Source organism: Crocuta crocuta, unplaced genomic scaffold (assembly GCF_008692635.1).
Source record: "Crocuta crocuta isolate KB4526 unplaced genomic scaffold, BGI_CrCroc_1.0 scaffold177, whole genome shotgun sequence".
In the NCBI taxonomy this organism is placed as follows: domain Eukaryota; kingdom Metazoa; phylum Chordata; class Mammalia; order Carnivora; family Hyaenidae; genus Crocuta; species Crocuta crocuta.
The window spans coordinates 1,966,979-2,111,157 of NW_027531880.1; the positions used below are offsets into that span (position 1 = coordinate 1,966,979).

Here is a 144,179-nt window from a genome sequence, read left to right on the forward strand (position 1 = left end):
AGGTAAGCCTGGTCACCTCCCAGAGTTGCCCAGGTAGCTCCATAAGGAATGAAAATATAACTCTAAAATGCTGGGCGCTGAGCAGCAGGTTGGAGTCACTGTGTGACTGTGCGTGAATGAAACAGACAGTATAAAGGTTAGACCTTACCAATGCACTGAAGCGAGTGGTGAGTCTCTATCCATGGTTCCATGGCAAACTCATATGGCTTAGGGCAACATCAGACTTCCTCAGGAGTCTGATCCAGGTCAGGGCTTGATACTGAACTTGCCAAGGCTAAAAGCACCTGGAATATCGTCAAGAGGAGAGTGATTGGAAACTGATAAAAGGAGTGTGCATCCTCTCCAAATCAGTCCTTCCCTTCTCCCTTTTTCCTCTCTTGTGCATGAAAGTTGTCCATTAAAGGAGGAAATGGTTGGAAAGCAGAGTAAACCAACCCCCTAGAGTATATGTTGAGGAATTTCAAAAAGAGATATTCAGGAGATTATGGTGTGAAATTAACTCCCAGCTCTTGACATTCTGTGAAATTGATTGGCCATCATTCAGGGTGGGCTGGCCCTGCAAGGGCTCACTTGATAAGGAACTAGCTGGCCAAGTGTTCAGGGTCATGGTGGGGGATTCAGGCCACCCCGACCAATTTCCTTACATTGACTGTTGGCAAGATCTGGTCCTACCTTGGCTAAAAATCTGTATTGAAGAGAACCATAAGGTTATGATGGCTCATTGTTGGGAGCCATTCTAAACTCACTAGTTGAGAAAACTACTTGTGAGGTTAAGGCAGGTTTGCAAGGCCTCCTGCTGTCAGATGATGACCAATATCCACCCCCACTCAATTGTTTCTGCTTGAGCACCGACCCCCAAGGTACCTTGTAGATTGATATTGGAGGTGACTTGTCCCCTTATCCTGGCCCTAATATGCTGATTGTACCTTGTGAAAGAACTTATTGTAGGAATTTCTTCTTTTGTGATTATGGGAGCAAACATTGTTTCCTGAGAATCCTGTTTTCTCCCCTTAAGCAAACAGGCTATTGACCCCTGCTCTTACAAAGAAGTAACTTTGCCTTTGCCATGCTAAAAACATTGTCTTATATGTGAATGTTAAAGATACCTTCCTTCCAAGGGGCGCCTGGGTGGCTTAGTCGGTTAAGTGTCCGACTTTCGCTTAGGTCATGATCTCGCGGTTCGTGGGTTCGAGCCCCGCGTCGGGCTCTGTGCTGACTGCCAGCTCAGAGCCTGGAGCCTGTTTCAGTCTGTGACTCCCTCTCTCTCTGACCCTCCCCTGCTCACGCTGTCTCTCTCTCTCTCTCTCCTAGAAATAAATAAAACATTAAAAAAAAATTTTTATTTTAAAAAAAGATACCTTCCTTCCCAATATGATAAGTATCTAAATCACCTACATCAATCACTATTGATAAAGGTTATGCTTGAGTTTTCTACAAATCTATGTTCTGGGAAATTTTTACATATCAAAGAAATTTGTCATCAAAAATCATTGACTAAGGCAAATGTCACTTCTGTGTTGTTCCCCATACACTTAACCATAAATAAAGCTAAGTCTCAGTCAGTGCAGAGATTCCTGCCTGGTGACCAGAAAGAATCTCATGGCTGTCTCATCCCTCTCTCACCGACACTGTCCATCCTTCAGGGACCCCTGGACCGGCTGGAGCTGGACTCCGGCAGCTCATGTTGTGGCTTCCTCTAAATTCTCCAAAAACTGAAAAACCCATACTGTAGGTAAGGCCTGAGGGGACCCCACCGTCATATGTCCTCTATACCCCTCATTGCCACCTGTGCTGCCAGCTGCCCTGGCTGCAGAAACCCTACTGGAATCTGCCCCTAGTCCGGAGGCCTGGCCACCTGTAGCACCACAGGCCTCTCTGGATGTGATTGGCTCACCTGGACCACTGGTCCTAAGCCTATACACCCCTCGCAGAAGGCGACTAGAAGATCAGGCCAACAGAGACAGACCCTCTCTGCAGCAACACCAGGGAGCCCTACAAAAGCCACTGAGGGAAACTAGAGGACCTGTCTGTTATGATCAGGAAGGCCAGATCTGAGAAGGTCAGCATGTTTTTGTGTACCAACCCTTTACCACTATGGACCTCCTAAATTGGAAGCACCATACTCCCTCCTATAAGGAGAAGTCCCAGGCTATGATTGAACTAATGCAGTACATAATTCAAACCCACAAACCTACCTGGATGGACTTCCACCAACTCCTCCTTACCCTCTTCGACATGGAGGAGCATCACCGAATAACTCAGGAAGAGCTAAAATGGTTAGAGGAGATTGCCCCTGCTGGGACTCCAGACACCCAGGCTTATACTCAGGCTCACTTCCCTGGGGAGGACCCCAAATGGGACCTAAATGACCCCAGTGTAGATGGAGGGCTTGCAAGGACTGAATAGTATCAAGAAGTCCTTCTAAATGACATGAAGAAAGGGGAGAAAAAAGGCCATAAATATGAGTAAAACGTCAGAAGTCTCTCCAGGAGAGCCTGAGCCAGTTCTATGAGAGATTACGTGAGGCATTTCATTGCTACAAAACTTTTGATCCAGAGGCTCCCATTAACAAGCCGATGGCCAATGGGGCTTTTGTAGGTCAGGCCCAAGGGGACATCTGGCACAAACTGTAAAAGCTAGAGGGCTTCACTGGCATGAATGCCAGTCAGTTGCTGGAAGTAGCAATGAAGGTGTCTGTCAACCATGACCAGGTGGCACAGAGGGAAGAACACCGGAAGGTGCAGAAAAAGGCAAGCTTGTTAGCTGCCGCCTTGGTGCAGCAGTTGGAACACTCTGGGAAAGGTGCCCCACAGGGATGAGGCCGACGGCAGAAAGGAAAACAGCAGGGAGGTTCACCCTGCCGAGAATCAAAGTTAGGATGGAACCAGTGTGCTCACTGTCATCAGGAGGGCCACTGGAAAAATGAGTGCCCCCTGCAGCTGGGTAATTCTCAGTAGCGCCCCAAGCAGAAAGAGGCCATGTGGTTCAGGGCTGGAATCAAGCAACATCACAGCCTTATGGGGCCCCTGAGGATGATTTTGTGGGGCTAACCACCATGGAGGACGATGAAGAGGACTAGGACAGACTGGGCTCTATTTTGATAGGCCCCCAAGATCCTATGTCCAAATGAATGTGGGAGGTCTACCCATTGACTTCATGGTAACTACTGGGGCAGAACATTCAGTGGGGATCCAACCCATGGGCCCGCTGTTACAGAGACAAGCCACTTTTGTGGGGGCCATGGGCAATCGGACACATGGTCCCTTCCTGCTGCGCTGAAGATGCAATTTAGGAAGGCATGAAGTCATCCCTGAATTCCTATACTTCCCAGACTGCCCATTAATGGGCCAACATCTGTTGGGAAAGCTGCAGGCCCAAATAGCCTTCAACTCCCACAGACAAGCTGCTCTGACCCTATGAAAGCCAGAGGCAAAGATTATGACTCTCACCATTCTCTAAGGGGAAGAATGGTGCCTCTACAGTCTTACAGAGGAGCCACAACAGGGACCTGAGCTGCCCTGCAGAGTACCAGGGGTGTGGGCTGAAGACAACCCACCAGGACTGGCCTGGAACATACCTCCAGTGATTATAAAACTAAAGCCAGGGGCAGGGTCCATGTGCCAAAAACAATATTTCATCCCTCAGAAGGCACAGATGGGGACACAGAAGCACCTGGAGAGACTTCTAAAATACAGAATCCTCCAGAGCACCTGCGTGGCTCAGTCAGCTGGGCATCCAACTTAAGTTCAGGTCATGATCTCAGGTTTAATGAGTTTGAGCCCTGCATCAGGCTCTGTGCTGACAGCTCAGAGCCTGGAGCCTGCTTCTGATTCTGTGTCTCCCTCTCTCTCTGCCCCTCCCCAGCTTCCACTCTGTCTCTCTCTCTCACACACACAAGTAAATAAACATTAAAATACAGAATCCTCCAACCCTATTGGTCATCTTGGAACATGCCTCGCCTACTTGTCCAGAAGCTGGGCACTGATGACTATTGGCCAGTTCAAGACCTGCATGAATAAACCAAGCCGCTGTCACCCTGCACCCGGTTATAAATCCAAACACTCTCATGGGTCTTATCCTAGCTGAAGCTGCCTTCTTCACATGCCTAGACCTCAAGAATACCTTCTCCTGCATCTTCCTGCCCCCCACCCCCGAGTCAACTGATCTTCACCTTTCAGTGGGAGAATCCTGAAAATGGTGATAAGGGCCAGCTGACTTGGACAAGATTGCCTCAGGGGTTTAAAAACTCCCCAACTATTTTCAGCACTGCATTAGCTTCAGACCTAATAGCCTTCCCAGTGGATCAACATGGTTGTGTCTTCCTTCAGTATGTAGATGATTTACTGCTGGTTGGAAGGTCTTAGGAGGATTGCATGGAACTCAGCAGCTCTTTACCCTCCTGTGGGAAACTGGTTATAAGTTCTCATGGAAAAAGGCCCAAATCTGTCAAGAGAAAGCCAAGTACCTTGGTTTTCACCTCTCCCAGGGGCAGTGCCAACTAAGTCTGGAGAGAAAACAGGCCGTTTGTTCAATCCCAGTCCTGTCAACCCAATGTCAGGTTGGGGAGTTTCCTGGGACTGCAGGTTTCTGTAGAATCTGGATACCTAACTTCTTCTCAGTCTTGGCAAAATCCCTTTATGAGGCCACAAAGTGGAGAGAGTGGGAACTTCTGTTATGGGAGCAAGTACAGAAAAGACCCTTGGAAGAGATCAAACAGGCCTTCATCAGCTCGCCTGCTCTGGGGCTCCCAGACATGTCCAAGCCCTTCTTGTACATTTGTGAACATATTGGCATCATGATGGAAGCTCTAACTCAGATGTTGGGGTCATGGCATCACCCAGTGGCATGTCTCTCTAAGCAGCTTGACTCTGTTGCCCAAGGTTGGCCACCCTGCCTATGGCCACTTGCAGTCACTGCCCTCTTAGTGTCTGAGGATAACAAATTAACTGTGGGACAAGAATTGACAGTCCAAGGGCCACATTCAGTATTGACATTAATGAAGTACAAGGGACAATTCTGGCTAACCAACACTCAGATGATCAGATAGAAGATGCTATGTGAGAACCCACGTATTTACCTAGAAGTAGTGAGGACCCTAATCCCTGCAACCCTACTGCCTGCTGGGCCACTTCAACCAGATAATGACTGCACTGAAGTCATGGATTAGGTGTTTTCCAGCCAACAGACTTGAGGGACCAGCCCCTCAAGGACCCCAACACTGAGTATTTCACCAACAGTAGCAGTTTTGTGAAAGAGGGAGAATGTCTTGCAGGGTACTCCGTGGTGACCCTGAATTCTATCATTGAAGCCAACCCTCTGCCAAAGAGGACTTCAGCACAAAAGGCAGAGCTCATCGCACTAACCCGAGCCCTCCAACTGGTGGCAGGGATACGTATTACAATATACACAGACTCTAAGTGTGCCTTCCCCACCGTCCACGTACATGGGGATTTATATAAAGAGAAGACTCTAATAAACTCAGAAGGAAAAGACATAAAGTATGGTAAGGAAATCCTTGAACTCTTAGACACTGTGTGGGCCCCTAAGAGACTGGCAGTCATGCATTGTTGGGGACATCAAAGAGGAGACACTATGGCTGCATGGGGAAATTGTAAGGCAAACAAAGAGGTAAAGTTTTCAGCCTCCAAAGGAACAGCAGAATCAGCAGCATTAACTGCTGCACCGTTCTCTAGTCCACTGGCAGAATGGAACCCTAATTACCACAAAACAAAAGTAGCTGGTTTAAGACTGAACATGGAAGCTATCTCCCAGGTGGGTGGTGGACATTTGAAGGGACATTCCAGGGAAGCCTTGGTTCCAGCTTGTGTCAAGCTGTTCCATCAGGAAACTAATATTGGCCGGACAGCTCTCAAGACTACGTTGAGCTGACATTTCTACATCCTCCACTCTCCAGCATAACCCGAGCAGTATGTGAGCAATGTGAAATGTGTGCCCAGAATAAACCACATCAGTGACCCAAGGCCACTGGAGTGCAGAGTGTCGGGGGAGCCCCGTTTGAAAATATGATGGTGGACTTCACTGAGCTTCCCCGGGTCCAAGCGTGTAAATATCTGTTGGTCTTCATGTGCACTTTCTCAGGCTGGGTGGAAGTCTTCCCTACCCACACAGAAAAGGCAAATGAAGTGGACTGACTTCTATAAGAAATCATTCCTCGATTTGTGAAACCTATCTCTATGGGATCAGATAATAGGCCAGCGTTCATGACTGAGGTGGTACAGCTGGTGGCAAAGGAACTAAAGATCACATGGAAGTTACACATGGCATACTGACTCCAGACCTCTGGGAAGGTGGAATCCCTGAAGCTTCAATTGCGTAAATTATGTCAGGAAACCCACCTACACTAGAACCAGGTGTTGCTGATTACCTTGTTAAGAATGAGGTGTAGCCCCAAGAAGCAGGCAAGGTTCTCCCTTATGAAATTCTTCATGTTTGCCCTCCCCCCATTATCAAGGTCATAGGGTGTACCTAAAGGAGATAGGCAATCTAACCCTAAAGCAACATATGTGGGCTCTTGGTTCTACACTAATCACCTTACACCACTGGGTTAGGGAGAAATTACCTGTGAGTCTGACCACAGGTACTGACCCCTTTAAACTAGGAGATGCTGTATGGATTAAGGAATGGAAGGTTCAATCCTTAAAACCCCTCTGGAGGGGCCCGTTCACTGTCATTTTGTCCACTCCTACTGCAGTAAAGGTAGCTGAGGTGGGACCCTGGATTCACCACAGCAGAGTGAAGCTGGCATCTCGAAACTGGGAGTGTATTCCTGATCCATCCACGTCGTGCAAGCTGACCATATAGAAGAAGCAGTCTGCAACTCCAGAGGCTCTGGGAGACTGCAGCCCTGTTTTAGTCACTCCAGAAGCTGACTAATCTATGCATGGCAGAAGCTTGAGGAATCGACAGTCTGGTGGAACAAATACACTGTCTTTATTTTCTGTATCTATTTCCTTACTGTGATGCACTGTCTCCCCTTGTGTCTCACTGTCATTGTGATTCTTGCTCTACTTTTCACCATAGGTTTGGCAGAGGCTGCCCCAGCCAGCTAGGAGTGTGGTGAGAGGTTTCTGTTAGCACTTACCTTCCTTTTATGGATAAGATGCTTCATTGGTATTGGTTGCTTCTAATCTGGACCCCTTCGGTAGACCTAGAGTCCTCATCATGTGACCCATGTATTCACATAACCAGGTCAGGCCAGGTTTGTTGATGGGCCACTTGGACCTTACTATACCATACTCACTTCTCATGCCAAGGAAAAGTCCTGGGGACCTGCAGACACAATAAGACCACCTATTCTGTCAATGGGAGAGTCAATACACTTGCTTTGACCCACAATACTTCCCCAGTGAAGATTGGTTAGAAGTCCAATCCTACCAAGAGGGCAGGGCCTTGGTCAGCTGGACACAAATTACTAACCCAAAATGATCAGTGTCAATTCTGTTTGACATATATACAGTTATAGGTATTGGCCCAGAGGCATCTGTCTTAGGAAAACGGGTACTTGTCATAGAGGGCCCAAGGGCTCTTGATATACCATGTGGAAGCTTAGATTGGGAGTGGGAATATCGACTCAATGACAAATACATGTGTAAGGAAAATGGTTTATGGGCCTAAACACCTGAGTTTTTATGCCCCAACTGGAGCTGTGTTTCATGGGCTACTTGGGAAAAAAAAAAAAAAAAGCCATAATAGCACTCCTTCAGAAGGGGACTGCTATATCAGGTTTTCTATCAAAGGTCTGTGACCCTATAAATTTTACCATCACTAACCCATCAGATTCCAAATGGCAGTGGAGTGCCTGAATTGACATCTGNAGCTGGACACAAATTACTAACCCAAAATGATCAGTGTCAATTCTGTTTGACATATATACAGTTATAGGTATTGGCCCAGAGGCATCTGTCTTAGGAAAACGGGTACTTGTCATAGAGGGCCCAAGGGCTCTTGATATACCATGTGGAAGCTTAGATTGGGAGTGGGAATATCGACTCAATGACAAATACATGTGTAAGGAAAATGGTTTATGGGCCTAAACACCTGAATTTTTATGCCCCAACTGGAGCTGTGTTTCATGGGCTACTTGGGGAAAAAAAAAAAAAAGCCATAATAGCACTCCTTCAGAAGGGGACTGCTATATCAGGTTTTCTATCAAAGGTCTGTGACCCTATAAATTTTACCATCACTAACCCATCAGATTCCAAATGGCAGTGGAGTGCCTGAATTGACATCTGGATCCATGGGTGAGGCAGAGACCAGGGACTGTGCTACACTTCAAGAGGGTCACTACTGCCCATCCAACCATGTCCCATCAAGTCTCCCACTCCTTCAGTGAAGAAATAAGAAGTAGCCCCCCTCCAATTTCAGTCACAGCAAGGAATTTGTTTCTAGCCCTAGCAGAGACTATAGCCCAGACTCTCAAGATCTCTTCCTGCTTTGTATGTGGGGGAACCAATATGGGGGATCAATGGCCATGGAAAGTAGAGAATTAGATCTCTGAGAACCTTATAATGGAACAGAATACCCTAGTCCTACTACTGGGGTTTGGCTTCTTAAAATCTCAATTATTGGGAAAAAACTACCTTGCCTGATGGGGGAAAAAAGTTCACCATCTCTGTTGGAAGCTTAACAGGCCTAGGCCAAAGATATTACAATTCAACTGCCTGGGAAACCCAGTGGTGGGGGACCCTAGATCTCCTTGAACCAGATCCCCACCCTTGTCTAACTTCTCTTACCTCCAAGAGGCTTGGGACAATGTCAACACAGCCATCAAGTGGCAGGCCTTGGGTGAACTATACTGGAAATGCGGAAGTACAGCCTAAACAGTACTTCCCTCAGGCTAGTCAGGGTCAAGTGTGTTGGGAACTATTGTCCATCTTTCTTCCTGCTACAACTTCCCCAAGGGGAACAATTGGGAGTCCAAGTGCATGGGGACAGGGAGACTCAAAGGAAACAATGGGCCCTAGAAATTGGCAATTGGAAATATGATGAATGGCCTCTCTGGCATATTATCCAATATTATGACATGGCCATATTATGCACTGGGCAGAGGATAGGTCCTGGAGCTACCGTGCTCCCATTTACATGCTAAAGCACATAATCAGACTCCAAGCAGTTGTAGAAATTATAACCAATGAAACTGCCAGAGCTCTTAACTTACTAGCTGAGCAGCAAACCAAAATACACAATGCTATCTATCAAAATCACTTGACCTTAGATTACTTGCTTGCTTCTGAGGGAGGAGTTTGTGGAAAGTTTAACCTGAGCAACTGCTGCCTACAGATAGATGATGAAGGAAAAGTCATAGAGGAGGTCACAGATCAAATGAGAAAGGTTGCTCATGTCCCAGTCCAGACCTGGAAAGGCTGGGACCCCAGGGAGTTATTTGGAGGATGGTTTTCAACCCTCAGGGGATTCAAAACCCTCATAAGTATTATCTTTGTGATTTGGGGAGCTTGCTTAATCCTACCTTGCATAGCTCCCCTGGTTACACAGTCTGTTTCCAACCTCATTAAGGTAATGATTGAAAGGAGAACAGCCATGCATATGATGATGTTATGGAAATCTAAACCCCCAAACCAAGATGATGCTCTTTGACTCAAAACAGGGGTTCCAAGTCTCAAAGCAGGGAATGTGGTAGAGCCCCTCCCTAAGGAATGTAGTGGAAACTTCAAGACAAGGGGAGGCAACCTGGCTATGTGCACGTGTGTGACATTCCTCAGGACTCTGTAACATAGGCTGCCCATTCAGATTGTATGTTACCATATATGGGAGACAAAGGAGCAAAGTTGTACAAAAGACAACATCCTTCTGTGCTCAGGGCTCAGCATTTTTGGTCTTGGCACACTGAGCCCGTGCTAGCACAAATAAAGCTGTTTCCTGGAGGGGCGCCTGGGTGGCTCAGTTGGTTAAGCGTCCCACTTCAGCTCAGGTCGTGATCTCACAGTTCGTGGATTCAAGCCCTGCGTCGGACTCTGTGCTGACAGCTAGCTCAGAGCCTGGAGCCTGTTTCAGATTCTGTGTCTTCCTCCCTCTCTGACCCTCCCCTGTTCATGCTACCTCTCTCTCTTAGAAATAAATAAAAAACATTAAAAAAAAAAAAAAGCTGTTTCCTGTAAAGAAAAGCCTTGGTGTCCCGACTCTATGTGTGACTCACTGCTACATCCCTTCACCTTAAAATTGCTTCACTGAGCCAAAAGAAAGACTATGACATTTTCTATGATGCCCCTTGTTTTTCTTCATTTCTTTCAAATGTACATGTGCCTGAACAAAATTTGCTCCTTGAGGACCAGTAAGGAGAACAATAATTTGAATAAAAATGCTAGTAACGATGATGAAGTGCAAGGCAATTCATGGGTCATAGAAATCTCACAAAACTTGCATTTGCACTCATGGGGTAGGTAATGAGGTTTGGTTTTGTTTCTTTGTTTAACCTCAACCTTGTGTATAAGTCAAAGAATATGACTTGCTCGAGGACCTGTTATTCAAATGTCCAAGTTACTTCCGGGTTTAAATCAGGTCATGCAAGCTGAGAGTGTTAATGTGGCTTCTAGAAGGGCCTAACTTATCCCCCACATAATGGCCTTACACACTGGGATATTCTGACTCATACAAAAGGTACAACAGAAAGGACTTAATATCCTGCTCTATTCGGCACTCTGTTGTTTGTTAAATTATACCTTTAAGCTTAATGAAAACTAAAATCTATTTAAAATTTAGTTTGAACCCACTTATGGTTACAAATGGAGGTTTGTTTGATGTGGAATGATCATTTGTTTTCTGAAAAACAACCCAAGTGATCATATATTAGACCATTTGTTCATATAGCCTCTCAGCCCTGAATTCTCTGTCTCTTCACCTCCCGGTACAGGGTACCTGGTAAAGGTACCTCCTGGTACCTTTTACATGGAAGATTTATTTTCTGCTGTCAGGAGTACAAAGGAGGATAAGTATCCTTTTTGCAGTGGCTGTTGCTTAAGCAACTTTAATTAAAAAAAATTCAATATGCCAGGGGCACCTGGGTGGCTCAGTCAGTTAAGCGTCTGACTTTGGCTCAGGTCATGATCTCGTGGTTTGTGAGTTTGAGCCCCATGTCAGGTTCTTTGCTAACAGCTCAGAGTCTGGAGCCTGCTTCAGATTCTGTGTGTGTCTCTCTCTCTGCCCCTCCCCTGCCCATGCTTGGTCTCTCTCTCTCTCAAAATAAATAAATATTTAAAAATAAATAAAAATATTACAATAGTTTTTATTCATAGCATTTCTCCTTTTTAGGTATTATGCTTATTGCCACCAGGGACTGTTTCTTGTTGTTACCTGTCTTCCCAGCAATAATCACTACATGTTTGACAAACAAGCAAAAGCAATCATTCATTTCCCTCTCACTTTAGCAATGGACACTATACACCTGGAGATTTTAAACATGTTAGGTAAGGAAGAAAAGAAGGAAAAGCAGGGAGAGAAGGAAGAGGAAAGCCATATGGGACTTCTTTTCTTAACTCAAATATCCTAGAATTAGCTTTCTCAATTCTGTTAGTATATTTTCCTACTAACAGAAAGTTTCATTACAAAAAGTATATACTCCTAGGAAATATTGTGAGGAGTTTAATAAAACAGAATTCCATTCTAACTACAATATCTATTAAGTTGGATAAAGATGAAAATTAAAAAAACAAATATTTTCTCACAAGCATTTTCAGACCTCACAAGAGCTCTCTCAAGGGCACACTACATTCTTTGCCTCTATTTGTGTACTCAGAAATCCATCTTTGTGTATTTGGTTCTTTATTAGGCATGAGGGAGATGAAAATGAACAAAATGCATAAGGTCGATCCAAAGGAATTTATAATCTAGTTGGGCAACCAAGGACAATAAAACTATGGAATAACAATTTGAGATGGTACATTACTAAAATTGTAAGACCAATCGTAATAATAATGCTCCTGGGTCAGAATTCATGTATTTAAAAACAATAGTTAAGGGGCGCCTGGGTGGCTTAGTCGGTTAAGCGTCCGACTTTCGCTTAGGTCATGATCCCACGGTTCGTGGGTTCGGGCCCCGCGTCGGGCTCTGTGCTAACTGCCAGCTCAGAGCCTGGAGCCTGTTTCAGTCTGTGACTCCCTCTCTCTCTGACCCTCCCCTGCTCACGCTGTCTCTCTCTCTCTCTCTCTCCTAGAAATAAAAAAAAAATAAAAAAATAAAAAAAAATAAAAACAATAGTTACTTGTATGTGTATCATTCACATCCCAGGGGTAAAAGACGTATATTATTGCATGTAATGAATGATAATTTGAAAAATAATAAAAATTCAAGGGAAAATAAATATAGAGGTATATGAATCTGTGGCAGGATAATAATATAATCCCCCTAAGATTATCCCTTTCTTTCATACAGAATAGTATCTCATCTCAGAACATTCAAGTTACAGGAGCCATTCGTGGGAATAAGATAATTTCACAGAACATGTTGACAATTTCTTAGGCTACAAGGCTAAAATGAGCTTACCCAGACTATTCAGAGAGGTATTCATTTTTTCTGGGCAAGCCAAAATTTAGATTCATTCATGTATTCAAGAAAGACGTCTTAAGTACCTACTCTATATCATGCACTGGGCTAGACTCCAGGGATACAAATATAAGAAGACCATGTTCCAGGTTTACTACGCATGCAGGGGAAATGACAGAGTGCCAGAGACAGTAGGGCATGGGGGAAAAGTCTTAGAATGGATGTTAAAGGTCCTCAATCTCAGCCCTGGTCCCCCCACTACCAGTTTACTATATAACAGTACAGTTTACTGTACTCAGTACATAAATTAGACAAATCTTTGAAATGGCCTGTAACTAAGTGTCTTCAGATGTCAATTAAGATCAGAGGTCTATTTTGCCAAACATGCTATAAGAACTGAATGAAATAATAGTTTGAAAGTGCTCTGACATATTAACCTGTACAAAGTTATGGTGCCGTTATCATTTACAGCACCCGCAGAAGACTAAAAACTATTTCTAACTGTTAAATGTCATCTCTTTAGTTGTATATATTACTTCCTTGAAGTCTAACTAGAAAATATTATTTAAAAACACAGATGATTTGAGTCTTTTTTCCTGAGCATTTAACTAGACTTTTTATTCAACCAATTTAGGAGGGCTGTTCACCAGGTAGCAAAACTAGCAATAATACTTATACTTTTAGAGGAGGCAGTTCAAAATGGCAGCTAAGGAAAAGCCTAAACTTACCTCCTCCCATAGATAAAACAAATGTATCGCTACACATACAACAATTCCCTCTTTAAAAACCCTGGAAACTATCTGAACAGCTCTTCCACAATCAAGGATTAAAAGGCCATATCCAGATAGGTAAGAAAAGTCTTTCTAAAAAAACCTCACTCCTCACATGTGACCCATAACAGGAGGACTTGGGAGGGATCTCCCACCCACAGAGCTTCTCTCTGAAAACCAAAGGGTTTGTGCCTCATATCCAGCACCCCAACCCTTGGGACATAACCTGAGAGATAAGCTCCCAAAGCATCTGGCTTCAAAACCCAACAAATCACACATCCAAGAAAAACATACGGCTATAAGGAATGTGGATTCTGCTCTTAGAGGGCTTGTGTACAGACTCCTTTGATCCAGGACCCAGCACAAAAGTAGCAGATTGAAAAGCACCTAGATCATATGTCAGAGAGATTCATTTGCTCACATCGAGGCATCTGCCAAAGGGCCAAAAGGCTGTTGGGACTCTCTCTAGGGACAAAGGCAGTATCAGATGCTATTTTTGCCTACTCTCCTTCTACCTTCTAATGCCAACAAAGGCAGGCAACATCTTTATTCTTTCCCTCTATCTTGCTGGCACCAACCCACTGTGTGACCTGGTGGGCAAGTGTCTTGCCCCTTGTGGGTTGGTGCTCTGCCACTCCCTGATGCTCCTGTGACTGCTGCCAGACTCAGCAGATCTGAAACAGAGAGACAGTTTGAGAGACAAGAGCTAAGGCAAGGTTAAAGATAAGGTTCATCTCTTACATAGGGCTACTCCTTTAAAACCGAAAGAGATAGCTGTTTTACTTAATACATGGAAACAAACACAGAGAGTCATAAAAATGAGGAGACAGAGGACTATTTCCAAATGAAAGAACAAGACAAAACCCTAGGGGGGAAAAAAGACAGAACTTTAGTATGCATTCAGATTTAACTTGCTATCAACTTAAAATAGACCATTATATATCAATCAACATGATACACCACATTCATGAAATGAAGATTAAGAATCATATAATCATCTCATAAATGAAGAGATAGCATTTGGCAAAATTCAACATATAGTTATAACAACTCTCAACAAAGTGAGTATGGACAGAATACCCCTCAACATAATAAAGGTTATATATGGGAAGCCTTCAGTTAATGTCATACTCAACACTGAAAAGCTGAAATATTTTCTGTAGAATCAGAAATAAGACAAGAATACCTATACTAATCACTTTTATTCAATATAGAATTGGGAGTCCTAGCCAGAGCAATTAGGCAAGAAAAAGAAATAAAAGGTATCCAGATTGGGAAGGAAGAAGTAAAGCTGTCACTATTTATGTATATGATTTTATTAAAAAATATATATATAGAAAACTCTAAAGACTCCACCAAAAAACTGCTAGAACTAGTAAACAGTTCAGTAAATTTTCAGGGTATAAAATCAATATAAAGGCATACCTTGTTTTATTGCACATCACAGATATTTTGTTTTTTACAAATTTAAGTTTTGTGGCAAGCCTACATTAAGCAAGTCAATGAGCATCATTTTTGAAACAGCATTCGCTCACTTCCTGTCTCTGTCACATTTTGGTAATTCTTACACTATTTCAAACTTTATCATTTTTATTATGGTGATCTGTGATCAGTGATATTTAATTATCACTGATTAGTGATAATTACTACTGTAATTATTTGGGGGCACCATGACCCACACTCATCTAAAACAGCAAACTTAATCAACAAACATTGTGTGTGTGTTGACTCCTTCATCAACTGACTGTTCTGCCTGTCTCTCCTTGGGCATTGCTTTTCCCAGAGATAAAACAATACTGAAATTAGGCCAATTAATAACCTTATAATGGCCTCTAAATATTCAAGTAAAACAATCACTTGGCAATGTGGCAAACTGCATTTTTGTCTTACTTTAAATTATCACAGCCACTCCAACCTCCAGCAACTACCACCATGATCATCCAGCAACTATCAACATCAAGGCAAGACCCTTTATCATCAAAAAGATTTCAACTCACTGAAAGTTCAAATGGTAGCATACTTTAGCAATATGGTGTTTTAAGGTATGTACATTGTTTTTTTAGACATAATGTTATTACAAACTTAATAGACTATAGTATAGTATAAATAAAACTTTATATATGCACTGGAAAACAAAAAATCATTTGGATTGCATTACTGTGATATTTACTTTATTGTGGTGGTTTGGAAATGAGCACACAATATCTGTGAGGTATGCTTGTATAAACACCTGTTGTGTTTGTATATACTAACAATGAATCATCAGAGAAATTAAGAAAACAATCCTGTTTACAATTGTATCAAACAAATCCACCTAGAAATAAATTTTACCAAGGAATTAAAGACCTGTACACTGAAAACTGTAAGACACTGAAGAAACTGAAGAAGGCACAAATAGATAGAAAGGTATTCCATGCCCATGAATTGGAAGAACCAATATTGTTTAAAAAAACAATATTATTAAAATATACATATTGCCCAAAATAATTTTAGATCTACTAAAATTTCTAACAAAATCCCAATGTCATTTTTGACAAAAATAGAAAAAACAATCTTAAAATTTGCATGGAGCCACAAAAGATCCAGAACAGTCAAGGCATCTTGAGAAAGAAGAACGAAGCAAGAGGCATCATACTCCTGGATTTCAAACTGTATTACAAAGCTATAGTCATCAAAACAACATGGTATTAGAATAAAAATTGACACATGGATCATTGAAATAGAATAGACACCTCATAAATAAACCCATATGTATATGGTAGATTTATTTATGACAAATAAGGCAAGAATATACAATGGGGAAATGAGAGTCTCTTCAATAAATGGTGTTGGGAAAACTGGACAACCACATGCAAAAGAATGAAATTTGGCCACTATCTTATACCATACACAAACATTAACTCAAAATAGATTAACAACCTGAATACAAGACCAGAAACCATAAAACTCTTAGAAGAAAATAGGTAGTAAGCTCCTTGACACCACTCTTGGCAATATTTTTTTTGGATCTGACTTCAAAGGCAATAGCAACAAAAACAAAAATAAACAAATAGGAGTACGTCAAATTAAAAGGCTTCTGCACAGTGAAAGAAACCATCAACAAAATTAAAGAGCAACCTACTGAAGTGAAGAAGACATTTGCAAATCATATATCTGATAAAGGGTTAATATCAAAAAATATAAAGAACTCTTACAACTCAATAACAACGGCAACAAAAACAATTCAATTAAAAAATGTTGAATAAGACAGTATGGTATTGGCACAAAAACAGACACATAGACCAATGGAACAGAATTGNAATGTTGAATAGACATTTTCCCAAAGAAGACATACAAATGGCCAACAGGCACATGGAAGAGATGCTCAACGTCACTAATCATCGGATAAATGCAAATCAAAACCACAATTACTTCACACGCATCAGAATGGCTATTATCAAAAAGACAAGAAATAACAAGTATTGAGGACATGGAGAAAGGGAAACCTTTGTATACTGTCAATGGGAATGTGAATTGGTACAATCATGATGGAAAACAGTACACAGCTTTCTCAAAAAAGTAAAAATCAAGCTACCATATGATCCAGCAATTCCACTTCTGGATATTTATTCAAGGAAAATGAAAAAATGAAAACATGAACTCAAAAAGATATCTGCATTCCCATGTTCACTGCAGCATTATTTACAATAGCAATGGTATGGAAAGAATCTTAAGTGTCCATTGATAGATGAATGGATAATGAAACTGTGGCTAGTCTATCTATCCATCTGTGTATCTCTCTCTCTATCTATCTCTATCCATCCATCTATCCATCCATCCATCCATCCACAGTGGAATGCTACTCAGACACAAAAAAGAATGAAATCTTGCCATTTGCGGCATGAATGGACCTTGAAGGTATTATGCTAAGCAAAATAAAGTCAGACAGAGATAGACAAATACTATATTATTTCACTTATATATATGGAATCTATTAAAACAAAACTCATAGATATAGAGAACAGATTGGTGGTTGCCAGAGGGTGAGGGAGTTGTGTGGTGGGTAAAATGGGTGTAGGAGATCAAGGGGTACAAATTTCCAATTATAAAATAAAGTCATGGAAATGGAATGTACAGTGTGACAACTAGTCAATAGTATTATATCACAATTTGAACGTTGCTGAGAGTAATCTTGAAAATTTTAATCACAAGGAAAGTAATTTTGTAACTTTATATAAGGATGTATGGCAACTAGACCTATTGTGATGATCACTTCACAACGTATGCTTTTCTCCATTGAAGACTCTCAAAATCATGTCTGGATGCCAGATGCATTCTTCGTTTCTCTGTTGTTTGAACCACTCCCCTACAAGGAAGGAGAGTGGATTTGAGCCTCCGTAGGAAAGCACCAAAGGAAAGCTTATTTAAGAAATCAACTAAGTTATATATTCATTTTTTAAATTCACCTTCACTCTCTTTATTCTTTTGGTGTTGATTCCTCTATTTCCTATTCCTTCTCATTTTTCCCTTCTTTCTCCTTATGCTTCCTCCTTTGGTCAGAACCTAACATTCAGAATTGATTTGTTGTTTCATCAATACCAACTTATTATATGTAAGAGGGCCCTAGCCTCAGCTTTGTTTTCTCCAGAGAGGGCTTGGAAGTTTAATGTCATAACTGCAGGTCTTGTACTGTGAGCCCAGTGCTGTGAGCAGAGATTGGAGTGAATCCTGTACCTGAACAGCTGGCCCTAAAGTAGTGCAGCCTCGAAGGCAGTTCCTGTCTACCTCTTCATCGAGGCACAAAGGTGCTTTATGTTAGGAGAGAAACACACGCAGTGGTTCCCTTCACTCTTTCCTGAATTCAGTTAGGTAAGAGCTAGTTAATTTAACATAGTATAATAATTTTGTAAAGATTATGTGTCAGCAATTTTTAAAAATTCTAGATATGCCAACAACTATCCCTGTAATGGCTAACTTTGTTTTTGCCTCATTTTCTTTCAGCTGCAGAATGGAGTCCAGATAATGGCCAGATTCCTTCTAGTCCTAAACGTTATATGATTTATTGTCTTTTAATGAGAACATATAAAAATGTAGTGTTTAATCCTAACAGAGGTTGGCAAGTGTGGTTATATACACTCTATGTGGATACAAATTCCATAAGGGAAAGTCTGCCACCTTTCATATTTCTTTATTTGTATAGCATAATCTGTCATTTACTGGCCATAACTTTCCACTCTACTGGGTGCTGTACAAACTTCCTTGTCATTAAAATACTAACATGCCAATAAAAACCAACTTTCTGTCTCAAACTAAACAATGGCACTTACAACTGAGGCCATAAGCTGGCTCTTATTTAAACATACCCTTAGAGGAAGAGGCAAAGTGTGTTACCTTACACAACGGCAGAATGAACCCCAATTTCCAGTTAAAGAAAAGTCTTCAGGCAAACAGTGTAACAGAGGGAAATGGTTTGGTGGAGAGGGCAGGACTCGCTAGGGGGCAGAACTTCAGCTGCTTCCAGGAAAGACCATGATATGACTGAGAACATGTGGAGCCCTAGGTGTGAGGGGGGGCATCTTCGGCCTACAGAGGGAAGTGCTTTTCTCGGCAAGATCGCCTAGAGGGAACATCCAGGTTTCATAACCAGAAAGCAGTGAAAAGAAAGAAAGGAGTGAAAGTTAGATATATTGGGTCACCACAACCAGCCACACACTGTCACCTCTTGTATTGCATTTAAGTAGCAGGCTGGGTTTGGTGGAACATCCATTTCCAAACAAGGTTGTGGGACTTACGCTAAGACCAGAACCTAACAGATGAATATCTAGCTTCGTGTTTGTTTTAGTAAAGTCTAGGGGTTGCCATTACCACTCCTTCAAAATCCATAACCCATGAACTTTGTTTCTATATATTTTAGTGGTTCTCAACCTTGGCCACATATTAGGATCTCCTGGGATGCTTTAAAAAAAAAAAGTTAATATCTGTGTGTCATCCCATTTCATTCAAATAAGAACCCTTTGGGAGAGGGACAAAGGGACAAATATTAAATCTCTCTGAGTTATTTTGCTATGCGCTTGAGACTACTTCTGTGCTCACTGGTGCACTCTTATAAAATTAAAACGTATATATAAATATATATATATATATAAAATTAGAACTCTTATAAAATTTAAACAAAATTTGTGTACTTTTTGCAAAGACTGCAAGAAGAGGGAAGTTGGGAAAACAAAACTTGATTCTGAATCTGGTCCAAGGAAGAGATGAGACTTTGGCTTTGTTAGCATTAAGAGACCTACTCAGAAGTGCCTGGGAAGCTCCAGGGAGTGCTACAATACTAGGGAAATCTTTCTGTCCCTTTCTCAGAGCTTTGACCTGTACAAAAGCACTGGTTAACACAGGCTATTTGCGAGATGTCCCATATTACTTGGGGTAGAAGTTGTCTAATTCTACTCACAAGCCAGGTCAGTGGTTCCTCTGGGCCACAGGCTGCTTACCACTGCATTACAGAAATACAAGAAATGAAGAATGTCTCATCAGCAACCCAGAGCATGGATTTTGAGGAAACAAGCTCATAAAGGTAATTTAGGGAAAAATACTAAAATTAGAGTATTTCAAAGACGAATGCAAAGACCAATCATTTATCTTGATATTTGCAAAGATGAAAGAATAAAAGCTCACATAGAATCATAAAGGAATGAAACAGTTCAAAATCAAACCTAACCACTGGCCAAAAATTGAAATCATAGTACACCTTCAATCTCTTTTTGTTTTCGGGGGGTTATTGGGAGATGAATGATGACTTAACAGAGATTTATTTTGAGATTTGATCAGCTTTGAGTGAAATTGAAATGTTTTAGTCTTCTTTTACATCTACTTCATAGTCACTATGGGACAAATGCATAACTTCTTTAAGAATTAAAAATGTGCTTGGGGTTTCTCATGTTGATGATAAAATATTGACAGGAAAAAAATTATTGGTATTTATCATTTTTTTTTTTACAAAGAAAATACCTGAAAGGAACTTTCATTTCTATAGAACCTAAACACAAATTGACCTTTATTTAGGAAAAGCGAAAAGTCTCCGAGGGGCTCCTTATGCTTTGTAGTCTGCTTGGTGTCCCTCCAGTTGTATAGAGCCATGCACGTGGCTAAACACGACAGCTCCGGGTAGCAGGGCTCTTAAACAACATTCTAAATGGAATGCCATTTAATGTGCACTAAAATGTAGGCTATTTGTTTCATGGCATCTATTACTACAAATGGCACATTAAAAATGAGCATTTAGTAAACAGATATTTAGCTTTTCTCTTGCAATACTGCCCCTGGATGGGCATTGGGGCCCTCTTGAACACACGTGGTATTGATGTACATGGTACCTGTCTCCGACTGGCCAGTGGCCAGCCAGCAGTGGATATTCCATACCAGTCCGTCACCTAGGCCCAGTTGTCCAGACCTCCCATTTTATCAGAAGTGTTGCATCCGGGATCATGGAATGGGGAAACGCTTTCTATTAAGAGCACTGGCCCAAAGGGAGGGTAAAAGTAATTGAGTAATAGCATGAGTAAATAGCAGAACCACTTGATGTTTTTGAGAGCATCTGAAACATTTTAACTATCTGCTTTTGAAATTAAGGGAAAAATGTATTTTCTGTTTCAGATTATGCTAACTGAAAGAGAAAATACTGGGAGATGGAGAGAGGAAACAAAAAGGAAGGTGGTAGAGGATAAGGGAGACCAAGTGAAGAGGATGGAAAAAGAACTACAGATATAAGAGAAGGAAGATATTTACAAATACATAAAAGAGACACGTGACAAGACAGATGGAAGGGAAACAAGGAGAGAAAAAAGAAGAGATACCAGTCTCCACATTAAGTGAATGACTATAGTATTTGTGTACAGTCCACATTCATTTGGGGGTATCAGCATCCATTCAACTAGCGTGCACTGAATGTCTATTGTGTGCCTGGGTGTTAATGGACTCAAACTAGCATAGAATTAGCTCTTACTATCAAGACACTTATGATTTCAAAGAGACATAAAACATACACACAGCTACTGTACATGTCATTGCTACATCAAGGATGGCAGCAGGGGCCCTGGCTGTCTGCTCTCTGCAGTCCCCCATGGGGCCTGGAACTTAGGGAGTGTTCATTAACTGGTTCTTGGACGTGTTAAATGCTAACTTATGATACAAATGCTATAAACACAGAAGAAGCAGGGATTGCTTGGGAATAGGCTGAGGGGAGGCTCAATAGGAAAGGATTCCTAAGGATTGATGCTTGAAGAATAGGTAGGATTTTTAGAAGCCAAGTTATAGGGCAACACACTTTTATCAAAGGCTATACTGTGAAGCTGCAGAGCCTGAGTAGGTTTCAGAGCATGGAAAATGCCAGATTATCTGGATGCAGGGTTTGTATTAGGAAGATGATAAAGCTGAGGAAGATTAATTCTAGATTGTCCAGGTCTTTGAAAGTTGAAGAGGTTTAAGCTTAGTTATAGAAAAGAAGGAGGAGAGGGCAAAGAAGAATTTTTAGCAACCAAAATTGAAGAATTAGAGTTAATGTTTTAAAAAGATGAATTTGACAACTGCACTCAAATGTATGACCTGGAGCATCTGGAGCAGGGTTTATGATAGCATGATCTAGAACCTCATCTTTAATCCAATCACTTGGAGTGCTTACTCAAAAGGCATTTGCCTGGGCCTCACAGATGTTATATTCCCTAGCTCTGGGGTGAGGTCCTGGATCTGTATTTAAATAAGTTATCCAGTACATGAAACTTTCTGTATACAAAAGCTACCTAAAACTGGCTTAGAAACAAGACCAATGAGGAAGTATATTTGTTATCCATTGCTGTGTAACAAATTTTCTCAAACTTAGTAGCTTAATACAACACAAACTCTACCTCAGGGTCGTAGATCAGGAACTTGGGTGTGGCTTAATTAGGCGGTTTTGTGAATTTGCACTGAGGCTACAGGCTAATGCTGCAGTCACTGGAAGGCTTCACTAGGGCTGGAGGATCCACTTCCAAACTCATTGTGTGGCTGTTGCAGGAGTCCGCAGTTCCTCTCCTGTGGGCCTCTCCCAGGTTTGCTTATGATGTAGCAGTTGGCTTCCTTCAGAGTGAATGATCTGAGAGACACATACAAACCAAGACAAGCTACAAGGTCTTTTATTTTTAAACTCTTTTCTTTTTATTTATTTTAATTTCAACTTTTAGTTTTAAATGTTAAACCTACTACAGGCTGATCAAGAAAGATCAAATATGACTAAACATGAAATATTTGAAATTGGAAAATCTGGGCTTATAACTAACTACTAATCTTTAAGGTGCAAGAGTATTTCATGAAGATGTTATCCATTTCAAACATCGAATAAGATCTTCTCTCTCATTCATTTTAAGACCTGCAAAGACCATTTTGGTTCCAGGGATATATTCCTTTGGATTTTTCAAATAGTCCATCAGTTTCCTCTCCCCCAGATAACTCCTTTGTTTTTGTTAGCATTGGAATAATAAAATCCTGGTGCTTGTCCTGTTTTTCATTCAAAAGGGCCTTGGAGATTTGGATCAGTCTTGTGTTTCCCACTTTTCCCCACCATCTAGCACTGAGCACATTGATTTTTTTTTTTTTCATTTAAATTCAAGTTAGTTAACATGAAATGTAGTCTTGGTTTCAGGAGTAGAACCCAGCACATTTTTGAATAAAGATCTTCTTGCCTGCTTCAGCGTCTCCCATTTTGTTCACAGGGTCAGCAACTCTGCCCACTGCTTCCTCCCTGGAGAACATTGAGCAGTCAGTCACCCAGTTTGCTGCTGGGCCAGAACACGCACTGCAATTTTGAAGCTGGTGGTCCCACAGTAGTGCCTCAAAGACCTGCACTGGAGGCCCAGCCTGGCCACCACTTTCAAGGTCTTTTATAACCTAATCTCAGAAGTGACACTCTAGAAGGTGGGGATGGATCAATGAGGCTAACTTGGAGTCTAGGTACCGCAGAAGACAAAATCCACAGTCTAAATGTGAAGTTGTAACTTGAAATTATAGTACGTGATGTGAAATAAGTTAATGTGTTTGAACACCCACCAAACCTAGGAAATATTCTAATCGCTTTACATGTATTATTATCTCATTTAACCCTCTCAAGAATTTCATGAGGTAGTAGGCATTGCTATTATCCAGAAGGGAAAACTGAAGTCCAGAGGGGTTAATAACGAAGTGGGAGAGCTGTTACAAAGAAAGACTTGTTAGGACATGAAAAGAATTTGAGTGTGGGGGAAGATAATTGGCTGCTACCAGTGTTCTGTGGAAATCTTGCTGGCTGATGAACCACTCTTTATAGTTCTTCAACTGCTCAATCCATGAAGCGTTAGGATTCATTTTCAGCTGGACACAGCAGCTACCCAGGGGCAAATGACAATCCAGCCAAATGCACCCACGGGCCATTCATTTAATAAACAGTGGGAACCAAACCTAAACCAGAAATTCTCCTCTGATAGGATCCCTAGAATGGTTCCTAAATAGCTAGGTCTCAAGCACTGCCTCTGCCCCAAGGCTCTTTCTAACTTTGAGTATCTTCTGGAGGCTGGAGAGGTTCAGAATAAGAAAGGTTCATTTTTGAAGGAAGCAAATCAGATCTCTGAATTTATCAGGTAGTCTGTGGGCTACTGAATGCTCACTGTTTATTACATTTCTCCCCAACATGCGGAATCCGGAGTACCCCAAAGCAGGCTGTTTTTCTGCCCACATTCTGAATGTTCCCCCACAATGAAAAATGCCCTCCAACGTTTGTTCTCTGCTTCTGCTGAGCTTTCCTGCACTCAGTCAGCTCCTCCCTTCATGCACCACCCCAACCTGTTCTTGCTGCAATTCAGAAGATTCCTTTACCTTCTCTCCCTTTCTACAGATTTCTTTCATTTTTTACTCCGTCTCTGTTTGCAGTCTCTAACTTTCTAACCTTTCGCCTCCTCCATCCTGTCCTACAAAGCCACACCTGTACTGACAAAGTCCTGAAGTCTGATAAATTACTTAATATCAACAAAAGGTGGGGGGGGGAAAGGAAGCTCAGGAGCAAAGCCCGAGAGGTGAGCCGACTTGGCCTGCCAGGACTCTGTAACTGAGAAGGGGCTGCCCGCCTCCTCAGGCTCCACCTTGAAGGAAACCTTGAGCTCTGGAGTGAAGAAGGGGCCGGGCCCTTTGATATTAAGTTGTGCCGGTCCTGAGATGCCTCGAAAGGCCTTCACAGACTGCGGGTGGAGGGCGGTGGTCTTGCCGCCCCGGACCCCCTGCAGCTGGGGGCAGTGTGCGGCCAGGAGAGCGGGGCGGGGGGTGCAGCAGGCCGCAGGGCCTCGCCGAAGTCTGGCCCTGGAACGTCTCCAGGTGCCCGGGTGGGGCCGCGAGCGCCCAGTCAGTCACTCCGGCATGTGGGTCGCGGGTGGGGCGGCGCAGGCGGGCCGGGGCTGAGGGACACTGTTTGCCAACATCTCGGCCGGAGTGTTTGTCCAGCCGGCCTGTGCCGCTCTCAAGCGCCCCTGCTTTGCCCTCCCTTCTCCGACAGCTTCTGGCGGCCCAGCTGGACGTGGCGTCGCGCGGGTCGGTCCGCTAGAGGAGCGCAGAGCCCTGAGCCGGTAGGTGCCTGGGGTGGGGGGAGGGGGACCAGAAAGCGGAGGCCGGGAAGGCTGTGTGTGCGCGGTGGGGCGAAGGGCTCCGGAGGGAGCGTGGAAGGCGCGGCGCCGAGGCGGGCTGGNACGAGCGCTCGCGCACACGTGGGGTAGGGCCATGCGGACCTCCCTCGCCCCAGAGCTTCTGGGAGAGTCCCGGGAACCGGTTTCCCAGCGCGCCGGCACCCAGGGCTGCCCTCCCCGTGGGGTTCGCGCGCCGCGGGCGGGGCCGGCTTCAGGGCCCAGTGTCGCCGGTCGCCCGCTGGAAGGTAGACCCCGACCGTGGCCCCAGCCAACGACCTTCTTCGTCGTTACCTGCCCTGCCCACTCCTGTTCTTGGGGTTCGCGCGGGCACCTGGAGGGGGTGGGCGTGGAGTCGCCAGGAGAAGTCAAGTTTGTAGGTTTTCTCAGAGCTGTGTTTCCCTTCCCAAGGGTCACAGGGAAGAAGGAAGCATGGCACCCCTCTCTAAGCTTAGTCTTCCTCACCTCCTAAAAGGTTTTTGTTTTTCACGTAAACTCTACCCGCCCACCCAGCCCTCACCGAGTTGGGGCTCGAACTCACGCTGGGGAGATGAAAGGTCGCATGTTCTACTCACTAGGCCAGCCAGGCTCCCCTCGAAAGAGCTTTTGATCGCCTGCTTCATAGAGACAACTTGGAGCTTTTAAAAGTGAATAAATAAACCGAAGGCATTTGTGGGCATAGATTTGACACACGAGAGGAATTTTCTAGATAAATCTGTACGGTGATTTCAAATTTCTGAAGCGTATGTACAAAACTTACCAAATTGCTGTCACCTTTGGTAATTCATTTTATCCTAAAAAGTGCCTTTTTGTAGATAAACTTTATTAGGTAAAGTTGAATAAGATAACTGAAAGTCTGAAAACAGCTGGCTGTTTTAAAATAATTAGAATTCAAACTATGTTCTTAACATTAAAATTTTATGGTCCATATTACATTATTGTTATGATTTAGGCTTTACCTCGGGCTTCGCCCCACCCAAGGTCTCAGAGTCATTAAAAACGCAATTTTTATTTTGATGAACAGGGCTGTGGAAGATGTGAGAGTCAGGTCAAATCTATGGTATCCCGGAAAACTGATCCTATCACCCTTTAGAAATTTATTTTTGGAATAAATAGCAGATGTGGGGTTGTCATTTCTCTTTTTAAAGAAAACTGCTATACAGGAAGAAAACCAAGTTAGCTTAGCTTTTCTTTTTATTGGAGCTTGACTAGCTGGAAGTTTGCTGCATTCATTTGTTAGATGGGGAAAGTCATTTGAAGTTTGAATCAATGTCAGGGGTTGTCCTGTCAGGGAGTGAAAGTGGGAAAAACCCTGGTTAGTTAGTTTCCTCATTTCTATTTCCTCTACCCTGCTTCAGCTTGTCTCTGTGACTTCGCATGGACAATATGACATAGTCCTCAAATTACAAAGATGTGTAATACAGGCCCTCGTTTCATGGATGAGAAAACTCAGTAGCTGACATCTGAAAGTCATGCAGCTCTTGAAAAGCCCACGCTGGGGTTCTTGCTGGGTGTTCTGTGAGCACCCTGTGCAATGTGAGTTTTCCATCTGAAAGCACTGGGGAGGAAGGAGTTAATTCACACTGGTGGGAATCAACAGCCTTAAACTGCACGGCACGGGATTACTTCAGCTGTCTGGCCTCAAGACAGTTGTTAGCTGGGTCCCCAAGTATTCTCTGAGTACACAGGGAAGCCAGTGTCTTTGGTCAAGATCCAGTAGTCAAGTTTAATGCTAAAAATCCACATTTGCTAGAAAAGGCAAAACCATCCAAAACTAAAACTGAAAGAGCTTGACTATCTCATCACAGAGGTACAATGGAACTTTTCACACCTGTGAGAGGCTGTACCATTTGTGCTGCTCCTAGTGGTTGTGAGAGGGGAAACTGAGAACACTAAGCACCTGGTGAATAAAGCAGGTAAACAACATCCACACCTGGGCCGTCATGACAGCTCCTGGCTGCCCTTCCTGGTTGGAGGTCTTTTCAAAACCTGGCCTCCCCTCAGCTTAGCTACAGTTACCTGGATGAGGCTTCTGTCCCTGAGAAGTATTATGTGTCATACACCTTCAAGTCAACATTTATGTTGCTGGAAGAATTTGCTGGTCTTCATTCTGAAATTTCAAATGTGGTACCATACCCTGATGATGTGCTGATTCTGGGCTTACAAAGAAACTCTACTGTACTAGTGGAGCACAGTAGAGCTGACTCTGAGACGGACTGCTCAGCTCTGCCACTTTCTGTTTTCTTCATCTGTGAAATCGGAAGCGGGAGGGGCTGAACTCCAAAGGTAATTGTGAAAATCACGTAATAAGTTAATATATGTAAGGTGGTTAAGGTAGTGTCTGGCATAGTGTGGGTAAGCTCTTATTGTCAGGGGTACTCGGGGATGGGGAAAGAGGAACACTCTGAATTTGGCACTGTCAGGGTTTCGGTTTTTTGGCTTTACGCAGACCATCGCTGTTGCTAAGATTCACCCCATTCCAAATAGGAAACAGAACCCAAAACGTCAGGCTTCACTGGGTTCTTCCTTTTCTACATGTTTTATTTCTGTGAAAGTCAGTCACTGGAGTCGTGGAATGTGCCAACATCAGGATATTACTGGAATATCAAGGAGTCATTCACTTTTTTTTTTTACCACTTCATCTCAGAACACTGGAGTCAAGTGTGCTGGGGAACCAGATTCTTCCTGTGGTTCCTAGGAAGACAGAGCTCAGCCGCTGGCACCCTCTCTTTTAGTGTGGATTTAGTTGGTCCTGCCCCTCAAGAAGCTGTTAGGACCCAAAAGTCAGAAAAGCATCACAGGACGTCAGTTCTGTGGCTGTTCTAGCCATTGAGGATCATCTCAAAGCCAAATACAAAGGTAGGAAGGGAGCCTGGGAGGGACATGACTGCCTGAGTTAGAGTCAAACATTGCTTTTAATTCTTTTCAAAAATTTTCTCTTAATATTGTGTTCCGTTTGAGTTCCAGTAGTTGAATGCTGCAGGAGGTTATAGGATGCATTTAGTGAGAATAGTTATAGCCTCAGTAAAGGTCCCTGCAGCACGATGAATAGGGAGTGAATTTAACTGTGTGCTGTATATGCAGACATTCTGGGGTACCCCAACTGTTGAGCACTCTTGTGTCAAAAGACTGGTATAAATGAAAGAGCAGCTTTGAGGAAAGAGGAAGATGAGGGGGAGCAGAAGGGGACTCCCAAGGAGCTTTACTGGCTATGTGAGTGACAAGATGAAGGAATTCGGTAGGAGGAGGCATGGTATGCGTAATGAGTAATAATGGTCTGAAGTTTAAGAGTGTTCGAACTTAGTTTGAAGAAACAAGGTATTTGAGGGGCATGGCTACATGGTGAGATTATTGAGGCATTGTGAGCACCAAATTACTAGTCAACTTCTTAAACATAGGTGATCCTGAGAAGTCTCAGTAAGTAAGCTTTTTTGTGTATCCTATTCTATTGAAGAAAATGTCATAAAAACATCATCTGAGGTGCCTGGTTGTTTCAGTCTGTAGAGCGTGCCACTCACTCTTCATCTCAGGGTCGTGAGTTCGAGCCCCACATTGGGTGTGGAGCTACTTAAAATGAAAAAAAAAATCACCCAAATAGAAATGTGTAAATTGGATAAAACCTCAGTGGAATTGCCCCCCTTCCCCAATACAACCACTGCAAAACCACTTGTGAGTATGCCAGTCCCTGGCTTCTTGTTAAAGGAGCCCTCTAATAAAGTCTTTTGTAAAGCAGGGATCCTTTGTAAGGAACCCAGTTACGTCTTTATTCCCCCAGATTTTCCTGGTCTATAAATTTAAATTTTATTAAATTAGATGTGTGGAACAGGTACACCTAAAGCCTGGTGACCTTCCAGAATATACATAAATGTTTTCTCCTGTACATACAGTGTTTTTTATGGTTCCAGTAGGTTGTCTGGAAATCGCCTTGTCCTTTGAAATGAAAGTACATAATTTTGTTTATTTAGTGCTACTTTTAAGGGGAAATGGGAAAACTCATCGTGGTCTATTCTTTTTCCTTCCTTGAGCATGGCCCTGTTTTGGTTTGGTTTGGGGTGGGTAATTCTGTGAAATCTCAAAAACAGTGTTTTCTTTTGAAATAAGTTGTTTGGAGAGAACCTTTTAATTTCTTCCTGTGCCTTTTTTTCTTTTATTCTTTACTCAGCCATACAGTTGGTGGTTAGGCTCTGAGGTAATAATATGTTTGCTTAGTTGGGAGAAGGCCAAATCTCTGTTAATTTTTTTGTTTCCCTGAGATTGACCTGTAAAAAGTTAAGGTTTATTTTGGTTTTTTTGATAAAGTATCTTTGGAAATTATAGGATAAAGGTTACACAAACTCTTAACAACGTGTGCCTCAGCTTTTCTTTTCCTTTCACCTGAAATGAAAGGCGATACTGTATTTCCTCCAAGCTTAATTCATAAGCCTGCCCCTGCCTGGTGTCTGCAATTTTAATACTGCCTGCTTTTTGCTTGTTGCTCTTTGCAGGTTCACGAACAGAATTTTGGACAGAATATTTGGTGCCAGAAACCAAGAACCGGTCTGCTGAATTATTGTCCCCGTCGTTAGGATTGCTGTGAGTCTCTCAGGAGGTCTGTGGGTTCGCCCAGGTGCCAGCCCAGGGGAGGCACACCTGGAAGCCATTTTCAAGAACTTTTGCCACAGGTGTAAAAGACTCCAGACCTGCAAAGATGCTGAAACAGATACTATCGGAGATGTACATAGATCCTGATCTGCTGGCAGAGCTCAGCGAAGAACAGAAACAGATCCTGTTCTTCAAGATGAGGGAGGAACAGATCCGCCGATGGAAAGAAAGAGAAGCAGCAATGGAAAAAAAGGAGTCCTTGCCAGTGAAATCCAGACCAAAGAAAGGTAAACTTACTATGTCTCTTCCGTGAATGTGTTAGTATAGTGGCTCTCGGCTTGTTTTAACATTTCACACTAGTTAGAAGGAAGCCAGGTGCAAGTTCCAATTTGGTAGATAGACCCTAATTGTTATTGAAAATGTTATGGAGATAGTATACTTTATCAATCCGAAGTGTATACTTAACATGCATATACCCACATATGCACAGCAATTACCATGAACTTGTGTAGCTATAAGCAGATCTCTTATTTGAAACCAGTCTGACCTTAAGCTGAAGGAGAAAGTCACCTGTGCAGTTTGGTTTGGGAGTATTAAGGAAGACTTCTCTCCCACTTAGTCACTAGTGCCTAAGATTCTGCTACCAACATAGAGTCATAGTATCAGCAATTTTATAGCAATTACGTTTATATTTCTTAGACTAAGAGATTTTTCTCTGAGTTATCTTTAAAAAACAAAATGTAAATACTGCTGTAGGAAAAAAGTTATACTACACATTTTTAAAAGTAATCTCTATGCCCAACATGGGGCTCAAACTCATGACCCTGACATCAAGAGTCATAGGCTCTACCAACTGAGCCAACCAACCACCCCCCTACTGCATATTTTTTAATGAGAGTTAATTTTTCAGATGTACTTCTTCCTGATGCAAGGAGTCCCTGGTAGCTTGAGACAGCCTTTTGAGACCACAGGGCAAGAATTTTTTCCATCTCAAGACGTAAAGCACATATACACACAGACCTAGGAAAGCACACACTAACCACCTCTATTCTTCCTCCTCCCCTGACACAAATTCTGTCATGGATGAATACCTAAGCTGTTTTAAAAACATCAAGGTCATTCACAGAGGCATTCAAGACCAATTTCTCCTCATTTTTCATTAAGCCAGGAAAAATAAAATTTGATAAATTTTCAGAGTTTCAAAGATTGTGAAAATGAATCTCACTTGCATGCTGGTATATGCAGACTCAAAAAGAAAGTTTACTGACCTTACCTTACACTGCCTTTAATGAAAACTTTTCCAATTAAGCCTTTATTTCCTAAAAAAAATTTAATGTTTGTTTTTTTGAGAGAGAGAGAGAGACAGAGAGAGAGAGAGAAAACATGAGTGGGGGAGGGGCAAAGAGTGACAGAGACATAATCTGAAGCAGGCTCCTGGCTCTGAGCTGTCAGCACAGGGCCTGACACGGGGCTGGAACTCAGGGACCACAAGATCGTGACCTAAGCCAAAGTCAGACACTTAACCAACTGAGCCAACCAGGTGCCTCCCAATTAAGCCTTTCTACTAATATGAAAATAAATGAGTATCTTATTTATTATTGTTGTTATCAGTAACAGCTGTTTACTGAATACCTGTTTTGTCAGACACTATGCAAAGCACTTTTACGTGCATTATGTCTCATTTTCACTAAACTTTTGCAAAGTTAATATTAATTGTCTGTTTTATGGGTGGAGAAACTTAGAATCAGAGAGGTTAAGTAATGTATGCAAAGTCACACCACCACTGGGCTCCCAGATTCATTAGATGTCACAGTGCTCTATACTACGAAAAACAGAATTTTTCCTTCAGTAAGTAACATGTCCTAATTGAAACATGACTCTCTGGTCTATCTTACCTGGCTTTTACATCTCTCTGCATTCTTTAGCCAGATATCAAAGATAGCTGGACCCCTTTGGGCACCATGTATGCTATGAACATAGCCTGTTGCTGTGGTGGGTGACTTTGGGACTAGTGAGTTCTTGCCCCTCATGTCAGTGGCTCGGACTCTTTGTAAAACGTTGGGCCTCTCATGTTTGCTGAAATAGTCTCCTTGTGACGACCTAAGACAATAATTTCAGTTTCTTTGCTTGAATTCTTCTTTTGCAGAGTTTGAATCTACCTCTTAGACAATTTGTATTATTTTTTAAATGGTCATTTAAAAAGTACATTAATATACACCGTGAATGTTCTATCAGTATTTATGTCAAAGTTTATTACTTCCTTAAGTTTAACACATGGAAAAACATATTTTGCACTAAGTTAGTTTTCTCTTCTAACTGCAGAAGAAGAAAAGTTTTCCCGACTTCAGCCTAAACGACGGCACTTCTCTGTCTTTCATCTAGTTCTGTCTTTGAAGATACAGCCACAGACAGTACAAAGCAGTGTGGTGGCAGGTGCTCTGCTGGCCCACTAAGCCCCTGGCCATTGTTTGCTGAGACCTTACCATGCACTTCGACTCCTATCAGCCTGTGCTCCTGGCCTCCCCAGTCCTGCCCCCGCACAGTTTGTACTGCTTTGACTTTCGTGCCATTTTTCCTTAGCAGTGCTTAGCCTGGCTGCAGCTTTGGAAAGCGGTCCTTTCGTCGGCTCTTTAAATATGTCTTATGCCCCTCCACCCCCTCATTTCTTTGCACCATTATAGCTCATCACTTGACAGCTCTTTTGCTGTCCTCTGGCCATTATTTTCTCTATACAGTCCACTGTGATGATTTTTCAGGAGCACCACTAAAAGTTTGCATATTGTGTATACCAGGAACCTTTTAGAAGTCTTATGGCTTGCGGCACCTGCGTGGCTCAGTTGATTAAGCTTCCAGCTCTTGGTTTCCCCTCAGGTCATGATCTCATGGTTTCGTGGGTTCGAGTCCTGCTCTGTCAGGGCAGAGCCTGCTTGGGATTCTCTCTCTCTCCGCCCCCTCTCTGTTCCTCCCCACTCACACTGTCTCTCTCTCAAAATACATAAACTTAAAAAAAAAAAAAAAGAAATTTTATGGCTAATGTAGATAGGGCTGAAAAACAATTAGAAATATGGATTTAACTTAGTAATAGATTGGAAAATCATTATATATTGACATGATAATATCTTGGATGATATGTGTAAAATAACATACATTAAGATTAATTTCATCTGTTTCTTTTGTTTTTTTTTTTATGTCTTTATTTTATTTTGAGAGACAGACAGAGAGTGAGCGGGGTAGGGGCAGANTTGTCAAAAAGAAGCCTAAACAGTAGTCTGGGATCTGGTTGCTATGTGTGGTGCAGGATGGGCTATGTATGCCCTTGAAATGGCCGTGGATTCATGAGACTTTATTTGCAGCATTCTCATTGCTACCAGGGGACAAGTTCCCTCATGCAAAGGCTTCCCTTTTCCATGAATGACCATAAACCACTGGTTTGTGCCACCTTCAGGGGCACTTCCTCCCCTTCCCATTCGGTGACCTCCACTGATGGATTCAGTTCTGATCTCAGTTGATTACCTCAGCCTGACCTGACTCTTGAGTTGCTGCTCTGAGTCTCTCCCGTTATGTCTTGGGTCTCTTGCCTTCTCCACATGGTCTCTTTTTTGTCTCTGCCTGACCCCTGAATATCTGTACTCCCCCAGGGTGCCTCACTCTGTACTGGTGGTTTGTAACCTTGAGGTGGGGTTGGGAGGATCACAGACTCCTTTGAAAATTTAGTGAGAGCTTGGACCAGGAGGACCAGGAAAATGTGTACAGACAGCCTTTTGTGTATGGTTTCACAGTACTCACTGACTCCCTAAATCTCACTCATAGACTCAGGGTTCACAGATCCTAGGTTAAGGTCTCTGTATCATCTCCCTGGGGCACCACCTCTACCCTTCAGGGTTAAACATGACCTATATGCCAGGGACACTCAGACCCATACTGCCAAGCCTGGCCACTCACCTGCTTCGGCATCAGTCCCCATTCCCTAATGAGTGTTCCCACTAGGAAGACCTCAAGCCCTGAAAGCCTGATGCAAAACCAAGCACATCAGTATCACCCCCAATCCTCCTCACCACCCCCAGGCCTGACCCTGCCTCTCATTCTCTGTTATAATCAGTGGCACCACCACTAGGGAAAGTCCTAGTCACTAAAGCCAGAAACCTGAGAGCCACCGCATTTACTCCCAGACCTCACTACACAGCTAGTCACTGAACACTATAGATTTCATCTTTCCGTTTCCTAGGGCTTTTTCCCTACCAAGGTGCTACTCTGTTAGGATGTGCCAGACATAAGCATTATATTTATGCCATTTCAACTTCACAAGAATCTGGTGAGGTAAACTTTGTCACGTTTGTTCTTACAAATAAGGAAACAAACAGAGAAAGTAATCTGTATGGGTCACTGGGGAGAGTCAGCGTTTGACCTCAGCTCCAGACCTTCTCCAAGTCTGATCTGGACCACTGGTTCTGGCCCTGTCTCCTGTCTGCCTAGCTCTGAGCTTGATAGTTTAACTGGGCTTATTGTCTGCTCTGGTGAGTACCTTATGTGGATAATAACTGATCTCCTCTTCCCTTTCACCTTCCTGAGCCCCTGGATTGAGCTGGTCTCTCCTGACTCAAGTTCTCACTAACCTGTTTTGCCACCTACTTTCCTGAGCATAGTTCAAGTACCATGTAGATTCTCCGGCTTCCTTTCTTGTCCTTTTGTCTCTAAAATAAGCATACAAATTTATTAAAAATTTAAAGATGGACGTTAGTGTTAGTAACTATAGGATTATACCCAGTTTAGCAAATCTAGTAAACAATGGGGAAAGCAATGGTCTTGAGTGATTTCAGGAAGTCCCTATAGGACTGTGCGTGCACATGGGGCTAGATCTTGCTTTCTCCTGCCCTGTCCTGCTCTTCAGGGCCCGGATGGAACATGATGGTGACCCCTCACCCCAGCCTGCCCATCAGAGCCCTGTCTACTACATGTCATTGTCCTAGCATCCTTTTTGGTGGTTTTCTCTTTGACTCTTAGAAGTGTTTCAGTTTGGGGGCACCTGGGTGGCTCAGTCGGTTGAGTGTCTGACTCTTGATTTTGGCTCAGGTCATGGTCCCAGGGTCATGGGATCGAGCCCCATGTTGGGATCCATGCTGAACATCATGGAACCTGCTCAAGATTCTCTGTATCTCTCTTTCCACCCCATCTCCTTCTCCCTCTCCCTCCCCACCTCGCTCCCCATCCCTCTCCCCACTCATGTGTTCTCTTTCTTTCTCCCTCTCTCTCTCTAAAAAATAAAAAAGAAAGAAAAATATTTCAGTTTAGACGGTGCATTATGAGGCTGTCCTAAATGCGGGTTTTGCAACTTCACAGACTGGTTTTGAATTCTGGCTCCAATTTTACTAGGTCTGGGACCTTGGGCAAGTTAAATACCCTCCCTGACTCTTAATTTCCTCATTGTAAAATGGGGTCATTAATAGCCTTGGGTGATACTCTAAATATTTAATGGCAGACATGGCATGGGCATCAATTAGAAGGGACATGGCTATAGTACTCGAGTGCCCATCGGCCTGGCACTAGTCTTTTGGTTTCTGGATGTGGGGGAGGGCTGTCCGGAAGGAGAGGCCAGAGCAGAGGGAGATACTTGAGAGGTTGGGAGTTTATGGAAGTATATCAGTATTTTAATAACCTGGGTACTGGTAGGTGCTGCTGTCAGCCCTGATGGTACTCCCATTGTGTTTAAGACATAAATTTGTTAGGAGGCCCCTGGTGTTGACGCTCTGGCTTCTGTTCACTCAGTTTTTGGTCTTTTTATAGGGACAGGATATATAATTCTTCTCTCTCCATCTCTCATTCTCTCCTGTTACTATGGTGGACCTTCAGAGTTGGATCTAGTTGGAGTAGAGACCAGCTGCTGACCCTCTGAAGCATAGTCTTAGTTCAGGGAGAGCCCTGAGAGTTGTATTGACCTGCACCTGAGATGATCCACACTGACACCTCCAATCTCTCCTCCTGCACCCCTGCTGGGCTTGCCACGTAGGGAGAAGTCAGTCATGCACTAACGTAAGACTGGAATAAGCCTGGCCATTTCCTTGCCAAGGGCACGTGTCACTCCATTTTTATGTGATATTTCACAACCTTGCCTAGTTAGAGACTTTATGCAGTGAATGAGGTGTAGATGAGAGTCTCTGCACAACAGTTCTTTGTGGTACAGTACTAAGCAGGACTGATCCACTGTTCTAGAAAAGTTGGTTTTAGAAATTCTCGAGAACCCTAAGATAGCAGGCATAAAGAGCACTTCAGGGTACAAACATGATTCAAGGACCGGGAATAAACCTTATAATTAAATGGAAGTACTATGAAAAGGTCCCTCTCTCACTGTCCTCTGACAAAAGAGTACATATAATTTCAAGGTGAAATAGACAGAAAATCCAGAATGCATGGGTAGCATTAAATTATAACAAGATGCACTGCCTGCCCCATTGGGATCTCTTAAGTTTATACCTCTATCTTAAGGAAGTCCACTGGGGACAGAAATGCGTGTCTGTGTGGATCAGTTTCCAGCTCTGAGCAGACAGGTGCTTTTCTCTTCTTGTCAACATTTTTTCTTCTTTACCTGTGCTCTGCATGCCCTTCTAGCCTTCCTTCCCCTGGCCTGCCCCCTGGCATCCTTACTTTCTCCATTCCCCAAACCCCATTTCTTCTATTGAAAGTAATCTTTCCACCATCCATGCTCCTAAGCTGCCCTTTCTGTCACAGTGCCTGGAACATAGCAGATGCTCAGGAAGTATTTGTTGAATGAATAACTGAATCCTCAGAGCACGTACTTACTGCCAGCCTCCACCTCTTATCATCCTTTCTGTCCTGTTTTTTGTAGCCTGTCCCCAGCCTGTCTCCCTAAAAATACCCTCTGAGGTCAGGCACTGCTTAAGACCACACCCCAAGGGTCTCCATCCCCTTTCTGTGTCTCCACAGCACAGAGCACTGGCTCCCTTTTCCTCCCTTGGCTGCTTGGCTGTGCATTTCTCCCTAGGCTCCTTCTATATTATGTCATTATTTAGGAATCAGAAATCCTTTTTTTTTCTGTTTTAATCAGAATACTCTTTTTCTTCCCTTTTGCCTCCCAAATGGAGCACATACTTTTCCAAGGTTCTCATTAGGCTTCATGCCTTTTGCAAATTCTACTATGCCAGTAGCTTCAATGGTGTCAGCTATAAAGTAATTCTCAAATTCACACTGTCAGCCTTGACAGCATTTCTGAACCCCAGGGCCATGGTTCAGGTATCTACTGACAGTCTCCGTGTAGATTGTTAGTAAAGATAAAAATAATTTATTCTACATTTCCAAAACAACCCATTACCTGACTCCTCAAATAAATTTATTTATTTTTAAACAAACTTATTTTCTTGCTGTCACTGTTTCCTCTTATTACCCCTCTATCCTTCCAGATAGTAAGTCTCAAAATGTTGGCATCATCTTTGAGTCCTTCCTTTTCAGCCACCTGTACCTTACAGACCTTTCCCTCCTTCAGGTTCCGAGTACCTGCCTCCTGGTCTTTCACTTCATCGCTCCCCCATTCTGTCCCCACTCACCCACTGAACCACCCACCTCCTACTACCCTGACCCACCCTATGTGCTGATGTGGCATTGCACTTCCTAACTCATTTCTCTGACCCTAGCACCACCTGCACAGAGACAGTGATGGACTCTTCATTGGTCACTTAATCAAGAACATGGAGCTAATATTTTTGAGCCTTTATCACGTGACAGGCCTGTGAGGTCTGACTTACTACCTCTGTTTTATCCGGAGGGAATTCGGGTTCAGAGACGTGGCATAACATACACATGGTCACATAAAGAGCTGGTAGAAGCACTGGGACTTTGCTTTCTGGCAAAGTCTACCACTTTCTGGCTTTATGCATTACAGGGCCTGCCTAAGTTTAACTCATTTTGCCAGGTGTCTGGGAGTCGTGCCATGTGGCCCTCTGGCCGCCTGAATGATCTGTAGCCCATGGCCAGCTGACACCTAAAGCTCTTTTGAGCTCTTCCTGAGACCCTGATTCCTGACAGCTCTTCACTGACTTCCTTCTCTGATCCTCCATCAAACTATCTTTTTTCAGGTCACCAAACGTACACCCTACTCTCTGTCTAAATTCCATGTGCATCCACCAAACTCAATACAAAGAACTTTTTTTTTCTTCTGTGTGCTTCCAAAGCAATTTCTCCATCCTGTGAATCCTCACTGGACTTAAAATCTCATGTGATTATAATGTATGTTCCCCTTGTCCTTCAAACAGATCTGTTCCTCTTCAGAAGCATTTCCATAGCATCCTTTCACAACCCCTTCCCCAGGTTGTATTAGTTTTATAATTAAATGTTCAATTTCTGTCTCCAACTAGAATACAAGTTCCCTGAGGGCAGGAGTTGGCCTGTCTTGTTCTAAGAGTTTATACACATTTACCTAAGTGCCTGGCACATAGATATGCAATAAAATGCATTCAGTGGATAACCTAATGCCTTGCTGTTTCTCTCACAGACTTTAGGTGACTCGTAGGACAAATGGCCACATGTGTGTTTTCCCTGTGTCCCCTGTAGCATTTAGCTCATCTGCATTGTGCTCAGACTTAGAAACTCAATAAGTTTTTGTAGAATACACTACACAGAAGCCTTAATAATCTTCCCCCATCTTGGTATAAGACCGAGGGTATCAGGGGTGCCTGGGTGGCTTAGTCGGTTGAGTGTCCAACTTCAGCTCAGGTCATGATCTCACGTTTGTGAGTTCTCACAGTTCTGAAGTTTGAGCCCTGCATTGGGCTCCCTGCTGTCATCACAGAGCCCACTTAGGATCCTCTGTCCCCTCTCTCTCTGCCCCTCTCCCGCTCACACACATACACACACACTCTCTCTGTGTCTCTCTCAAAAATGAATAAACATTTATTTAAAGAAACAACAACTGAGGGTATCAGAGCTAACATTGGTTTTACTAGAATCTCTTCCACTCTCCCCTAAAGTTTTAGGGAATTGTGGGGAAGCCTTTGAAGCCCCTCCAGTCTCTGCTCGCAGGCAACATTTAAGAGCTCCTGAAAGTGAGGAGGACTCAGAACAGAGATTGTTGTCAGTGCCATTCTGTCAAGAGCCCTTTTTTTTTTTTTGGCATCTGACCAAATCTGACAGTTCTTTTTCCTTGCCTCCATGCCAAAATCTCTTTACCTTCACCACGCTCTCGCCACTCCCCTGCTTCTAAAATTTCAAGGCTCTCGCCCTCTCCTCTGGCCGTCTTCTCTGCTTTTAGTTCTAAGCATCTTCCTGTGCTCACAGGCAGTTCTGGGGTCTCTTACCCACCAGCCCTGAAGGGCAACACCTTCTTCCCCTAAGAGATCCGCCTACAGCCCATGGTGCTCTCCAGGAATGTGTCCTGCCGTCCTGAGCAGAGCTGCTGGAATTTCTGGGTCCTTCCTCTCTGCCTCCCCTGGCCCGCTGCCACTTCTTCTCAGGGCATCTGTCTCCTGCTGTCAAAAATATTGGTAGTTACTTAGGTGAAGGTTGAGAGATGGACATAGTAAAAAATGTTATTAGTTGCCCTGAGAGAGTGTAATAAAGTGAATTTCATGAGGTATGACAGCTTTCTAAAGTTAATGAACCATTCGGCATTTCCTCACACAGAGCCACAGCTGGCCAGGGCCCGTCCCCACGAGGGTCCACTTGGGATTGATCTACTTTCAGACCTGCTGCCACTTTCGCTGTTTCTCCACTTGTGAAAACAGTGCAAAGTCAGCTTCCTTCTGAATGATACATTTGACTCCTTTTATAATGAAGATGCTGTCTCCCCTCCCCCACCTCACCCCAGTATCCTATTTAGAATGTTATTATACTATAGGACATCTCCATTGCACCGAGAAGGGTAGCAAGTGCCAAAATAAAAACACATCTCTGTTTGAGCAGCCTGCTTTTTCTATGTATCCCGAGGCAACAGTAGGAAGTAGGTCAACAATTCATTGGACAGCAGATGCTCTAGCTGGAAACCTTCACTTAATGTACAAAGACGAGACACAATCCCAGTGTGGATTTCTAACCTCTAAGTATGGCCTGGCCTGTATTCCATCAGGTGCCGTATCACCCATGCTCAACACCACTGGCCAGCTTGGGGTCCTTGGGGCCCAGGGACCTTGACCTCATATGGACCATGACCCATAATGGCCCTGGGTGGTATGCCCTGGAGCTTTTAGACTTAGGGACTGCACCTCTTGGACCCCCTGGGTGTGCTTCACCTTCCCCAGGTTTCAGGGAGCATGACCTGTGTGGCTGCATCTCAGGAGTACGGGAACCAGAATGTAATACAACTCCTGGGACCCATTGTAAACAAGTGTTATTTAAGTAGCTTCACCAAGTATCACACTACCAGTAGCGTTATCTTCTCACAAGCTGGTGTGAATCTCTGAGCAGCTGTAAGTAAACAAAGGGAGGGCGACCAGAGCACTTGACCTCTCGTGAACTCCTGCTACATGGTAGGCACTAGGGGGAATATGTGGCATATCTAGCCTGCCCTGTTCCCCATAGCAATCCCGTGTCCTAGATGCTCATACCCCCATTTTGCAGAGGAGGAAATTGAGGCTAAGAGAGACTAAATAATTTGTCCAAGGCACACAGCTAGGAAGTAGCAGGGCTAGGAGTTAAACTAAAGCCAGACTGATTCTAAAATGGAAATACCAAACCCTGGAGCAGCTGTGTAATTCTGGGGTTCCAGGAGACTCTCAGACTTGAGAGGTTCTGATATCTGATCTTAGCACTGTTCCCCTGAGGTAATGTAAATAATGCATGCTTTCTTCCCATCTTGCCTTCTTCACTTATTAAATGGGCACATTCAAACACCATATTTGTGTTTTAAAACAAACACTGTTGCAGCCGCCGCCCACTGCTACCACCTCCATTGCTCCCCAGGAATGCTGCTGGTTCCTGAACAGATTGGAAGCACTTTGTCTCATCTAATATCTTTTTCCTGAAGACTCAATACTTTAATGATGGCAAACATAACAACCCATGACTAAAGATATTTGTCCAATCTAAATTTTGTTTTGCTTGCAGAGAACGGCAAATCTGTTCATTGGAAACTGGGAGCTGATAAGGAAGTCTGGGTCTGGGTGATGGGCGAACACCATCTAGATAAACCCTACGATGTTCTCTGTAATGAAATTATTGCTGAGAGGGCCCAGCTGAAAGCAGAGCAGGAAGCAGAAGAGCTCAGGTAGGAGACCTACAAACCAGTGAGGGGCTGGCCAGACTCTAAGTCATGCAAAGATGGCTCTTCTTTACAGTATCTGGAGGGAGAGTGTGGTGGGATCAGAGTCACAAGAGTAACTTTAGATCTGTCTGGCAAGTTTCTTTAGACTGTTGGTGGTTCCCTTCATTCCCACAATGCTATCAAGTCAGCTGCTTCATTTCCTTACTTGTCACCCCAGTTTTGATCTGGATGTGGGTTCCCCAGTGGTCACTGGCTTCACCAGAACTGTGCTAGAGCACCACAGGCTGACAGAGCTGAGCATCAGGAATAGAAGAAATGCAGCGACTGTCCAAGCTTCAGGCCCTCAGACAAGATTGCTTAGTCTAGGCAGCTGAGTAAGCAGCCCTTCAGGTGCTGATACTGTGCCAGGTGGTGGGGATTCAAAGATGAACAAGGAACTTCCAGTCTAGGAAGAGAAACAGGCAGGTGCACCACTCACTTCAGCTGATACAGGCTGTGGTATGTGCTATAACTAAGTTACAAAGAAAGCATTAACTGGACCTATCACTCCTATCCTCAAAAGAGGTGAAATCTGAATTGAACCTTGAAAGATAAGTAGAGTTTTTCAGTGCAGAATATCAGGAAGGAGACTACAGGCAGAGGGCATTGTTAAGACCCCTGCTCTTGAATACATAAGGTTCTTTGGGTGACAGTGAGTTCTTCTGAGTGTTTGCAGTATATGTGGGCAAATAGCAGGAGACAGGGGGCCATGGGCTAAAGTGCCTTGAAAGCCAGATTTAGGACTTTGGACCTTATTCTGTGGATGGTGGCAGTTTTTGAATCAGGAAGAGACGTGATCAGCTGGAGTTCTAGGAAGGTAACTTGAGTGGTAGCAGTGAGGCAGATGATGGATTCCCTCTTCTGGGTGCCCAGGGTGACTTCTATGGAGCCTGTTATCCTTTGGTGAGGTAGAAGCAGACATATGGGCCTCACTTCAGTCCCTAAGGGCTGGTGATGCTACCCACAGCTCCTGTAACTAACATTGGAAATGAACATACAGAGATAAAGTAATTATTCACTGCTCATCAGAGGACTGCAGTTTGCTCTAGCAGTTTAGCTTCTCAACAGGAATTGGGCAGACCTGGGTTCAAATCCTGCCTGTGCCACTATGTAGTCTTGGATAAATAATATAATTATTTTGAGCCTCTTGCAATTAAGCAAGGATAACAACCCATTTCTTGAGGATTGTTATGAGGATTAAGTTAATGTTTTTAAAATACTAGCAAAGGGCTTGGTAAATGGTGTCTATTACTGTTTTTCACATAATTTGAATGTAGGCGTCTGCTTTGGAAAAGCTATCCATGTTAGAGAATGTTTTGATAATTCCACATTTGTTTCTCTTCAGAAAAACTGAGCCCAAAGAATTTGCCAATAACTTGAAAACGAAATCACAGTACTATGATCTGCAAGCACCAGATACCCGGGAGACTCAGAATGTCTCTAAGAAAGCAGCGGAAGAGGAGGATCTGGGGAAAGGCTCTAGACTGGTACCACCCCTTGAAGAAGAGAAAATTCCAGTGAGTCTTTCATATCTGTAAACATGCAGAATTTCATAACCAGGGGAGTGAAAGATATTGGAACCACTGAGATGAATGTAGTTGAACATCAGGATCTCAGACGTTTCTGGGAAAAATCCCTCCCAAGTGGAAGGCCCTGATGTTCATTTCATTTTGGGGAATTTGGCTCACCAGCTACTTCACAAAAAAGGTAAGGCATCCCTTTTTCATGGGACTGAAGGTGTGAAGAAGGAACTCTGGGAATAAAATTTTGCATTTTAAGGTATTTTCATGGTTTATTTTTCCCTGTTTCCATGTCTTCTATAAGAGGGATTAGCAGTTTTTTTGTGTGAAGGCCCAGATGGTAAATACTTGAGGCTTGTAGACCATACGGTCTTTGTCACAACTGTACACAAACAAATAAGTATGGCTCTGTTCCAGTAAAACCTTCCTTAGCTAACAGGGTCAGGTCTGGCGCACAGGCTGTGGCTGACTGATCCCAGCCCTAGAACACTGGCACATTTGTGAGGTAGATTATTCTCTACTGAGTCTTCCCCTTTGGGTTGAGGACTGCACTTCAGTGCCTCACTGGCCTCCTAGGTTCTGCCTATGACTGTGGGGACTGCTATTTCCTCAGTACAACAGGACTTTATAATCAGAATTGCTCTGAATTCTCTCATGTCTCTGTTCGTTTAAAAAGCTCAGACATCATTGGCTACTTAGATTATAGTTTGGAAGAACAATAAAACGATATTATGAAGTACCTTCCTTTGCCAGGAATTTAATTAAACTGAGAATTAACAAGGGATCTACAGTTGTTTGACTTCTGCTCAGGTCCCCAACTCTAGGACACTAGTTGTGTGTGCTCTTGACCTCTCTGAGCTGTCACTCGTGACGGATCCCCTCTGCTGGGTGCCACACAGTGGTAAAGCACACCGCTGAGCATCTCATTTAATCCTCAAAATGACAGTATGACATAGAGACTGTTTCTGTATTTGTCCATTTTACAGGTGAGGAACCTGAGGTTAGATATGGCTATTCCATTTGCCCGAGGTCTCATAGTTGAGATATATATATATATAGATATATATAGATATTTTGACTCAAAAATAAATAAATAAATAAATAAAATAAAATGTCTGCCCTCTCTTCAAAAAAAAAATAGAAGTTAAAATAAATACCATGACTATTATTTTTTTTACCAGGTCATTAATATTCTAGGGATTATATTTTATATACACATGTAATACACACACACACAAACACAGTGATAGGAGATCTCAAGATTGACTGATTTACTCATTCATTTAAAAAGTACCCATATGTGCTAGGTATTGAGATTACAATGTAGGAGTAAGAACAGAATCACTGCTGAACTTTAGAATGAAGTTGAATGAATGAACTGCTGAGTAAACTTTATAGTTGAGGAAGCAGAGAGACTTCATGTAACACATCATTTCAAAAGGTAATAAGTGATCATCCCAAGAAAAGGATATGTTTCTGTGCACCCCCATTATACTAGAACTTGAGTGATAGCAGGAAGTGCAGGGTGGCTTTGCAGAGGACACGGAGCTGGATGTGATCACTGAGGATGGCTGCGGCTGGCAGTTCCAGCAAAGGGACAGTATGAGGCTGCATAGCTGGGGGAACAGGGGGCTTTGGAGAAACCAAAGAAAGCTGTGCGTCTGGAGTGCAGAAGGGACACAGGGGAGCGTACAACTGAGCGACAGGGTGAGCAAGGCCAGGCAAGACAGGGTCTCTGGGACAACTTTGTGTTTTGACCCTTTTTTTTCAAGAACAGTTGGATAGTTACATTTTGAAGGCTCATTCATGGATCACAGTACGTGGGGGACCAGCTTTCTGACACAACCCAGATCAGATGCCTGGGATAATGGGGGTGTTACAAGCATAAACATGAACATGTGGAGGAGAAGCTGGTTTTAATGGAGAAGAAGAGTCTAGTTTAGAGATATCAAGGATTTCACATCCCACTTGAGGCAGTAGCGGTGAATATAAGTTGATTTTATACATAATAAAAAAAGTATATATAATTTGACTTGGAGCTTACATAGCTTTCTCTCATATAGTCTTTTCATTTCACAATACTCCTGTGAAGTTGACAATCCAAGTATTTCTTTGGTACAGATGAAAAGACTAATGCTCAGAGAGATTAAGTGGTTTGCCCCTAAATCACAGAAAGCCTTGTTTTTGTTTATCTACTTTAATCCTCATCACAACCTTGATGTATTTAAAACAGAATTCATCATCTTCCCCAGATCTGCTCCTTCAGACAAGAACTCTGGTGAGAAACCAAGGCGAGAGCTTTGGGAGTCATCCAACATGTTTCCAAAATGCAATTCAGGCTTGCACAGTAAAGATTTCCAAATTTCACCCATAATTTATTTTAACCCTAATATATAGAAAGATATTGTCATATTTGTAAACTTTCATCATCTACATACAGCCTAAAATTTATTATAAAAAGAAAAATTATCAAGCAATTTTTATTGAAGTTAGTGATCATGAAGCTTATGAATAACCATGGACAGGTTTAAAGAGCAATCAGTCTTTGGGGTGCCTGGGTGGCTTAGTTGGTTAAGCATCCGACTTTCGCTTAGGTCATGATCTTGCCGTTCGTGGGTTCGAGCCCTGCATCGGGCTCTGTGCTGACTGCCAGCTCAGAGCCTGGAGCCTATTTCAGAGTCTGTGTCTCCCTCTCTCTGACCCTCCGCTGCTCACGCTGTCTCTCTCTCTCTCCCAGAAATAAATAAAAATATTTAAAAAAAAAAAAGAGCAATCAGTCTTCTAGAATTATAAACCATATTCAAGGAAAACAAACTATAGATTTAGTAAAGTAAAATGGCCTTGTTAGGTTTGTAATGCGTTTCCATGGGACAGATCATCATCTGTGAACTCCAGACCTAATCTGAAGCACCCCTTACTGGTCTTATTTAAACTCTCTGGAGGGCTATGGAGAATGGGAGAAAGTTAAATTCAACCTACATATTGATATGCATTGAGCACTGTAGAAGCTTTTGTATAGAGTCATATGGGAAGTAGTTCTTTTGGTTAATAGTGACCCCTTACATTTGTACTGAGGCATTATATTAGACTGTATTTCTGCATTTGTATCAGCCAAAGTTTTTCAACTCTGCTCTGATTATCTTATGAAAGAGTCAAGGCAAACATGTAGTCAGGGACCCAAGTCCTGTGTAGGACTTGGGGTAAATGCCACAGGTATTCCTTCATTATCCTCCCTGTTTAGCAGTAATATTTTGAATAAGATGAAATCAGCTTAAATAAATGCCACGGCCAGTTTCAATGGAAGAAAATATAACATCCTAACATCATAGCCAGGAGCCTAGGATATTCTTTAGCAAAACAGGCAGATTTGCCTTAGTAGTAGTAATTGGGGTGATAGTGGTTGAAGTGAGGAGTCTGACATTTAAAATGTGTATAGCCTTGTATAGCTGTCAAAAGACTTAGATTCACTGTTTCACTGTATTCTCACAATAAACATAAATGTGAAACATGTTCTCGTTCTTGGAGTGGGCAAACCGTGGGCAGTGGCCTCCCAAAGCATGATTAGAGATAGAGCTGGGGCCATAAACCAGGTGCTGTAACTCAGAGCTAGAGCTCCAGCCATCCCATCCTGCCCCAGGGAAGGTATTCACATCTGTAGCATCGTAATGATCATGCTGTTGGGATTAGAGTTTTTGGCGTTTTTCCCCTAAAGCAGGAATGCTTTAGAAAACCCACATGTTGTTAGCTTTAAAATTAAACAGAAAATCTTTTTCTATGAGAAAACGTGGAGAAAGAGAAAGAGGAAGGACAGAAGAAGTAGTAGAGAAACAAACACGATTAAACCAAACTGCCCGGAAACCCTGCGATGGTCTAACTGATGACAGTGGTGGTTTCCAGAGCTCACAGCTCTGCCATGCTTGCTTCTCTCTCAGCTGTTTCTGAGATTTTCAATGTGGCGTCTCTACCCTACACTGTGACAGCATTGAGTCTGTGGGGCAGGGTTTATCACTAGGCAAATTTGCTGGCTAGGCAAATCTCCCAACCTTTTGGAGCCTCTGTTTTCTCAACTGCAAAAACTGGGGATTAAAAATAACCTGCCTTGTTTATCTCGTGTGTGTGTGTATGTGTGTGTGTATGTGTATGTGAAAATTACATGAAATAATTGGGAATTCTTGAAAAATTTCAAATCCCAGAACAAATCCAAGGGGTTGTTTGAACCAGAAATACTCTAAGCCCTGCCTCCGCAGTGCAAGTGTCCTATGTTCAAGCTGGGTGGGTGAAGACCTTGCATGGTTTGGCTAGATGGATTGAATCAGTGTTTCTCTTAGCAAATACTTACCAAGGGTCCAATAAGTGCAATGATGGGCATTATGGAGACACAAAGGAGGCACAGGACAAGGTCTTCATCCTTCAGGAGTTGGAGGAAAGATTAAAAGCACCTAATACTGAATAAGGCACGACATAATCAAGTTCCAGCTGGGTGAGAGGCAAGGACTTGACTGGTTTGTAGAGAGCAGGGATGGGGGTAGGCCTGAGGTTGGGGGGAAATGCAGAATGTCTGTGGTGAGAAAATGGGAAGCATCATGTGCGGGGACACAGGGAGGAGGGCAGCCTGTGTGGGATAAAGTACTTGGCTGGGACTTGGAAGGTGCATTTGAGGTGCTGATAGTCCATATTATGGAAGAGGAATCAGGCTGGCCTTGTGTTCATTTTCTAATGCTGCCATAGTAAATTACTGTAAACCAAATGGCTTAAAGTAATACCTGTTTGTTATATGACAGCTCTTTTAGTCAGAATTCTGACATGGCTTGGTTAGGTTCTTTGTTGAGGGTCTTAAAAGGCAGAAATCAAGGTTTGGGCTGATGTGGGTTCTTATCTGGAAGCTTTAGAAAGAACTCCTTTCATGCTTATTTAGACTGCTGGCCATAGGAGTTAGCTTGTGGAGATGGAATGTTTGGTGAGATGATTCCTCATAAGTTTTTCCACCTCTAAACATTCAGTATCCTAAACAACACCCATAAGCATGACCTGAAGTAGAATATTTTTTGTGCCACTATAGATTTAAGGAAGATTTCCATACAGTTTTAATGGATAAGCCTCACCATGGGGTCTTTACTTTTAGATTCAAACAGAATGTGAGATTCAAGTCCAGTAGTGCGAGGCTGAGGTTAATCCAGTCTCAATTCCAGAATTGAGGTACAAATTTTGTCTTTCTCAGTCAATTGGCAATCCTATTCTGAGCTTTTCTCCACAGCCCTCTACCTGACTCAAAATTCTATCTTTTGGCCCTGCTGGGAAATAGCTAATCTTCTCACAAATAAAGTATGTAGAGAATTGTACCCTTCCCTCCATGGGACCAGAACACTTAACAGCCCAATGTATAGGTTTGCTTTTGGATTGTTTTGTACCAATATAACAACAATTTACTTTATTTTAAAATTATTTTTTAAAATGTATTTTATTTTGTTGAGAGAGAGAGAGTGTGTGTGTGAGGGGCAGAGGGGGAGAGAGAGAGAGAGAGAGAGAGAGAGAGAGAGAGAGAGAATCTTAAACAGGCTTCACACTCAGTGCAAAGCCTAAAGTAGGGCATGATCCTATGACCCTGGGGTCATGACCTGAGCCAAAATTAAAAGTCAGATGCTCAACCAACTGAGCCACCCAGGTGCCCCAACAATGATTTCTTTTATATCTTCATTAGCAGTTGGAGTCATCCAAGAAGGTCTCTTGTAGAATAATGAAAGATCTGCCCCAATTCTAATGGTGAAGAATTTGTTTCACCCTTAGAGTCATGAGAAGCAAGTTTGGGGGTTTTGAGAAGAGTTGTTTGACCCCCACTTAAGGGTTTAGAAAACTTGGAGTCCAGTCTCAGAGCAGTTTTCTACACACTCAAATAATCTTCATGAATTTTGTTTTAAAGAATATACTTAGGTTGATTTAAAATTTTCATTTTAACAAATGGCCAAAAGTAAGATTGCCCGAATCAGTACCAGGTACTGTGAAAACCGGACCGCTGGCGCAGGGAAAGCCCTCAAGTCTGGGAATGGAGGCTTAAGTCCTCAGAGGCAGCGCTGCGACTTGGGGCAGAATCCTGTAAGGAATCAAGTCCCGGTCTAAAGTAGGGGTTAAATTAGCAACACGGTTTCTTTACAAAGGAAGCTGAGAAAATTTATAAACATGAGGATGTTTGTCCAATATCATCTGATGGAAGGAGCAAGAATTGTCCCCTGAAGTCTTTCATTATAAGATGTTCTTGTTATCATAGGCCCAGCCTTGATCCTTTTCATTTTTCAGATGAAGAGTTGGAGGCCACGGGAGCCTCAGAGGTTTGTGCATTTGGAAGAGGAGGCTGAAGTAATGTGTGGATTACAGCTGGATCTTTTTCTGAAAAGCTATTGCCCTCTACAAAATACCTGCCCCATTCCTATTTTTGGCAGTGGCGATAGCGCTTGGGAAACTCAGAAATGATGTCCTGCTTTGTATTTAGTGACAGTGTTGTGGTTCTCAGTGGATCACAGCGAACACTTTGTGTTACTGGGTGCCTATCACTGAACTGGAGGTGATGATAAATATTAGGATTTAGCTGTCACCCAGCCAGGTTCTGAGACATGGAGGTTGGGAAGCAGATGCCATTCCCAGGCAAAGACAAGTCTGACTGGGAGTTAATATAAGCCAGAGAAAACGACAGATGATGCACAGTGTGAGGCCCCTTCTCCGTGGGTAGTTTGGGTGAGAACTGGAGTACTCCACAGCTGAATGGAGATTCGTAGGGACCCTGGATTTGGACAGCCCTCTGGATGCAGTCAGTGTTTTCCCCACTCTTGTGCAAGAGAATTTGGGGGGCTACAGAACAGGTGTGAATGTGGTTGGGAGAATACCAGAGTATGCTAATTCAAAGACAAGCCCCTTTGTGTTTCTCTGTTTATATGTCATTTGTAGGGGCAGGGAACTCATTAATCTGTAGACTGACTGTCCTTGTCCCTAAGAGAGACCTTGAATAAAACTATATCTGCTCACTTGTAGATAAAATCTACAAGATTTTGTTCTAGAGAATCACTTATTATTTTTGTAGAAATGGCCTTCAGAGTAGACCACACTGTAAAACAAAAGATTTAAAAAATTAGAACACAAATATCTGGGATTCAAAGCATTCCAAAAAAAAAAAAAAGGTCTTGCTTGAGCAAGATTTCTCCTCTTCATATCTTTGAAGAAACAGAGTTAGAGATGACACCTCTTGCCTCTCTACCTCTACTTTGCACACATGCACATGTGCATGCACACTGTTCCAAGGCTCTGATATTTGTTTTTATATCTGTCATTTTACTGTACCATCTGATAAAAACATGCTACTAATATGTACATTTTGATTGTAAACTTGACATTGAAACCATGGTGATTATATTTTTAAGTGTTATTCTAACTCAAAGCTTTGTGTTCCCATTAGCAGACAGCAGTGAAGGAACAACCTGTAAAACTATTTTCAGACATAATGAAAGCCTTCCACTGAGGTTCTCCTTCTTGCATACATCCCTTCCAATCCAAAGTTAAAGTTCTCTACTCAGAAACCAGCAGTTGTCTAAAGCTGGATTTTGGTTGTTTCCCTTTATAAAGGAGAGATTCAGAAGCAAGATACTAAGATCGAGACCACTTCTTTGAAAGAATAGAAAAGAATATGTTTTTTTGGACCTTATTCATCTCCAAGTCCTACTTCTAGAACAGCCAAAGTTTTGGTTATATGTGGCTTGTGCATTTTGTAAAAGATGAACAGTAGTATTAGATCACAGTTCCTTATGTGCTTTAATTGGGGAGTACGAAAGCTTGGTGAATAGGCAGGGTGGAGAGGTCTGCACCCCACCCCAGACTCAATGCCCTGTGCCTGGGCTTGGGAACCATTTTGGCATTGCCTTGCTCTTATATGCAAACAGACATTGCCAATCCCTAAATGGGAACTGGGTTCACACTTATAATAAGGAACCTCAATGTAAATAGAATGGGAAAAATGTATTCCTGAAATGCAAGCTAGAATTTTGAGTATTGAATTGGATGTGTTAAATTAAAAATTGAGCAAATTAAAAAATTTTTAATATTTATTTTTGCAAGAGAGAATGAGTGAGTGAGCGGAATAGAGGCAGAGAGAAAGGGAGACACAGAAACCTGAAGCAGGCTCCAGGCTTTGAGCTGTCAGCACAGAGCTTGAGGCAGGGCTCCAACTCATAAACTGTGAGATCAGACCTGGGCCAAAGTCGGACGCTTAACTAACTGAGCCACCCAGGTTCCCCTAATTGGGCAAATTTTAAAGACCTAACTGGCTTTATTAATTGGTTCATGAATTGGGCAACATCCCATCCAGCAAGTAGAAGGCAGCTCCAAAAGGCTACAGAAAAGGTTTTTGAAAGTAGAGAGGGAGTGGATAAAGGAAATTATTAGCAAAGAATCCATTGTTTTAGACAAGGTCACCCTCCTAAGGAGAACGGAAATGCTCTATCAGTAAAATTCCTAGAGCCGACCAAGAAATTCCCATGTTGCCTGCTTCAAGGTTAGCTTTCTGGGGGTGTGAAATTGCAGTTATGGTAGGTGTTAAGTCTTGGTTACTGACTCAGGTCTCAAGCTAGGGAATGCCATTTTGGGCCTCTGGTTTTCTTTTTAACAGATATGAAGAAAAAAGAAGGGTAATCCCAAACCAGTAACTGTTTCCCTTGATGTATATTCTCTTCTAGTATACATGCAAGAAGTAATATTATTTTTGTGAGAGATAAAGTATTGTGTATGCTAGGCAAAAACAGACAAGGGATTTGTTGTGTTCATTTTATTAATTAATTCAAGAGTGGAGCCTTAATCTGAAAGTTATACAATTACCCAAGTGGTTTCCATGTAATGTAGTAGAATTTCATGGTAGAGTATAGATTAACATTTTATATAAGATAGAATTATAAAATCCTAGGGCCTTAGAAGCCATTTAAACTGTTGTGTTTTTTAAAAATAGTATGTTATAGGGCACCTGGTTGGCTCAGTCAACCAACCAGGTCTTGATTTCTGTTCAGGTCATGATCTCATGGTTCATCAGAAAGAGCCCCGTGTTGAGCCCAGCTCTGTGTTAACAGCGGGGAGCCTGCTTGGGATTCTCTCTTCCCCCCTCTCTATCTTCCCCTCTCTCCCACTTGCATGCATGCTCTCTCTCTCAAAATAAGTAAACTTTAAAAAATTAAAAAATTTTAAAAATGGCGGACATAGGGGTGCCTGGGTGGCTCAGTTGGTTAAACATCTGACTTCGGCTCAGGTCACGATCTCATGGTTCGTGGGTTCGAGCCCCATGTCGGGCTCTGTGCCTACAGCTCAGAGCCTGCTTCAAATTCTGTGTCTCCCTCTTTCTCTGACCCTCCCCTGCTCATGCTGCCTCTCTCTCTCTCAGAAATAAATAAAACATTTTAAAAAATGGTGGATATAGCCTATTGCTGGGTTGGATATGAGAATCAAATGACGCAATATACATTGAAGTGTTATGTATAGATTTATGTATGATATAAATATTATAGTTAGGTTCCTATATTCCATTGTGTCAAGACTTCCCATATCAATCATGTTTTTAAGACTCTTTGTTCTCTTAACAATCTTTTATTATTTTATCCTTATACTTTATATTTAATAATTACTTTATTTCCATTGCTTGTCTTCATTTTGTTTTTCATGGAACATATATCAGGTGTGTCCCTGGTGAAAATGTAAGGGTGGCCTTTGAAATTCTTTCATAGCTAAAATGCTTTGCCCTAACAACCTCTATTGGTTCTGCATCATTGCATTTTCTGAGGATGTCCCTGCCAGTTCTCCTGTTTGCTGTGAGGGGTTATAGGGGGAAGATACAATGGAAGTGGACAGATGTTCATTCAGAATGACAGTTCAGTACTCTAATATGGACAAAATAAACTCAGACAACCATGAGAATCTAGCCCCAAAACCAAGAGCACACTGTACACACTGTATGTTAGCCAATTTGACAACAAATTGTATTAAAAATTTTTTTTAAAAACCTCAATGTATTATTTAAAGATGTTCCATAAAATTACACACAGTATTAGAGTCTGCTGTACTTTTAAGTCAGGCTATGCAGTAGTCCCTGTGTATAGGTTTTTCTAGGAACAGTCCTAGCAAAGTAGGGAAAGACTCCCAAGGGCCTCTGTTGTCCTGATTCATGTTTCAGTAAAATCATTCCACAGGGACCATGTCCCAAATTTTCAACAGTAAAATTAATTTTCTCATTTTTCATCTTGTTAGTTCAGTTGTCCTTTGAAAGATATCTCCACTCCATATTATTCTCCTTTATAACTTTAGAAAAGCAGTTTCATTATCTGCCTCTCTCATTATTTTAGAAAGAAAAAGCTATATCCCAGTATGCTCAAATGCTTAATATTATATAATCATCAAGGTGAAATTTTATTTAAAATGGTTAGAAATAGTATGATCTGATTATTCCAGTGACCTGGTTAGCAAAATGGGTGAGTTATAGGCCATCGATTTTCAGAGAATTTTAATTGTCTCTCTTGATTAATATTAAAACTAGACTGAATATTTTTTAATGATTGAGAAAGTGCTTCGTGAATTTATGGTATGTTCATTCATGCACCAAATATTTATTGAGCCCTACTAAGTGCCAGTCACTGTTCTGTTTACTGAGGCCTCAACTATCAGTGAATTAACCTAGCATGGCCCTTGCCTTCATTATTCTGAGCTTGGATCCATTAAGGAATACCATGGATTTAACAGGTGTAAGAACAGGATGGCTAACTACTTAACCTAGTAATTTGTTTTCAAAAGTAAACTCTTGGTTTTATCCTGTTTAATTCATCATTTTCATCTTCACCATAAAAATTGAATGCTAAAAATATTGTTTATTGGCATTTTCTGGTTTATTTGGAATTAATAAATTGCATAGCCATACTTTTAAACACAGTGAGTATTAAAAGACAGAACAAACTATTTTTCAAATCATTTTTTAAGTTTATTTTATTTATTTTGAGAGAGAGAGGACATGTGCGCACAGGTATGAGTTTGGGAGAAGCAGAGAGAGAGGGAGAAAGAGAGAATCCCAAGGAGGCTCCATACTGTTAGCATGGAGCCTGATGTGAGGCTTGATCCCATGAATCACAAGATCATGACGTGAGCCAAAATCAAGAGTCAGTCACTCAACTGACTGAGCCACTCAGGCGCCCCTCAAATCAAATTTTAAAAGTGAATACAATTAGAATAATTCTCATAGGACACATAGTCTCTGGGGGAAATAGGCTTTTTAATCATGTAATACTGATGCTACTATAGTATCTTTTGATAACCCAATTGCTTATATAAATTTGAATTGCCATAATTCTAAGTTTAACAGCAATTTGTATATACATACAATACACACACAGAGACGTACACACAGACACACAGACACAGACACACACACACACACAGACACACACACACACACACACACACACACTACCCTTTGGTCAATACAGATGCTCTCCACTCCCAGATCTGGTTAGGCCTGCACTGACTAGAAGGGACCATTCTGACTCAGTGTCTGCAGGATATCTACTACCTTCTGATGCCATTGGCTTTCAAGTTTTCACTTTATTTTGCAGAGCCATATTCTGTGGCAGTTTTTACTTTTAAGTAAAGGGGATATAAAGCAGATAAGGTTGCTTTAACTCCGCCCATAGAGTTTCAGCAGCTGCAGAAGCCTCTGTAATGTAGTGAATGGGAGCTGGCTGCAGTGGCTTGCATGCATTCTCTCTGAGACACCCCATGGAAGAAGTGAGCTGTAGACATGGAGAGGACATGGGTTTCAATCTCTGCTTTCCTATCTATTAACAGGTCACCTTACCTCTTTGGTAAAGGGACAGTACCTGCTCTGATTCCCTTATAGGATTGATAATGAAGGTCACATGATATATTGGACTTGGAAGTGCTTTGAAAGCAAAAATTACGCAGGTAGGGGTAGTTTTCCTCTCTTCCTTATGTGACAGTAGGAATAATTAAAGAGTATATTCCCTGGAACATAGCATCATATGGAAGCTTCAGAGGGGGGGATGGTACCCTCTCCCAGAAGCCTCTTCATCTTCACTCTGGGAATGCTGAGGGGCAACAGTATCCTGAGACTGTCTCCATCTGGTATTGGCATCATAAGTCATCACTTTTGAGCCAACAATCTGGTTGTTTTTCAATAAAGGAAATATCTTTGGATCATACTGTTTTCAGTCTACTACACTGAACTTGTATTTCGTGGATTTGTAGAACGGGTAAGTTGTATCAGAATGAACTCGCTCTATGCAAGCCTTGATTAGTTCTTCATATTATTTTAGCACTTTGGAATAATAGCAAATCTTGACTCACCTTAAAAGGAATTTTTATATGTGGTTCCTGGTATATGTGAATAGTTTTTAGAGTTTACCATATATTTTAGACATATAGAAGTACTTCAGTAGAAGTATCGGCTAGTTATTAACTGGGTGTTGCTAAACTAATTGAAATTATTTATGCTCTGACTCCTGTACTCCAGAACCAACTTTGAGCTTTGGTATACTGAAAACAGAACCTAAAACTTGTGATAAAGAAAGGATGTGAAATCTGATGGTACCAGCAGATGGTGCTGATGGTCACAGTCATCCCTTCAGTCCCAGGCATTATGTCCATTTCATTGTCTGCTTCATGAGTCTGTGCTTAGTTTCAAATTATCTTTTTTTTTTAACGTTTATTCATTTTTGAGAGACAGAGAGAGACTGTGAGTGGGGGAGGGGCAGAGAGCTAGAGGGAGACACAGAACCCAAAGCAGGCTCTAAGCTATGAGCTATCAGCATAGAGCCCGACATGAAGCTCGAACTCATGCACTGTGAGATCATGACCTGAGCCAAAGTCAGATACTCAACCGACTGAGCCACCCAGCTGCTCCCAATTTTGAATTATCTCAAGAGTATTAATAATCTCATCATTTTTGATAAGTGCAAAAGCAATGAGAACGTTGAAATGCTGGTGTCAGGGTAGAAGGATTTTCTCTGCCCTTCAAGGTCCTTCTGGCCAGATTCAGAATCAAAGTGACACGAGGCAGGTTAACAGGAGAAAATCAAATTTAATTTCCTAGGTATAAGAAACCCACACAGACATGGAAATTCCAAGACAGTCAAGCAAAATGAAGTGTATATATCATTCTGAACTAAGGAGAAAGAGGCTATAGGGGTCTGAAACTTCCTACAATTCACTGAATGATGAAAAAGAGTAAATGTTTGGTAAACAAATGTTTGCTGGGCCACTCAGAAAGAATGAGACACAGAGGACATTGATCAAACAGGCTTTGCTAGATTCCTCTGTCTCTACTACACCTAGTTCATAGTGTTGTAGAGTTATCTCTGTTGATAGCTCCCTTCCTGGAGCCAGACCTCTATCTAAGTTCTTTTAAGTAGTTGAGGTGGGAACATAAAGAGCTTTTCCTGAATCTGCTGGGTTTTGATGGCTTTTAACTCAAAAATAACCTTCATACCAATGTAGTCCAGCTTGGGGTGGTGTGCCCTTTGTGGTAGATAGATAATATAGGAAAAAATTAAGATAATAAAAAAAAAGCAAGTGGTGAGGAAGCAATGCTATATGTGTGTATAAAGATGAATCATTCAATTGAACAAGTAATTCTAAGGGACAAAGAATAACTCACACAGTATGCTTCAAGTGCCATGCAGATGATAGTAATTGGCAAGTGATAGGGGAAAAGGGTTTCACAAAGTACAATATATGTTAGAAGAGACCTGTCCAATGCCTGTTAGCCTGAAGCTAATTCAGGAAGCAACTGAGAGTCTGCAAGCTAAAAGGCTGAGGGTGGACAGGTGCTCCTGACAAATCCCCAGTCTAGAGCTCTGCTGGCTGCCTCGGTCCAGGTCCTGCCACAGACTAGTGGCTGGTTTCATAGCTGGAGCCTTGTGTACTGTGCTGGGCAGACAAGGGAGGGTGGTCACCAGCCTCCTAATTTTCTTTTCCCTTTTTTTTAAAGTTTACTTATTTATTTTGAAAGAGAGAGAGCGAGAGAGAGCACGAGTGGGGGAAGGACAGAGAGAGAATCCTAAGCAGCCTCCACACTGTCAGTGCAGAGCCTGATGCGGGGCTCCAACCCACAAAACATGAGATCATGACCTGAGCCAAAGTTCAATGCTTTACTGACTGAGCCACCCAGGTGCCCTCCTCGTAATTTTCATCATAGAAGAAACTGATCCTTTTTGCAAAATGATGCCCCACAGATCTTATATCATTGAAGAAAGGGAGAGTGGGCCTGTTTTTAAAGCTCACATTCCTTATTCAGAGACTACAAGTTCAAGCCCTTCAAAGTCATGTTGGACTTTTGAACAGACATCTATAAAATCTGCTGGAACAGTTCTAACCTGTTCATAGATAGGGAGCTGGCTACTGTACTATTATTCTATTTTAGATGCAGAGCAGTTATATATCCTTTTATAATATTAAAATGAAAAATGAGATAGAATATGGTAGGTAGCAATTGTGAAACCTATAGGATTCATTATTTTGCCAAGTAATAGGCATTAAGAAACCTTTTGACCTACAACTCATTTCCTATCATTGCAATGTTGACATAGTGAGAAAAGTATAAACTCTGGCACAAGCCAGCTGTGATGCCAGCAAGCTATACAACTCCTCTGATATTCAGTTTCTTCCTCCGCTAGTTGGGCATTGTGTTGCCCATCCATCAGAGGTATTTGAGGAATAAAAACAATACTTACTAAGTCACTGTCATGGTGCCTGGTCATAATGGGCCTTCAATGACTAGTAGCCATCAATGGAATTAGCATTAATAGCACTCCCCATGACTATTAAAAAAATCCCAACACAGGGCTTGTAAGGTGCCACTAGCAATTGCCATGGCCAGTTTTATCAACTAAAATAGACTAAACTTTTATAACAAATAGACCAGCGAAGCAATGGTCAAAGCACAACAGAAGTTCATCTTTCTCACTTACAACATCCAGAATGGGTTCTGATTCAGGAGGCCCAGGTCCACACAGTCACTCAGGGACCGAGGCTGTCTTTTGCAGCCTCAGATGGCATGACTGCCATCACCATTTCAGCCAAAGGAAGGGGAAAGACTGGAGAGGAGTGTGTGAAGGAGGTGTTAAGGGCTTGAATAGGAGTGGCAAATACCAGGTATCACAAATGGGAGATAACTTATTCCCATGGGCACACCTAACTGCCAGGGCAGCTGGGAAAAGCAATGTAGCTACTGTGAGATAAGGGACAAAATGGATGTAGCCACACTGGTTTATTACATGACATAGTAATGACCCTAAAGTATCCTCTGTGCTCCACACTGAATCTTGGTACCAACCTTTTTCTGAAAATTTATTGACCATTTCTATTGATACCAAAATTCAGGAGTGTATCCTCAGGCACAGGGCATATACATCATGGTGATATGGGTTGTGGGTGGCTCTATTGAGCTATATAGGGCATGTGGCTTTTCATACTGGGAGTTGACTCAGACTTTGCATCAGGCCAGGGACAGGGTGACAGGGGCCTGTGTAACTCACTTGGTGTTAAGAAGCACTCCGTGTTATGCCAGGTCAGTCACAATGCCAGAGCAGTTGGCATGTGGCAGGCAGGCATGACACCAGGGAATCCAGGCAATGGATCTGGGAACCCCGCTGGCAGGAGTTGCCTCTTGGGAAATCCATTTAGAGCATCAGAAACCCAGATACCGGGCTCAGTAACAGGGGCAGGAGAAGTGGGGAGGGGAGGAGAGTGATCCGACAGGGAAAGTAGGCAGAGCTCCCAGGCACCAAACTGATATTCCAGTCGCCCCTCTGTCCTAGACAGGGAGTAAGGCACATGCAGTTAAATGGCAGAGACGAAGCATTTCTCTGGTCTGAACTAAAATAGGGGATGATGTAGAGCAGGGGTTAAGAGAAGAAGAGCATTTAAATTAAGGAGTAATCGTGATGTCTAGAAGTCATTCTGGGGCCCTGGGGCCAGCCGGGAGCAAAAAAGAGAAACCCATTTGTCATGAGCAAACCACCACTGGCTCCAGGGTCTTGAACAATAATCCTCTCTGAGTAGAGAGGCTGAGGTGTCCCGTACCTGCTGCCTTAGTCATTATTGGCTCAGGGACTTAGGTGGTGGTGGAAAGCTTTGGTGCATGCACCTATGGGAGTGGGGCAGGTTAGGGAATATTGAAATGAGGGAAGCGTTAACAGATTATCTACTGAAACTTCACTGTAGCTCTAAATGGTATAAAAACGTGTTTCATTTAATTTTTAGTCACTCTCCAGTTCCTCGAGAAATATTCAACAAATGTTGGCAGATTCTATCAATCGTATGAAGGCATATGGATTTCACCAGGTAAAGACTTACATTCTGTCTTCATAGGGATAAATGCATAGGCATTTCCACTAATGTTTCACAAATGGGTATATTAGTCTCATGCAGAAATGAAAGCAGCAGAATGTGAGATGTGTCTTAAAAAGCTTGTGAGCATAGCTATTCATCTTTACCTGTTTATCTGGAGTCAGAAAAGTCTTGAATATCATGGAAAGAGCAGATGCCAAGACATATCTGCTAAACTCCTCACGGAAGAGAGACAACACCAGAGCGTGATAAATGAGGCATTTACCTTGGTAGAAATAGTGAATTCAAATTAAGTTCCTAATGTGTTCATTGTTTCTGTGATCCTGTCCCTGCAACATAAGCAGCCTTTTGTGCCGTTCGTGTCCACTGTGCCAGGAGCTCCTTTGGGCACTCAGATCTCTCACACAACCACCCAGACATGAGATTCTTCCTATAGACCAAGCCTGTTTCCTCCATCTTGCTAGATTGTCATTGTATCATACATTCATCACAGTAAACGGGGCATAGACTGGCAGTTGGAAACCATAGTAGGATTTGACTCGCAGTAAGTTTGAAAACATAGTGTAAGATACGAGGCTATAAAGAGAAGGTTCTGAGTGACCACAGGCCTGAGATGGGGCCATGGTAAAGGCCCACATTCTAGTAGACTCTCAGAGATCTACTAGATCTTGACTAGGGATCGATATCCTGACTGGTCTGCAGGGACATGCATGAACTGGGATAGCTCCTATGGAGACTTCGAGAAGCCATGATGAATTTTTGCGGTATAGTCCTGGTGTGCATACTGCTGATATAATATGGGCTGTTCTAGAGCATCTAAATGAAAATTTCAGTAACACTACCCAGATTATATTGCTTCATTTCAAATGCTAGTGAGAAAGACAAAGGATCTGTGTATTCAACCAACTTCTGAGTTTCTCCTCTATGCTAGGCACTGTTACAGGCATTGCAAACACAGTGGAAAAAAAATAGATAAAATCTCTGCCCTCAGGAAGCTTATATTCTGGATCTAGGAGATAGACAACAAACACATCTATGAAGTCAGATGGTCATAAGTTCTATGGAGGAAAATAATGCAGGATAAGGGAGGTGAGGCAGGTTGGGAGGGTGGGAATTGTTTTTTTTATAGGGATGGTCAGAGAAGGCTACTCTGAAAAGGAGATATTGGTAGAGAACTAAAGGAATGAGAGAGGGAGCTATGTGGATGACTGGGGGAAAGTATGTTCCCAGCCGATGGAACAGCAAGTATAAAGGCAAAAGCCAAGAGCTCACTTGACATAGTTAAAGAGATCCATGCTGAGAAATTATGTAGACCCTTGTAAGGAATTTGGTATCTTGGTGTTATTTCAAGCCATGATGAAAGATGAGAGTGAGTTTAGATGGAAAAGAGAAGTGATCTATGGTCTAAGGCACATCAGTGTTTATACTGGGCCTGAAATATCTTGTCTCCAAAATGAGGGGGATGGACTAGATCACTGGTTCTTGGACATTTTAAAATGTAAGACATTCATTTTTGCACCCTCTCAGGAGAACACCTAGAGCCATGGGCCAATACACCCTTTCTCTAACCTAAGAAATTATATGGGAATTCAAGAGAATGAATGAGCAGATAGATCACTTACCAAGCTTCTCTGTAGAACAAAGGTGATAAAACAGATCCTTCCCACTTTGGAGGCAATGGAGAGGGTCTATGAGGAAACTGGTGGAGAGTATTTCCATTAACAGGCTGGGATGAGAGGAGATGTTTTGACGTCAAACTGCCTGTCCTCGTGTTTAAACCTCAGCCCATGGGCGTCCAGACCAGGGTCCAGGCTCAGCCCTGCGGTTCCTTCACTGCTCAGCCTCCATCTTGATTTTCCCATGCTTGGCTCCCCATCCCCATCCTGGGCCTACATGTTTCCAGCAAACACTTTTAAAAAGGAAATGATGGTTTGGCTTGGTTTTCTAAGTAGATGAAGTAGGAAGTAGAGATCAACTTGTAACTGTTAGGTGCCCCTAACAGTTATTTAAAATGCCAGAAGCTGGTTTTTGTTGTTTTTTTTTTTTTGGTTTTGTTTTTTTTAGTTTTTATAATACTGGCAAACCATGGAGGCTTAGCTCCNCAGAAGCTGGTTTTTGTTGTTTGTTTTTTTTTTTGGTTTTTTTTTTTTAGTTTTTATAATACTGGCAAACCATGGAGGCTTAGCTCCAGGCAGGAAATGAAAGTAAGAAAAAAATGAAAATAATAAATAACAAATACACAAAAGTTTTGTTACATCTTGGGTTGCTTGGGTGACTCAATCAATTAAGCATCTGTCTCTTGATTTTGCTCAGGTCATGATCTCACCATTTGTGGGATCAAGCCCCGTGTGGGGCTCTGCACTGACAGCACAGAACCTGCTTGAGATTCTCTCTCTCCCCCTCTGCCTCTCCCATTTGCTTGCATACACACTCTCTCTCAAAAAAAAGAAAAAGAAAGAAAGAAAGAAAAAAAGTTACATCTGAAGTGAAATGCAGTGTATGAATTATTACCTATATTAACTGTGATTTATGACTTCCCACAGTGATTGAAAATAAGTTTCATGACATCAAGGTTTATATTTCAGTTGGGGTGAAATAATTTAACAGAAAGAAAGTGTCTTTCTATAGAAAAAAAACCTATCATTTTTGTGCTGGAGAACAAAGCAAGATCTGTCTTTTCGGACCCTCTCAGCTTATTTCATTATTTAGGTGACCAAGGCTTTTATTTAGTTCACCAAGTGCTAAGTTCAGTTTTCTTATAAGCACTCAGGATGCAGTACCCAGATAAACAAAGTACTTTTTAGGTCTAAGTGATTTGGTGTATGAGTTTCTCTTTAGTTAAAAACTAGTTCCTTCAGTGTACTAGTTTGCATAGAGCTGTCCACCTCACAACAGGGAACATGGTCATTTTTATGTTATGTGTACTTTACCACAGCTTTTAAAAAGGTTAAAATGGTAATTTTTATGTTATGTATATTTTACAATTAAAAAAAGCAAATTCCCTTTTTACGGAAGACTTATGTTTCTTATTTTATAGTTTCTCAAAGAGGATGCTTTGTAAAAATATTTTCCTGCTTTTTAAAAAATACAAAACAATGTTCCTTTTGGGGCCACCTAAAATCATGTGTGAGTACCACATTTTTAGACACAGTGGTGGGAGGGCACATGGAGATACAGCTGAGATTGCTGTAGAAATGTACTGTTATTTTTATGGAACCTGTCAGATACTGCAGTGTTTACACTGGTGCCATGAGACAGTATTTACACACCACTTCAGGGAATTCAGTTTAAAACAGAGAAGTGCTGTGTTTGAGGAAAATGGATATTTATTGAGTTCTTATTATGTGTTATACACTATGGGAGACCCTTTATAAATATTATTTAACCCTCACTGTAACACAATGAAATATTTTTAATTCTCTCTTTTTTTTAAGTTTAGTTTTGAAAGAAAGAGAACACAAGTGGGGGAGAGGCAGAGAGAGAGGGAGACACAGAATCGGAAGCAGGCTCCAGGCTCTGAGCTGTCAGCACAGAACCTGAAGTGGGGCTCGAACCCAAGAACCACAAGATCATGACCTAAGCTGAAGTTGGACACTTAACCAACTGAACCACCTAAGTGCCCCAAAATATTTTCAATTTTCTGATTATACTCAGGGGAAGACAGCCTAAGGGGAGTTTGGTAAGGGGCCATGCAGTTGTACAGCTAGGTTGTGGTAGGGTCAGCTTCAGGTGTCACTGACTCCAAGCTTTTCCTGCAACAACAAATTGTCTAGCCAGGGGGCCCCAAGGGAGTTAAACAGACACCGACCCCTGAGTCCCCCCTCCCCTTCTACCCCTCTCCTCACAGAAAACTGCCGGTCATTCACTTGTGTTTGTTTCTGTTTGTTTTATTTTAACAGAAGAAAGAGTCCGTGAAAAAAACACAAGATGAGGAACTAAAACAAGTAGATGAGGAGAAAACCAAGCAGATCTATAAAAGCTGGAAAGAAGATTCAGATTGGCAGGCATCTTGTGAGTACCGCAGGGCCTCCACAACACCTTAGACTCTCCAGGCCAATTCCTTCTCTTAATAAACGATCAAGCTAGGAAGCACTTAAAATAGTTGTTGAGAGAATTATTACTGAGTTGTTACACAAAGGTTTATGGGTCACTTTTTGAAGAGTGGTAAAGAGGTTCTCCATCTATCTTTGTACCATCACAGCTGTTATATCCATTTGATGGAATGGTATATAGCTATGAAAAAACATGTTTTAGAAGAGTATTTAATGAATTTGGGATATGTTTATATCTTTTTTTCTACTTGGAGATGAAAAAATATTACAAAATAGTATGAAAAACATTTATTTATTTATTTATTTATTTATTTATTTATTTATTTATTTATAAGTAGGCTTCACACCCAGCTTACAGCCCAACATGGGGCTTGAACTCACAACCATGAAAATCATTACCTGAGCTGAGATCAAGAATCGAACACTTAACCAACTGAGCCATTCAGGTGTCCCCAAATATCCCAATTTAAAAATGTTTGAGTATATGAAGCAAAAGAACTGGAAGGTTATTATCATTGTCAACATTAGTTTTTTTGGAGAGGTGTGATCTGAGATTTATTTGAATTCTTGTTCTTGTTATTCTGTATCTTTCTAAATTTCAGGATTGAACCCAACTTGGTAATAGAAGAACCCAGGAATAACCAGTTGAGTTTACCAGCGTCTTTCCCATGCCTGTCAGCTAACCCTGACTCCTTTTAGAGTTAGCACTGCCAGAGATAGATCTCCTCAGAAGGAGCTCAGTTCAGGCGAAGGCAGAGCAGAGCCTGCTCAGGGATGCTAGGGGAGAATGCAGGCTTGAAACAGCTGACCCAGAAAAAGGTTTACCTACCGGGTCATCCCTAGAAACCTCTTGAGAGCGAGAACAGGAGTGGCAGTGTTTTCAGGCTGTGGAGAATACTGTGTTCAGTTCCATTACAGTGAATACCATTAACATGGCAGCTTTTGTGAAATGAAGATATTTGCAAGATCCAGTCACTTCTATGCAGTGAAACTCGAGTGTAATGGAACATTCTTGGTATCTATTTGAAGTCAAACCAAACAGAGTTTGATCAATAATGCCTGAAGTGCAAATACACTCAATAAAAATTAGTCCTAACATCCTGCATTAGAGTCCTTTACTCCTGTGTTGCTAAAACAAAAACAAAACAAAACAATAAACAGTATTTTATGAAGCAACATTTAAAGGTGGCCTTGGGGTGCTTTTATGTGTATCAACACATTCTCTGTCTATGGTGAGAATCACTTTATTTTATATTTTTGGTCTGGCAGGCCAGTTTATGTTTGGTTCAGCTCTCTCTGGACTCTGTGTGTGACCTGTGGTGAGCCTCACCACTCTTTCACCCTGTCCACAGACAGAAGCCACTGCACTGAGGAGTTCCTCATAGCCTGCTCTTTGCTGGTGATATCCTGAGTTCCATGTGAGGGATGTGACATCACCTTTTCTTATCCACAGACCCCCTGCCAGTTGGAATTCTCACTTCGTCTGTGACTCATCACTTAGTCTTGCCAACCGCAGGAAATTCTAAAACACGTACACGTGGTTCTCCATTTCTATCTCCTCCCTTCCTCCTCCTCTTCCTTCTTCTCTCTCTTAGAAAGTCCTAAAGCTCCCATAGAAAGACAGGATTTCTGCAGTGAACATTGGGCAGTTGTGAATGTGCAGGCCTGACTATGTGAGTCATAGGTGTTGACACAGATTGTTCATTATCGTCATCAGATGACAGAATCTGCTGAGAGACTGCTCTCTACCCCAGCTGAGTCTTCTCACCATCTCTGTGGGTTGACCTGGGGCTTTCTCAATCCCCCTTATGTTCCTAGTGAGAAAATCCAAAGCAGCTGATGAGAAGAGACGCTCTTTGGCTAAACAAGCGCGGGCAGACTACAAGAGGTTATCGCTGGCGGCTGAAAAAGGAAGAAGCGGTGAGGGACCACAAAGCCCCCCAAGCATCCCTCAGAAACCAAAAAGACCCCCCCTTCCACCCAAGCCTCAGTTCCTAACCCCAGCGGGATACCCTCGAAAGCTTCTTAGGTAAGAAGCCACACAGATGGCTTTAAGCATAACGGTTAAAACTGCCTGATTAAAGACAAATTGCATGACGGGCCATGGGGAGTGAAGCACCAGCTGGCTGCCTGTGTAATTCAATTCAGCCTCCCCTCCAAGCCTATCTTCCCGAGATACCTGGTCTGGATTCATCCCATTCTTACCTATAAAATATCCAGTTATTGTAATTAAGATACTCAGTAACTTAGGGTACACATCGAGTTCAGTGCCTTCCTATGCTACTAGTGCAGCCTCATCCCCTTGCGCTGCAGGGGAGCCAACGAGGGGAGAAGCAGAAACAACAGGGATTTCATCAGTGCTCAGTATTGCTGTTAGGAGGGAACAGTATCAAAGTAGGAATCTAATGGCTTGCTGACTTTCACAGCTTCAGTACAGTTCTGTTTTCATTGCTCAGGATGAAAGGTTTGATGGTAATCCTTGTTCTGGGATACAGAGCCAAGCTCATATATTGAGAATTTGGAACTGTTTCTTTTTTGAAGGAACACCTTTTTGGTTGTGATGGTGCCTTTGCCTCCAAGGCTATGGGAAATTAGAGCAACTTGTTTTGTAAAATCCCTGAAGAAAAATAGAATGGGATCATAGCAGAAACCCCTTTCTCCTATGTTATTTAACTGATTATAAAATTATTTTCTCCTGGATATTATGATTTTTGTAATATTCTAATATGTAGAAAGATAATATTTAAAATATACGCGATAAATCAGAGTGATTGAATGAAACAGAACTGTCTGAAAGCTCTGCCTTCTGAAATAAAAACTAAAAATACTTCTCTGTTACAAGTATGGAGAAATAAAAAGCAAACAAATCCTCCCTTTGCTTGGAGTCAGTAGTTATCTTCAAAGCTTTTCCTAATGGGAATTATGATCTCAGAGGAAACAGGAAGGTGAACCTTTTCCTCTACTATAATTATTTCTACTTACTCAACTAAGAGATTCCATTTTGTGACTTGGGGACCAGAACTAAATGATCATGGTCTATAACGCGACAGTTTGGGGAATGATTTTTTTTCTTATGGACAAAAACCCAAGAAAGGCAATCAGAAACAGGAATCCTCGCACTTCTGTGACCAAGGCACAAAGGTGTGACGTCCGGCACAGGGTCCTCTCCAGCACCCAGGCTTGTCTGTGTATTGGCCACAGATCCCTAGCTGGGCTCTTTGTGGACCTGCCTCTGTTCTCGAGGCTCTTTCAAGGGTGGGGCTGTGCCTTGTAATATGTCCTGGCCCACAGTATTTTCAGAGCACAGTGTATGTGATTGACGGCAATGAAGGTGGCCTTTAATAAGGGCAATTCTTGTTTTGAGCTGTGCTCAGTTAGCTCATTTTTTCCAACTTAATACACTTGTGTGAAATGCTTCTTGTGAGGCAGCCAGAATGGATGGTTTTGGGGCTGGGACAACAGTGATGACCAAGGTCAGCTAGGAGCCAGCCCAAGAAAAGACAGAGATTGGCTGTCCTGAGATGTTTTGCTTAATCTCCAAAGAGTTCCCGAAGAAAAAGAACCTAATTGAAGGCTAATAAAAGCACTCATCACATAATCTTGTGTGTGTGCAGTGTCTGATACTATTATAGGCTATTTTTTCCAAACTGCTATTTATGTATATATGTGAAAATTTACATGCATATATGTACATCTGACATATATGTCACACGTAACTCTTGGTGACATATGTTACCATAAAATGCATAAAGAGCCATACGTTAATATATATGACAGGCAGCCCAGTAGTTCATCCAAACTCCTCATTGTTTTTACACTGAATTCTGCTCAAAATTAGTGGGCTGTGGTGTGAGACTTGGAAATATGTTTATTACATTGCAATGTTACTTTTGTAATGGAAATTGACTTACATCCCAGAACTTAAGTTCTGCTACTGGATATATTTCAAAATGATTCTGCTGCTTGTATCTTTTTCTTACCGATCTTCATACACTCTTCTTTCTTTTCACTTTATAGTTCTGAGGCTCTCTTTAGCAGAATCAAACTTCTTCAAAGTGGGAGAGAAGAAAGCAAGTCAGGGAAGTGGAAACAGAAAGAAGAGAAAGTTTAATAATGAACATGTTAGGAAGGAAATTATTTTATTGCATTTGCTTTCTTTTGTTTGCAAGAACATAGTCCCAAGGAAAATAGTGCTGGGGTGTATTTTACTTTTTAGTGCTTATTTTCTCTAACTTTAATTGGGAGTTAATGGAGCTTTTATTCACATTAAAAATGAATTAAACCCATGTTTTAACACAGCGGTAGCTCATGGCCATGACTAGCCCCACAGGACCAGAAGGACAAGTGGCAGATGTACGTTCCTTCCTGTTTTTTTAAATGTTATTTTTGAGAGCACAAGTTGGGGAGGGGCAGAGAGAAGTGGACAGATAATTTGAAGTGGGGTCTGTATGGACAGCAGCGAGCCCAGTGTGGGGCTTGAACTCACGAATGGTGAGATTGTGACCTGAGCCAAAGTCAGATGCTCAACCAACTGAGCCACCCAGGTGCCCCTCTTTCCTATTTTTCAACTAGCTCTCAAGAAGTTGTATGATGGCAGTAACTAGGGGTCTAACATTCCCTTAGCTCAGCCCATGTAATTAGATTTTCAAATATGTATAATATATACACGATTATATACATAGGATATATATGAGTTCTGAAGGCATTGCTTTCAAATTAGTTAAATCTAACTTGAAAACCTTTTTCTAAATTACAGAAATCAGGGAGTGACGAGGATGGCATCCAGCTCTGCCCAGGAGGACATCATTCGGTGGTTTAAAGAGGAGCAGCTGCCGCTGCGAGCGGGCTACCAGAAAACCTCAGACACCATAGCCCCCTGGTTCCATGGTGAGTACAGAGGTCTCCGGGATGGAACCTCATTTGACGATGCTCGGAGCTATGCTAATCCAGCAGGAGGGCAGAAAGAATAAAGGCATCCTTTTATTTGTGCTGCCTAAGATGAGTCTTTGAAATTATTTTCACAAGCAGTTTTTCAAAGGTTTCTCAGTGAGTTGCAAACTCATGATGAATTTAGAAAACAGTAAGTGGTTGTGGTCTCTGCATGTACTGTGGGCTAATTTATCACCACAAATACAACACTGCTGGGTGGGGAAAACAGTGCCTGCTGTTTACTTATACTAGGGCTTCTCTCAAATGGCAATGCCTGTTGCCACCCTCTGCCATGAGTCAGATATGCCCTTTGGATGTGGTGGGCAGGGCATTGGTTTAGCAATCCCAAGGTCAGCTCTCCATTAACGGTTGAGTGACTTTGAGCAAATCATCTTTTTCTTTAGCAGGTCGATTTATCTGAGCCTCATTTTCCTCAGCTATTAAATGAAGAAATTGAACTTTATGATCTTTAACCTAAAAATTCTATTACTTTGATCTATGTTTCCATTAAGTAGTTAAGGCTGCCAGGTGGGTTTGTTGAAGCCTGAGCAGATATTACCCAATAAACCATTTAACACTAGAAACTTGATTAATTCAAGTCCTCTATGTACCCAGCACACATTTCACTGACTTCTTAGTTTCTTGGAGTTCAAGAAAAGAAGTGGCTTCTTGCCTCAATTTGCTTCTGTAAATTGTGGCTGATTTGGACTAATTGGCTCCATGTACAACAAAAGTGCTTTAAAACAAAAATAGAGTTCTCTCAGAGGGCACACTTGTCCCAAAGGATATCTTGGTTTGAATCATGTTGAAAGCTTCTCTCTCTTAACTAATATCCTGTCACACATAAATATATCCACAAAAATAGGCCCCCAAGCCTATAACATGGCAAACTCTTCTAAAAAGAAAAATATTATTTGTAGTAGGCTCTCTGCTAATGGGCTGCTTTTGCAGTCAGATCATTATGGGGCTGTCTAGCTTTCCTTGAAAATATATGTTCTTTGGCAAGTTAGGCCTCAGTAATTGTCCATTCCCAGAGGAGCCCCTCCCCCTCCAGGACTGAGTCGTAAGCCTCCATTCTTCCCATTCTGCTTGGAAGACCTTGGAAGAAAGAGTGACATTAGTGTCAAAAGATGAATAGAAAGATCATGGCCAATTACAGGTTAGCCCCACTGTTTCATATTGCCTTTCCCCCCTTTTTACGATAAGCACTGAGGAAATCAGTAGTTTGTACTTTCTGTGTCATTGGACAGAAGATGTTGTCATCCCTGATTACAAGGGTGGCAGTTCATTTTAACAGCAGGAATGAGAAATTGAAAATGTTGGTTCATGTAATTCAAAATCCTGGTACTTTAACAGGCAGTTCTATTTGAAACAGTTGCTTAAAGTGAGGAAGATAAAGTTGAACTAAAAATTCGATTGGAGCTTTGATTAAAAAATAAGATCTTGAGTTTTACATATAATAATTTGTTGCTATTATAACTTGTTTATTTTCGTTTATATAAATATTTATCAAAATCATAAGCAAAACAATATACAGTATAATGTAAATAATATAATAATAGTCATGTAAGTCATTATCTTCTGTTTTAAGAAGACAAAATTTCACGTTTCTATGATAAAGAAAAGATGGATCATATCTTATGTTTTTGAAATATAATTGTTTATTGATCATGAGCTCTGTTTAAAATAATGGGATGGTAGCTACTGCATTGGTTTACCATCTTCCTTCCATTTATTAAAAACTTTTTTTTAATGTTTTATTTATTTCTGAGAGAGAGAGAGAGAGAGAGAACGAACATGAGCAGGGGAGGGTCAGAGAAAGAGGGAGATACAGAATCTGAAACAGGCTCCAGGCTCTGAGCTAGCTGTCAGCACAGAGCCCGATGCGGGGCTCGAACCCATGAACCATGAGATCATGACCTGAGCCGAAGTGGGATGCTTAACCAACTGAGCCACCCAGGCGCCCCCTTCCTTCCATTATCATGCACTCCATAAACTGCCTTTCTTATGTTACTGTTTCGGTCAGCTAATTTTTCCCTGTGGAAGTTCACACTTTCATCCTTTTCTTTTAATTAGCTTTAGACAGGCTGGGAGTGGGTAGGAAAGGACGAGGGAAATGAAGACCACTGGGTCTCTGGCTTGTGGGGCTAGGCAGGAGGTGGCATGCTGTCAGTTGGGAGAAGGACCACAGGAGGATGGGAGATTAGAAAAGAAGAGGAGACAATGAGCTTATCTGGGATATGATGAGTTTGAAATGTCTTTGGGGCAGTCATGTGAAAATATCCATTTGGCAATTGGATTAATGGAACAGTGCTAGAGATAATATATTGGAGTTATTAGCACTTAATGAAAAGCATAGGAGGGATGCGGCTTTCCAGGAGTGAACTGGGAAGAATGATGAGAGAAGGCCGAGGCCGAGACCCTGGGGAGCACTAACATTCATTGTGATGGCAAAGAAGAGCAGAGACCCCAGATCTTTGTCTCAGGTCTCCTCCCTCACTTGTGATCATGAGATGAATATCTGGCCATAGGTGCTAGTACTAGAGGCAGTAAAGTAGGGTGCTGTGTGCTGTCTGAGATGTAAGAGCTTGGAAAATCCCGAGTGCAAAAGAGATCCCGAAATGCAGTGCTGAACTCTACTTCATGAGCATCTTTTGATGATCTCAAGCACATCTAGGTATGCTGTCCCCCCCACTTCTCCTCTCTCAGCAAGCTTACTTCAGAGACCACAAGGCTTCAACTTTTACTGGACTTTTGTTCCCATTGGTTATGTGGGGCTTATGGGAGAACCCGCTGAAGATTCTCAAGTTCTTTTACAGTTTTTCTTAGCTTTCCTTAGAGCCAGAGCACATTTCTAGCTTTTACATGGTTCAGTTTGGTGTTAGGATCCAGATGGAATGACTTGCTGGTCTCTCTTGGCTGCTTCTCATGATCCTTCCTAGCAGGCTGGAGACCAGGGAGCTGATGTAACCTGGTTCCTTCCCAGGATGCTTTTCCACCTGCCCCCTGGGAAGGACCTCCCTGCAAATTTGAAGGCCACCTTACTACACTGCACAACCACAGAATCATGAAGAATGGAAACCCCAGCAGTTTTGACAGAGGGCCTTGTGAAGGAATTTTGTAGTGGGCCTTTTTCTAATTTTTTAATATTCTGCAAAGGCAATTAATGTCGGTTCGTTTGGAAAGGTTATGCTCACACTCAATGAGGAGGACTGCCAGCAAGACCGCAGTGTCTGTCCCAGAGCTTCTTGCCTTGCTGCTAAGCCCCTCCCATAGGAAAAAGTTCTGGACTTTGTCACAGTGTGAATAACTGGTGTTGATCTCTCATCTGGCCTCCTTCTCAGCCTCCTAACTAGTCTCCATCATTCTTCTACTGTCCCTTGTTCTTAACATAATCAAACTGCAATAAGAGTAAAACCCAAATTCCTCCCTGGGGCCCACAGAGCTGGCTTGATCCTCCCCTGATTATTGCTCCAGCCCCATCCCAGACAACGTTCCTCAAAGAGCCCTGCCTTGATCACTGCTCTCCACCACACGTTTCCCTTCTGTCCCTGACACGCCACACTTACCCCTTTCTTAGGGCCTCTGCAGTTGTCTTTCCGGAAGATCCTTCTATAGCCAGCCTCTTGAGGAGCTGGCTCATGTGACTGTGGAGGCCTCATGGGCCCCAAATCTGCTGGGTAAGCTAGCAGGCCGGAGACTCAGGGAAGACTGGGCTCGAGTCCAAAGTCTGAACACTGGCAGAATCCCTTATTGCTCAGGGAAGGTCAGTCTTCGTTCTTTTAAGGCCTTCAACTGACTGGATGAGGCCTACCCACATTATGTGTGGTTTTTCTCCCTTTAACTACAAAGGAAGCTATGACTAACACCAACGATGTAACAAATATTATATCTAGGATACAGTATATTATTATTATCCTGGATATTATTTATATTCCAGAATACAGTACAGTGAATGTTAGAAATGAAACTTGGGGCACCTGGATGGCTCAGTCAGTTTGGCATCTGGCTCTTGATTTTGATTCAGGTCATGATTTCCCAGTTTGTGAGATCAAGCCCCTCATCCAACAGTGTGGAACCTGCTTGGGATTCTCTTTCTCCCTCTCTCTCTGCTCCTTCCCCACCTCTCTCTCTCTCTGTCTTAAATAAATAAATAAACTTAAAAAAAGAAAAGAAAGCCTGAAAGAATTAAGCCCCCTCTGTTACTGCCTTTTTTGATTCTATATACTTCTCTCCCAAAGAGTGAACCACTCTTTTGAAATTATCCTTTCATTTTCATACTCTCATTATATATGTATATGCATGTGAATTTTTATAAAATACATTATATTTTATAAAACACAAATATATGCTTCTATAAAGCATGCAATATTGTGTTTAACATTTACATGGTATCATGTTATAGGCATTGTTCTGCAACTTGAGTTTTTTCCCAACATTATGTTGTCTGGATTTTTCTTTATTTAAATAAAGGTAGACTGGCTCATTTGTCTTACCTATTATGCAGTATATTATAATATATGTTATTTATAATATATAAACTGTAAACATACAATGCTTTATATGTGTTTAATAATGATATTTGTATTTTATTATACACACATATCATTATTCACTCATCCTTTCTATATTTGGTATGGTTTTTTTGCCATTACAGAAAATGATGTGGGGTCTATACTTTGGACATATCTCATTGTACACATATGTGATAATTTCTTCAGTGGGTATATCTAAAGGTGGAATTGCTAGGAGAGTCGGGTATGTGTANCAGAGCCCAATGCAGGGCTCAAACCCGTGACCATGAGATCATGATGTAAGCTGAAGTTGGACATTTAACTGACTAAGCCGCCCAGGTGCCCTCACCTTATCTTAATTTGCACGGATTTGTAGTGAGGCTGAGCCTTCCATGTTCTTGGATAGGGGTGTTCTGTAAGTACTTCTAATCTTTTGACCATTTTTCTGGTCACTTGAGTTGTCAATATTAATTTGTAGGATTTTATATATTCAACATAGTGATCCTTTATCAATTATATGGGTTACATATATCTTTTCCTAGTCAATGTATTTTAGATTTTTGGCACATTTTGAGGCATAGGAGTTTTTCATTTCAGTGAGGTTGAGTTTAGCTACTTTTCCTTTATGGTTTTTGCTTGTTGTATAATACATAATCCACCTGTAATTTATTTTTGTATTTGATATATGGTACAGACACCTAATTTATTCTTCTACATATGAGTGGCCAATTCTCCCAGCATCATTCATTAAATAGTCTTCCTTTTTCCACTGATTTGTAATGCTGCCGCTATTGTATACCAAGGTCTTGTATATGGGGTTACTGTATATTTATACTATGTCTTTATATCTAGTAGGAAAAGTTCTCCCTCCTCCTACTTCTTCGAAATTGTCATTTCTTGGTCCCATGTAGCTCACATGGCTTTTAGGGGCAACATGTCAAGTTTTAAAATGCTTGTTGGGAATTTCAATAGAATTTCATTGAATTTGTATATTAATTTGGAGATATACGTGCCATCTTTGTGTTATTGTATTTTTCCATCCATGAGCATAGTAAATGTCTTCTTAAATTATTAAACAAATTCCCACATAGGACATGCACCTTAAAAAAAAAAGGAAAACTAGATTTAGTTCTAGGTATGTAATTTTTTTTCTGTTTTGAAAGGGATTTTTAAAAATTACCTAATTGGTTGTTGATGCTGTAAAGAAGTTATGTTTTATATGTTGATCTTGAATTCCTTAATACTGTTGAAATCTCTTGTTAATTCTAATTGTCAGAAGATTCTTTTGGAGCTGTAATTTTCTGAGGATCAAATATGTGCCAAACATTACATTGAAGGAGGTAACTTTTATTCTCACTTTATAGAATAAGAACTAGGAACTGAGATGTGAAGTTCTTTTTGGGCTTCTACTACTAGTGAGAATATTCAGAGCCAGATCTATTTTACTTCAAAGCCACAGCATATCTGACCACTAACACAAGTGGGAACATCCATGTCATGCTTTTTATATAACTTGGAAATTTAAATCAGTGAACAGTAATACCGCAGAGATTTGTTTCTACAATAAGTGAATTAATTCACTAAATCTCACAGTCAGTGGCGATGTGCCCCATCCCCACCTATGGGAATAAGGATAAAGCAGGTCTTTGTCCAGACGCTGTTTTGCTCACTCCCGGGGAGAATTTCAAGAGGCAGATATGTAACATTCAAATGTTTAATAAAATGCCCCAAGGTCGGGGCGCCTGGGTGGCTTAGTCGGTTAAGCGTCCGACTTTCCCTTAGGTCATGATCTCGAGGTTCGTGGGTTCGAGCCCCGCGTCGGGCTCTGTGCTGACTGCCAGCTCAGAGCCTGGAGCCTGTTTCAGAGTCTGTGACTCCCTCTCTCTCTGACTCTCCCCTGCTCATGCTGTCTCTCTCTCTCTCTCCTAGAAATAAATAAAAATATTAAAAAAAAAAAATGCCCCAAGGTCACAAGAGTCTGGGGTAATAGAAATACAATCTATATTATGATTGTGATAGTGGATACCCAGTTTATACATTTGTCAAAATCAGTCATTTTCATACTTAAAATTGGCAAATTTGGTTGTATATAAATTATATCTCAAGCTGATTTTTAAAAAATGTAGAGCCCAAGAAACACAGAGTTTCCTTAGCTCTTAGCATAGAAAGGGGGTGCAACTGATCTTGAACAATGTAGGGGGTGGGGTGCCAACTTCCTGCATGGTTGAAAATCCACAAATTAATGTTTACTTCCCAGAAACTTAACAACTGATAGCCTACTGTTGACCAGAAGCCTTACAGATAACATCAATAGCCAGTTAACACATATTTTGTATGTTATATGTATTATCGCTGTATTCTTATGATGAAGAAAGCTAGAGAAACGAAATTATTAAGAAAATCATAAGGAAGAGAAACTACATTTACAATACTATTTTTATTGAAAAACACCCCCATATTAGTGGACTGTGCAGTTCAAACCTGTGTTGTTTGAGGGTCAACTGTATAGTTCAGGGTTGGCACAAGACTCCAAGACCAGATCACTTAGATCTGGGTTATGTTCAACTCCTATAAATGGGGGTAATAATTATATCTACACTATAGAGTAGGGTTTTTTGTTTTGTTTTGTTTTCTGTTTTTTTTTTTTAAGTACATCAAGGGCACCTGGGTAGCTCAGTTGGTTAAGCGTCTGACTCTTTTCTTAAAAATGTATTTTTAATTTGTTTTTAATGTGGGTTTTTTTTCAATTATTAGAGAGAGAGAACATGAGCAGGGGACGGTCAGAGAGAGAAGGAGATACAGAATCTGAAGCAGTCTCCAGGCTCTGGCAGCACAGAGCCTGACACGGGGCTTGAACCCACAAACCAAGAGATCACGACCTGAGCTGAAGTTGGACGCTTAACAGACTGAGCCACCCAGGCGCCCGTGCGTCTGACNGTTAAGCGTCTGACTCTTTTCTTAAAAATGTATTTTTAATTTGTTTTTAATGTGAGTTTTTTTTCAATTATTAGAGAGAGAGAGAGAACATGAGCAAGGGACGGTCAGAGAGAGAAGGAGATACAGAATCTGAAGCAGTCTCCAGGCTCTGGCAGCACAGAGCCTGACACGGGGCTTGAACCCACAAACCAAGAGATCACGACCTGAGCCGAAGTTGGACGCTTAACAGACTGAGCCACCCAGGCGCCCGTGCGTCTGACTCTTGATGTTGACTCAGGTCATGATCTCATGGTCTCTGCCCCTCTCCTGTGTGTGCGCTCTCTCTCTCTCTCTCTCTCTCGCTCTCTCTCTCTCAAAATAAATAAATAAATAAACAAAAAGGAAAAAGCTCATCAGCTAATACATATAATGTCCTTTGAACAGTGCCGGGCACATGTTTCTGTTATTATGGCTTACCAGAACTGAACAGCATAAGAGTAAGTTCACCCTTCCTGTTCTCTCTGCCTTTCTCTTCATTATAATCCTAATCTTGCCACAAAATATTGTCATAACAGCATTGTATTTGAAGAATAAGTAACACTTCAATAAAATAGATCTTAATTACTGCAAAAATTGTCCTATGCTGTTTTGACAAGTATTTATTTAGGACCTGCCCTTAAAAATTCCTAGGAGGTCACCCCAGAGGGCAACAGGAATTGGGAAGAACAAAAGAACAACAACCCCCAAAACAGGGAATAAACTTGTTTGGAAAAGTTGAGCAGAACATTGCCAGTTAAGGTTGAGCACGGGGTTGGGAGGGAAGGTGCAGAGAGATGGGAGTGAGTCCTGGAATTGCTAAAGCCGTAGCTTCTGTTTTTTGGGTTTAAATCTCTTGCATTCCATAGTTGAGTCTGTTTGGTTTTGTTTCCTTCAGAAGGATTGTTTTCTTCTCTCTTTGTCTCCCTCCTTTCATCCTGTTGGACTATCTTGACCCTCGAGTACAGTCCTTGTTTTTATTCATTTTCTTCTTGCATCTCGTCACCGTGCTATAGCAGTCTTTAGGACACACGTTATGGTCTAGAACGTTTGTCAAGTTCATGGTTCGTAGGTGAGTCCTTCTGGGTAAATTTAACATCCTTTAAGGTCATTTTACTTATTCTGGTTCATGAATAGGAGTATCCAAAGCGTGTAGATATATAATTAATTGTACTCACTAACATGTTTTTTTTCACACTTCTTAGAGCAAAGAGCCAACAAATAAATAAAACTGAAGTTTGAAAGTCTATTCAGAAACCCACAGACTCCTATCTTCATTCCCTCCATCAGCATTTCCCGTCTCCTGTTAATACAGGACAGTGATCAGGGACTGGGAATAGAAAGGTGGGGAAAAGCTAGCAATAAGTGTATGAACAAATTTCTGATTTAGGAATTTTCTAATTGCTTCTGTTGTTAGAGGATTCACATATTTGCTTTACGCATCAAGAGTTGATTATTATTCCTCTGAAATGTAATGAAATGAACATTCCTTATTCAAATATGAACATAGTTAGACTGCTGATGAAGTATTTCCATCCTGCTTTATTTCTTGTTGATGTCTTCTGCTGTCATGGTTTATAATTGAACCTGCCTATAAGTGCTTCAGTCCCAATATTTTATATTTTAAGCAACGTAAAAAGCAAATCCCTTTAACATCTGTGGGATTTCAATATAGTTCACACTGCAGCTATTTTGACTGCTTCCATTTCTGACACATCCTCCAAACTTTCCTTCTCCTTGGAGAGCAAGTCCTATTCGTTTCTGAGGAGGCAGTTGCTGTCTGGGACTTAAGTTCCCTAGAGCCAGCTGTCCAGGCAGAGTTCTGTGTCCCTGTCCTTTGGCAGTGTGCCAGCCCGCAGCCCCTGCTGCACAGGCCTTGAGGACCGAGTGCATACAATGGGGGAGATTGTGTGGTCAGAGTCTCAGAGGCTGCCCGAGATTTCCTTCAGGCTAAAATTTTAATGGACGTGGGAATTGGCACTCATGAGTGATAATCTGTCCTTTGACTATTTTGCTGAGGAGTGGCCATTTCTTAACTGTGCGGCCAGCAAAATTCTGCCCCCCTCTCACAAAGAGATTTTTAAGTTTCTGTCTTTACTAAGCACATCCTGTCTCATTTACATACATGATTCACACATTGTGTATAGTGGGTAGGCTGTGGGCAGCAGTGAGAATATGTCCCTGTGTGAGCGTGGCTGGGAAGGACTAGTGCAAGCCCCTTCCCTGGCAGTCACTGTCCAGCCCTTGAGAGGGACCAGCATGACCTTAGCAAGGAGCCCTGGTAATTCACCTACATTTTAGCATGAAACCTTCATCTACATTAATGGCATCAGAGCATTTTGAATTATTCCCTGTAGTTCTCCTGTCTGACTACCTAGTATTCAGATTTCCAAACTAACTGAAGATGAAACATAAAGAGGCTGAAACTATGTACATTTATTCAGACTTGAGAAGAGCTGGCTTTTTTGCAGCAAATACTAATGCATCATTGTAGGTTGTTTTTTTTTTTGTTTTTTGTTGTTTTTTTTTTTTCAAGACCCTGACTTTTCTCATAAATTACCCAGTGTAGCAAACTGGCTGCAGAAACATTAGTGTATATTTCCATTAATGTTCAGAATAGTCCATTAACCCCAAAGACCTTGCTTACTTGGGTTTTTCAAATGATGCACCTGTCCTCACCCTAATGCTGCCAGCCACTGGAGTCATGGCCTGCGTGTGCCTGGGAGCCCCAAGCTTCCCATTACTGATGCCCAGTTCAGTTTTGTCCTTTTACACTGGGCTCTTGGAGGGACCCAGAGGGACCACATAGGCAAGGGAAGGGTAGAGTGGATGGGGGAGGGGCAAAAGAGACTTGCTTTGGGGGTTTGACTTTAAGATTTCTTTTTAATGAAAAGGGGGATCCTGGTATTTAGAGATTTTTTAATGTTTATTTTTGAGAGAGAGAGAGCACAAGTGGGAGAGGGGCAGAGAGAGGGGGACAGAAGATCTGAAATAGGCTGACAGCAGCATGCCCGATGTGGGGCTGGAACTCATGAACCACGAGATCATAATCTGAGCCGAAGTTGGGTGCTCAACTGACTGAGCCACCTAAGCACTCCTTGTGAGAAGTATTTTTAACCTTTGCTTTTGTTGTCAGAATTTTCTTTGTTGTCATGTGGTTTCTTTATGAAATTTGGACACTCTTTATTCTGGGAAAGGAGGCAGTAGTTGTCATGGTTAAGAGCATATCTTAGGGACCAAATCCCAGCCCCATCAACCAGCTGTGTGGCCTTAGGCAAGTTACATGACTTCTGATCTTCTGTCTCTCCTCTCCAGACAGGGATATCACCTGCTTCACAGAGTCATTCTAATGATTCAATGAGTTAATATATGTGAATATTTAGAGTTGAATGTGACACATAGTAAGCCCTGGTTAATAAGTGTTAGTCATTAAGGTAATGAAGAAAGAACAAATTATGTGATTTTTATTCTTGAAATATTAAGGAAACATGACTAATTTTTTTTTTAATAGTTTATTGTCAAATTAGTTTCCACATAACACTCAGTGCTCATCACCACAAGTGTCCTCCTCCATGCCCATCCNAATGAAGAAAGAACAAATTATGTGATTTTTATCCTTGAAATATTAAGGAAACATGACTAATATATTTTTTTTAATAGTTTATTGTCAAATTAGTTTCCACATAACACTCAGTGCTCATCACCACAAGTGTCCTCCTCCATGCCCACCCCCCCCTCCCCCCACATCTGAGGATGTGGAGAATCGGGCACCCTCCTACACTGTTGGTGGGAATGTAAACTGGTACAGCCCATCTGGAAAACAGTGTGGAGGTTCCTCAGGAAACTAACAATAGAACTCCCCTATGACCCAGCAAAAACATGACTAATATTTTAAGAGCTCTATTTTTCCTTGTCCCTAAGGTACCCGAGACCCCAAGGGTGAAAGCTCGACATCACAGTGCATCTCCCTCCATACAAAGGATCTAGGGCAGGTCCTGGAGCCTCTGTGAAAATACTTCCTGTAAATACTGAAAGGGTTAAAGAAAGCATAAGGTGGAAGGAAGCTGAAGTGGGGAAATACAGAGCTCTCATCCAAGTTTAAGACCTCCTGTGAATAGTGCATGCCCTTTTTGTCCGGCAGGGTTGCTACTTGGAAATGAGTTCTTTTTTTTTTTTTCTTAGTTTATTGTCAATTTGGTTTCCATATAACACCCAGTGCTCATCCCNAATGAATTCTTCTACAACTCAGCTTTTGTTTTACACACCCCTAACCTAGGCACTTTGCAGTGTGGGACTTTAATGTCACCTTAACAGCAGAGATGGATTCCTTCATGAAAGTTGTCTTAGTGCCATCCCCTCCCTGCGGGGTTTTCTGGGCAGCCCAAGAAGCAGAGAGTATGGGACAGATGACAGAAGAAGGAGTGAGGGTCTCCTGGGCAGAGCTCCGGGAGGGCAGCAGCCCAAGGGCAACTCTCAGCAGACCCGACGCTCCTCAAGGAGAATGCTGAAGCCCGACGCGCTATGCAACGGGAGCGCTGAGCTTCGGGAGGTTGCAGAGGACACCAGTGTGTCACTCCCACGTCCAGGCGACTGTACTTGAGTCATCACTGAAAAATACATCTTCCTTATGTTGCCCGGGTGAGAAATGTATGAAATAAATACTTATAGTTTACTTTCAGCAAATTTCAGGAAAACTTCATGAGCCCAGTGGGGTTAAAGGAACAAAATACTTGGGGCACCTGAGTGGCTCAGTCGGTTAAGCGTCCGACTTCGGCTCAGGTCATGATCTCACGGTTTGTGGGTTCGGGCCCCACGTCAGTCTCTGTGCTGACAGCCAGCTCAGAGCCTGTTTCAGATTCTGTGTCTCCCTCTCTCTCTGACCCTCCCCTTCTCATGCTGTCTCTCCCTCAGAAATGAATAAAACAAAAACAAACAAAAAAGAAACAAAATACTTGAAAGAGAGACAAGAGACCTGAAACCATCACTAACTAATCCTATAACCTTGGGCACATACCTCCTCTCCTTCAGTTTTCCCATCTGTGTGGTGACGATAATAATACCAGTTGTGTTTATTCTGAGTTGTTTGAGAATTAAGTAGTAAATGGAAGCTGGTTGAGCAGTGTGAAACACTAGCACAGGGGTAGTATTCTGTTGAGTGGGTGAGAGCCTGGACTCGGGTGAGACTGCCTGGGTTCAAGACCAGCACTTTTCCTGGCCTACCTCAGTGACCTTACGCACCCCATGAACTCTCTCTGATGCAGAGTTTCTCCTCTGTGATTTGAGGGTAGGGACAGTACAGTACCTGTCTGTCAGGCCACTTTGAGGATTAAATGAAATAATGCACCCTTGGAGGAGTGCCAGGCAGACATTAAGAACTCTACAGGCTACAGTTCTTTGGTTACCTTTCATCTGGTTTTGAAACACATATTTTCCAAGTTCTGGAAGTAGGTCACACAGATATACCCGTATAAACAAAGTCAGCAGTGCTTCAGAGAACACGAGTGTATCCCTTGTCCCTACAGATAACAGTGCTCAGGTGAGGGGCAGAAGCTGCATAGAAGTGTCCTAGAGAGGAAAGTTTCTGGCTTGATTATAAGACAAAACTACTCATTAGTCCTTTTCTGGGTATCTTCTAAGTGGCAGGTGCTGAGGGTGTGAAAATAAATCAGACGTGGAAGTTGCCCCTCTAGGAGACCACGAGGAGATGGGGCAGGGAGACACAGAGTAGCATGTGCTCTGAGTACTCTGACAGGGCTGTGGATGGCATCTTCCAGGATAGAGGGGGGAACCGGGTCAGACCCTGGATGGACCAGGTGAGTCTCAGGTGGAGGTGGGAAGCAGGTGCACAGCAGGTGTAGAGGAACACTGACTTACTGCTCAGGGGGAGTCAGAAAGCTTCATGCTATTGAGTTGAATCCTGGAAGATAAGTAGGCATTTTCCAGGAGGAAGCTGTGGAGAAGGCATCCCAGAGAACTGCCCTCCTTCTGTGAGGTAGTCACTGCCACTTAGATTTCCAACCAGAGCCATGCTAGAGTTTCTGGGTTATTTCAAGTTTCTTAGGATCTGTTCACCCTCTTTTCTGGAAAAAAAAAAAAAAAAAAAAGTCCTGGGCCTGTCATGGAGCTCTGCCTTCATTCCAGTGGGGTTTAGAGCTGTGCTGTCTAATATGGTAGCCACTAGCTCTATGTGACTCTTTATATCAAAATTAATTAAAATTAACATTAAAAGTTGGAGCGCCTGGGTGGCTCAGTGGGTTGGACGTCCAATTCTTAATTTTGGCTCAGGTCATGATCTTGCAGTCCTGGAATGGAGCCTGTGTGGGGCTCTGGGTTGAGCCTGCTCAAAATTTTCTCCCTCCCTCACACTTTATCTCTTCTCTGCTTGTGCACATGCTCTCTCTCAAAAAATAAAAAAATAAAAACAATAATAAAATTTTTAAAAATTAAATAAAATCAAAGGTTGAGGCCCTCAGTCACACTAGCCACAGTTCAGGTGCCCAGTAGCCACATATGGTTAGTGGCCTCCACGTGGCTGGCCCAGACATGTCTGTCACCACAGAAAATTCTGTCAAATAGTACTTTTCTAGAGAGTGCCCTGGCATCACACAGAGAAAGGAGTGGGATGTTTCTTTCTGCTCCCTCTCAACTCCTGCTGTTGTGAAACTCCACGCGGGGTGTACAGGCTCTCAGGGGTTTTAACCAGTTCTGCCCCAGGATCTTCAAGAGCCAGAAGCTGTCCAGTTAGACCTCATGCAGTGACATCTGCTTTCTTCTGGACCAGAGTCCTGCCACACCCTGCCTGGATTCAGCTTAAAATAGAGCATGGGTAGTGAAGATCTGGTTCATTTCAAAAATTGATAAAGTAAAAGCTTTTATTCACCCCTCTTCACTAGCACAGAAATCCTCCTATGAACTCACAGAGGCTTGGTTCTTGTAATATGTGTGAAGAGAGCCAGAGGGAGGGAGGTTGCTTGGAGGAGTCACTGCCTTTAGGAGGCTTGGACGAACACTGCTGCTTCAGAATTCTTAGTGTCACGCACTGGGGCATGTCGGGATGATCAGTACTGTAAGGAGATTGTCCAAGTCCACAGTGATTAATACTGGATGCTGGATTCTGGCTTTGCATTCAAGAACTCTCTTTGCAAGCAGGCAAAGCTTACTGCTTGGTAGCGATCATAGCGAGGTATCCCTGGATGTGTCCACTGCCCTTGATGGAACGACAAACTGTACTTGGACCAGTATCATCAGACGAGCCAAAACAATGTGCTCCTCAGGAATGATAATCCTGTTGTAAAGCAAGAGGAACAAAGCATCTTCTCCACAGCACTTAACTTCTGAACCTGCTGTCAGTACCATTGTGTTCAAGTCTCCATTATGACTTGTGATTTGCCACAAAATCATTTTATTGTGTTCCTGTGTCTCTGGAGATTACACAGAGCCAAGATCTGCGTGTAATAATTACAGTTTAAGAGCTTTGGGGAAGTTTGATTTACAGCTACTACGTGACCTGATTTTAGGGGGAGTTTAACCTACCTTAATCGAGGTTCAGTTAGAATTTTCCAGAGTAGCTTTCATTTTAGGAAGCTAAATCCATCTGGATAACATGCTGATGTTATAAATTATAACATCTACCCCATCTGTTGAAGTAACTTGGAATTTCAGAGTTAGCCTGTCAGTAAGTCTGCAAGAAGAGAGAAATCTTTTTTCCAGAATGTTGCTTTTCCTTCACTCGTGGTTTGTTGGCCCCTCACCTCTGAAGGGGAGTTTTCAGTGTCTGAAAACTCTCCCTGGTTCCATAGACAATCAAACACAGAGTCTTGAAACCTCGGTCATGTTTAGTCTCAGGGTCGGCTGGTTACCTGCTGCCTTGTTTCAGCTTATGGTCATCCTCTGTAATCTATGAGTAGGATGACATGTGTCTAGAAAGGTCAGACAGACCAACACAGAAGCAGCAGGTCCGTATCTGCTGGAACTTGTATCGGCATCATTTGAGCACCTACAGAGGACAGTTCAGCAGCTGACCCAAGAGGCTCACTCGGCATCAGTGAAGCCACAGATTGCGTTGGCCCCGTCTTGTCCAGGAAAGGGCAGAAAGGTAACTGGTGGAATGAAGATAATGCACAGGCATCGGTAACCCTGCTGAGCATCAGTGCAATAGAGCCAGAGGAGAGAGGCCGTTTCAGAGATGCTTCGTCTCTGTGAGTGGGGGGAACCTGCCAGGCCTTTTCAGCACCCCCAGTTCTAATCCTGGTGTTTCACTGGGTTTGAGCCTCACAGGGGTTGCACACTGTGCCTTCAAGGTGCAGGCTCCAGGGCCTCCTGAATGGTGCACGGGAGAAGACAAGGCAGGAGAAGGGCTGAGTGGTTTGTCTTGGCTGGGAGAGAGCACGCTTTTTTCAATGTTTATTTATTTTTAAGAGGGGGGCCGGGGCAGAGAGAGAGAGGGAGACACAGAATCTGAAACAGGCTCCAGGTTCTAAGCTGTCAGCACAGAGCCTGATATGGAGCTCGAACTCACAAATGGTGAGATCATGACCTGAGCTGAAGTTGGACACTTAACCAACTGAGCCACCCAGGCGCCCCAAGAACAGGTGATTTTTAAATCTCCCCTTTATTAAAACTTTACTTACAAAAAAGAAAATAGAGAGGGTTTTATTTGATGTTTTGCTCTGGATAAGTTCTCAGATACTTGTACTAATAACAAGACTAAAGGGCTTTAATAATCCATCCATTGCCCTTTCACGAGGAGGAGGTTTTTGTTCTTTCCCCCTAATAATAAGATACAGAGTATCAGTACGGAGCTAACTATGGAACAGGAGAATCAAGAGCTTCTCTCTGCAGAGGTGAAACAGAAGGGGGAGGGGGCAGGGAGTCGCATGGAGAATACCACTCCTCCTCCCAAATCCGAGCTTGCTGAATAAGTGAACGTTACCCTCTCTACAAGATGTGTTTGCATACCTTCTATATGTTTTGCAACTTTAGTGATTCACCTGATGAATTACAATAGGAATAAGAAGGGAAATTGGGAGTATGAGTCACACCCCATGAGTTTGGACTAGTTGGAGAAAAGGCTGGTCTGAATTAGTGTGAACTCATGAAGCATCTAAACTATCTAAACTTAATATATATGAAGAGTTTTATTCTTTTGAATATATATTGGGACAAACATGGAGACATAAATATATAAGCATATGTATATACATATATATGTTTATATGTAAATACTTGTATTCCTTTAAATGCCACTGAAGCATCACTTAGGAGTAGCTCCTGCAGAGAGCACTTGTAGACCTGGACCCATCCTGGTCTGTCACTAACTTGCTGACTCCTGGACCAGGGTCATCAGCTCGGCACTACTGATACTTTGGGCTGGATAATTCTTTGCAGTGTGAAGCTGTCCTATTCACTGTAGGATGTTTAGCAGCGTCCCTGGCCTCTCTGCACTGGCTGCCAGGAGCAACCCCCTCCGCGTGACAACCAAAAATGTCTACCATACACTTCCAGACATTGTGCTGGTTGAGAAGCACTGTTTTAGACCATGGTGGATCACCCTCCAGGCCATCGAGTCCTCGTCAATAAACTGAGGAGGGCACCTTCCAGTCCCCTTCCAGATCTAATGCTTCCAGGATGCCAGACACAGAAGCCACCTAACACCTGTGGTGTGATCGCTGGTGCGCGGGTGGAAACGTACTCTGAAGGTTAAACATGCGCGCTCTCATTTATATTATCTATTCGCTTATATAAACTACCCTGCTTGCCCAGTTACCAAATACCGGAGGATGAATGGTACTGCACTGTATTCTTAAGAAGCCCAAAATGGACTCAGAGGTGCTCTTACTTTTTACTAAACTTTATCCACACAGCTATATTTAACTGAAGGAAGTTCTGGAAATGATTTGGCTAAACTACCTGCTTTTCTTTCCCACAGGAATCCTTACATTAAAGAGAGCAAATGAACTTCTGAGCACATGTGTGCCAGGCAGTTTTCTGATCCGAGTCAGTGAGAGGATCAAGGGCTATGCCCTGTCCTATCTGTCTGAGGATGGCTGCAAACATTTCCTCATAGATGCCTCGACGGACTCCTATAGCTTCCTGGGTGTGGACCGGCTGCAGCACGCCACGCTGGCGGACCTGGTGGAATATCACAAGGTGAAGCCATGTGCAGACTTAATTTGCTCTGTGAATTGTTGTCCTGCAGCAGCTCTAGCAGTAAAAGGCAATTACAGGAAAAAAGATTGAGACAAGTAATGGGGGGATTAGTCTTTGATAATTCTTCCGGATAATCAGGATTCTTAATTGCATTTCCTTTATCATTGAACCTAGTTCCTCCTCAAATACTCAGGGAGAACCCACTGGGGCAGAGAATGTAGAAGATACTAAAAATCTGTGCACACACTGACCGCATCTGAGAGCACTCTTCCTTAGAACGCAAGCCTGGGAGGGAAATGTGCAGATGAGAAAAATCTCTTTAAAGATTGCCAGAAACTAACAAAGCTTAAGGGCATGCAGGAAGTTATATACCCCGAGGAGNCCTTCGGTACCCCTGTGGTCAGCGGGACGAGCCGCCCGACTACCTGGAGCTCTTTGAGTGACAGCCTCCCTTGTGTCGCCCTGTAACCTCCAGCTGGGCTCTCCTCTGGACAGACATCGCGTAAATAGACATTTGTGTGTGAAGCCAAAGTCACCCTGCGGCAGAGCCAATGCTGATCCACCGGAAGTATCCTTGGAGCCCCACGGAAATCTCTCTTCTGCACAAATGCTGGAGTTTAATGTGAAAACAAAATTGCCTCTGCAGAACATTCACTCCGAAAGTAAAGGGATGATTCCCAATTTCAGTAACTACCTAACACCAAGGATACAACCCTAATGACCTATATAAAATGAACAAAGAAGAGACTGAGACCTTTTAGGAATGAAGGCATTACTTCAAAAACCAGTAGCTCATGTGAACTGTTTCATGACTGATACATTCCCTCTTTGCGTTGTTTTGAAATGTCCCAGGATTGTGCTTATTTTAAAGTTCCATGTCGGTTTGGGGAGCTGGCAGAAGAGCCTTTACTGGTGGCTGAAATGACCCCACAAACACACTTCATTTATTAGGCATGTTGGAGCCAGGATGTAAGAGACACAGAAGAACAAAAGCTGGGAATGTAAATTGAACGAGGAGTTTAAAAACGTAGGAGAGGCTTAACGTGTAAAGAAGTACCGTGGGCTGCAAGGGCGTGAGCAGACGTCTGCAAACGTTTGCTCCTGGACAGGATGGCGCTTGCCCTGGCTACCTTGGCTCCATCCAGGAGCACACCAAGCCGGAGGAAGCGTGAGGTGTTTATCGGTGGGGATGGACCAGAACAGAATAGTGAGCTGTGTGATTACTACTTGCTGTGGGTTGAACAGTGTCCCCAGAAAGAGATGTTGAAGTCCCAAGCTCTGGTACCTGTGAACGTGACCTTATTTGGGAATAGGCTCTTGGCAGATGTGATCAAGTTAAGATGGTTCATACTGGATTCAGGTGGACCTTCAGCCCAGTGACTGGGGTCCTTCGCAGGAGAGGAGGGATTTGGAGAGACATGAAGAGGTGAGGCGGCCATGGGACGACAGAGGTGGAGGCTGGAGACATGCAGCCGCAGCCCGGGAGTGGCAGGCGGCGCTGGTGACCCCCAGCAGCTAGGACAGCAGTATGGAACACCCTCCCCCCAGAGCCTTGGAAGGGAATATGGCTCTTCCGACACCTTGGTCTCAGACCTCTGGCCTCCAGAACTAAGAGAATAAATTTCTGTCGCCCTAAGCCCTCGAGTTTATGGTAATTTGTTAGAGCAGCCCTGGGAAAGGTAGCACAAAAGTTCATGTAATTGTGGAATGTGACACACATTATGTACCATTTGTGGCTCTACAGTCTTCCTTCCTGATAATGTAGGTAAACGGGGAGATGAGACTAACCTCCCCAAGTGGGATGCAGATTTGCTCAGCCAGGAATCCTCTGCCTGGCTGCATCCCCATTCCCCAGCCTCCAGCCCAGTAAGGGCACCGGCCTCTGGGCAGCGACCAGGATGCGTGGACACTCTGAGCCACGGGTTCTTCTCCTGGGGAGATGGAGACTTCCTTGCACTTCAGGCCTACCCTGTGTCCGCGTTCCTCCAGAAGAGGCAGGGGTTGCAGCACTTTGTCCTTGAGATGGTTGGTTGTGTAAAATGTAGCGAGAGAGAGGGTGGGGTCCGTGTGTATGTGTGAGAGTGTGTATGGGTGCACATGTGTGCTTTCATGAGAAAGTTTTCAAACACAGATCATTATAAAGTGTTACTTGAATTGTTGCATGTGTTTGTACAGTCTGAGGGACAACTGTCAGTGACACATTTGTCCAAGAGAACCTGTGTTTGGCTTTCATTCCTGTGACTCAACAGCCATGATCTTATAGAATTGCAAAGATAGCACAGGAAAGGAAGTCACAAACTTCTATTCTGTCCCCGTATCTTCCCACCATTAGCTCTCTGAACTTCAGTTTTCACTTCTAATAAAAAAGTACATTTTTTAAAAATTGCAGTGTACTTGACATTTACCATTAAATTAGTTTCAGGTCCATAGCATAATGGTTTGATATTTGCATATGCTGTGAAATGATCACCATTTTAGCATAGTTATCCATCACCTTACAAAGCTAAGCATTTTTTTTCTTGTGATAACTTTTTTAAGATCTACTTTCTTAGTAACTTTCAAATATGCACTATGGGATTATTAACTATAGTCACCATACTGTATATCTCCATGACTTATTTATTTTATAACTGGAAGACTATACCTCTTGATCCCCCTTCACCCATTTGCCCAGCCCCCAACCCTCCTTCCCTCTGGCAACCACCAATCTATTCTGAGTCTGGCTTGGTTTCAGATGCTTTTTAGATTCGATATGTAAGTGAAACCATAGGGTATTTGTCTGTCTCTGACTTATTTCACTCAGCATAACACCCTCAAAGCCTCATGTCACAAATGGCAAGATCCCTTTTTTGATTAATATTCCATTGTATATATATATACATACCACATCTTTTTATCCACTCATCTATCAGAGGACACCTAGGTTGCTTGTCTACTGTAAATACTGAAATGAACATAGGGGTGCATGTATCTTTTTGAATTGGTATTTTTGCTTTCTTTGGATAAATACCCAGAAGTAGAATTACTGGGTCATATGGTAGTTCTATTTTAATTAAAAGAAGGCGCTTTTACTAGCTGGTTTTTATTAATTTCATCCAGTTCTGAAGTCTTAAGGTTTTGAAATAAATAGAAAAGTACCCTATAGTCACTAATAATTATGAAGACATACAATTCCAGCATCACCCTCTGCCTAGAATATTTTGGAGGAAATAAGTACAGTCATACCCAGATATAAGGACACTAATTAACATCCCATTGGGGAAACAGCAAATGACCTGACTGAATTAACCTAATAGTACAAGGGGGAGCAGATCTGAGTTCTGTACTGTTGTATCCTGTTGGTTATTAATATTCAGAGGAATAAGCTGTCCATTGTTTGATGATGTGATGGCCACGAGTAATACTTGCAATTCTTAGGGAGAGAAAATGGTAAAGAAATCAGAAGCTGATGAACACTAAATGAGATTGAGGGGGCCTGAATTCTCATCCTAGCTCAGCTATTAGACACAGTTTCCCTGTGTCTGACCCTAGTTATGACCTAAAGCAAGGATATCCAGACCCTGGTCCTGGGCCCCTCCTGCTGCTGCCTCAACGAGCCCAGCCCCCTGAACCTGCCTAAAGTCTCTTGGTCTAGTATGTTCCTCTCGGGTTACTGTCCAGGTTCTGGCCCTATCTCTTTGGGACTGTGGGTAAATGCCCTCTCACTGCCCATGTCAATTCTTCTCTTTCTCAACTCCCTCGATGAGATTCTAGAATCTCCTAGTCCTTTGAGACTCTCTGGCTGCCATCCCTCTACTGCCAGACTGTCACAATCGTTAACCCCCATCAGATTACCTGTCAGGCCCCTGGTTCTGGCCTCCGACCCTACCCTGCTATGGGAGGAGGCACAAGGAAGTTACTTTGTCCCTCAGCGTCCCCAGCAGAGCTAAGTAATGCCAAGAAATGTTAGTGGGTCCAAACCTCAGACCAGGAAGAGGAAAATGATATGGAGAGTGAAGAAAAAGGATCAAGAAAAGGGAGAAAAAGTGAAAATGGGCCACGGACAGGTCACTTAAAATATCTTAGATGCATTTATAGACAAAATTGCCTGAGCTACACTCCAGAATTAACCATCCTTTTAAGTGTACAAGTATGACAGGTGCTCATGTGGCACAGAATCTGCTTTCAGATTTGGAAAAGAAGAAATTCATGGCCTGAAGTTTTGCAGTTGCTCCTTTCCATAGAGACAGCTTTCTCGTTGGAGTTCCAACACGCGTTATGGGCACATGTGAGGACGCAGACACCTTGGGACGCCGGGCGTGTGATGCACACACACACAAATGACTTACAGGGGACACGTGGATGTGTCTCCCTGGGCCTCTGCTTTCGTTTTTGCCAAGGATGTGATAAATACTTTCAGACGGCAGCCTGTAGGTCTTTTTTTAGAAGGTACGTTTCTACAATTACATCTTTAAAGAACACATCTGTTTGCCTCACGCCTTCCCTTCCTCAGGAGCAGAGCGGTCACAAGCCTTACCTGATGTCTGCCCTCTGCCTCCCGTCCTCATGGTTTTCAGCTCTCCCGCCTTTTCTCTTGTATTTCTGGAGAGCTCCTCACCGCTTTCCTTCCCATCACAGACTTCCTGCCTCCACTGTGGACTCTACCGTTCTATTTCCAGCGCACCCGCTGTGCTTCCTTCTGTCCCTGTGCCGGATCCTGACACTTCCTCCTACTGCCTCAGACTGCAAACTCGCAAGAGGCTTACACAACAAAAGTGTTCTTTTTATTGTGTGGCAGCAACACACTATTTAGTCTGGAGTTAGCTCGGTATAGGAGAGAGTCAGGGTTGGGATCCTGGCTGTATCATTAACCAGCTGGGTGGAATCTTAAGAGAGAAAAAAATAAGCCTGTCTGAGCTCCAGCTCTCAAATCGGAGTTACTACACCCATTGGGTTCTGAGGTTTAAAGACCGATGCAGAGTGTCTGGCATATGTACAGTTCTCCGCAAATGGTAGTTATGCCTTGTGAATCACGGGTCCAACAAAGCTTGGGTCCTCACTCCATGCTCCTCTGTTATCGCCGTGGCTTATATCACCAATGGGCTGTGTGTACTAATGGCCCATTTGCTACAGTTTCTGGGATGAATTTTAGGGGGGAAAGGGAAACTTTTAGAGTAAGGGATATAATGAGCCACACAATGTATCAGCCAGTTGAAACGGCTTACAGAGAGATGGCTACCTTCGTCTGGATTAGAAATGGCATAGGGAGGGCATTCTCTTACCTTCGAATTTTGACAACCCCCAAGGTTTCAGTGACCAGTCTGAATTGATCTTTGACAAACTGATTCAGTGGTTTTGGAATTCCTGGTCACAAATCCCCGGGTATTTGCCTAGGTATTTGCAGGGTAAATCCCCTGCCTTTTTGACTAGAAGACTTACTCCAAACCCAGATCCCTTTGAGATCTCCTCTGCTTTGTTTCCCAAATAGGTAGGCGGTGCCACTGCTAAACCAGGCTTCCAGGGAGGGGACAAGCCCCTGTCACCCTCGTCAGACTAGATCAGCTTTTCTTTTCCCTTCCTGATTACCTTCCTACCAGCTGAGTCAGGATCCCGGTAACCCTCCACCACGCTGCGCCTCAGCAACCAAACCGCACGGCAAGCCCCTGGTCTCCGGAGGTGTTCTCGGTGGTGCGGCGGGGCTCTAGAAAATGCTTCCCAAACACACCACTCCGCTATTCCTGACAGCCTCACACATTACAGGTGGGCTTTTTACATGGCTCTGTCCGAGGCTAATGACTAGAAGAAAGAACAAGTAGTTAGAAAACATTTTTCTTTCAGCCTTTCTTTGAATTCAACTTGAGGGTTTTGCTGTTTGCTGTTCATTTTTATGTATTTTTAAATGTTTATTTTTCTTAACCGTTTCAAATGGGGTTTGACATCCTAGCAGGCCGGGTGATGATTACTGTTGAAATTCTTTAAACTCTGGGGTTGAAGGGTGCTGGTCGGGGCGCGGGCTTTGGGGCTGGAGACTGTGGGACGAACAACTGAGGTGGAGGGAATCACCGGCGGGACCGTGCTCACCTCAATTCCAGCTGACGACCCGACTCGCAGGGTGATGAAGAGTAAGGCCAGTTCACCAAGTGTGCCTCCTGGGTACTGCCTGCGGCAGGCAGGCCGTCTGCAAAGCCAGCCACCAAAGGACATTTGATGAGTCTTGGGCAGAGGTTGTTGAAGGTGGCCTGGCCCTCCCTCAGCCTCTGGGTGACTGGCCGACCCAGAGACAGCCCCGAGGCAGGGCCTGCTTCTCTCCCCAGGATGTGACCTGCACCCTCCCTTGGAAGAGCAGACAAGGGGGCGCCTGGGTGGCTTAGTCGGTTAAGCGTCCGACTTTCGCTTAGGTCACGATCTCGCGGTTCGTGGGTTCGAGCCCCGCGTCGGGCTCTGTGCTGACTGCCAGCTCAGAGCCTGGAGCCTATTTCAGAGTCTGTGATTTCCTCTCTCTCTGACCCTCCCCTGCTCATGCTGCCTCTCTCTCTCTCCTAGAAATAAATAAAACATTAAAAAAAAAAAAAAAAGGAAGAGCAGACAAGGCAGACACAGCCAAGGGGCAGTGGGGTTGCCCCCTCCAGAGGGCACCTTCGGAGGACCAGCGGCACAGACACGTTTTGAAAGGCACCTCTGCCGACTGAGAGAACATTCTCCGTGTGCTGAAAAAACCACCACCCAAAGCCCCCGACCAGCTGGCACCGGCCCCATAGTTTTTGGCAGCAACAGCAAAGCACGGAGTCCTGCCGGGAGAAACAGCTTTGAATTCAAATATAAAGCTGATCAGAATATGGATCACACAGAGCTGCCAGTTACTTGATGGGTGTCGGGAGTAAAACACACCCACCCTTTAAGGGACCGCCCAAGGGCATTATCTCTGATCAGCAATTCTCAGAAACAACGTCAAATCCTTTTCAAAACGCCGGAATTCCCACTTGTTCTCCCCTCCCATTCAAGGCAGCCTTGAAGTGCAAGGCCCTGGGATCCTGCTGGAGGGCTGCTTCCGAGGCTGAGGCTGTGGAGCCTGACGCTCAGGCAGTTTCACAGCAGCTGCAGGGAAGCAGCCTGGCATGTTTCTGGATCACTGTGTTGTTTTCAGTTACTGTCGGGATTCTCAGGTGGGCTGAAGAGCAGGGAACCAGTGGGAAACTGAGGCACAAGAGGACAGAATCTGGACTCGCCCCCAAGCCCAAACTCCCTTCTCTACCCTCATCCCCTGACCTTCAAGCCTTCTGGAGTTCGTGGGAGGATGGGGCGATAATGCGCGAGCCTGACGAGCCAGCCGCTTTCAGTCTGGGCCTCTGAGCGAGTTTGTTACCACTTCTGCACCGGGAAAATGACATTACCTGCCTTAGAAGGCTGGCGTTCTGTACAGAAGGTGCCTGGCTATGCACCCTACCTCAAACACTTCTAAAGTTTCCCAAATGCCTAGGGGGTCATTGACTGCAAATTCCTGAGTGTGCAATTTAAGGAAGAAGTTATCCATTATATTTTACATTCCTAGTTACCCTTCTTCAGGTAGAAGGAAGTTGTTTTCAGAATGACAGAAATAAAGGACAATGGTGCACACGTGATGGGTTCATGATCTCTAATGTGTGACCCATTTTGGCCCAAGAGGTGCTATGGACGTGCTGGGAAGCCGGAGAGTTGTGAATGCAGAACTCGTACCGAAGAATAACAGCTGGATGTGAATACCTGCTATGCGCCTGATGTGTACGTCAGATGTGGCTGCATTCACTGCCCTGAATGAGGAAACGGGGGTGCAGAGATACTGAGTGCCTGGCTTAAGATCATATAGGTTGCCAGTGAAAGAACTAGAATTTGAGCCCAGGCAATCTGGCTGGGGAAGCCTCGGTATTAACTACCACACACTGAACTGAACCCTGATAAGATTAGATAACATTAGCTTTTCCCTGAAACAAAATTTATTAAAATTAGGTTCTGAGCAGCAATTTTCGTAGTTTTCAGAACTGCGTGTGATGTCTACTTGGGTGTCACAAAATCTTCAAAGCAGGGCTGTGTGCAGTTCTGTTCACCTGTTGCAAATTCCTAGGCCTGATTCTCCCATCACTGATGTGCGGAGAAGGCAGCTGGCCACGTCTATGAACACAGAATGGGTGCTGCAAAGCAGACGGCTGGGGGGACGCCAGCACAAGGAGAACTGTGTGTCACTGGGAGGCAGGGGTGTGCTGGTGAATGGTCAACAACTGGCTGCAATGGGGGATGGAGAGTGGGCGGTGGAGCAAACAAGCATTTCTCACAGGGCCACGTCCCCACAAGACCCAGGTCTGTAGCAGAGACCCCAGCTCGAGAGAGATAGCCGGGCTGGTTACCAGGTGACTTCTATACTGTAAGGACAGACGGAGGATGTAGGGAGTCGGAAGGGACCTTAGACAAACCCAAGACTCCGTGCTCCCTTGGCAGTAGCTCTCCTTTAGAAGATGTCATGACCGGGACTTTCAAGCCAGAGCTCATTACTGCTTTCCTTTGCTGCTGAGGTAAATGCCCCTGACTGTAATGTTTCAGTGGCGCCTTCACTGACCCTTCTTTTGTATGTGTCTTGGTCCAGGGAACGGGAATAGGTCCTGCTATGGACTGAATGTTTGTGCCCCCACAGCATTCAGACACTGGAACCCTAATGTGATGGTATTTGGAAGTGAGGCCTTTGGGAGGTAATTAGGTCATGAGGGAGGGAGCCTCCAAGATGGAATTTGTGCCCTTTTAAGACAGGAAGAGAGCTAGCCCTCTGCTCCCAGCCCTGAGAAGACACAGGAAGATGGGTTTTCACCAGAAACTGGAGCTGCCATGCCTTGATCCTGGATTTCTCAGACTTCAGGACCTGAATAATCATTTTGTTATTTAAGTCACCCAGTCTAGGTATTTTTGGTGTAGCAGCTCAGACTAAGCCAGATCCCTTCTTACATGCACGTTCAGAGGGCTTGTATTGTTGTTGTTGTTGTTTAAGATTTTATTTTTAAGTAATCTCTACCCACAACATGGGGCTTGAACTTACAACCCTGAGATCATGAGCCAGATACCCCAAGAGGGCTCCTACTTCTTGATAAAACTCCTTTAGCTAAGTTCTAAAAAGGGAGAAATAGTTTATTACGCTGTTTCCTCTTCTCTTCAGCTCCCCTCAGCAATTCTTAACCAATTGCTGAGACTCACTTCTTACTCACCGCCTCAGGCATCTGTGATATGCAATTTAAACCAGCACAAAGGCTAGTTGGCCCAGAGTCCAGCCTGGGACTCTACCATCTGCAGGGCACTTAGACCTGCCTAACTCCTTGATCACAGCATTTGCTCCCTGTTGCCTGCCTGTTGGAAGTACGTCCTCCAGACAGTGGAAGAAAACAGGGGGAATGTGCAGGTCAGTCCCACAAAGCCAGACGTGCCCGGAATCTCCAGTGTCACTGGTGTATGTGAAAATATGAAACTCAATCAGTAAGGGACCTTAGAAATCATTTCTCAATCTCTTCTAACTAAAAAGGAGAAATGGGGCGCCTGAGTGGCTCAGCTGGTTAAGCGTCCGACTCTTGGTTTTGGCTCAGGTCATGATTTCACGGTTCGTGGGGTCCAGCTCCACATGGGGCTCTGCCCTGGCAGCATGGAGCCTGCTTGGGATTCTCTCTTTCCCTCTCTCTATGCCCCTCCCCCACTTACATGTGTGCACACACTCTCTCTCAAAGTAAATAATCGTTAAAACAAAAAAAATAAAAAGGACAAGTAAAATGTATACACGGCCCAGATTTTTCATTATGGTTCTCTCTTCCTTCTAGACCAGTGGTTCTCGACCAGGTATAGTTTTATGTCCCCCCCCAGGGGACATTTGGCAACAACCGGAGACATTTTGGTTGTCAAACTAGGTGAGAGATGCTCTTGGCATCTAGTGGGAAAAGGCAGAGGTGCTGCTAAATGTCCTACATGGAACAAGACAGCCCCCACAGCAAAGAATGATCTAGCCCAGAATGTCTGTGGCACCAAGGTTGAGGGACCCTGATCTCTGCACATATAAAAAGTTTTCCCAAAACTAAAAACATGGCATTCTTGCTCCAAGAAGATATCATATCCACAAATCACATTTTATTAGCTACCCAATGCCACCTTCCATTCATGTCCTGTGTTTTAATTAAATTTTATGAACTACCAGTACAAATCAATACAATGCCTTTTTTTTTTTTTTTACACACCAACAGCTTGAATGTTCCTGAAGCTTTTAAACAATGAGTTGACTGTGGGCAAACAGAAGGCAAGGAATCACAGATAATTAGCTCATGCATCTGGTGCTGGCTAATAAATAAATAATTTTCACATGAATGTAGAAACCGCTCAATGTTAACTGTATTTATTTTTTTAATAGTTGGAAACCGTAATAAAATGCAATTTTCAGAAGCATCTTAGTGACTAAGTAGATCTGCTTCATTTAAAAAATAGTTAAATACCCTACCTAGATTGGAGTAGGTGAACATTTAGCAAAATCTTCCATCTTACTTGATTCTGGCAGATGGAGTGATCTTTCACAAAATACATTTTTCTGCATTTCTTCTCATGAAAGCCAGTGGCCAGGAAGAGCACCCTGCTTTGAAAAGAGATTGTTTGGTTCACATGGTATACTTTGGTTTATTTAAACAGGTAAGAAAGTGATCCCCAGTTCTCCTGAGGAGAAAATGGATTTTTTGACTTCTGAGTAAATCAAGATATTACCAGTCTGAATGAGTTTTCCTCTTCTGTTAAGGTAAAAAGTATATCTGTCTTTCCCTCCAGTGTTCAGTTGCGCCTCTTGGGAAATATTCTTCAGATAAAGTATCTATATGTCTTGCTGTATCAGTAGCCCCACACCACGACTTCCATATGACAAAGGTCTGACATTCAGTGTCTGACGGGATCAGCATTTGGCATGTCCTTGGATGTGGGGATCAATCTGAACTAAAACTTCTCATAATACACCTAAAAGTATCCTAAAAGATATAAAAATGTATGCTAACTTGTGCTCTCTTAGTAAGGCTTGCAGATTGGTAATTAAATAAGCAGAATATAACTCATAAGGCAAAAAAAGTGCATTTTTAAATAAAATTAAGAAATGGAGACGGTTAAAACTATAATAAAAAAGATGAACAGATTATTTTTGGTTAATTTTGGGTAGAAATGGCACAATAGTTTTTTTTTTTTAATTTTTCCTTCTGGGTCCATTTGGTTTTAATAGACTCACAAGGATCGCCATGGGTGTATCTGTGAGTTTCACGAGGTCTCCTCCCCTGCCTTCTGACGTTAGCATTCCTGGGCACTACAGCCCTGCCAGCATAATTGTTCATAAGGGGAGACATGTGCTTGCCTTTCATTCCAAAGAACTTTTTACAAAACTGGTCTTAATTCATGAATATTTCAACGAGCACAAAAGATAATAGCTCTCACTTTGCTGTACACATAATCAGAACCTCCACGCCTTTAGGCTTATAACCTCACAATCATTCTGCCTTTGTCAGACACTGCACAGGATGCATTTGGGCTACTTTTGCAGGCAAAGATTTTCATTCCTGTTGCGTCAAGCCAAATAGGCATAGAGAAATCGGAGGCTCTCTCCCCTCGTCTCTTTTACTAATGAGTCGAATTCTTTTTTTGCCCTTTATGGAAGTCTTTTCCTTGTCGCAACCACTTGTTCAGTAATCACAAAATGGAGAAAATAAACCATCTCCCCAAATCTGTCCCTGGGAGTTCATGTTTTTTTGCTGCTTGTCTTCTGTTTCTGTTTGCGAAGGTGAGCCTCTATCTCATGCCTGAAGACCAGCATCCCCAGCTGCCCGTGGGACGCCTCGTTCATGGCCTTGGACTGCATGCACATCTTGTACTGCTCAGGGGTCAGCTCGTCCACACAGTGCTTCTCATGCCAGAGGTGGAAGAGTCCCCGCACCGGCGTCCGCACCACTATGAGGTTGCTGTGGAGATACTTGCGGTAAAGGTGCACGTCCTCTCCGCCCCAGCCTTTGATGTCCAAGTCAAAGCCACCTGGCAGGAGAGAACACAGCGCTGAACCAAGCTGCTCCTGATCTGTATTTGCCTTTCTGATCCGCACAGGGTTTGGCATGAAGAGAAGAAGCATTCAGGAAGACGTGTCACTGCCCGCCCCCACCCCAAGTCATGAGCGTGTCCACCCGGGAAAGGGAACTCAGGGATCCCGAACAGAGAGAAACCTGGTGGTAGTGCCAGCCAGCACCAAGTCCTTGAGAGAACAAGACTGCAAAGAGAAGCGCCAGCATCTGTCTGCTTTTGAGAGCCATCAGCAGTGCTCATGTTGGCCTGAGCCCCGCGTTAAGACTGTTCAGCTTAAAACCTTCAAGTGAAAACTCTTGTTTCTGTTTGAATGTGGCCTCCTGTCATTCAAACAGAACGAAGCAGGCGCTTGCAGTCTGAAAGAGTAATGGGATCTCAGCGTGAAAAAAATTACGTCCCACAAAACACTCTGCCTTTCATAGACTAAAGTGGTCCCCAAAGCTGTGTGCCCCCCACAGGCCAGTGAAGTGTCATGTTTAAGGGACTGGCCTCATAGTCAGTTCTGAAGTTCTACTCAGAAAATCTGTTTTCACTCCTTGGTGGACGCCTTCACAGAGTAATGGTCCCTTAAAGTCTCACTTTTGTAAACTGAGATGCCCCAGTCTTTTCTTAACCTAACGCCCACCATGAACCAAACAGAACCAGAGAAGACTTCTGTTTTTTGTCACTGTTCCTTTCTCACCTAGGAGATTTATTTAGCACCTACAAGAAACTATAAAGTCATCCTCAACACCTTTCATCAGAGCTATCACGTAGCCCTTTACCTTCTGTAGCCCCCAGGCTGCACTGCGCTGATCAAGGCCATCACCGGGCCTGGGGGAGGGGCTCCCGCACAGGAGAACTGCATCCCACCCTGGGGATGGGCTATGTACACAAGTGATTCATGCCCCCCCCCCCCCCCTGGAGGCCTGGGACAANGTCTTGGTTTGACCACTTCACCTCTCTTGAGTTTTGGTTTCTTTATCCTAAAGTGAACTAGATGTCATAACCAAACGAGAAGTAATGTAAGGGGCAGTGCTTGGTTACCTGTAATTGACTTATTATCATCAGTATCATCACAACGTATTAAATAAAAGGTGCCAAAGTAAGATGCTTACAAATACATACAAGGTCACAGAGAATGACCTGGGTCCAGATGTGACCCAGAGATTCTGAGGTCATGGCCATGGCTTACTGAGGAAGAGCACCCTCACCAGCCAACCATCCCCACATGTCTCAGCTGCAGCTATGCCCCATCTTTAGGAAAATCCAATTTCTTCTAAACTCGAATTGGATAAACATACATCAGCACAACAAAATCCTTCCCTGTACACAGCACAAGGAAACAGAGTTTCTCAAAATGGAAATCTGCTTTAGAAAATTTTAAAGATAGTCATTCTGAGAACTTTGATTTGCACAGAATCATTTAGAAATATTTCTTAGAGAAATCACAGGACACCTGTGGTTAGTCGCCGGTACGTGAGAGCGCCCAGCCACTCAGAGACCCATGTCCTCGTGCTCCTGCAACTTAGCTTTAAGTGGTTTGTTTCTTTCCTTTTATAGGGGCTCTATAGTCCCTGTAGACCACACCCTCTGAACAAAAACCTGGGGCTGCTCAGATTGAGTCACTGATCTTAAAAAAAGATGCTTCAGGCCTTGGGCCTGAACAAGAATCACCAGGAGAAAGCAAGAGGGGCAGAGTCCCGGAGGCCCACAGGGAGGTGGAGGGGATGGGTCTCCATGCTCTGCAGGGCTTCCCTGACTCCATCCCAGCCTGGGGTCTACGCTGGGCCGCTGAGCCTAAGATCAAGGTTTCTGGCCTGTTCATTCACACCCTAGTCGTGTATAATCCACAATTCTGTGCTGATTCGAGGCACATGAGTAGGTACCACTACGGGGAGGAGAGTGGCATTTCCAAGGGGGACAGGAGTGCTCTCTTCCCATCCTTTGTCCCTCACTTGCTGCAGACAATTTGCCTTTTGGTCTCAACTGCAACCTAAGGGCCTTTCCTTTTGGGGCTCTGGGAGCGCGCGCGCGCGCGCGTGTGCGTGCGTGTGGATGTGCGCACACACATGTATGTGTTAATTGGTGACCGTACAGTCAGTTGGAGCTTGAAGTAGCATTTGGAATTTTTGAAGCTTCAGCAGAGAGAAATTTGGATATTTTCTGATAAGTGATTTTCCAAAAGTTTTCATGTTGCCCTTGCTGCAGACCCTGCTACTAGGGAGGCCCAGAATGTTCTCCATGAGAGAGACTACAGCCAGAACCAGGCTGGAAGGAGGCACTGGGGGGACCCGCTCGGAAGCTGCCTTTTTGCAACAACTGCCTTTCCCCTGAGATTGTGTGCTACAACTGGGCTGACTGAGAGGGGCTGATGGAGATTATAGGGGCTCACGTGTTGCACACTCCCAAGCCCTGTCCTGGTCCAGCCCCTCAGTCCCCGCCAAGAGGAAGGGCCTCTTAGGAAATGGCACCACCTTTGCCATCAGACTCCGGAACCTGCCCCGACTACCTCGCGGCCACTCACAGCCTCTAGGTGGCAGCAGAGGCGCGGCCTCGCTGCACCGGCTTTGTCTTACCTATATTGATGAAGTCTGACCGATACTGGCAGGTCATCCCAAATCCAAAGTCTCTCCAAAATCCGGTTTCCTTCTTTATGACCTGCAGGGAAAGCACTGTCATTTCAGAGGGGAGGAGGGAGTGGATATAAATAGAAAGGATTCACAAAGTTGTGTAAGCAATGCTAAGTAGGGAGCCCATCCCATCACTGATCAGTAGCCACAACCACCACCCCATGTGGGAACCGCAGATGGAGTTGAGTCCTTTCAGACGGTTCATTCGGAATACAGTGAACTCACCAGTTCCAAAATGGGCCTTGTGATTTTTGGCACCTCTGGTTGGAATGTTTCTAGGGTGTAGGCATGAAAACACACACACACACACACACACACACACACACACACTCAAAAACAAACCAGGAGAGCAAGTTTTTGAGCAGCGCCATGGAAAAGCCACCTACGTGTCTGGCCCAACACCAGTGCCAGGGAGAATCGGAGGCCTCGGCCCCTCACACAGGGCTGGGCAAGGAGCCAGCAAAGGGCTCAGGAAGTGGAGAAAAGGGATAGAGAACAACTCGGAATTCAGCTGCCCTGGCACAGGGCACAAACAGGACTCCCTTGGGAATGAAAGGAAAACCTGAGAAGGCAGCGTGTTACTCTGGCTCCGCTAACTCTCACTTGCTGAGGTAAAGGGCGCCAAAAGTCCAGGTTCTGAGGAAAGACACTGTCCATTCATCTTTAAACTATTTTAAAACCAAACTGTTCCCAAAAGCATCTGTGGTGATGCCAAGCTGCAGGGCTGCCGAGAGGCCATCCAAGCAGTGACTGTCTTCAAACAGAGAGACCTGGTCTTCCTCAGTCTCTTACTGGGCAAGTAAATTTCCAATGCATTTGCTACAGCAGCAAGGCTTTTAAAACACTGTAATCGTTTGGTTGAAATCACTCTGGGACTAAGTTTGACACCTTAATAGCTCTTTTTCATGATTCATTCTTGAGGTTAACATAGGTGCTTAGTGGAGAGAGTGCCCCCCTGGGGAAGGGGAAGGGAAGGGGAGGGGCAGGGGGAAGGGGTAAGGGAAGGGGAGGGGCAGGGGGAAGGGGCAGAAGCAGGGAAAGGAGGTGTAGCAGGTCCCCATAGGCCGGGATTTCTGCACTTCCTTGCCTGCGAGGTCTGGCTCTGTTCTGGCTCTGTTCACAGCTAATCAGAGACGGTGTAGGTGGGGAGGGGCACCAGCGTCTCCTCCCAACTTGACCACTGGCTGGCTTTTTTGTCTCAGGCAGGCCCCTCACTTCTTGGAGCCTCTATTTCCTTTCCTATAAATGAGGAGGTTGAGCTAAATCGAGGCTACGGCCTCTTCCAGGTCTTCTGTCCAAACACATATTCTCACCGCTATTCTACCTTCCAGAAGTTTCACGTTGTCTCCACTACAGCCTCAATTACATCCCACAAATGGCTCACGGAAGGGCTGTGAACGTCAAAATTTTTTCTACGCTGTAACCCATGGAACCACTTATTTTCATTACAACCTACACATAGATGTTGCCTGCACAGAGTGAACACACACGCGTCAGGGCTGTGGAAGGCAAATAAGGACCGAGAGAGGCTTTGTCCATTAGTGGCCCAGCAGATGTGCTCCAATTCTGCAGAACAAAGGCCTGTTATACAATATCTCCCAAGTGACAAGGCAATTTCATTAGTATCAACTGGAAAGATTTTGCAGGGCAGGAAAGTTTGGGAAAATCTCCACTGAGTCATTCTTTAAAAATGGTTTCTGTTTCATACCAGGTACCTGGTTTCTGTTGCAGCTAATGGCTTAATATCCTCTCTGCTGGCCAGGACACAGACAGGTCCGCTAAGCTTCTGGATAAAAATGGAGTCATAGAGAAATGCCAGTATCCAAACTTCAACCATTTGGCTGAGGTCTGTATGGAATCTAAAAGAGAAAGCTCCAAACAGGAAGAACAATGGTCCAGGGCTCAGTGCCTGGCAAGGTTGAACAGGGTAAAGAGTGACCCTCACCTGGGGACAATGTGACAGAGACCAACTGATTTATGAGCTGGGGAAGGCACGGTATAAACATTTATTGATGTGGGCTTTAAAGCTGGCAAGCCAGGGAAAGCCACTGTCTGAAATGCTCATTGAAATTTAGCCCTTGGTGGAAACTGATCTGATCATACCCTTAGCATATACTGTCAGGGCAAGATGGAGTTCACGTATGACAGGCTCTTCCACCCACAGCTGTGCCGAGTCAGGGGAATAGTGCCCTCAGCCAGCAGCCTGGCTGCGAGTGAGCACTCTCAAACATGCATCAGATCACAGCTCATTCTAATTTAAAACCCTGCAGGGGCTTTAATGCAATTAGACTAAAACCCAGAGAAAACCTCTAGCTTGCAAAGGTCCTAAGTGACCCAACCCTGGCCTGCCTCACTCCTCTCATACCGTGTCTCATTCTGTTCTGTCCTCAAACACACCAGGCTTACAGGTCTCTAAGGCTGGACACTCGCAGACCCTGTACCTAGGTCACCTTTTCCCTGCTCACCACTGGGCTCCAATGTCACTTGCCTCCCAGCCTGTGTCAGCACTGTCCCCCACCCCAACATGTCCCTCTCTCTCCATACCATCACCTGGTTTACTTTCTCTGTAACACTAAGGCACTCCGAAATTCTCCTGTTGATGCATCTGTTTCTCTATTTTCTGACTTCACCTACCACACATACGCCCAGAGCCTTGGTCTCCTTCACAGCACCCAGATCACTAGCCAGCACACAGCAGGTGCTCAGTAAGTGCTTCTCCAATGAAAGAAGGAGGCACAGTCCTAGGGAATTCTTTTTTTTAATTTTTTAAAAATTTTCTTAAAATTTATTTTTCAAATGAGATAGAGACAGCATGAGCAGGGAAGGGTCAGCGAGAGACGGAGACACAGAATCTGAAGACAGACTCCAGGCTCTGAGCTAGCTGTCAGCACAGAGCCCCACGCGTGGCTCAAACCCATGAACCGTGAGATCATGACCTGAGCCGAAGTCGGATGCTTAACTGACTGAGCCACCCAGGCGCCCCCAACTTGGGAATTCTTGAGTGGCTCAGCGAAGGCCTAGGAACTCGAGGGCGAAAATTCTCAGAATCGTGTGGCTCTGGACCAAGAGACAAAAACATTTTCACCCTCCTGGGGACTAAGCAGAGGGCTCTACTTCTTAGAACCTCTGGCTCAGGCATAAGAAGAGCCACTGCTCTTGCTCTGTGCAAGCTTTGAAAAGATCTACACCAATGATGTTTACAGAGGAGGAGGAAACCCTAAGAGAAAGATTATACGTTAAAAGTAAAACGTCTCCTTCTGTCCTGAATTTCGCCGCTCTGTTTTCAAGTGCTATCCTCATTTTTAAAAAATGTCTTTTGAGAGCTGGCTTCCTCTCAGCTCTCTGCGGCGCCGTTCTCTCCCCACCTTAGATCTTGGCCGAGCACTGCCAGGCAGGAACACACCACAAAAGGACAGTTGTGAGGCCCGCTCTCCCACAGGAAGTTTCCAGACCCAAAGCTCTGTGGGCGATTCACGTGACAGGGGTGATTATTTTCTATTAGGACCAAAACACAAAGCACAAATCAGCGTCTCTCCCTGAAGATGTGGGAAGGCGGCTGCCCTGCAGCTGCACAGGGAGCCACAGAGGCAGTCAGCGCCTGCTGCTTTAATGGTGCTGATTTGGACAACTGCCCGTGAAGCAATCTGGGCCCTGAAATGAAATAAATAACAAATACTCAGGCAGAGTATTTCCTCTAAATCAGAGAGAGCCTCCTAATAACCCAGGTTACATTCGCCCAGCCTCACATTCACAAGAAATGCCAGTGGGGTGCGACCCGTGCAGTCCCCAGGCCCCAGGCTTGGAGGGTTCCCTGCCTGGATTCACACGCTTCAAATTCTTAAACAAGGGCCCTACATTTTCACTGTGCACTGGGCCGTGCCAATTACGTGGCCAGTCGTGCCTGTGAGCGGCAGACATGCTGAGATTCAGGGGCTTTAGTAGCTGGGTTGGGTGCCTGTACCCACCCTGTACCTTCCTTATTATCTGGGCCCTGAGGGAGGCTGCATGTGCCTTATAGACGGGAGGCAGAGCGACCTGCCCAGGAGAACTCAGCCACTTGTGCGTGAGCCCAGCCCAACACCATGACTGCTGTGACAGTTTCCATTTCTGGAGAAGTAAGATATTCTGGAGGTACAGCTGTCACAGAATTGGGTTAAGAATGGGCTCAAAAGCCACCTCCTCCAAGATATGTACTAACCCACAATTTTCTACAAGTCTTTTATTGGTATCTGCTTATAAAAGATAAAGTGTCAGGGTGCTGGGTGGCTCAGTTGCCTAAGCATCCAACTTCTGCTCAGGTCATGATCTCGTGGTCTGTGGGCTCGGGCCCCTCGCTCCCCCCACTGGGCTCTGTGCTGACAGCTCAGAGCCTGAAGCCTGCTTTGGATTCTGTGTCTCCCTCTCTCTCTGCCCCTCCCCCACTTGTGCGCGCATGCTTTCTCCCTCTCTCTCTCAAAATAAACATTAAAAAAAGATACAGTGTCTTCAGAAGGGTGTCATACTGGACCAGGAATCATCCAGGTTGCCTATTCTAGGAATCTACCACCTGAAGCTAGACTCTATGCCCTCCTGGGAGCACTCTCAGGCCACAGAACACGTTCACAACCACCCAGCCTCCTTAGCCCAGTCTCCATCACGCGGGGCAGGATTCGAGTTCCCAGCCCTGCCACTTAGCAATCTGAGCAAGTGACTTACTCTCTGAGTGTCAAATTTGCATCTGTGAAATAAGCATAATAATGGCTCATCACCTGAGATTCCCCAAAATAAAGCAGGCACAGTGCTGGGTTCCAAAAGGCTCAGTATGGCACCTGTTCATACTACTTTTGGAACTCAGTGAGTGTCTGCTTCCTGAATACATAAAAGCAGATGAAAAGGATGGACTATGCCCAGTCAGCAATTTTTAGAAATTTAAACCATAATGCAGGTTAGTGGTGAAATATTTCTTGGAAGGGGGTAGAGATCGGTAAGGGTATATAATCCGCGAGTAAGAACAGGAGCCAGTAGAACATTCACACGCTGGACAGAGGAGCACAAAGCCACTGGATTTCAATGATGGGTGGGCTGCATGGCAAACTGAGGTGTGAGATATCGCAGGCAGTAGAGGTGGTGAGGGGATGGCTCTGCGAGGGGAAGGCCGGCACCCGGGACACCAGGCGGGTATGCTTGCCTGGCAGAGGAACTGGCCTGGGTGTCTACCAAGCTGGCACCATGTGCCGAGCGCTGGAGTTTGCAGACATTTCCTCTGTAATCAGTTTCAGAGTCAGGTTGTGGAAAGCAGTTAATCCCACCAAGGACCGGGGGCTGGCAGTGCGGTGTGGAGCTGGCCAGGACCAGCTCACCAGGATTGTGCAAGTCTCTTCCCGCCCCAGTGCTCAGTGACATCGCTCTGGGGGCCTGAAGCAGGCCACGGTGGGAGTACTGACACCATGGAAAACGGCAAAGGCCATGAATCCAGGGGAGAAATGCTTTTTTCTCCCCCTCCTTTCAAAGAGTGGGTTGTTAAACATTTACTAGCACACCGCTGGCTCCGTGCCATAAAAGATTATTTAAAATGGGATTAATCTGTGTTTTGGAAGCACATCTCTAGCAGAGGGTGAAGGAAAAGTTGGATTAGAGGAGAGGGAAAGGGTCTACAGACAGAAGAGGTAGAAGATTCCAGCCGTGGCCCCAGCAGGAAGCAAGCCTTGAACCGGGAGAGTGTAATGTATAGAGTTAATAATTATTTAAATAAGAGTCATTCCTTTCTCTCTGAGCTGTTTCTACATTAAAGCACCAGCAAGTTTTATCTCAGGTTTAAAACTCAAGAAATTAAACACTAGCATAAAATCCCATCATCTTGCATATTTATTATTAATGGTCTGTACTCAAAAGTAAAGAAATAAGTGGTCTGAACACATATACACACATGAATCATAAATGTAGCTTCTGGGTTTAGTCTGAAGACAAAGTGTCATCAAACAGCAGTGGCAATGGCCTCAGAAGCAATGACTAGCACAGGGACTAACGAGGTCACATTTGCTGGGCTGCTCTGAAAATTTGGCTTGTGTTTGCATCCGTGAGTCATTTTGGTTACAGCTACATTCTGGATCTGTATTCTCCCTTCACTTGATACCGATGTATTCCAGGGGTGGCTCTCAAGAATATCTTTATCGGGGCGCCTAGGTGGCTTAGTCAGTTAAGCGTCCGACTTTCGCTTGGGTCATGATCTCGTGGTTCGTGGGTTCGAGCCCCGCGTCGGGCTCTGTGCTAACTGCCAGCTCAGAGCCTGGAGCCTGTTTCAGAGTCTGTGACTCCATCTCTCTGACCCTCCCCTGCTCACGCTGTCTCTCTCTCTCCCCTAGAAATAAATAAAACATTAAAATAAATTAAAAAAAAAGAATATCTTTATCTATATATCTATATCTGTATCTGTATTTATATCTCGTATCTTTCATGACTGAGCCAAAATAAACCCTTGGTAGGATGTCTTTCCTAACTTACCATCTCTAATCATCTTTTTATTTTGTACCTTCTCAGCACCTACACATTTCGTCTCCATTAAATTAATTTCTGTAGCTTTATGTTCTCCTGTGGAATTTCTGCCAGATCATTTCCCTTATATTTCAACCATCGTCAAGATCCTAGGAAATCTGCCTGCATTGCACTGGGGTAAAGAAATCCTGCTTTTGGCCCGAGTTCTGCTACTAGCTGGTTGTGTGATCTTGGGCAAGTCTATACAAACAAAGCGGCCTCCCTCATCACTTGGGAGCATATGAAACTGTTTCCATTCTCCTGACTCCCTCAGAACGTCCAGTCGAGTTCTCTGCAGGCGGCAGGTGCTCAAGACGTGGCCCATTGAATAACAAACATAACCAACACTTTCCTTTTGGGTGGAGAACCCCTGTGTCTCAGAGACCACTGCTGTGTGTCTCTGGACCAAATCATCGTGACCGCTGAACCCTAACACAGCAGATTCACACGCTCCAGGATAGCTCCAAGGTGTGCCTGAAAGTAATTCAGAGGCTTGAGCTGTGAACACAGCGATCTAAGTTCACTTTTTGCTTGACCATTCATTCTGGAGATATGAGGAAGTGGCTTAACCACATCCCACCTCTAGGTCCCCTTTGTACCTGCTTCCCGCAGGAATGGTAATTAAAGGATAAAACTTTTAAAGTGTGAGAGGAAAAGAATTCCTTGCAAGCAAATAAGATCTTTATGAGTCTGAAGTTGAAAAATTAATCACATCTGATGTCAAATGCAAAGAAATACTTTATTTAACCAAAGAGCTTTATTGTAGCCCTTTCCCCCAACCCCCAAACCGTATTAGAAGCGCAGAACTCATGGAAAGGGAACAAGAAGCTTCTGTGTCTCCACAGAAGTGATATCGCCCTAAAGTAGATAACAACTGTTCCTGGGCGTGAAAAGCTCATACTGTGCTGACATATGCCGCACACATATACTAAATACGTGCTCTATGTGTGTATATAAAATACAGTTGCATAAACAGATTATTCAGTGCGTCTGTGTGATATTAGAATTTCCCTGGGGGAAGAGAGAACTCATTACCATACTGCCCAGCTTGGGCCCAAAGGGAAACCATGCTAGGAGGGCTGAGGGGCAGACCTCGTCCAACCTCCAGGGACCCAAGCTGAAACCTTCTGGAAAAGATCCTAAATCAGCTTCCAGAGGTTAACTGGAGGATGGGGTGAGAAAGAACAGGTTTTGCTACTTCTGGAAGCTTAAAGACAGAATCAGCCCTCCACAAGAATTTCAAAGAACTTTCAATGAGAATCAATTACTCTCCCATTGCACAGAAGCAATGGCTTTGCCTCAAGAGGAGACGGAGCTACTCAAAGTGATGAAGAGACAGCCCCGGGTCAGAGGCCCCTGATAGTCAGCCTAAGCTGGAACGCAGCTTTAGACAAACCCAGCAGATCTCTCTGCAGGAAAGGGTAACAGTCCAAGCTGGGGGTGACAGCAATACTGGGAATTTTGTCTCAAGGGCACAGGGCATGCCTAAGGGCATTGCAGAGACCCTCTTGTGGCTTTACCTCGTCTTCCTCCTGCCTGCACTGCTTCTCTGCTGAATGGACTAACTGCCAAGGGCACCACCACCAGGACCACTCGGCGTAGAGATCCTTGGTCGCTGTGTGGCTCCACTATCCATCACCTGTGCAGCCAAGCTCTTAGCAGAGAAGTCCCTCCAACGTTCCTTTAAAAGCCACCTTGCAGGGCACCTGGGTGCCTCCGTCAGTTAAGCATCTGACTTCAGTGCAGGTCATGATCTTGCAGTTCATGAGTTCGAGCCCTGTGTCGGGCTCTGTGCTGACAGCTCAGAGCCTGGAGCCTGCTTCGGATTCTGTGTCTCCTTCTCTCTCTCTCTGCCCCTCCCCTTCTCTCTCTCTTAAAAATAAACATTTTTTAAAAAGCCACCTTGCTGGTAACCCTTCTGCTGCTACCCTGGACCCAAGGCCCTGTGGTATGTGACAATGACAGTTGATGGGAAGGGCCCTGGATCTGTCCTTAAGCCCCCACTGACTCACTCACTGTGTGATCTGGGGTAAGCCATCCCTTTCTGACTTTTCTTTTCCATCTGTCAAATGGGACCATAAATCTTAACCCTTCTTACCTCTGAGGGTTTGTAATAATAAAGAGAAAATGTGCTTATTGCATCCATAATGCAATAACAGTTTCCAAAAACCATATAAGAAAACTATGAAGGTGTGAAATTACCTTTCCATAAGGTACTGTTCCTATTTATTTTCCACTTTTAAATATTGCAAGCACTTTTAATCAACAAGGTGCTGGAAGCAAAGGCCAGAATGTCTGCCAAACTTAAAAATTACTATGGGAACGAGTCCACAGATTTCCACTCACCTTTACTCATGGTCAGGTGCCCCTAGTAATGAAAGACATGAAACAGAGCCACACAAAGCCACCAGCAGGGTAATTACTCACCAGCTGCTGCTCTAAGGGAGGGACTGCATCATGATGGCCGTATATTATGCCAGGATTGTACTGACTGAAAAGGACTGGATAAAATACCTTCTTCCCTGCAAACCAGAAAACAAACATTCACTTAAAGCAACAGACAAAACCATTAGGTTTGTTCACCTATATTCCATCCTCTGAAATGTCCCAGATATTTGCATCCACTTTTCCTTTTCTTATCACTCAAGTCTAAAACAGATCTTAGGAGTTCTGTACAGGCAGATCAGGTGGACAGACTCTCGGATATCTCTGACCTCCTAGCACTTAAGTGGTATTCAAAATACTGACAGTCCCTGGGGCGCCTGGGTGGATCAGTCAGTTGAGCATCCAACTCTTGATTTCAGCTCAGGTCATGATGTTAGAGTTGTGAGATCAAGCCCCATGTTGGGCTCTGTGCTGAGTGTGGAGCCTGGTTGGGATTCTCTCTCTCTCTCCACCCTTCCCCTGCTTACACATGTGCTTGGCTCACTCTCTCTTTCAAAATAAAAAATAGAAACAAACAAAAAACCCCAAAATACTGACAGCCAGTGGCTGTGGCACTGGGCATCGACCAACAGGAGTGAGCATGAGAGAGTGTTCTGGTACTCCCTGCCCTGTTAGACATTAACCCTTTAATTTCTGGCTTGTGGGGAGTCTGAAGGGTTGCCAGAGGGGTCATGGTGACTTCAGGCAGCAGGAGTAAATTTAGGGAATCCCAGGGCACTTGCTGTTTATGTCTACACAGAAGAGTTTCAATATTTTAACAGTAATTATCAGCTGAATATCAGCCTTTGCTATGAGTCAAAGTGTATGAAAATCATTTTCATATTGTGGGTTCTTCCTACTCAGAGCCCTTCCTCCCTTGGGAACTGCCCACAGCAGCTTTCCAGTCCATGTCCCCCTCCCCCCACCCCCCGTACTTTCTCCTGTGGACATTCACTAGGGCCAACCTCCTAGTTGAAAATGGAAAATTGAGTTTTAGACTTGAACCTGGGCCAAAGAGTCCCAGAATTATGGGGGCTGACAAGCCCACAGCATGACACCAAAGGAGAAAGCAAACCAGATGATTTTGCTTTTTCTTGGTCATTGGGTAAAATCGGGCCAATTCAGAAGCAGGACATCAGTGGGAACAATGAAGAGAATGAGTGTGTGACACAGCTGGAGCCTACCTTGGAGGGGAGAAAGGGAAGAGCCAACTTGAGAGCCCCATACCTGGCTGTGTGTTCAGCCTGCATGTGTTGAGGAATTCAGAGGTGAAGTAGATATCAACGTCACAGAAAAAGAGAAGGACGTTGCTTCCTTTCCAGAAGCGCGCTCCAACATCAAGTCCCTTTCCCCGAGAAAACTCTCCATTCAGTTGGATGAAGGTAAAGTTCCTGAAGTTGGCAGCTCTAAAAGGGAAGACCAGACAGGGTCACTCGTATGCTTATGCACCCAGGCAGACAGAACCCCCTCGGCAAACACATGACCAGGGCCCACCCACATTTTGCCACCTATCTTTTGTCACCCTGTGGGCACTGAGACTACCCAAGAAGATACATAATGACCCAGACTCACTGGAAACTGATCTCACTGATAATGAAACAGACTCACTGAGATTAAAGGTTCCAAGGATACTTAGTGAAATTGTACCTTGTTTTTTCTTTCTGTAGCAATTTCCCCATTATGAAAACTGGGCTGTTATGGCTAATGGATCTTCTTTGTGATAGAGAAAACCTGAACAAGTGGAGATTAGGTCAACAGAACCCAGGGCAATCTCCATGCTTCCTGAGCCACCTAATGAAACCACTAAGCCAAAGAAATGAAATCACATTGGAATGGCCCTACCTAGCATCTTCTCATCTGTATGCAACTCTGGAGACCAGGCATGATGGTCTTGATGTATGTCTATCCCCAAACGAACTTAAACCTGGACTCCTTCCCCACCTTTAGGTAAAGCATGAGAGCATGGTAGGGAAAATGACAGACATGGATTCAGATCACCAGAGCTGTCCCAACCCTGGCTCTTCTATAGATTAATTCTGTGATCTAGGCAAGCCCATTAATTTCCTGGAAATGCAGTTGCCTCATCTGCAAAATGGGAATAATAACACCTTCCTTAACTATCTCACAGAGTGATTAGTTAGATAAACACTGCCAAGAGTCTAACGTAGTATGTAAGCATGAGCAAGTGCTGTCATTAGCATGGGTGAGGATTCCCAGGCTTGTGGGAGTAAAGCCAAGACATTTCTTCACTTGGCTGTTCCTTCCCAAGGACATCAGAACCTTCTGAAATGGGGCATGTCTTGAGTAGAAGTTCCAGGAAGTCATGTTGTACCTAGAGGAGCCGGGATTATCTTCTGACAGATTGAACTAGAGAACTACTTTGAGTCCTAACCTAACTTTGAGCTCTTAACTTTGTGTGTGCAGGGGCCTGGCATTAGGCAAATCTCCCTTTTCCTGCTCATATCGGCCTTCTTTTCATAATGGTTCCTCTCCTTCCACAGCTTGACTCTTCCCTCTACCCGTTCCTAACTTCTCCCTAATTTTTTTTTTAAGAGAGAGCATGAGTGGGGGAGATGGGCATTAGGTGGGAAAGAGAGAATCCATGCTCAGCGCACAGCCTGACACAGGGCTTAGTCCCACGACCCTGGGATCATGACCTGAGCCAGAATCAAGTGTTGGACGCTCTACCAACTGAGCCATCCAGGTGCCCCATTCATCTACTCTTAATGTATTCAAAACAAACACAAAAACCCATTTCCATTTTAAAGTCTGTATTCCAAGTAACCACCTTGTGTAAAGGTCAATACAAATAGAGAGTTAGAAGCTTTTCCAATGCTAAGTTGTACTTGTATCTGGTGATTTAATCAGCAGAACTAGGTGTGCCACTCCTTCCCTTTCACCTTCTTTCAGATCTGGGAGCGAGCTTGGTTTCTTATCTAGGGAATCTGTGGGCCCAACTTCGCCATGAGTCCAAGCAAGCCAGGCATGCTTTTCAGATTCAGATCAAGGCAGGAGGCCTGGTGACTGGAAGAGCACTGGAGTCTGAGTCAGAAAACCTGGATCCAGGGCCTAGAACCGCGCCCATCTCCTGCCAGGGGCTCCACAGACGTTTGGGATCAAAGGTGTGAACAAAGGAATGACTAATCCTAGCCCTGCCTTTAATCTATTTGGGGAAGGTCATTTTACTTCTCCTGCCTTAGTTTCCTCATTGTGACTCTGATGGTTACAGAGCCCAGAGGGCCCTTTCCACTCTAAAATTCTATTTTTCTGGGATTCTGCCTTCAGTTCAGCACTGCCTTACCTTTGGAGGGATTCTCCCAGTAGGTGGCCCCAGTTCATATTTTCTGTGAGTAGCACTGACGCTAAGCTCCAAAGCCTCTTGAGGACTTGGTCTGGCCCTGCCTAGGCCAGTGCCACCTCCCTGTTGCAAAGATGTGCAGGTGAAGCGAGGACCCTGCAGTCCTGCTCACATCTCCTGGAGCGTTCTACAGCCCGGCTCCTGTAGGGCAAGCTCAACCCACTTCCCTCTGCCCTAGGAAGGCAGTTTTCAGGAAAGTTTTACCCTGGGGAGGTGCCTAGATTTTTCCCTCTTCCTCTAAGGGAGTCTCCTGCCAGGTCTCACAGGACTTATCCACATCTGGGGGCTCATCTTTTTTCTAACAGCCAGTAGTGGGTCTCCTTCTTGATTTGTCTCAAGGGTCATACTCTTTGGGACCCTCCCAGACTGCAGGGACACCTGTTAGCTAACTGGCAGAGCAGGGAGTACTGGCCTGTCCTTGAGTAGGTCCTGTCGTCATTCAGGTTGTATCTGACTCATAATTCAAGTTACCTCCTCCACGAGGTTTTCCAGGATCTACCACTTGAGAGTTCAAGTATAAAAATGCTTTATATTTGAACGGCAAGCAACGTTCACCAAAGGAAAAGAAATGCTGCTCCTTAATCGGCTGTGTTAAAGGAACTGCCGACTTTCCTCCTTGAGCAGCCTACAGTCCACTGTGTATATGTATCGAGTTTTTATAAAAGTTAAGTCATGTTGAATACTTAATAAGAACACAAGGCAGGGGTACCTAGCTGGTTCAGTCAGTGGAGCTGGTGACTCTTGATCTTGGGGTTGTGAGTTTGAGCCCCACGCTGGGTGTAGCAATTACTTAAAAAAACAAAATCTTAGGGGGAAAAAAAAAGAACACAGGCAGCGTTAGAAACAGCGGTAACCGCATTAACTATGTGACAACACTGAGTAGAGACAGATGAGTGCCACACATTTCAAGGGGAGAGTGGTAATCTGAAGTATGCACTTACCCAATATGCAACTTAATCTAGTTTGCTCTAGAAACTTTTTTGAAAAGTCTTAAAACACCAACCTTCTGTGCTTCAATGTGCTGCCTCTAGAGAACGAATTCAGGAAGACAGATGCTGAGGGCCCTTCCAATCTGCTGCCTTTCCCTTCATTCAACCTCGCTACAAGGATGAGATGATCCACCTTATATCCGTGGCACTACCCAATTTGAAAACGCACTTCAAACCCACTCTCAGTGTGTCTCCAGGCCACCCAGAAAGCTTCAGGGTGGGGCACTCATTTGGCTTTGTCCACTCACTGTCCACACCGCAGCCCCTCTGCCCCATGGGGGCAGGTATGCATGTGGCACCAGCAACCTCTGCTGCCCCGCACCGCCCCCCCCAACCCCCGTCCCCACCCAGAACCCTGCCCCACCCACCTGTGCCTGGCTGCCTCACCCACCACAACCAGCACTGGCCAGCAGGAGACATGCGTTACTGTCAGCCTCACAGTGAGGGCTCTGCGCTGAAGGCCTGATCCAGGGAGCTGGATGTGAGTGCACAAGGAGGCAGGGTGGGGACAGAGTCATCTGTGGCCTGGGAGGCACCATCAGCCAGTCATGGGCATTGGAGAAGGCCCAGAGCTAACGGTCATCCATCTGTGGTTCCCAGCATGGCTGCCAGGTCACTGAGCTCAGCTCTGAGTCTGTCTGCAGCTGGGTGACAGTACTGCCCTCCCTCCTGATCACTCAGCCCAAACACTTCTTACAATTGGCCCATGTCTGGAGGAACCCCTTGCTCCCCTCTTGCTGTCAAGAAGGGCCTCTGATAAGTAAAGTCTGTACTAACAGAGGGGGCTATACTGGAAATGCCAGAAAAAGAATCGGGACAACTTCACTTTCCCTCTTTTCCAGAACAGAGAGATTAATACATTGTCAAACCTCTGGGCCTGAAAGTGGACACCCTCTTCTCATCTCAAACTCCTCAGCACCAGCTCCAGAAAACAGGGTGTAACAGGATGAAGAGAAATTGGCTTTTCTGCAAGATAACCAGGCCCCTCCTCCAAAGCATCCCATACCTTTACTCAGGGGGAACTCACTCACTAGGCCAGAGCACCCCTGCTCAACAGTGTATGAAACAGTGTATGAAGGGGCAGCGAGGCCATGCAAAAGCAAGGACACATTTCAACACAAAACACTGATTTACCCCAATGGGGTCTGGCAGTGAGTTTGGGAACGTGCACAGCACAGCCATGAGACTATAACCCAAAAATGTAGACCACAGAAGTGCACCGGCAAGTACTCTGTTTTGTCCTCTGTCCACGACACCTCCCCCACACCCCACAGTGAGCAGCCAGAATATGGTCACTGATGGTGCACCTCGGCTGGGGTCTCCTGCCTCTGGAATACACTTCTTCCATCCACGCCAGTGAAAACACTACGTGGTCTTCACAACCCGAGCCACGTGTCACCACCTCTTATGTCCTGCTGCAAATCAAGTGCCCTCTCTGGGCTCCTGTGCATGGGAGCCCAGTTCTCTTCCTGTGCCTGGTGCCATCTTGTGCCTTTGCCTCTACAGACACATACTTGATGACCTCACCACTCCAAGTCCTTGGTGGGCAGGGAATGCCTTTTTTTTTAAATCTTCTGAGATGATCTGGCACTATGCAGTAACTGACACACAAAGGGACACAGTGGGTGACCAAGAAGCATCAGATAAATCAAGGGATGAATCCATGGGAAAAGCTGAGGTGTATCTCAGACCTGTCACTATTGGCGGGCACTGCCCCAATTCCTCCTTCTTCCCTCAAGTGGGTCCTGGCTTAGCCCCCCCACATCATCAGAAAGGGTTTCCACCCAGCAGACTCCAAAGGACAGGCACAAACCCAACCTTTTAGAAAGAGGACAAATATGTAAATAACATAGAGAACTGAGAAAATTAAGATATAATTTGGTTTGAAATAATTTATCCATATAAGGAAAAGTAATATTTAGTGGTATGCCCAAAGTAATGGCCTGGTAAGAAAAATGGGCACTTTTCATGGTAGAGTGAGGGCACTACATTCTATGCTATGTAATTTCCTACTAAGAATCAGGATATGCAGTTCCAAAAGGCCACATGACTACTCACAATTATTCTTTCTTCTTTTCTTCTTGAATTGTATTACCGACTGATGAAACTGTCAAGTCTCTCATTTAATTCTCTTCTTTTATATAATAAGTCTGCTGCACAGGGACTCCTCCAAACTATATACAATCATTCTGCTAGAGGTTACAATGACCTCAGAAAGCTACTGTTTCTACTGGAGATTTAATTTCTAATTGACTTGCATTTCCCAGAATTGCTGGATTGAAAACGATAAAAGATCTTGTTGTCTAATATGACTTACTCTCATACAGACTTCTTCCCACCATTACAAGGAAATTCTCTTAATGTGGCACTTCCCACAATAGCCCTTCATCAAAAAAATACTTTAAAAATTTACATAAAAACAAGTATTATAATCAACGTACAACTTAAAATTTTAATCTAACAGCTCTAAATACTGAAATTGCTTATGAGTTCTACTTACAGAAAACATTCAAATATGGTTAAGAATTTAAAACTAAACATACTCTCAGGCAGCTTTTCTAGATTTTTTCTAGATTCTAAGCTTATATAAGTCAGCTTACACAACTTCGCTTTAGCAAATTTCTTTTGAAATGGTAAACAAAATGGATAAACATTTAGCTATGCTAAGAAAGATTTAAGAGATATTACTCAAATTAATAAAATTACAAACAAAAGAGGAGACATTACAACTAATACCACAGAAATACAAAATATCATAAGACTACTATGAATAATTATTTGCCAACAAATTAGATAACTTAGAAGAAATGGATAAATTCCTAGAAACATACAACTTACCAAGACTGAACCATAAAGTAATAGAAAATGTGAACAGACCAATAATGAGTAAGGAGACTGAATCAGTAATCAAATATCTCCCACAAATAAAAGCCTCAGGACCAGATGGCTTCATGAGTAAATTCTACCAAACGTCTAAAGATGAATTAATACCAATCCTTCTCAAACTCTTCCAAAATATTGCAGAGGAAGGAACAATTCCAAATCATTTTATAAGGCCAGCATTACTCTGATACTGAAGCCGGACAAGGGCATGGCATGAAAAGGAAATTACAGGCCAATATCCCTGATGAACACAGATGCAAAAATTCTCAACAAAATATTGGCAAACCAGAGTCAATACATTAAAAGGATCATACGCCATGAGCAAGTGGGATGCATCCTGGGATGCAAGGATGGTTCAACACCTGCAAATTAATAAACATGATACACCATATTAACAGAATGAAGGATAAAAATCATCTAATCATTTCAACACATGCAGAAAAAACATTTGGCAAAATTCAACATCTTTTCATGATAAAAACTCTGAACAAATTAGGCATAGAAAGAATGTACCTCAACATAATAAAGGCCATATATGAAACACCTACAATTAACACCATACTCAACAGTGACGAATTAAAAGCCTTCCCTCTAAGATCAGGAGCAAGACAAAGAACAAGACCACTCTTCTTTGACATTGTATAGGAATGCATAGCAACTTGTCAAGGGAGAAATTAAAAGCATCCAAATCAGAAAGAAGTAAAATTATCTGTTTGTAAATGGCATGATCTTATATATAGAAAACCCTAACCAAAGAAGTGACTGGGTGACTCAGTCGGTTAAGCATCCAACTTTGGCTCAGGTCATGATCTCATGGTTCATGAGTTCGAGCCCCGCATCAGGCTCTGTGCTGACAGCTCAGAGCCTGGAGCCTGCTTCAGATTCTGTCGCTTTCTGCCCCTCCCCCATTTGTGCACACTCTCTCTCAAAAATAAGTAAGCATTAAAAAAAACCCAAACCCAATCATGTCACCAAAAAAACTGTTAGAACTAATAAATGAATTCAGTAATGTTCAGAATACAAAATAACATATAAAATCAAATGCATCAAAACAATAATTACAACAGCATCAAAAACAAGAAAATAAAAGGCAGTAAATTACTGACACATGCTACCGTGTGGATGAACCTTGAAAACACCGTTATAAGAAGCCAGACACAAAAGACCATATATTATAGGATTCAGTTATATGAAATATCCAGAATAATTAAATACTGTTTTTTCAAATGCCTTTTCTGTGTGTATAGAGATGGCCATGCTGTTTTGTGTATTACATTGATTGATTCTTGTATGTTGAGTCAATCCTGCATTCTTAGGATAAATCTCACTTAATCACAGTGTATAATCCTTTTCATATGTTGGATACAGTTTGCCAGTATTTTGTGAGGATTTCTGCATCTATATTTATAAGGGATATTGGCCTGTAGTTTTCTTTTCTTAAGATGTTTTTACTTGTTTAAGGTATCATAGACCTCATAGAATGAGTTGGGCAGTGTTCCCTCCTCAGGTAAATTCTGAAGCATTCGTTTGTGAAGCATTGGTATTAATTTGTTCTTTAATGACTGGTAGAAATCAGCAGTGAAGACATCTGGGCCCGGCCTTTTCTTTCGGAGAAGTTTTCTGATTCCTATTTCAATCCATTTACTTGTTCTAAGTCTAGTCATATTTTCTTTTTGAAGAAATACTTGATTTTGACAGCATACAATATGTGGTCCTCCATTCCTTTTCCCCTCCTTTGTGCTGTTATTGTATTAAAATGACATCTTTATGTACTGTGTCTATCAATACAGATCTATGATCCTTGCTTTATGCAGTTCTCTTTTAAATCAGGAGAAAAGAGTTATAAACAAAAAATACATTTATGTAATACTATATTTATTTCCCATGTGGTTACTTTTACTGGAATTCTTTATTTCTTCACAAGGATTCGAGTTTGTCTAGTATCCCTTCATTCTAATCCTAAGGACTCCTTTTCATATTTCTTGCAGGGCAGGTTTGCTAGTGATGAAGTCTCTTAGTTTGTGTTTATCTGGGGATGTCTTCATTTCCCCTTCATTTCTGATGAATGGTTCTGCTGAATATAGAATTCGTGGTTGAGTGTTTTTCTTCCAGCACACTGAATATGCCATCCCACTGTCTGGCCTCTGTGGTTCTGACGAGAAATCAGCCATTGTTCTTATTAAGAATCCCTGGTAACCGATTAGTGCCTCATTCTTGCCACTTACAAAATTCTTTCTTTGTGTTTCAACTGTTTCATTATGATATATTTACTATGGGTTTCTTTCCTATTTGGAGTTCTTTGAGGTTTTTAGATGTGCAGATTTGTGTTTTTCACTAAATTTGGGAAGTTTGGGGCCATTATTTCTCCAAATATTTTTTCTGCCCCTTTGTATCTCTCCTCTCCTCTGAGACTCCCACTATGTCTATGTTGGCACGCTTGATGGTATCCTATGAGTCTTCATTCTTTTTTATTTTCGTTTCTCAAATCTAATCATATCAATTGACCTGTTTTAAAGTCCATAGATTCTTTCTTCTGCCTGTTCAAAACAGATGTTCAGTATCCCTTAGTGAACTTTTCATTTTAGTTATTGTACTTTTCAATTCCAGAATTTCTATTTGGTTCTTTTTAGGAAGTTCTATTTCTCTTTGGTGAGACATGGTTCTATTTGGCAAGACTTGGTTCTCATACTTATCATTAGTTCTTTAAACATGGCTTCTTTTAATTCTTTGAACGTATTTAATACAGCTGTTTTAAAGTCTTTGTCCAGTAAGTATAACACCTGGGCTTCCTCGGGGACAATTTCTAATGACTGATTTTTATTCCCTGTGCATGAGCCATACTTTTTGTTTCTTTGCATACCTCATGTTTTTTTTTGTTTAAAACTGAATATGTTAAATAATGTAACCCTGGAAATCAGAATCAACTCCTTTCCCAGGGTTTGTTACTGTTGTTCCCTGTTGTTGATACTTGTTTAGTGACTTTCCTGAACTAATTCTGTAAAGTCCGTATTCTTTTCTGTGTGTGACCACTTAGTGGTAAGCTAGTGACTAGGTAGAGATTTCTTTAAATGCCTAGAACCAGTAAGTCTCCAAATCTTTACCAACGGATTTTGTGTACACAATGGGGCATGCTATCAACACTCAACTAGGCAGATGACGGCTCATCTTTGCCTTTACTTGCTTCTTGCACAAAGCCTCAAGGTCTGCCAGAGGTGAAAGGTTAAGGCCTGCTCACATCTTGCCTAAGTATGAGCAGAGCCCTAGATGTGTGCCTGGCCTTCTAGATCCCCAGGAATGTATTTGAGCTTTTCAAAGCCCTACTGGAGATCTCATTCCTCAGTGTCACCTTTTAAGCTTTTTGGTTAGTCTGTTGTTTGCCCCAACTCTTACCTATCACCTCAGGCAGCCACAAAATTAGACTTCCTATAATTGTGTTTTGGAGGAAAGGCTTTTTTTCCATTAGGAGAGCTCTGAGTCAGGTCAAATAAAAACAATTTGTGAATAGAGTCTTCCAGGGAACTCCAGACAGGTCAGATCCTGACCTGGGAATCATTTCTCGGGGAATGATGCTTTAAGGAGCCCCTATCCCACTGTGGGCCCTGGGGGCTGCCAGGCTGTGGCTCTTGCTGTGCTTGTGGGCTACTGGATTTCAAGGCTACCAAAGAGCTAAGGAGATGATGGAAATAAGGCAAGTTAAAGCTGCACAAAAATTCAGTCATTTTTCTTGGATAAACAGTTTCCAGAATATGAAAAGCTTTGTTTAATTTCTAGAGTTCTTAAAAAGTTGATTCTAAGGCACCTGGGTGGCTCAGTTGGTTAAGTGGCCGACTTCGACTCAAGTCATGGTCTCATGGTTTGTGGGTTCGAGCCCCACATTGGGCTCCGTGCTGACAGCTAGCTCAGAGCCTGGAGCCTGCTTCAGATTCTGTTGTCTCCCTCTTTCTCTGACCCTCCCCTGCTCACACTGTCTCTCTCTCTCTCAGAAATAAATAAAAATCATTTTTTAAAAAGTTGATTCTAACAATTTTTAGCTATTTTCTCATTGCTTTATGAAGAGCATTTGCAGAGGTCTTTATACTACCATTTTTGCTGACATCACCTTTCTTTAACTGTTGAACTATATTCCATTGTATAAACGATATGACTTAATTTTTTATAATATATTGTATTACTATTTTTATTTGGAAAAATTTCAAACCTTCAGAAATATGAGAATAATATAAGTATCCACATATCTTTCACCTAGGTTTACCAAGTGTTAACATTCTACCTGTCTACCTACCTGCCTGCCTGCCTGCTTGCTTTGAACCATATGAGAGGTAGTTGCAGATATAGTGACAACTTTACCCTTGAAGAGAAGTATCTCCCAAGAACCAAGACACTTTCCTTTACAACATTATAAAAATATAGTAATCACACTCGGGAAATTTAACATTATTACAAGACTACACGCTATATGCTATGTTCAAATCCCCCAAAGAATTAGTATTAGGATACCTAATACAGGCACATGTCCACAAAGAGCAAAATCTCTACCAAGAAGAATCATACTCAGCCCCTCTTGCAAATGCCAGGTGCAAATGGCCACAGGTCTGAGATGCCGCCTTAATCTGTGAGGTGCTTCTCAGAGTCCAAGACTCCTTATCTTCTTGGGAGGGATTTGCTGTGTTGCTTTTTTGATTTTAGATACAAATAGTATCCAAAAATTCCTTAAGAAAAAATTAAAACAAAGCAACAATTCTGCTCAAATTTGAAGAAAGAAATCAAAAGAAAATAAACCACAATAAAACCCTTCTCCTCAATTTTCTTCTGGGGTGTCCTGATAAAAATCTTCCTGAGGGTACGTGTCAAATAAATCCTTTCAAAGAGGCACGAAATGACACACACCATAGCAAGGCAGGGCCCTGATAAAACACACACAAAAAAAAAACCCAAAAAACAAAACAAAACAAAAAAACTCCAACCCTCTCTTATGTCACATACTTAAAATGACAGGGCAGTGTCTCATTTCTAGTACTTTGATCTCAGAGATAATACCTCTGAAAGATGTCTTTGTATCCTTATGACTGGACAGAGATGAAGTTGCAATGTAGTAAATCTTAACTCATGCCAGTTTTTTTTTTTTTTTAAATTTCCTAATACATAGCTCCAAGCAAATGTCTACCTAGACCAGCAAAGTGTGGGCCATGGACCACCCAAATCAGTGTCACATGTGGGACTCATTCCAAGTGTCAGTTACCAAGCTGCTTCATCTTAGAACTACTGACTCAAAATTTCTGAAGCTGGATCCCAGGTATCTGCATTTTAAAAAGCACCCCAGGTTATTCACAAAGCACACTGATACTTGAGAATAACTAAGCCAGGCTTTAATCTGAGATTAACTGCAACTTAAGATGGAAAACTCAATGCAAACAGAATCAGATATTAAGAACTGATTTGTACTATTATATATGGGAGTAACTTTTAAGTATTTTGACTACAACCCTTATAAAGGAATATATTATACATCACAACACAGTAGACACACACACACACACATTATAGTTTATAAAACAATATTTATCCTTACTACTTGTGACGTGTTCTGATATCTTTTATCCTACTCTATTTCAATGTTTTAAAAACACTGGACATAACCCACTAAACTTTTTCACAACCCTGTAAAGAATCACAAATTGTAGTTTCCAAAACACTGATCTATAGCCATCAATGGAAATGTAAAACTCAACTGCGTAAGCATAAATCTAGAGACGGAGTAAAACATGCCACATGAGTCAAATTAGATTTTTAAAAGATATTCTAAACATATATACATTGAGCTGGATTTAGAACAGTTTAATCGCAATGCTATTCTAATGAAATAAAATAACATTTAGGCTGATTTCAGTTCTTATTACTTTCAACTGACAATTGTGTGTTTCAGAAGGGAGTATACTGGAGTAAAAATTTGGTGCAACGTTAAGCCTGTGAATACCACCAGTTAATGGATGACATTCAGATCCTGGCTCTCCCATGTGGTAGGGATGGTAGCCTGAGGAGTGACCTCTCCAAGCCTCAGTTTCTTCGTCTATGAAATGGGGCAAATGACAGCATCTGTCTCATAAGGCTGCTGCGAATATTAGATAATTCATGTAAATAATAATGGTTACTATTATTCAAAGATAAGATGCATTTTACCATCTTAAAAGAATGATAAAAATGACCCCTAAAAAGGGCTTATTATATAAGCTTTCATATAGTTTACTAAGAATACACATATACTGTGTACCTGGCATTACCCTTCTCTTGACGAACAAACACTGAACATTTTCTGACTGAGGCTCTATGCTAGGTACCAGAGTTACAAAGAGCCATGTGATATGATACATATGGTACTACTTATTAAGCAGCTGATAGTCTAGTTAGGACAAAAGAAAGAAATGTGAATACTCAAATCACATGACAAGTGTCAAACAGAAGAGATGCTGACAGGGATGTAGTCTGAGTTCAGAGAGAAGACTGGTCAGGAAGGGCTCTAGAGGTGGGCACTCAGGGCAGGGGTGGGGGTGGGGATAAAAGTGTGGGGATCTGAGTGCATGGAAAGGAGGATGGACAGAATTCCAAGTAGAAGACAATAATGGGAGCCAAGATGAAGGGGTCTGGCTGGGGACAGTAAGTCATCAAGACAAGGTAAGAAGTTAGAGCCAGTTTGGGTAGGAGGCTCGGCAATAGGTGATTAGGGAAATTAATCTGGAAGGTGGCACGGTGGTGCTGCCCTGTTAAAGTCAACTCAAGCTGGCTGTGGAGGGCGAGGCATCCTATGGAAGGTGGTTTGATGAAAACAACATGGGGGAGGGAGGGAGGACCTGCCCCAAGGCATAGAGGCATCAACACTGCAGACATCCCCAGTTAGCAGAATGAGAACATCAATGCAAAAAAATGGGGTTCCAATCAGTTCCTGCAGAGTTTCTACAGCACTGCTTTAAAGCACAGATGGACTCAGTCCCTAGCACAAAGTTCTCAATAATGGGTAGATTACTCGCTGGAAGTTTTCCAAAATTTTAAGCCAACTGTCCCTATCACTGAAATGATACTTTTCTTTTCTTCTACTTTTCTTGTTCAGCTTTTACTCATTCTTTGCTCACCAAGCACCCTTCTGACCGAGAATTTGGCTTGCCAGGTAAGTTGATAAAGAGAAGAATGCCTTGATAATAAGAGTCCTTAAGCATTCCAATCACTACAAAGGGTATCTCCCATAACAACATCAAAACTGGCCTTTCACTTATCCATCATATTTATGATTTATGCCACTTTTGTTACAGCTATCAGCAAACATCCTTTAATGTGCTCAGAAGGTGATGGACCCAGTTTTGACTGCACTTTAGAATCACCTGCATAACTACTTAAAAATACCTTGGAATGGGGCAGCTGGCTGCAATGAAGGCCTCTCGTGGACAGCCCCTTTCTCGTGGCCCACCACTTTCTCAGACAATGACTCTCAATCCTGGCTACATGTTAGAAGCAACTGGGAAACTTGAAAAAGAAGATCTATGCCCAGGAATGGATACTTCCAGAGATGTTAAAACCTATTCNAAAAAAAATTAAAAAAAAAAAAAGAAAAAAAAAACCCATGCACTGGGCAGAGGACATGAATTTTAATAATCCATGCACCTCATGAGAAGGATACTAAAATACACTGGAGGTGAGAGATTTCTATTCTACTCACATGTCGGATAATCAGTTATTCTACTCTCTTTGATCGCCCTTCCACATGGGCCTAGCTTTTAAACTGTTACTGGTTTTAAACTCTGAATTCCATACTGCTTTAGAACAGAGGTCAGCAAACTCTTTCTGTAAGGGAGTGGAGAGTAAAGAGTTTAGGCTTTGCAAGTCATATGGTTTCTGTCACAACTACTCAACTCCGCAGTAGCACAAAAGCAGGCAGAAATAATATGCAAACAAAGGAGGATGCCTATATTACAATACAACTTTATTTACAGAAACGAGATGGATGACATTTGACTAGTGCACTGCTTTAGTACGTTTGAGTAATTATAATTCGCATTCTGATCTTGTGCCCATTAATCCAAAATTAGTAACAAAGTATGAAAATAAATAGAAAAAGTGCACTCAATCTTATAATCTTATCTGTTGACTATCATCCTCTTCCTATTTACCAGAAACTCAAAACAGGGGGCCCTGTTTATATGTAGACCAAATGGAGCTCCTCAGACTATTTCTGATTCTGAGTACCGCTGACCACCCCCTCCATGCTTCACTTACGGAGGAACTACCCACCTGATTACTCAAGTGAGGCCTGCAAAACAAGAAGGGAATGTGGCTATACCATTCTGGCTTCCTCACTAGCAGAAAACGCCCTAGTTATTTATTAAATACTTGTTTATTTATTTGGATAGGGAAGAATCCATCTGTGCTTTCATTTATCCCCCCATACAATTGATCAGTGAAGTATAAATATACAAGCCTAAGTCTAACGTTTTATGTTAGATAATTTCTGTTCAGCTGAGTAGGTTTAATCAAGGATCCTGTCCTGGCTGTCACTTCTGACTTCCCCCTAATCTCTCAAAATGCATAATGAATGAAAGCCAACAGGGTGAGACCATTTGCTAAGTGGATGAAACCGGAGCACGGACAGCACTCCTAGCGCTGCTACACACATCTGCCATCCCTCATTCCCACTGTGTGACGTCAAGTCCCCAGATCAGCAATGCTGAGACAATACCCAGTCATGCCGAAGCTCGAGGAGGCCTGTCACCCATTCCTTGCAGCTTGGGGCAGTCTATCTCAGTTGTCATAGTTAACACCCTGCACAGTGGGGGCCCAGCATCAGGTAGAGTGGTCTCCCGGGAAAGGAGGGCGCAGAGCCGGCAAACATTCAGTGTCCCAATTGACCCACAGTGTTAAGGCAAACAAAACTGAAGCAGGAGTTCAATCCTTGGATTGTATGTCTCTGAGCTCAGTTACTATGAGTCCTTATTATGGTTCACATTGTACTTACTTGGAAGTGTTTTCAAGTATTCCTTTGACCTCATTCATTTCTTCCTTCCCAAAGTAAACAACGGTGAGATGAATTCTCCCATCCTGTTGGATGCACATCTCCCTAGAAAACAAAACACATGTATGTCTGGTCCTGTTTTCACAATAACAGGGTCCAAACAAAGAGCTATTCTGTAAAGTGCAAAAGGTTCTCAAAGTAAACTGAGTGAGCTACCAAAAGAGCAGAGATGGGACAGCAGGCCATTTCTGGCTGGCCATCACTATTACCTGTACGGATATGTATCTTACGGCGAAAACAATGAAATTTAAACGTGCAGTTCTAATAAATGAAACTCAGTTGCAAGAGGCCACAGGTGTCTTCTGCCACAGGCTTAGTCCATCGGGGCCACCTAGTGTCATGGAAAGGGCACTGGGGCCTTACCCTTCTCTGCCATAAGAAGGCTATGAAGTACAGAAGATAAACATAAATTCCATTTTACAGATGAGAAAGCTAAAATCCAGAGAAGGTGAGACTAGAGTCCTTGTCTATGACCTTTCCTGCATGTGCCAAACACAAAGAGTCTTCAAGACTGAATGAGCAAAGGGGGGAAAAATACATTCTTGCGTGTAGGTCTCCGGAAACCCTTCTTCTCACCCCAAGGGAATGTCAAGGCTGAAGTGCACCTGCTGTATGTATGGTACCTTCCTGAGCACACACAGCCACCTGCGCTACTTCCCGGTCTCCCCTCCCTGTGACTGACTGTCCCAGGCACCTGGCACCTCACGTTCCAGGGTCCTGACAGCCATGGGCCAGGCCTCTGGCCCTGGACTGGTCTAGACCTATCTTCTCCACCAAAGTTTATTTATTTGCCTATATCACGCTCTCTACACCTAGCTAATCTGGTAAGATACTCCATTGAGGGTTTACCACATATACATGTGTGATATGTGCGTAAATTATATATAGATATGTGTATATGAACATATGTGTGTAAATACATATGTGTAAATATGTGCGCACACAATGGGTACACATCTATGTGTATGCATGTGTACAGTTTAAATAAGAGTTTTCTGGAAGCAAGTTAATGAAAGATTCTACTGGTGGGATGATTTTTTTGTGATATTTTGACATTTTGCATGCCCTTCCTTTTTATTCCTTTTGTTTCTATATTCACTATTTTCCTAACCCCCCAACAGCAGTCCACATCACAGCTTTCTGGAAGTCCCTGAGCTCTAACTGCAGAGGTCAGTTTATTCAATGCTTTTTATAATGCCATCAAAAAAAGAATGACTGCTTAGCTGGGGTTGTTGGGAGAAACCCAAAGATGTAGGAGATCTGGTTCCTCTGCTCAACAAACTTGGGAAATAAAATGAGCTCAAACAAAATAATGACACCTCATGGCACAGATAAGAAGTAGACAGAATTCAGAAAGCACAGCAAGTCCTTAAAAGCTGGAATGGCTAGGGCCTGAGGGATGGTTAGGATAGAGGAAGAGAGGAAGAAGAAGAGAATCCCAGATGGAAGAAATAATCAGGGAAGATGATATTGACCCGAGGCTGGAGGCATGCAGGACTCACAGGCTTGCTTCTGAGAATCTGTTTCTTTCCTGTGGTTGAAAGGTAAGAGCTGCTTCCAAAACCCAGTCTGATGGCAGAGCTCTTAGACCCAGACAAGGAACCAGAAACAGAGGCCCAGCATGTGACAAAGTGCTTCAAACTGAGAGCTCCCTCACAGCCCCAGCCCCTGCAGTCTAAACCATACCTCCTGACAACAAAATTCTCTTCCATAAAAGATTTCTTTTGCAAACTTGCCAGATAATGCTTTAACTTTCTTTGCCAGGGTAGAAAGAAAGAACACACATAGCGCCAAGCACTAGGAAAAACGTGCTTTCAAACTGCATGTGTCGTTGGAAAAAATGTATCCCAGAATCAGGAGAGGGTCACCCGCTGAGCCTGAATAAAAAGCATTCTTGTTTTTCTAGTAACATCTTTGCTGGCATTTAGAAATCCATTCAAAGCACTTCCTGTTTTCAAGGAGTAAAACAGAGATACATTGGCCCTGCACTCTTCATTCGCCAGCTGAGGCTTCCCAAAAAGGCAAAGTAGAATTGGTTCTGAGGTGCTTCTCCAGGGTTCCATTTCATTTTCTCATTTCTTCCTTCCTTCCTTCATTTAACAAACAGTAACCAAACAAACATACTATGTGCCAGATGCTCTACCAGGGGATCTTAAAAAATGAATAAAACATTTCTGCCCTTGAGAAGTTCTCTATCTACCGTACATAACTAAAACTACCTAGAACACAATAAACAAATGCTGTACGAGAGAATGAGCACAAGTGTTATGGAAACACCATCACCAACCTGTCTGAATGTGTGATTTTTCTATTTTTCAAAATAATTCTTACTAGACTCCATCCCCTGGAACAATGTGCATGAGAAAAGAGTGTGTATGTGGGTGACGGTGCACATGGAGAGGTCTGTGTTTTGGTGTGATTATTTGTGCCTGGATCCTCCGAGCTAACTTAGGTGCCCCTGAGAGTGCATCTCTATAACAACCATGATCAGGTTATAGCAAAGCCTGTGGAATAAATGTCAGGGAACCCCAGCTTCCTAAGAATCATTCAGGGAAGCTCTTCATTTCATATGGATGCTTTGTATTAGCTCCACAATCCTATTCTTCCATCTCAACCTAGAAGCCTAAAAATTCTGTTTCTAACTTCACAAATATGTTGTCTTTCTTCTTCTTCTTTTTCAACTTAAGCATAGTTAACATACAGTATTATATTAGTTTTCGGTGTACAATATAGTGATTTAACAATTCCTCAGTGCTCATTAAGATGACTGTACTCTTAATCCCCTTCACCTATTTCACCCATTCCCCCCACTCGCCTCCCCTGTGATAAATACAGCTCGTTCTCTGTATTTAAGAGTCTGGGGTTTGTTTTGTTTTGTTTTGTTTTGCTGGTCTCATTTTTCTTTGTTCATTTGTTATGTTTCTTCCTCAGGAGGGAGATCATTTGGTATTTATCTTTCTCTGTGTTATTTTACATACTCTCCAGCTCCACCTATGTTGTTGCAAATGGCAAGATCTCATTCTTTTTTTATGGATGAGTAATATTTCATTGTATACTCATATCACATCTTCTTTATCCATTCATCTATGAATGGACATTTGGCTGTTTCCATAATTTGGCTATTGTAACAATGCTGCAATAAACGTAAGGGGCACATATCTTTTTGAATTACTGTTTTCATTTTTGGGGGGTAAATACCAGAAGTGGAATTACTGGGTCATATGGTAATTCTATTTTTATTTTTGGAGGAACTTCCACATTGTTTTCCCAATGCCTGCACCAATTTGCATTCCCACCAAAGGGTATGAGGATTCCTTCTTCTTCACACCCTTACCAATACTTGTTATTTCTTGTGTTTTTCATTTTAGCCATTCTAACGAGTGCAAAGTGATACCTGATTATGATTTTGATTTGCGTTTCTCTGATGTTGAGTTACAGTGAGCATCTTTTCATGTGTCTGTTGGCCATCTGTAGGTCTTCTTTGGAAAAATGTCTATTTCTGGTCTTCTGCCCATTTTTCAGTCAGATTATTTGGGTTCTTTTGGTATTGAGTTGTATAAATTAATTCTATATTTTGGATATTAACTCCTTAATAAATATGTTATTTGCAAATATCTTCTGATATTTATCTTCTGATAAATGAATTCAGTCACAGGATACAAAGTTAATATACATAAATCAGTTACTTTTCAATACACTAATAATGAAGTAGCAGAAAGAGAAATTAACAAAACAACTGCATTTACAACTCCACCAAAAAGAATTATACCTAGGAATAAACCTAACCAAGACGGTGAAAGAATTGTACTCTCAAACCTATAAAATACTGTTGAAATAAATTGAAGATGACACAAACAAATGAAAAGATTTCTATAGATTGGAAGAACCAATATTCTTAAAATGCCCATACTACCCAAAGCCATTCGCATATTTAGTGCAATCCCTTTCAAAATACCAACAACATTTTTCACAGAACCAGAATAAATAATACTGAAATGTGTATGGAATCACAAAAGACACCGAATAGCCAAAGCAAGGAGAAAGAAGAAAAAACGAGAGGTATCACAATCCCAGATTTCAAGATATACTACAAAACTATAATGATCAAAACCGTGTGGTCCTGGCACAAAAATAAGACACACAGATCAATGAAACAGAATAGAGCCCAGAAATAAACCTGTGATTATATGGTCAATTACGCTTCAATGAAGCAGGAAAGAATATGCAAATGGTAAAAAGATGGTCTCTTCAACAAATGGTGTTGGGAAAACTGGACATAGAAAAGAATGAAACTGCACAAAAATAAACTTACTTATTCCGTGCACAAAACTTCTTACTCTCTACACAAAAATAACTCACAATGGATTAAAGACCTAAATGCAAGACCTGAAACCATAAAACTCCTAGAAGAAAACACAGGCAGTAATTTTTTTGACAACAGCCACAGAAACATTTTTCCAGATATGTCTCCTCAGGCAAGGGAAACAAAAGCAAAATTAAACTATTAGGACTACACCAAAATAAAAAGCTTTTGCTCAGGGAAGGAAACCAACAACAAAACAAAAAGGCAACCCACAAAGACCTTGTCTTTTTAAGACAGTTTTTTTTTTTCTGGAAAACAACAGCTCCTTCTCCCTGAGGATATTGTACCACAGAGTACAGGGACTAATTAAAATATATTTGCAGTCAGAAAACATGTATCACAGTCACTTATACACGTATATTTTTATTTCCCAAGAGGCTAAAAGCACATCACAGTCTTTGAGATCTGTTACTAATGTGAACAGCTGCAGTGTGGAGAGAGGTAGTTGACCATCACTCACACTCTCGGTACGTAGGTAAGGAAAGGAGTTCCAGAGATCCGCCCAAGCCCTGGAGGCAGCCAGGCATACAATCCACGTTTCTTAAGTACCAGCCTGATATTTGTATACCTCAGGTTACCCTAGCAGGATGAAGGATGTACCTGTGAAATCTCACAGCTTTGGTCTTAACCGGTCTAGGACTCTACCACAAAGCTCAGCGAGTTTGTGTGGCCAAGACGAGAATGGAGGAAGCCTCAACAAAACTCCAAATGTAAACTGGCCATGGGGAAGGACTGTTCAACTTGCTTTCCTGACGGGACCAATCAGATATGACTGGGCAGTCTGGTGGACTGGGGGACAGCGTAACCCAAGGCCTATTTGGAGGAAGTGCTGTACTCTTAGGGAGAAAACTCATCCTAAAATAGGGTTTCTCAGCCTCAGCACCACTGACAGTTTGGACTGTCAGAAAATTCCCTATTGTGGAAGGAGTTGTCCTGTGCATTTCAGGGTGCCCAGCAGCATCCCTGACCTCCACTCACCAGATGTCAGTAACACCCCCAACCCCCCACCTCAGCTGTGACAGCCAACAACTCTGGCCACTGTCATGAGCAATGAGTTTGCATCATGCAACTGATGCCTGGGCAGTCAATGGAAGCTGAACTTGTATTTGAGCATATGTGAAACATCCCTGAGGGATTCCTAGAAAGACTGCGGGGATACAAGAGGTTGGACATCATACCATATAAGATGAGAGAGAGACGGAAGGAAGACTATGTTTTCATATAATTAGGGGTACTTGTTTTAATACCTTAGATTAAGTTGTTACATGGATTCAAAAACATTTACTGGGTAACTTTGCTGTACAATGCATTATTCTCCTTGGAATAAGATTTTTTTTTTTAAAGAATCATTTATGGTGCCTGTAGGGGGACCAACCACCCAGGTTTGCCTGGGATTTTCCAGGCTTTAGCCCGAAAGTCAATACACCAGGAAACTCCTCAGTCCAAGCAAACTGGTACAACTGGTCACCCTACTTGTCTCAGGGACCCGACAGCATATTGGTAGGAATGAACAGCTGAAGAGTGTAAGGCAGGTTGGACTATGTGCAACAACAGTTTGGAGGTCTAATGAGTCAAGGGGCTGAAAAGAGTATGATTAATTCCTATTGAGTGATGGAGAAGGGGTATCATGGAAGAGGCAGTATTCAAGCTAAGCCTTGACAAAGGAATAGGCTCCACATAGGCGGAGAGGAGCAGAGAAAGGGTTTTCTTGCCTAAGAAGGCACAGATGCAAGGAAATTATATCACTATTCTTTTCTAAGTCAATTTCTACTCAAATATATCAGGTATGAGAAAAAAATCTATTATTTAGCTTTAATTATGTAGCATGCAAATGAGATAATACATAATGGCCCATTAGTCTCCGAATGCCACCTATGGTCTGCACTGACAACAAAAGGAAACTGCTTAGCCAAATAATTGGAAAAGAGGGCTAGGTTCTACCCTGAAGAGGGAAGTGTGTGATTGGGGCCTTCCGAAATCTGGCTTTAAAAAATAATATTCTTCTTTGGTTTGGTGGTCTTCTCCTGTCCCCTCCCCCCAAACTAAATTAATATACAGCTCCTGGATTTCATTATTTGAGTAGTCTGATCAGTACTACAAAATGAGACTGATTTGGACTCTCAACCAACCAACTGGCTGCCCATTTCAGAACAGCAAATGAGATCATTTCCAACTGATCGTTTTCTAGTCTTGGGTAGATGTTTTTACATAATCCGTGGCTCAAATGAAATAAGAAAGAGCCCCTATTAGGTCCCCAAATAGAAACTTTTCTCCAAGTAAGGTGAATGATGCAGATGAGTTCTTCTCAAACAATTGACACCCTAAAACCTTCCTGGGCGCAACACTGGTGTATGAATAGAGAAAGGGCCCACAGGAGGCATAGAAGGAGATGAGTGGGAGGGAGGATGATACTATGGAAACTACATTAGTTTTTCTTTTGGAAAACTAAACAGACCAGGGACCCAGCTCTCTCACAATCCTATATTTGATGATGACCTGAAGCCCTTCTGTTACACTCTAAATTCTACCAGCTCAGCCCTACCCTTAAGACTCATTTCTGTCTCAGAGAGTCTATAGTCATTGTTTTTTTAAAAAAAATCCAGGGGGCACCTGGGTGGCTCAGTCAGTTAAGCGTCCGACTTCGGCTCAGGTCATGATCTCACAGTTTGTGGGTTCGAGCCCCGCATTGGGCTCTGTGTTGACAGCTAGCTCAGAGCCTGAAGCCTGCTTCAGATTCTGTGTCTCCCTCTCTCTCTGACCCTCCCCTGCTCACGCTGCCTCTTTCTCTCTCTCAGAAATAAATAAAAAACATTTAAAAATAAAAATCAAAAAAAAAATTTTTTTAATCCAGAAATCTCCAGAAACCCCTTAAATGATTCTAGGTAGAAAAGGGATTTAAAAATCACCAAAGAAAATTTAAGTAAAAGATGTCCCTGATATTGCCTTAAAGTATAAACGCCTAGAGAGGGATGAGAGAAGAGTAAGAAGGAAAGAAAGAACATAAAACAAAAATAACTACTAAAGTCTGAGGAGAATCATAGCAACACGAAAAAGGGTTCTCAGACCAGCTGGAAGCAGTCAAAATAAAAATCAAGCAAACTTGAAATGAACTGGGAAAGATTTTTAAAAATCATAAAAAAACCATTTGCATAAAAATCTATTTTTTTCTGGGACAGGCTCAGAAATAAGGATGCAAAGACAATCTAAAGCTTTGTAATTATGAGTTTCTTCCTGCTATCACTAACTACAGCATGAAATAACTGACGAGCTTAAAACCAATAACCCAGAAGCCAAGGGAAACTAAACAGCCAAAAAGCAAATACGAGAATAGTTTCAAAGGGAAATCAAGGATTAAATTAAAAAAATGAAGAGCAGGAGGAAGAGGAGGAGGGCTAGGAAGTGGATGGAGGAGGAGGAGGAAGAGGAAGAGGCAGCAGGTTTTAAGTTAACATGCTGCTGGTCAAAGGGGAATATTATAATTTCTTACAAATTCTAGGAATATCACGCATTTAATGCTCACAGCCTCTTAAATAAAGACCATTAAGATCCAGTGCTAGGAAAAAGCTTTTCTCCAATCCCCCCAAAATAACAACCTTCTCTCCATTAACTCTGGCGGGCTGAAGTAAACTAGCCTTAGTTTCCCCCTTTTCCCTTTGTCTGCAGCAAATTCGGAGTTGGCATTTTTGACAATCTGCAATCTGCCCTTAGTCCCGGCTTCCAGGTACATTCTACATTGCTAATGAGTCTTCTCCACTCACCTTTATAAAAATGGGCTTATCAAACTTTTAGTTTTTGTAAACACAAGGAATTTTTAGGATTGGTTGAGATGATTAAAATAATGAGAGTAAATATCTTAGTCCATCTACTCCACGCACCCAGGAATCAATTTTGTCCCCAGGGCCCACACCCGACACAGGTCTGGAGCATGAAAACCTGGCTTTTGTTCCTTGCAGATTCTACCCCATACTTGGCCATCACCCCAAGTGAGCTGATTGCTCAGACCCTGTCTTCCCTAGATCCATTCTCTCTAGGGAATTCAAGGTTCTACATCTCTGTCTTCTGTCCAAGAAGGCATATTTACTATAATTCTTAGCCATTTAGGTGTTTTCTAGGTAAATAATTAGCGAAATGATGCTGAAATGAAAAACAAAACAAAGCCCTAAATCTATGTGTCAAAAGCAGTGTCAGAGCTGCAAGGGGAGCCATGTGGCCCAGTACTTAGATTTTAAAGAAGATATTAAAGCCCAGATGAATGACGCAACTTGTAAAAGATTCCTCATTCAAATGGGTCAGAACAAAAGACATTTGCATTTTAAAGGAAATGCAGTGGAAGGATAACATTTTAAATAAATTAACCTCAAATAGTGATCACTGCAAACCAGGTACCAAAAGTAGTGGCAAATATCAAGTCTTGCTACCAAGAAATGACTAATGAATGGACATCATCTTGGAAGAAACAGAAGGATCTATTTTCCACTCATGTGGCTCCCAGTCCTAGGCACTCCCTCCAGAAGTGCTAGGGAAGCAGCTGGGGCAGTGATAAAGTGGCCCCAGAGAACAGCCGCTCTGGGGAGAGACAGGGGGCCCCAACTCCCACTTCAGGATCTGTGTGAAGGAAGAGCCACAGCAGAATACATGGTCTTTCCACATCGTGTGTAAAGTAGAGAAGGACAGTTAGGGTTGTTTTCATTATACTTTGTGAACTAACACCTTTAAAAAAGGTGGAGTGGGCAGGAAGGAATAAAGATGACCATGGGTGTCCGGGTGATTGGTTAAGTTTCTGACTCTTGGTTTCAGCTCAGGTCATGATCTCACAGTTTGTGGGATCAAGCCCTATGTCAGGCTCTGCACTGACAGTGTGGAGTCTGCTTGGGATTCTCTCTCTCTCTCTCTCTCTCTCTCTCTCTGTCCCTCCCCTGCTTGTGTGTGTGTGCTTTCTCTCTCTCAAAATAAACAAACACTTAAAAAAAAAAGATGACCACAGTTATTCCAAACAAAGAGTTCTCCATCAGGACGGGGAGGTAGCCAAGGAGAACCCACCCATACAAAGTCAGAGCAAATGGCCCGTGTGGCTCTCGGCATGCCATCCAGAAGGAGGCTGAAGAGATACCTCACAGCAACCGTGCCTCAGGAATAGTAACACAGTTTAAGGAAGAAAGAAAAAGATACTAATAAGAAAGCAAGAGCATTCAAAAAAAACCCCAAAAAACAAATGAAAAACCTAGTCTGGAAGAAAATACAATTCCAACAGAAGAAAATGTCTTACAAATCGTGAAAGAATCCACAAAACAAAAAAGAAAACTCGATTAAGTACAGGAAGATCTGAGAAAGAACAGACACTGAGAGGAGACCTGTCCTGATTAAGCTATTAGGATTCAAGACTAAAGAAGGAATTCTTCAGGTGAAAGGAAGTCATTCTCAGGAGAGACCAAATAAAGTTGTCCTGACACTTCTCCACGGGATACTTAGATGCCAGAGGAATGTCTACAATGTCCTGAGGAAAGAAAGTGACTCCCAAGGATTTTTAAGCCCAGCCAAGTGATCCTTAAACTAAATGACCACAAGCAGACTTTCTATTCTGAAGCACTTACAAACCTTTTTTTAAATATTTTTTTAAATGTTTATTTTTGAGAGACACAGCAAGAGTAGGGGAAGGGCAGAGAGAGAGGGAGACACAGAATCTGAAGCAGGCTCCAGGCTCTGAGCTGACGGCACAGAGCCCAAGGTGGGGCTCAAACTCACGGACCATGAGATCATGGCCTGAGCCAAAGTCGGATGCTTAACCAACTGAGCCACCCAGGTGCCCCTACATTATGACCCTTCTTGAAAACTTTTCTTGCCTGTGCAAGGCAGCCAACCGCGACCTCAGGACTCCAGCTGCTCCTACCAGAACTGCTGGCAAGGACGTGAAACCCACCCAAACACCGGCTCTGTGGCCCCAAAACAGAGTGTAAAGGCTGCAAACCCTGACGAGCTAAAAGTAATAGATGGGATGTAGGAGAGGGAGAAAGTATAACTGTGCTGATTTCCTCTTCTTATTGTAATTTTTTAGTCAATCTGGTCTAAAGTTAAAATATGCAGCAAAAAAATACATAGTAATTCCAATCTTCTGTTTTGCAAAACTTTTTAATTTTACAGGAATCATTTCAGAACTAATTACCTCTGTTTTACAACAGAAAAACATTTTTTAAGCTTATTTATTTTGTCCTGGTCTCATTAAGAGACCAGGACAGCATGGGGGAGGGGCAGAGAGCGAGGGAGAGAGAGAATTCCAACGAGAAATATTTTCTTAAAGCTCAGAAATTTCTTCAGTTATACTTCAGATTTGTTTCTATAAATTAAGTCAGGTAAAACTGTAATTCTTTAATTAAAAACAGAATATATAGTATATCTTATGTTGTATTAAATTATTTCTAGCTAGCAAGTGATTCTTCTGTGTGCACGTATTCAAAGAAAAGTACCTACACTGGAGTTTAATTAATGTTAAAAATAATTAATTGGGGGAGGGAAGGCTAGGAGTTTCTAAATAATTCATTCCTTGTGTTCTATATTGTTTAAATGTCTGATAAGAGCTATATATCACTTTAATAAACTAAATACCCATGTTTAAATTATAACAGCCAAAAATAAAATCTTTCGTTGAATTTTTAAACAAAACATAAAACATATGGTAACTACATAAAAATTTACAAACCAGAATTCAAAAGAAGGAAACAAAAGTCACTCATGATGCCATCTTCAGTGCCAGCCAGAGTTAGCATCTTCTAATTTTAGGATGGAAGGGATTTCATAAAGACAACATCAAATATTTAATAAACAGCCCCTTGTATTTTCTCCCATACTTTTATGTTTGTGTTAATTCTATTTAAATATTTAATTGAACGGCGTTTACTTTCAGTTCTGGTATGCAGTAAGAATTAAATTTTTTCTGCTATGTTTGATTAGTTGTCCGAAGGCCATACACTGAACAATCCTGCTGGCTGCTTTGAAATCCACCTCTACTAAGTTCTGACACAAAATTAAATATTCTCAGGTTCGAGTACCCTTTCTCATCCCATTTTTTTCAAGGGCCCAACACACTCAGAAACCCCTGGAATATAGAGCAAACTCCCCACTCAGCTTCCGCTCAAGGGTCCTCCGTCCTGGGAAATCTTTCTTATGGCTCACTGCCTCTGGTCTCTATTTCTGCTGTAGCTCCCAGCTCCCTTAGAGTAGCATCTGGATGCGGGCACCACCTCTGGAGCTCATCTCCTTACCCCTATATCTGGTTGAGTGTCTGGCACACAGAGGCCTTCCAAATATCCTAACCAAGTAGCAAGCCTTCCCAGCCACCCTCTCCTGCCTACATGCCACAATTTATTTTAAAACATTAACTAGAATTACATTTCATTTTATCATCTTAATGTTGGAGACTGGTAAACTAGCCATTTTACCTCTTTCAACAATATTCCCCTTCCAGTTTTATTCCTATTATTAAATACTTGCAATCCGGTCATATATAACCAAGAGAATCCTGCTACTCTGGGCCCCAGAGTCCTGCGCACAGGACTGAGCAGACACTCCTTTAGTGTGAGCGATACCTTGCCAAGCCCAGCAAGCTCGGTGACTGGCCTCCAAGACTGGCTGACAAAATCTCAGGGCCCATAATCTGGCAAGTTCTAGGCACCTTCCTAGCCAAAGACTCTCACTATCAACTAGTCCTAGAAATGGGCACACCAGCTGCTGGGAGCAATGATTTGATTTAATGCCCAGTGCCAACCACAGGTTCCGTCCTTCTCAGGAAATCATGCTTAATCAAGCAGCAGCACTCCGACATCCCAAAGAGAAGGCAGGGAACACAGAAACCCTGAAGGAAGGCTGTGAGGAGCCAAAGCTCCAGAGACACTTCTCTATTGGAGCCAGAGGACACTGCCAACACTCAAGTGACGGTCCCAGAGGGGTACCTACAAATCAGGAACAGCTGAAAAGTTCAGCCCACCCTACCCTGCATGGTGTCGCAACTGAAGGGAAGCTCCTAAACCTGGAGAAGATAAGACAACGGACATTGTGATAACTGTCTTTAAAGATTTAAAAGCCTATAATGTATATAAAAGGAAATGGATTTGTTCAGTCATTTCCTCAGAGGCTAGAACTGGGCCCACAGGGCATAAATCACAGGGAGGTGGACCACAGTCCAAATAACAGCCCGCTGTCCATCTGGAGCTGATCAACAACAGAGCAGCCTGCCTGGTGAAGGACGCCCTTACATGGCATAGAGATGTGTGTCAGGGATGAATGATATCAAGGGATTCTGAACTGAGATGAGACCAGGTGACCTCCAAGGGCCTCTTCTAAAACTACTGAATTCTGACCCTAAAATGTATTTAGAGAAGGGCTGGTCTTCAAATGTAAAAATTTTTAAAAAACTGCATTCATTATCCAGAATCTTGAGAAGTATCAACCACACCCTTCTACTGAGCATTAATGATAAAAGATTAAAAATATGTTTGATCCTCCAAGATTTATAATTACATACATATTAACACATATAATCTTTAAAATAAGCTGGCTAGCTAAGTGAGCTCATTAACTTCACCCAGTATATGGAGGTTAGTCGTAACGGCTTACAAGAGCCAACACTGCACAGTAAAGAGCTTGAAGACACATATGTAAAAACTACATTACTGCATCTGAAAATAAAACCGCACTTCGTCTTCTTGAGTAGCTACAAAAATGAGTGCTTGGAAACCTTGTGGCATAATTCTAAATTTAATCTCTGAGGAGATGTAGGTTAGAATAAAAAATGGATTCCGATCCAATCCATGGCAGCCACTGCAGGAGCACAACAACTAACGAAGGCTTCCTGCAGCTGAGGGCACACCTCCTCCAGCCAAGTCTGCGGGTCAGGGGGCGCTGGCTGTCCAGAGTCTGGGAGAGGCCTCGCTCACGGCCCTTTCTGTCCCCAAACCTGAGCCTAAAGTCAAGCTAGGCCTGAACACAGCCGGCAGTGGGCCATCTTTGCAGATCCTGATGAAAAGCCACCCTTCCGAATTTTCACTTCTTAAAGTAAATATGCTTATCTGGCAGTTTTCTAGTTGCTTTAGGGAAAGGCAAATACAAACGATAAACTTTATATGAAGAAAATAGAGTTGAACAAGAAGAGAAAGGGGCCTTTGTACTGGGCAGGGGAAATGAGGGACATGCCGGGAAATGATAAGAGCATGTAACGCACAGCACAGTGAGGAAGGGATGCATGTACTGACAAACAAACCTGAAGTTCTGCATGAACTGCCGGAACTTGTCCGCCCTCTTTGCCAGTGGCACGATAACATTGATGAGCGTGTTGGCCATGTTGAGCTTCTCTTGTTTTACTTTCATGATAGGGCCAAACGGTCGAAACAACACAAGCCGTCTGAATTCGTGCTTCTGCTCCCCTTTGAAGGTGAGCTCATACAGAGTGCCTTTATCCCTTTCGGTGCGGTAGATCCCTGTCAACAGAAATGCAAAGATAGTTTCAAAAATCAACCTTGGCTGCTGAGTGTTTTTAATAGCTGAGATCTAGCACAAAATGCCTTTGAAAACATTAAATTAAGATGAACTCTCTACATGTAATAACTATTAGAAAACCCCAAATGCTCCTGTATTTAAAAATCCCCAAAGAAATCAAAATACCATCAATTTAAAAATCACATTCTGAAGACTTCATAAACATGAAAAAAAGTTTGTAATGTCAGACACAAAACTGTATTTATACCAAAGGCGTTCAAAAAAGGACTGTAAGGAAATATGCCAAAGTAAGATTGGCTGTGATGTGGAATAGTGTGTGTTTTTTTTCTTTTCTGCTGTCATCCACACTTTCAGCAAGATTATTAGATAAGTATTGTAATTATTCTACTTACTTAATTAAAAAAAATGTTAAAATTATCTCAGAAATTATAGCCATTTCAGATGAACTGACCATAGTAATCTACTTGGGGTACTTCAGAGTGGCCCTGTGGAAGTTTCCGGAAACACTAAAGCACACAATGACATAAAATACCCAGCACAATGGCAGGCACACATCTTATTTAATTTCATACTGTCCTTCCTAACTCTGAGGAGCAGCATGGCTCAGTGCTCCAGAACCAGACTACTTGGGAGATCTATTTACGGCCCCTCAAACTGAGTTCTATGCCATGTCACTCGTACTGAAACCTCACAGTCTCATTTGTCAGACTGAAGTTGTGACTCATCAACTCTCAGGATGAACCTCCTAAAGGCCTGATTCAACAGAATTTTTTCTGTCAAATAAGCAAACGATTGCCCGCTGCCTAGGTCCCACTGCCTGCCCGACATCACTGGTATGGTGGGTGTTTTTCCTATAGTCAGAAGAAACTCTTGCAATATTCCAGCCAGCCACCAGATAGATCAGCTCCCTCCTCTTTCACCTCGGACTTGCCATGTTTTCTATTCCAGCTCTCTTCCCTCCTCTCAATCCCCACATTAGCTAGAATGCACCTTCCAGTCTCGGGAGAAGCTATAAAAGTACATCTCAAGGAAATACCCGCCTGCGGGGAGCTACAGTTCTCGAGGCTTCTGACAAAGCGCCCCTCCTTTCTTCCTCACTCCCTTTTCTCTTTGGGCACTACAGGGCTTCCCCACAAATACTGCTGGCTTCTCTGCCCCGCTCTCTGCTCAACAAGAGCTTTTCATTTTACAGCCCAGTTTACAGCCTCTTTGATCCTGTTCAAAGTCTGGGTCTCCTTCAGGTGCCATAGAGAGGTGGCGTTTGGTACTGCGGATTTTCAAGGCAGTCTCATTTCTTACAGCTGTCCCAAGGGCCTGCCTCGAGATTCCCAATGCGCAACCCGCCGGCAGCCAGCACAGGTGATTTAATGACCGGAGCACACGGTCACAAGGACCGACTTCTCTTCGGAAGCCTCCATCACTTCCTTGGGTAACAGGGCATACAGTTCAACGGCCCTTGAGTCAGGGCAGCCAAGAGGTTTTGCTGAACTCATGGATTCTGGACTCTGAATCCAGAACCCCTGCAGGGGTCATTCATGAAAGAAAGAAGGTTCATTTCTTGGGAAGCCCAAAGAACTTCTTTGAAAGCGGGAAGTGGTTCCTTTCAAAGTCTGTTAATTCCTTCAGGCAATTAGTGCTTATGGAAGAAACAGGCTCTTCTCCACCTCAAACTGTTGTCCACAGCAGCCGAAACCACTAACTTCCAGGGCAAAAATAAGGCTGAGTGACTCAGACAGGAGCTGCGTTTGGTAACAGAGCCCGTCTGCACAGCTAAAACAGGCCTGCCAGGGGTTGCGGGCTGTGCCTTGCTGGACTTCTGTTATCTGGGGTCAGTAAGTGTACAGTAAGTGTATGGAGAGAAATGTGCAAAAGGCTGCTGACAGTTTAACGGACAGATAAAAATGTATGTGGGACGAAGCTTGTTTTTTTAACCTAGTCCTTTTCTTTCTCACCATTAGATAAGGATAAGAATCATTAACGTTTAAAACATCTGAATCCCCAGATTTGAGAATACGGTAGAAATACAAGCCCATCTGAAGAGATGGATGGCTACTTACAAAGAACCCAGAGAATGTAATAATTCTTATAATGATTCTCGTAAGCACGTACGGGGAGCTGCCTTTCGCGGAGTATGTGTCATCAGCCTGGTGCGACAGGTTGGCAGTTTTGTTAGTGGTTTCCGGGCCTGGCACTCCTTACTCGGAAGGCCAGCACACGCAGGCTAATCTTGCGCACCACAATTTCAGCTCCGGTCTCATTGTCTTCTACATCCCATGCCTCGACAGTTATTACATCAACTTTCTGGCATGTTTCCCCATACTCTGCCTAATTAAATTAATGATGTCTTATAAATCTGATGCAGATCTCTTAATTCTCTCTATTTGAAAACTCTCTTGCAACCTGTGTCCACTAAAAGCCACACTCAGCCAGCCACCCGCCACACCTGCAGGCACACCCTCCCACACCCGCAAACAGGCCCCCTCCGTCTGTTTGTAACACAAAGGACAACTCCTTAATGCGTCCCTGGGCCTCCTGGAAATCTTCAGTGGTGGAAACACAAAGGGACTGAGAGAAAAGGACAGAAGTCTTCTGAGACAGGAATGATTTTTCAGCCAGTGAGCTGGCATGCACACCAGCGAATGCAAAGCAAACCGGCTTTGCACAGGATTGCATCATTTTTATGCATTATGTAAATTAAAGATCAAAATAAGAACTCTGGAGCTAGCTTAGATTTTGGTTTAGATACTCTAACTGGCACCCGCTTTTCCCTTCTTTCTCTCCATAGACGCTAAGTTTACTTTGAGTTTGGTGTTTCTGCTTCCTGAGCAAGCGTCCTAGTGCGCATCTTACCCTCTCAAGGGCACCAGGCCCTAGGATGACCAATTACGTGGGGATACCTCCAGGCATCCAAGATACAGGTCCATGGTCTGCGGCAAATGTCTGTCCCGTTAGCAGACCAGGAGCTAAGGAGACATAGGGCCCCTCTCTACAACTTGTCTTCAATGTAGGACCTCAGAAATCAAGACACTGGAGGCCAAGGAGGTGCGACTCCTTACCTCCACACTCCTGCTACCTTCACTCACTACGTGTGCCCAGGCTGGGGCCCAGTGCCGCACTGCTGATCCCAGAAGGGTCTCCACTCTCATCCCTGCCTTTTCTACCTTTCCACGTGGAGCCTGGGGTAGGATTCCCGGCAATCCTCTGCCAACCCATGTCCTACTCCCAGGACCCAATCCATCCTGACATATCCTGTGGCCCTCGGCCTTCCTACAGCATCATTGTAATCCTGCTTCTCTCTCACCAGCTTCTTGGAGAATAAAGTACCAATCCCATGGCCAGGCCTTCAAGACCCTCCATAATGTGACCTCAGTGTACGATCCTAATTGCAGGTCTTACCTCTGCCTCCTGAGAAATATGAGCTCTAAGCAAGCTGGTTCACACTGAGGATATACAACTACTTTTCCCCCTTGGAGAAACTGGAACCTTCCTGCAAAGCTGGTGGGGAAATGGTACAGCCACGATGGAAAAGAGTTTGTCAGTTCTTCAAAAAGCTAAACAAAGAACTATCCTATGATCCAGCAGCGCCACTTCTGAGTATGGACCCAAAAGCACTGAAGGCAGAGACTCGAACAGACACTTGTGCACACATGTTCACACCCGCACTGATTACAATACCAAAAGATGGCAACAGCCCAAACCTCCGCCAACAGATGAATGGACACGACACGGTAGACACACACAGTGGACTACAAGCCAGTCTTAAAAAGGAATGGGATTCTTACACATGCCACAACACGGATGAACCCTTAAACATGCGCTCAGTGAAATAAGCCAGACATTGCACGGTTCCACTTATACGAGGTATCTAGACTCATCAAATTCCTAGAGAGAGGAAGCGGGCTGGTGGTTACCAGGGGCTGGGGGAGCAGGGAATGGGGAGTTAGTTTAATGGGCACAGAGTTTCAGTCGGACATGATGAAAAGTTCTAGAAATGGGTAGTGTGATGGCGACACAGTAATGTGAATATGCTTAATGTCACTGGACTGTACACTTAAAAAATACTTGAAATGGTAAATTTTATGTATTCGTTACCACAATAACTGCTCTCCTCTGAAAAGGCCTTGAATTTTCTCCAAACACATTTCCCCACCAGTCTACCTTTTTTGTCCCTTCTAAATCTGACCCTCCTCTCCTGGGAGGATTCCCACGACGTTCTCAATCCAGAGTGGCCATTCAATCCTCCAGACACTGCGGTCTTCAGAGATTTTAAACTTTTCTTTGCTGAACTAGTTTTTCGGCCCCTGAGGACTTTGGAGATCATCTAGGCCAACCGTGCCATTCTACAGGTGAACAAACTGAGTCACAAGGCAGTTGTGATCTACCTGTGTCCACCAGACTTTTTATTTTTTATTTTTTATTTTTTTTAAAAAATTTTTTTTANACTGACTGGAACATAACATGTATGAGGGTTTGCTCCTCAGAGGTCACTTTTCATATGTGACATTAACAGATCAGAGCAGAGCAGAGACACAGGGCCATGAAAAGCAGAAGTCAGAATAAACAATATAAAGTCTGCCGTAAAAACCACTGTTTGGCTCATTTACCCACAGATAATCTTCACATCCACCCTTAGAACTTTTCTTTTACTTTCATGCACAATTGTAACAGCTATTAAACAACAATCATCTAAATTCATAGTCTACAACACATTCGAAGTAGTAAATTTTAAGAGGAGATTCTCATAAAAAAATCTTTCTAGCAACAAAAGAAGAATGTATGGGAAAAGGGAGTCTAGAACAGGCAGAAATGCTGCCAGTGGTATCTAGTGGTCTCCTGACAGCAGTGGGGGGGAGGCAGAATATTATTTGTTTTTAATTTAAATGTCGAAGTTAAAACACTCCTCTAACATGCCTTTGAAGACACCACTGTAAGAGCATATTTTCCTTACTCCTATTCAAGGAGACAAACAGAAATGTCTGAGAAAGATTTTAATCCTAATATTAATTGTTAACTATTTTGGTGCTTCAATGATTTTTCAGTTAGAAAATTCTGCTTTGGAGAAGGACAAATACTGTATGTTTGCACGTATAGGAGGATTAGGAGGAACTTAATGGAGGACCATGGAGGAGAAGAAGGGGGGAAATGGTGGGGGAAAGGGAGAGAGGCAAACCATGAGAGAC

At 43.1% G+C, this 144,179-nt stretch overlaps 2 protein-coding genes across 3 annotated transcripts in view; one reads left to right on the top strand and one right to left on the bottom strand.

Moving 5' to 3' along the window:
* The first annotated feature begins 24,384 nt into the window (after window positions 1-24,384).
* SH2D4A (SH2 domain containing 4A) lies at window positions 24,385-85,337 on the top strand. Its single transcript, XM_077773122.1, has 10 exons — window positions 24,385-24,883; window positions 27,585-27,796; window positions 29,422-29,805; window positions 40,565-40,724; window positions 42,106-42,277; window positions 58,565-58,645; window positions 62,551-62,662; window positions 64,522-64,732; window positions 67,460-67,590; window positions 85,027-85,337. The coding sequence occupies exons 3-10, from the start codon at window positions 29,625-29,627 to the stop codon at window positions 85,335-85,337; spliced, it is 1,359 nt and encodes a 452-aa protein (XP_077629248.1). The 5' UTR covers window positions 24,385-24,883; window positions 27,585-27,796; window positions 29,422-29,624.
* A 10,263-nt stretch (window positions 85,338-95,600) lies between these two features.
* CSGALNACT1 (chondroitin sulfate N-acetylgalactosaminyltransferase 1) overlaps window positions 95,601-144,179 on the bottom strand; it is a 349,679-nt gene continuing 301,100 nt past the window's right edge. For both annotated transcript variants that reach the window (XM_077773090.1, XM_077773089.1), the window contains exons 4-9: window positions 138,764-138,980; window positions 125,094-125,195; window positions 110,093-110,271; window positions 108,869-108,963; window positions 99,878-99,959; window positions 95,601-97,274 (exon numbers count right to left, since the gene is read on the bottom strand). In XM_077773090.1, the coding sequence (XP_077629216.1) occupies window positions 96,985-97,274; window positions 99,878-99,959; window positions 108,869-108,963; window positions 110,093-110,271; window positions 125,094-125,195; window positions 138,764-138,980 (965 nt within the window). In that variant the 3' untranslated portion in view covers window positions 95,601-96,984. The remainder of the gene's footprint in view (window positions 97,275-99,877; window positions 99,960-108,868; window positions 108,964-110,092; window positions 110,272-125,093; window positions 125,196-138,763; window positions 138,981-144,179) is intronic.

Coding starts and splice junctions, on each gene's coding strand:
- SH2D4A (XM_077773122.1), top strand. CDS start 29,625: ATGCTGAAACAGATACTATCGGAGATGTACATAGATCCTGATCTGCTG. Junction 42,278..58,564: donor TTGAAGAAGAGAAAATTCCA/GTGAGTCTTTCA, acceptor TTTAATTTTTAG/TCACTCTCCAGTTCCTCGAG. Junction 67,591..85,026: donor CATAGCCCCCTGGTTCCATG/GTGAGTACAGAG, acceptor TCTTTCCCACAG/GAATCCTTACATTAAAGAGA.